This window comes from Microtus pennsylvanicus, chromosome 19 (assembly GCF_037038515.1).
Source record: "Microtus pennsylvanicus isolate mMicPen1 chromosome 19, mMicPen1.hap1, whole genome shotgun sequence".
NCBI lineage: Eukaryota > Metazoa > Chordata > Mammalia > Rodentia > Cricetidae > Microtus > Microtus pennsylvanicus.
Window position 1 is genome coordinate 89,444 of NC_134597.1, and position 144,179 is coordinate 233,622.

The window sequence follows — 144,179 nt, forward strand, 5'->3', positions numbered from 1 at the left end:
GGGAGGTTTAGGAGGTGTGGTCTTGCTGGAGGAAGTGGAGGGGTGCTTCTCTAAGTTGCTTCTGGTCATGGTGTTTTATCACAGTAATTAGTTAAGTAACTAGTTAGTATTAACAAACTAACAAACCTAAGAATAATAGGGACAAAAGGCACAGAAAACATATTCAAGAAAATTATAGAGCAAAATTTTCCCAACTTAAAGAAGGATATCCCTATGAAGGTACAAGAAGCTTAAAGAACACCAAATAGATTGGATAAAAAAAATCCCCTAGCCATATAATAATTAAAACACAAAACATACAGAATAAAGAAAGAATATTGAGAGCTGCAAAGGAAAAAGGTCAAGTAACATATATAGGTAAACGTATCAGAATTACAACCGGATTCTCAATGGAAACCAAGAAAGCCAGAAGGTCCTGGGCAGATGTGCTACAGACACTAAAACACCACAGATGCAAGCAAAGATATCTATACCCAGCAAACCTTTCAATCACCATCGATGGAGGAAGCAAGATATTCCATGACAAAACCAGATTTAAACAACACATAGCCACAAACCCAGCCTTACAGAAAGTACTACAAGGAAAACCCAAAACCAACAAAGCTAACTTCATACACAAAAACTCAAGCAACAGATAACCTCACATAAGCAAAACCCACCTGCAAAGACATTGTATCCAATAAACGGAAAAGTAGTTCACAGATTAAGAGCAACAAGAAAAATAAAACCAAAGTAAATAATGAAGCATATAATTCATTTTTGGGAACTTGATACCGCAAAACAAAGATGTTGTATATAGTAAATTTGCAGCATAAAATGAATACAATTCAATGACAATTTCCAACAATTTATAACAGAAAAGCTGATTACAAAGCTACATTCATAGTGGAAACACTCAGAGTGATCAATAAGATTATAAAAAAATAGTACAAAGATTGACATAATATGACTTCTTGCTGGAAAGTGGTGGTGTACATCTTTAATCCCAGCATTTGGGAGGCAGGCACAGGCAGATCTCTGTGAGTTCAAAGACAGAGAAAGCCAAAACTCAAAAAAAAAAAAACTTACATCAAAGCTATAACAATAGTTAATGTGAACAATAAGATAAATTTAGAAAAATATTTAGAAATAGAATACTTAAATTCTACTTTGTGTTAGGAATACTTCCTAAGTGAACTCTCTGACAATGCATAAATTCCCAAATCAAATCAATCCAAATTAAGAAATATCCAACACAGCTCCGCCAACCACGTGGCCTCTTAGGTCAAAAAGATGGAGATTGAATGACTAGCCTCCCAATAGAAACGGATCTCCACCTCAGCCAACACCAATCCCACAGGATTGACTGCAACCTGACTCAAATTCCCAGCGTGAGCTCACAACTTCAAAAGGAAATCCGAAAACGACAAAAATAAGTACGAATGGGTCCCCCCCAAACCCTACAGCATAGACAAGAAAAGGAACTCACCAAGACGCAGCAGCTGAAGCACAGAAGCCAGTTGTAAGCGGACCTGCCCTAGCTCAGGGAGGGGTCAGGACCTGGCATGCTGGGATTTGAAGTCCAGACCAGGCCTGGTGGCTGGGATAGATGTGAAGGACTGGGGAATGAAAGTAGCTCCACCAGAGGAGGTAGGGAGTGTGGGCTTGAGGAAGGGGGGGCAGTGCCTCAGGCAGCATGGTGGTGAGATGGCCTAAGGTGGGGGTGGAGAGAGAGAACAGACACACACACACACGAAAAAAAAAAAACAAGGACAAAAACCATATATATGTAAGTTTTGCTCATTTGTATCAGTCAGGCTCAATTTAAACGATTTTTTTTTGTAAGAGGCTTACAGGGGCAAAAACAGACCTGGCTGTGAACTGTAAGTGCCCATTTAAGAGTCTATGCCCAACCACATGGCCTAAATCCATTTCAGAGTGTCCTCCTAAGTGGCTGTTAGGTCAAAAAGGGGTCGTGGAGATTGAATGCCCGAAGTCCTGATAGAAACAGATCTCCACCTCAGCCAACCCCAATCCCGCAGGATTTACCGCAACCTGACTCGAATTCCCAGCGTGAGCTCATGACTTCAAATGGAAATCCGAAAATGACAAAAATAAGTACGAATGGGTCCCCCCTCACAACCCCTATAGAATAGACAAGAAAAGGAACTCACCAAGACGCAGCAGCTGAAGCCCAGAAGCCAGTTGTAAGCATGGCGTAGAGCTCCACCTGCAGACTAGGTGCCTTTCAACACTAGGCCTGCCACGTGGAAAGGACCTGCCCTAGCTCGGTGGGAGCCTCCAAATGTTAGGAATATTTCCTAAGCAAGCTCTCTGATGACGCAAAAAGTCCCAATCAAGCCAAATCAAAACACGCCAAATTAAGAAATATCCAGGTTTAATGGGAGATCTGCGCTCCTGTGGGGGAAACAGGAAGACAAAGGAATGTGACCCCCAGCGGAATGACTTAAGTATCCCGGGGAATGGTCCCGACCCCACCCCCAGGGAGGGGTCAGGACCTGGCATGCTGGGATTTGAAGTCCAGACCAGGCCTGGTGGCTGGGATAGATGTGAACGACTGGGGACTAAGCTCACAACCTAACACTTTCTGTGACTTTCTAAGTTTCTCCTAAGAACTGGTAAATCCTTATACCATTAATTCTATTATCAATTCTACTCTTTTACATCACAGTTTAGCAGCGAAGTGCTACTCTACACAGGAGAAACCTTTTACAAGCCCCACAAAATTAACTACAGACGAATCCTAAAACTAAATGTTAAAAGTGCAGAACTTCTGAAGACCCAGGAGAGACCAAAAGTCTCCGACTTTGGCATATTTGGTGATATCTCCACATGCAAATATATAAGCACTATAGGCGCCACCATTTGCGGCTCCCAAAGCTCTGCTCTGTGCAGACACAGCCCAGGCAGTGAAGTTATTCAGAGGCTGCCAGCAGGGAGTTGCAAGGATGACTTAGAACTACTTAGGATGAGGCAGGAACACACTAAACTCTGTTTGTCCACTGGCTCCCACCCAGCCAGGGGAGGACACACCACACCAAACGCGAGCCTCAGCAGGCCACTCCACCTAGTTTGGGAACAGCGGCCCCTCACCCGCCAAGCCCAGGCACTCCTCCACACGTGGGGACATCAGCCCCTTACTCACCTTGGCACACCACTCCTCCTGTCTGTGGAGAGCAACCCCTCACTCATCACGGTGCAGCTGCCAAGCTGAAATGCTCTCTCCCGACAAGGGAGCCCAAGGCGCAGATGAAGAGAGAAACGATGATTTCTTCAGGAAGAGCTAAACTGGAAGCCTGGCTCCTGGAAGAACCCTCCCATTTGACTGGTGGGTCTGCTGGGGACTCTGATTGGCTAGTGAGGTCTGAGTGACAGAACCAGGTGAGCAAAAGGTTCACAGGGCAGCATTCCCAGCACTGGCTGCTAATTATAACTCAACAGCAAGTCTCTTGCTAATGTAAATCGGTTTTAAAAGGAAGTATGCAAATTGAGAAAGAGGCAAATCAGACAATGTTGCACAAGAAATACACTGGGTAACTCAAGTATATTATAAACAAAGTCCTCAGTGGTGTTGGGACAGATAACCAGTTTTCACCCTTCTGTAAAAAAGTCCTGGTTTCTGAGAATCTAAAACAACCCTTTTCCAAAGGCACTGGCCCCACATCTTTACCAGCTCTCCCATGTGTATTCCCAAGAGCTCTGTTATTGCTCTGTACATCAGGGCCTTAGGGAAACCTCCCAAAGCCTAGGCAGATTGGCAAAGTCAGAGATGTGATGACACAGAATTAAAATAAAACTTATAAATGCAGCCAACCCATCACTTCCTACCTGGGAAATCCTACAACCAAACACAGATCAAAGCAGGCCAAAAATTAGAAGGCACTAATGAGTGATAGTAGGGCTTGGGGAGAGAAAAGAAAATGTGGATATGGTATAGTTAGAATCTCAAGAAATTATTTTGAAAGGTTGAAACAGGATTTATGACCATGTGCTGCATAAACTAGGGAATTGTATTAGAGCACATCCACGAATTCTCAAACCTTTTATCTCAGGTTATATATCTAAGACCAGTTAAATAAGAGTCATGTTAGGCAGAGCCACCACATTTCAATCTGATCTATTTTGATTGAACTAGTTTTTATTGTAACTATAGCAATTTGGTTTCATAATAAGGTGAGTAAAGATTCTTGATTGCATGGTCTGTGGACATGAAGAAATGACCATCAAGACATTTATGGAGCATCTAAAATTGATTACCTAGCTCCACATTGCTAATCTCAGCTACTGTTGAAGTAGGAAAATTATCAACCAATGTCCTGTCTCTTCTTTTATGAACTGTGAAACTGGCAGCTTCAAGATTTGTCTATGCACTCAATTATTGCACAGATGCCTCTTTATCTATAATCACACAGGAAAAGTCTGAGAGACAGGAGGTCACTCATTAGCTGGTTTATTTATTTTTCCTTCTCATAGACCAGCCAAAGCCTAGTCCTGGAATGTTTAAAGAAATTATCAATTACATAGCATGAGGAAAGAATATTGAAAGCCCATAGTCTCCCATGCAAGGATGGATTAGCCTCCCCCACACTCAACAAAGTCACATGCAACAAAGGTCAAGGGTGACTGCCCAAGTCACCACAAAGAGACAAGAGAACCTGTCTGGCTCATAGTTCATCACTGTACAACCACCTCTGAAAACTCAGCCAGCCAGATCTTCCTGGTCTGAGGACAGTGGCTCCTACATTCACCATAGCATGGCTTGAGGTCGCCCTTACAGCTCCTTAGAGCAAAACAAGAGAAATCTTTAATAAATAAAAAAAAAATAAAAAAATATTCCAAAAAAAAGAAAAGGCTTCATAAAAATTAAACAAAAATGAAGCCACAAAGCACACAAACTTATGGGACACTAAAGGTCAATAGAAAACCTCTTATTCAAACTAATAAATAGAGATAGAAGATCCAAATTAACACAATCAGAAATAAAAAGGGATACATGACAACAGACACTAAGGAAATACAGAGAATCCTTACATCATACTACAAAAACACTGTACTCCACAAAATTAGAAAACATAAAAGAAATGGACATTTTTATGGTTAGGTACTATATACCAAAATTAAATCAAGACCAGGTGAACAATTTAAATAGACCAATAAAATATAAGGAAATAGAAGCTATCATCATCAAAAGCCTCACAAACAAAAATATCCAAGGGACAAATGGTTTTAATGTTGAATTCTATCAAGAACTTCCTATACTCCTCAAAGTGTTGCCCAGAACACAACCAGAAGGAACATTGCCAAACTCTTTTTTGAGACTACAGTTACCATGATCCCAAAAACACACAAAGACTCAACCAAGAAAGAGAATTACAAACTAATCTCACTTATGAACATAAATATGCAAAAATACTCAATAAAATGATAGCAAAATGAATCCAAGAACACATCAAAAAATCCTTCATTATCAATTCAGCTTCATCCCAGAGATACAATGGTACAACATACAAATATCTATTAATATAATACATCATGTAAATAAACTGAAAGAAAAAACCGTATGACCATTTGAGAAAATCTGATACCCCTTCATGCTAAAGGTCTTGAAGAGTACAAGAAACATATCTAAACAATATAAAAACACCTGTAAGAATGGCTATGTCCAAAAACACCAATGAGGGTGGTGGAGAGATGGCTCAGTGGTTAAGAGCATTGTCTGCTCTTCCAAAGGTCCTGAGTTCAATTATGGGCAACCCCATGGTGGCTCACAACCATCTGTCATGAGGTCTGGTGCCCTCTTCTGGCCTGCAGATGTACACACAGACAGAATATTGTATGCAAAATAAATAAAATATTTTTAAAAAAACAAAAACACCAATGATATCATAAGCTGAAGAAGATGTGAAGTAAGTAACTATTGGGAATGCAAACTTGTGCAACCACTTTCAAAATCAATATGGCTGTTTCACAGAAACCTGACTATAGTAAATTCCTAGGAATTCACAGGGATGACCCCAGATAATACACTACGCAATAGAAGAGAGGGGACCTGAGCTGACCTTGTCGTCTAGTCAGAATGATGAATAGCTTAAATATCAAAGAACATTCATCTAGCAACTGATGGAAGCAGAGGCAGAGACACACATCACAGCTCTGGACTGATCTTTCAAAGTCCAATTGAAGGCCAGGCGGTGGTGGTGCAAGCCTTAAATCCCAGCACTTGGGAGGCAGAGACAGGCGGATCTCCTTGAGTTCCAGACCAGCCTGGTCTACAAGAGCTAGTTCCAGGACAGGCTCCAAAACTAGAGAAACCCCGTCTCGAAAAGCCAAATAATAGATTTCTACTCAGAGGCAAAGTCCAATTGAAGAGTGGAAGGAGTGAGAATATGAACAAAGAGGTCAAGACCATGATGGGTTGACACAGTTTAACTGAGCTAATGGGAGCTCACCAACACCAGTTAGACTGGGAAGGAAACAGCATAGGTACAAACTATTCCCTTGGAATGTGGTTGACAGTGGTAAGGCTGAGGAAGATTGATGGGCCACTGGGAGTGGAACCAGGATTTATCTCTACTGCTTGTACTGGCTTTTTGGGAAACTATTCTCTTTGGATGGATACCATGGTCAGCAAAGATATATTAGAGAGGGTCTTGGACCTTCCATAAAGCAATGTGCCTTACCTTCTCTAAGGAGTTGATGGGAGGCTGCTTGTTTCTTGCCAGCTGCTCAGACCTGAAATAATTACAGAGAAACCATATTATTCGTAATGTTGTTTTGTAACATGAAGGGCCAGCATTAAAAAAATTCAAAGAGAGCATAACAACATACAGTATCAAGATTATCTGTGTATTTTTCATCTTTATGTGGCTTACTTAACCTCTTTCTTTTATTTTTAATTTTACTTTTTGAGACTGGTTCTCTATATCTTTGTCCAGGAGTTACTCTGTAGACCAGGTTGTTCTTGAACTCAAAGTGATCTGCACCCCCTGTGCTGAGATTAAAGGTGTCTGATACCACACCCTGAACTCACAGAGCTGTCTGACCCAGCCTCCCAGGCATTGGGATTAAAGGTGTGTCCTGCCACACCTTGAGGTCAGAGAGGTCAATCTACCTCTGCCCCTTGAAGTTTCACAGGTAAAACTACTTCTGGCTCTCAAGTGTTGGGATTAAAGGTGTGTACCACAACACCCAACTAATGTTTCTTTTTTTCCACTTTAAGACCTTTAGCCTTTGCCTGTGGCAGACCAGGGATCCTGCCAAAAGGTGGCCTAGTGGACATGAAGACTCTAAGGGGCTGTGAAACCCGGGAAGCCATGGATCAAAGATTGCACCTGCTCTGGCCTTAAAAATGAGCTACCTCTCATGGATACACAGACAGGACTTGGTTGTGGAAAGGAAGCCAGGGTACCTGAGACATTACGTTTTACAGGTGAGATTGCTACAAGTGGGAAGGGGCACAAGAAGGGAAGGACACGGCCGGGCGGTGGTGGCACACGCCTTTAATCCCAGCACTCGGGAGGCAGAGGCAGGCGGATCTCTGTGAGTTCGAGACCAGCCTGGTCTACAGAGCTACTTCCAGGACAGGCTCCAAAGCCACAGAGAAACCCTGTCTCAAAAAACCAAAAACAAAAAAAAAAAACAAAGAAGGGAAGGACACTCAGTGGCAGTGGCCCACAATGTCCTTGCTGAAACACTGAGAAAGGAAGGTACCTAGTAGGAGACAGATGGGGAAGCCAGTGAGGCAGGGGTGAAGCCTCTCATGATTCCAAGAGAACAGCTGGAGATGCACTGCTCCAAGGTCAGGAAGCAGAAAGAATAGCTGGCCATACGTGTGCTTTAGGGTGGCAGTGTCCGTAAGAGACTGGGCCTAAGAAGGCCCTCAGACAAAAGCCCCCTGAGATCTGTGGCTTGGGCACCTGTTAGGGACTGCCTTTGGCTCAAGGGTCCAAGTGTGCAGAGGAAATAGGGTCCCTGAGAAGCCCAAATTTACTGGACACCGGGCTGCACTGCCCTTCTCTATGGCCTTCTCCACCTGCTCAGGGACTTCTTCAATGAAACAAATCTTACTGTTGGCTGCTTTTTTTGGGGGACATGAAAAGGTGAGGGGGGATTTTCGTACAAGCTTTTTTCTTTCACAATCAAGTGTTTAAAATCAATAGTCTCAGAAGAGAATGAGGAGCAACAAACACCACACACTTGGAAATCAAACATCCAGACAGAGACAGACAGGCAGACCTGCACCCACACCCAGGCTAAAGAACCTCACACCCTGGTCTCTCTGCTCTGCTCACAACCCTGGAGCACGTGGGGGCTGGAGGCAGGCAGGGGACCTGCAGCCACACCAAATCCACATCCCAGGCTCTTGCATCACTAACTTAGGGAAGGAGGGGTTAAGAAGAGGGACTTCTTGCATCTTTGGCAGTCAGCTGTTCTAGCCTGGTTTAAGATTCCCATGGAGACATCCATATTTCAACCTGCTTGGAGTTCATGGTACAACACCTGCCCAGGGAGCAAATGCCTGTACTCCGGCTGGGCTGCAACTTGTCGGTGGTGCCCAGGCAGCTGAACTTCTGCATGAGCTCGGGGTCCAGGTCCACGTCCATACCCTCCATGGTGGGGGGTCCGGATGCCAAGCTTCCTTCGCCACAGCCTGCTTCCCCACAGGCGGCCGCCGCTGCCGCGCCAGGGCCCGGGCCCTACCATGGCCGGCCCACCGGCGCCATGCACGTGCTGCTCCCAGGCAGGCCCCGGGCCTCTCACTGCCTCATGTGCTGTGAGCACTGAGCCACACCACGCCACTCCACACTGCTCGCTTGCTCCCTCTCTCTCTGGCTTCTGAGCTCGCGCTCCCCCCTCCCACACACCCCCAGCACCCACCTCCTCCTCTGCCACTGCCACCACTGCACTGCTGCTCTTCACAACACAGCTGCCTCCGCCACCGCCAAACACTCCAAATTAAGAAATTTCCAGGTTTAATGGGAAATCTGCGCTCTCAGGTGGCCCAGAGGGGGAAACAGGAAGCCACAGGAACGTGACTCCCAGGAGGAAGAAAGGGAGACCACCACGTGTTTCTCTTTTGGGGAATCATGTAAGTACCCTGGGGAGGGGTCCTGACCCCGGTGGGGTCAGGACCTGGCATGCTGGGATTTGAAGTCCAGAACAGAACCTTGCTAGACTTCCATTCCATGGCAAGGGCCTTCTCTATAATAGTAATAAACTCCTGGAAAATCCATGCTTATCCTAGTAATTGGTTGCCACCTGAAACTACCTTTTCATCTTCATTTATTTCAGCCCCATTTGTTTTCTTTTTACTGTAGACCTGAATGAATCATCAGTAATAACCATCCAACAGATCCAATATTTCTATAGGAAAGAGAATGTGGATATGATATAATCTCAAAAATTTATTTTGAAAAGTTGAAACAGAATTGATGGTCATGTGCTTCAGTAACTAGGGATTTATATTAGAGAATGTCAAAGATTTCTCAGATCTTTTATCTCAGGGTGTATATTTAAAACCAGTAATAACAGTCCTGTTAGGCAGGGCCACATTTTACTCAGATCTATTTTGGTTGAACGACTATAGCAATTTGGCTCTATGACAAGATGAGTTTTTTATCAAGATTCTTGATTATCCTGGCATGTGGACAAAAAATGACCACCTGGGAGCATCTAAAATTGATTACATAATTACTAATTACTAATTAGGTAATTACTACATAGCTAATCACTGCTAATCTCAACTACTGTTGAAGTATGAACATTCTCAACCACTGCCCTGTCTCTCAGGACAGTGGATCTACCAGCTTCAAGCTTGACCTATGTACTGAGTTATTGCACAGATTCTTTTTCATTTATATGCAACACTAAAAGACAGAGATACTGGTATATTTATCATTTTCACAGACCAGTGATAGTCATAGTCTCCCATGCTAGTATGGCAAAGCCTCACCCTTACCCAGGGAATTCACACTCAACAAAAATCAGAGGCCAAGGGCCACTACCCAGGTCAACACAGAAACTAACAGAACCTGTCTGGTTCATGGTTCATTGCTATCTAAGCAGAATCCTTTAAAGAGAATCCTTTAAAAAACCAGTAAGGTACCAGTGCTCTTGATTACCAAGTAGAGTCCTTCATTACCTAGGATCACCCATCTGAGCTTTAAGATATTACCTACTGGTGAACAGAGATCAAATATCTCAAAGAGCAAAAGTATACCAAGTTTGTCCATCGGCACTATGGTGAGACAAAACCCTAATTTGTAGTTTAGTAAAATCTTCTATTCTCCCAGAGCACTTCCTGTTCCTCCCCCAAGGCACAGGGTCCACTTTTGATTACACACTCAATGTCCAGTGTAACCAACCCTTCACTTCATAGCGAGGAGGTACTGCAAAAAAACAAAGCTCACATTCCAACAATAACTGTTAAAAAAAAAAAAGGCCATGAATTAGAACACAAAAAAGGTCCATGGTAATATTTAGAAGCGAAAGAGATTGTGAAAATAATATTTACAATATCAAAAAATTACGGTTAAAAAGTTGAAACAAGCTTCAAGGTCATGTGCTCGAGGGAATAGGGATCTGTATTAGAGCACACCAAGTACAACTTAAATCATTCTCTGAGGGTATACAGTTATGTTAGGCAGGACCACACCCCTTTATCTAGTTGTACTAGTTTGCTTGAACTACTTTAACAACAATAATTTGGTTTAATAATAAGTTCAGTTTATAAAAAGTTTTTTTTGAATGCATGGTTTGTGGTGTGTCACTACTCATTGCTAATGTCAGCTACTGTCACAGCAAGAAAGCTTTCATCCTCTTTTTTGCCCATCCCTTTTTCTGTTGTGACTATGCTTGCTTTACAGTTGGTCAGTGAACTAAATTCTTACACCTAAGAAACCTCTGCAGCTCAGAAACTCACTTTGTCCCCTGGAACTAAACATCAATGAATCACACCATTGCAGCTGGTAGTAGCAGAAAGTTAGAAACATTTTAATCATGCATTGCTAAATCAACATCACTGTAGTCCCATGTGCATTTCCTGTAGATAGATATTCTTCCAGTATTTCAGAGTTGCTTCTTGAAAAAAAAAAGCCTACAACTTTAAATGTGTATTTGTAAAGCATAAATTCTTATAGATATGGTCTGACTGTGTCAGGGTACAACAGAGCTAACATTTGCCTTATTCAGAATATTACCATTTTAGTCACCATATCAACACTACTTTAGACCAATAGTTGAATGTTTTGCAATAGCTAAAACATGGGATGAGGAAATGATAGGCTGCAAATAGCAACCAAGGTTTTAAACTTAAGAGTTTAGCATCCTTTTGATGGGTCAGTGGTGGTACATGTCTTTAATCCCAGCATTAAGGAAGCAAAAACTGTAGATCTCTGAGGCCAGCCTGGTTTACAGAGTGAGTCACAGGACAGTTGGGACTACAGGGAAAAACACTGTTTATAAAACAAAAAAAAAGAAAGAAAACATCTTTTTCCTGGATCCCAATTGAAGAGTTATTAAGACAAAACATCTTTTTTCCTGGATCCCAATTGAAGAGTTAATAAAACAAAATGTCTTGAGATTAAGTGGATCTAGTATAAATCCTGGCCCTCCCTCAGTAGCCAGTGTCTTACAGCACTGGTATTGGATGCTAGGACTGCGGCACCTCCAAATTCCCGGTCTACTGGGAATTGGGACCCTGATAATTCCAATTGGACCAAGCAGCCAGAGGCACTTGCCCCTCCCCCACTCCCTCAAACCCTCACTACCCACCCCACCTGCGAGCAATGTTCTCCACGTTTCTCTCATTCCCACACTCACCTATCGCCTCCCTAGCAAACCGGAAGTTGAAGGTCAACTTCTTCCTCTCCCCCCTCCTTCCCTACCTCCCCCTCCTACCACAACTTCCAATCCTTATATCCCCCTGTTCACACTGAGCTAGCCCCTCCCAATCCTCCCCTGTCTCCTCCTATACCAGATCCCACCATAATTCTGCTCTTCTCTGCCCTCTTCAGGAAGTGGTGGGGGTCAATGGCACAATAAAAGTCCATATTCCCTTTTCTCTTCCGCATATCTCTCAAATAAAAAAGTGGCTGTGTTCCTTTTCTACTAATCCTTCTGCTTATATTAAAGAGTTTTGTTATCTGTCCCAGACCTATGTTCTAGCCTGGCATGACTACTACATCATCCAAGCTTCTACTCTCACTCCTGAGGAGCCACGTAGAATTCAGGAAGCACTGAGACAATATGCAGACCAGACTCGTTTGGTAGACAGTACAGTCTCTATGGGGGAAGTGGCCATGCCGGCCAGAGAACCACATTAGGATTACAAACCTGGCCAAAGCGCTGACAGAGGCGGGACATCATGGTTCTTTGCCTCCTTTGGGGTATGGAACTGGTCTCAGAAAAAGTAGTTAATTTTGACAAACTTCAAGGGATTAAACAGCTAGCTGATGAAAATCCAGTTATTTTTTAAAAAATCGGTTCCAAGAGACCATAGGAGCCATAGTCTTGGCTACCCATTTTATTTCTCAGTCAGACCCAGATATTAGAAAAAAGGAAATGGTGAAAATGGCCCTTAAATATTTTAATGCATGTATCAGTTTGTATTAGGAAGGCCAATTTTCTTTAGGTTTACTTCAAACAACTTTGTTGCAAGTGTCAAAAGAAAACCAAGTAGAAGCAATCCAGTGTCAGACAAGTGCACAGAATGCTTTGGCTGTCTGCCATGTTTCATCACAAAGTGTTTAGATCTTCCAAACCTGGATATTGGTATGGGGATACCTAAGTCTTCTGTATGAAAGCTTAGATTATTCTAGGAAAAGGGATAAAAGCACAAATTCCATTAATGTTTTTGGAGAGAAGGAGAGGGAAGATCCACTACTCTAGTCAGCCAGGCAGGAGCCTCATGACTATAATCATGAGCCTGGGAGGCTAAAGCGGCAGCTTCAGGAGTTCAAGGGTAGTCTGGGCTTCTTGGCACTCTGTCTCCACAAACAAAACCAAACCAGAAAGCTGTCTGGGAAGAAATAAAAAGTAAGGAATATAAAGATGAATTAAAATAATAAGACAGAAAACATAGGACAGTATTAGGAGGGTATTTCAGGAATAAGTCAGACCCTGAAAATCAGCGTTTATTTTACCACAGGACTAAGCAGCATTTGCTGGTACCATGTGCACTGGGCTGGCTAGGAAAATGGGAGGACTCATGTTTTGTCTCCAGAGGCTAGGGCGGCTCACAGGCTGTGTGCTCACATTGCCTTGGTGTAAATCACAGGGAATTTGGACAAAGTGCTCCACTGGGGCAATTTCCTCCTGGAGTTTGGGTTCTTGTTTTGCTTTTGGCCCTCACTTCTCCATTCCTCCTTGTAGATCTGGTTCAGGTTCACCCAGGTTTCATTTATTCCAGAGTGGGAGCTGCACCCCTAGCTCCCAAACTGAAGCAGGACCCTATCCGTGTGACTACTAATTGTTTTCCTACTTTTTCAATGTGAAGTTCTCAAATTTTTCTCAAGGCTTTTTTTTTTAAATTTCTGTCTTCTGCAGCAGGCTTTAATTAGTTATTTCACTCATGGGGGAGTCCTGGAGAAAAGGGGTGGGTGCATGGGGGCTGTGGAATGTTAGGTATTTTCTCTTGGATGGTCTGTTGCTGGGTTGTGCCTGAGTGATCTTTCTTGGAATCAGGTGTTGCATTAGGGTAAAATAAAATTTAGGTCTCTATTGAACTTGTCATGGCTGGGCCATACAGCGACTATTTTGTTGTTGTGGTTGTTGCTGTTGATTTGTATTGGTTGGTGAGAATATAAATTAGTATAGGTATTATGGAAAACAGCACAGAGCTTTCTCAAGAATTAAAAATAGGAGGACAGGAGAGATGACTCAGTGGCTAAGATTGCACAGTGTTCTTACCAACTTCGATGCCCAGCACCCACACTGGGTGACTCACAAACAGCTGTAACTCTAGCTACAGAGTGACTGACACCCTCTTTGGACTGTAGCCTTCACTCATATGCACAGATACACATTTGCACACGTAATTTTAAAATATGTAAGCAAATCTTTAGAATAAATTAGAACTACCAGATGATCTAGCAATCCCACTTTGTATGTATACTCAAAACCTTAATAGAGTCTGTACTCCGTGTTCATCCAAGAGTCAAGCCATGGAAGCAACATAAGTGTCAAGAGAGAAAGAAACTGTCATCTATGAGAATTTCATTTACTCATGAAACAAAAATGAGAAGGCAGGTTTTATAATCCCATACCTTGGAATGCTGAGGCAGGAGACTCACAAATTTGAGACCAGTCTGACTATGCATCCAAATGCTGCTTTGCTTGCTTGCTTGCTTTTATTTTTTTGTTATAGATGAACCCAGAGGACATTGCCTTAAGTGTAATAAGCTAGGAAAATATATTTTATGTGTTCTCACAGGTAAAATCTAAAGAACTCAAATACATAATTTTCGGGGGGGGGGGTTGTTCAAAGGGCATAAAGGTGCAACTAAGTGGAAAGCCTAGAACTCTAAAGCACAGGAATAAGACTGTAGCTAAAAACTGTCAGTGTAAGATCACAGCAACAGCACTCACGAAGGAGGGTCAGTTTATTCAGGAGGCAAATCTGAGTCTTCGTGGTTCAAAAACACAAATTTAGGTTATCCCAAATTCTGTGTTCCAATGTGGAGGCTGTTTGTGAGGTGTCTACAGTTACAGAACAATGAAAGTCACAAAACAAGGCATTTGGAAAAAATACATTGATGGGGCTGGAGAGATAACTTAGTCATTCAAGGCTAGGCTCACCAGAGAGATGGGTACGGGCAGGCAGGGATCTCAGCTACAAGTCTCAGACGCTATCTGATAACATTCATTGGACATTTGGTTGGTTTTGTTAATACACTCCAAAGTCTGTGTTTTGAATCTGTTCATTACGATATTAGCTCCCAAACCACAATGATAAAAACACAAATGATAGCCTTTGCTGGAGAGGTTGTGGAGAAAGAGGTACACTCATCCATTGCTGGTGGGAATGCAAACTTGTGCAACCACTCTGGAAAGCAGTGTTTCGGTTTCTTAGGAAATTCGGGATCAACCTACCCCTGGATCCAGCAATACCACTCTTGGGAATATACCCAAGAGAGGCCCTATCATACAACAAAAGTATATGCTCAACTATGTTCATGGCAGCATTGTTTGTGATAGCCAGAACCTGGAAACAACCTAGATGCCCTTCAACGGAAGAATGAATGAAGAAAGTATAGAATATATACATATTAGAGTATTACTCAGCAGTAAAAAAACAAGGACTTCTTGAATTTTGCATACAAATGGATGGAAATAGAAAACACTATCCTGAGTGAGGTAAGCCAGACCCAAAAAGAGGAACATGGGATGTACTCACTCATATTTGGTTTCTAGCCATAAATAAAGGACATTGAGCTTATAATTTCATGTTCCTAGAGAAGCTAAATAAGAAGGTGAATCCAAAGACAAACACATAGGCATCCTCATGAATATTAACCTTCATCAGGCGATGAAAGGAGACAGACACCCACATTGGAGCACCGGACAGAAATCTCAAGGTCCAAATCAGGAGCAGAAGGAGATGGAGCACGAGCAAGGAACTCAGGACCGCGAGGGGTGCACCCACACACTGAGACAATGGGGATGTTCTATCGGGAACTCACCAAGGCCAGCTGGCCTGGGTCTGAAAAAGCATGAGATAAATCCGGACTAGCTGAACATAGCGGACAATGAGGAATACTGAGAACTCAAGAACTATTGCAGTGGGTTTTTGATCCTACTGCACATATTGGCTTTGGGGGAGCCTAGGCAGTTTGGATGCTCACCTGGATAGAGGTGGGCAGTCCTTGGGCTTCCCACAGGTCAGGGAACCATGATTGCTCTTCGAGCAGATGAGGGAGGGGGACTTGATCGGGGGAGGGGGAGGGAAATGGGAGGCGGTTGCAGAAAGGAGGCAGAAATCCCTAATAAATAAATAAATTAAAAAAAAAGAAATTAGCTCTGAAAGCAAGCATTTCTGGAGCCACACTTTTATACTGAAGATGGTACCTGAAGTCAAAGGTTCTTTGAGGGCTAGAGCAGTGACTCAGTAGGCAAAGCCCTTGCCAGCCAAGAAGGAAGCTTGAGCCTGAATGCCCAGAACCCACAGGAAAAACACCGGTACATAAGGTAGCCTGCCTGTAATCCCTGAAGGCAGAGTCAGGGGAAAAATTCCTGGAGATCTGACAGCCAAACTAGCCAGAAAAGCAAACTCCAGATTCAATGACTCACCTTAACACATACTGTGAAGAGCAACAAAGGAGAACCCCAGATGGCAGCCTCAGGCATCCATACATGTGTGAACATGTATAACCATGTGCACCCCATTCCACATATACACACACACCTAAGAATTTTCTCTGGATGTACTTTGTAGCATTCCTTGGGTAAGTATATGACCTCATACCTATTGCAGGATGATCAAGATCAGAGTTCTATTAACTTTATTATCAAAAAATCTTGGCCAGGCGGTGGTGGTGCATGCCTTTAATCCCAGCACTTGGGAGGCAGAGGCAGGCGGATCTCTGTGAGTCCAAGACCAGCCTTGTCTACAAGAGCTAGTTCCAGGACAGGCTCCAAAACCACAGAGAAACCCTGTCTCGAAAAACCAAAAAAAAAAAAAAAAAGAAAAAAAATCTTATAGATGCCATCCCTCGCCGCTTAAGTACAAACTCTGCCCAATAACAGAACTACATCATAGGAAATGAATATATCAAGTTGTATTTATACTTCCCGGGCTCCACACCACATGATTAGTTTGTTGGGCACGAATTATAATGATCATACTTCCTGTTTCTTGGAAGTTTGAGAAATTACTACATCATCACTGATACTACCTAGGAGAAAATGTTCTGCAAAAAAAAATAATAGTCACTTTCAGCTTCTAAAACTTTTAAGACATTTATCTTTGGTCATATATAAAATACTGACCACTATACTAAGTGAAGAAACAAAAAAAAAACATATGAAACTTTTCAAGTAAGAGTCTGAAATGCCTATGAAAACGGGAGCATTTCTTCTGGGTAGATGCTGGCTGCTTCAATATGAACAGTCTTTAGACTCTGAACATTAAACCTCCATGGAGGCATTACTAACTGCAGAGCTCACTACACTGAGTCTGGCAGTTCTATCATACTACAATTAAAAGTCCTAAAAATAGCCAAGGAGAATAATCATGAAAAACACTACAAAGTTTGAGAGTGAGGCTTTTCTATATTAACATCAACAAATGCATGAGGTCAATTTTTAAATCTGAAAAATTACATGGGGCTACTGAGAGAGCAAGCGTATTTGCCTTCATGAAGGATTTTTATTTAATTTAGACTCAATTCATTCTTCTTCTTCCCTGAGAATGTGGAGTGCATGGCCAAGCTTAATCTTTGATCTCTGCATAACCAATAAGGAGGAAATAAGCACCTCTACCAGGAAAAGGAAGAGTGAAGAGATGCAGCAGAGGAGGGATCTGCAACTAGCTGACCATGTGCTAATGACCCAGGTAAAAACTAAGCTTTATGAAAGTGAGGATGGAAAGAGTCCTAGGCTCTAAGATGGCTCATATGGCAGGCACACCAGTGGCTGTCATGCTCCCTGAAGAGGACACTGCACATGGGCATCACAACGCTGGCAGTGGTCCCAAAGTCTAGAAGTGTTTTACCCTAAAAGCATCAACTGCAAGCAATTTCTAAGTCTGTTTTGCTTCTGTCCATGACAAGAACCAACTTGTTCCAAAATTCTATAAAATGTTTTTTCATGTTAAACTCTGCTGTTTCTGGGAATGCTAAAAGCTAGAACTCTTCACATATGTGGGAAAAGTTATATTTGGACCTTTCAGTTCTGTACCAGAAAAAAGAGACATTTTTTTAAGAACTTTGCCACTGTGGCTTATTTAAAAAAAAAAGGCTTTCTAACTTTAAACATGTTTAAAAGACCTTCTTTCCTTATACATGTGTTTAAAAGTTCCAGGCTTTTTTAATAAAAAAAACAAAAACAAAATCGAAGTTCACTGTGTGTGTAAACAAAATTATGAAACGGCCTGTATTCCTCTTTATAGATTATTTTTCTTAGTCATCTCATTTTAAAATATATGAGTTTTACATTAGGAATTTTCATTTATCGTTTTTCTTTTTCCTTTTTGCTGGGTTGGAACTTGGGGCCACTCCCATGCAAGTCAGGTGTTTATTACTGAGCTATTCCCAAATTCAAGATTGAACCTTTTTGTTTTGTTAGGGTTTTTTTGTCATTGTTGTTTTGTCTGTTTGGATTTTTTGTTATTATTGTTTTTGAGGTGGAGTATCCCTGTGTAACCCTGGCTGTACTAGAACTCACTCTGTAGACCAGGCTAGCCTCAAACTCACAGAGATCTCCCTGCCTCTGCCTTATGAGTGAAGGTTGTAATTTTTTAAAGATAATGAAAAATATGGCTATTTGTTTTTTATCCCTGTAACAAAATACCTTCAGGAACCTAAAATGACTAAAGGTTTTAGAGATCCATGATCAGATGGCTTTACAGTATGGGCCTCAGACAAGACAAAAAAGTAGTGGGTGAAGCACACAGCAGAGAAGGCTGCTTACTCAGCCAACAGACAGTAGTAACTGAGAGCTAAGAAGATAGAGCAAGGCATCACTTCACAGAAATACCCCTACGAAGCTCCATCTCCCAAAAGCCAACCAAACTGTTGTCCCATCAACCAGCTACTCCAGTGATGTGGTTAGAGGCTCTGGCATGTTCCTGCCTCTCCAAACCCCATCTTTTAACAAGCAAGCAGATAGCCTTCGGGTGTGACAATGCTTAATTTAAACCCTTACACCTTGCTTCTAAGTACTAAAAACTTACGATTAAATCATGATGTTTGGTACCTAACTTTAAATTCCTACAAAAGCATTTATGATGTCTTTCTTTAAACATCTGTGAAGCTGCACTACCTAAACATGCACAATAGAGACAGGCTGAAACCCAAGCCAGCAGATTATAAACCACAACTTCCCAAAGTTTGTGTCCATTAGACAACATAGATGTCCTTGTAGCCTGTCTGTCAAAAATAAAGGTCCAAAATAAAGTCCAGTATGATATCTAATAACAATGATAATACTTAAAGAGTAATTAATTTTGAATAACGTTGTTACACTAAATCAGGACTTTAAATTATCAGCACTATTAATATATAGAGCCCAAAGAACCATGTTATAGTTGCCTGTGAATCTTAGGATTTTGACTTCCAATGATAAATCACCAAGATCCCCATTTCTAGATGTGACAACTAAAAGCTGAGTCCAGATATAGCTCTATGTCTCCTAGGACTTAAATAAAATCACTGCTGGTTTAGAACCCATGAGTTAACTTAAATGAAATTCTAAAAGTTGATCTAAGCGATTTTATGAAGACTTTAGATATATTAGTTAATATTACTAATACATTCAAATCTTATAAATGGAGTCAATACCAATAGGGAATGTAAACATTCTAAAGAAGGAAAAAATTCAAAGCATAATAACAAGGACATGAATGCTGCTATCACATGATACTCATAATGTTTTCAATCTCAAAGCCTTCGGGTCCATGAAAGAAACCAACACCTCTAAAAGTCCACTATTTCAGGATGAGATCAGTGACGGCTTACGGCGAGTTGTCTAAAGGACAATTTCTATCTTTGTGACACACACCCAGTTAATGTTAAACTAAAACTCAGGTAGTAAGTGAACAAGGACAAAATATGCTTAAGACAGTCTAAAGTTGTATAAAAACAGTTCATTAATATGTCTAAGTTTCTTTCTCATTTCTATTCAAAGGAAATCTGTCATGAAAATACACACATCAAACACACTACACACTACACCAACACATACACACACAATACAAACATACTACACACACCATACTACACCAAACACATATACATACACATATCACACACACACTACACCACACACAAATACACACAACACACACATCACACACACTACACCACACACATACACACACCACACACATCACACACACACCACACACACATCACTCATACCACACACATATATATATACACACCATCCACATCACACACACCTACACACTACACCACACACACATACCTACACACATCACAATACACCACACACACATACATACACATGACACACACCATACTACACCACACATACCACACTAAACTACACACACCATACACACACAGGCACACACTATAAAGAATCTTAAGAAAGCAGTAAGACCTGGGCATGGACATAGTGGCACACACCTTTAATCTCAGCACTTGAGAGGCAGAGGCAGGCAGATCTCTTTGAGTTCAAGGCCAGCCTTGTCAACATAGAGAATTTCAGAACAGTCAGGGATACATAGAAATCGTGTCTCAAAAGTACAAAAGAAAAAAAAAAAAAACATCAGCAGCAAGTAGTTAGTTTAACCAATCCAGAGAATAAAGAAATTTTATGGAAAAATAAAGTAAAAATGAACACTGCCTAACTAAGGTTTTCATTAATCTTAAACATAGCCCAATTTCTTGCTATTTTTAGAAGAATTATTTATGTGTGTGAGTGCTTCTATTTGCATGTGTGCCTGCACGAAAAAGAGGGCATCAGTTCCCATTACAGATGGTTGTGAGCCACCATGTGGGTGCTGGGAATTGAACTCAGGACCTCTGGAAGTGCAGCCAGTGCTCTTAACTGCTGACCACTCCTCTAGCCCCAACTCCTTGTCATTTTAAGGCAAGAGATACTGTTCTATTTCTCCTTAACCCATACAACAAACAGAAAATGGCAAGGTAAAGCAAAATTTTAAATCACAAAGATAACCACAGCTCCTCAAGAATGGCCTGGGTGCCAAGAATGTAGGATCCAAAAATTGTGCATACAAAAGTCAAATCTATACTTTTTTTTTCAAAAACAATGGATCATGTCAAAGCTTGAAAACATCACTTTTTCTTTGCACATGAAAAATATGTACGTTAATAAGACCTAACAGGAGATGTAAATACCTGGGTAGGGCAGGTCTACAGTCACAGAACTTAGGAGGCAGAGGCAAGTGAATGCATCAACTCCGAGCCAACGTGGGCCACACATTAAGACCCTATCTCTGAAGAAAGACCAACTAACCAACAAGTGACCAGAGTAATCCCTGTAGCATTCTATAGCCATCTTCCAAGGTTTCAAAGATCACTTTCAGACTGTTTAACTTCAGGATGATGCAGAAGGATCACAACAGCAAACATCTGGTTTCTGATGGTAATGACAACCTCTGAATTACTTTTATTTATTTATTTATTTTAAAGCCTGACCGCAGTTTCCCCTCCTTCCTCTCCTTCCATTCCCTCCCCCCTCACCTCAGTGCCCCCAGTCTACTGTTTCTGCTGCATTACTTTTTAAGTTGTCTTTCCTATCCTTGTGAGCAAAATAAAAAATACAACACACAGAGCTCACTCATTGTTTCTTTCCTTTAGCCTTTTCCTCAACTGTTAGATTTCCCCAAACACACATGGAAATGTACAGTATGAAGGAGGAAATGGAATGTTTTCACATTCGGTATTTAACCGTTAGTGATCCATTTTCCTGATTCCATGCTGGGCTTAAAGTTGCTATGTACAGTTTTTTTTGTTGCTGTTGTTAAGATTTATTTATTATGTATACAGTGTTTTCCCTACATATATGCTGCAAACCAGAATAGGGCACCAGATCTCATTACAGATGGTTGTGAGCCACCACGTGGTTGCTGGGAATTGAACTCAGGACCTCTGGAAGAGCAATCAGTGCTCTTAACCACTGAGCCATCCCTCCAGCCCCTATGCACAGTTTCTTATGTTTGTTTTTCAGGCTATGTAAGACAAATTTCTAAAATGAATTTATGAGTTCAAGCAGTAAGACCTTTGAGAGAGTTACAAAAATTTGCATACTGCTTTTCAAAGCTAATAAATTGTACATTTTTATCTCTTTTGACAAGGTCAAATCACTGCATCCTCAAAAACATTGGACATTTTTAGTGTTATAGTATTTGCGTTCTAATAAATAAAGTTTTACTGGAGATCAGAAGGCAAAGCAGCCACCCTAGTCAGCCCTACAGGCCAGGGAGTGGTGGCACATACCTTTAATCCCAGGACTCAGAAGACAGAGTTAGATGGATCTCTTTGAGTTCAAGGCTACCCTGGGCTACACAAAATCAATCCACAAACAGATCCAGGTGGTGATGGTTCACACCTTTAATCCCAGCTTTTGGGAATCACACACCTTTAATGGAGAGAGGTGAAGACAGGAGCAATATGACTGGGTAGAGAGTAGAATATTTTTTGTTCGTCTGAGAGTTGGTAGAGATAAGATCTCTCTAGTTGCTTGACTGCTTTGCTTTTCTGATCTTCGACATGAACCCCAATATCTATCTCTAGGTTTTTATTATTCGTGCAACAGAAATTTCTCTTCCTAAAAGAAAATCAATTTAAGCACCAAAAGGAAGACTGAAGGACTGTTGGGGGATATCAGGAACAAAGCCCGTGTCTCACTCATACTAAACAAATACTCTACACTGAGTCAGTGTCAGTACTCAAATGTTTCATCACCAGTTCACACATTTTTAAGGTGACTGCATTTGTCTGTGCTTCAAACTGTACAAACTTTTAGTCACTTTTCCAGGATCCCCTAATATTAAGTTGCTATACCTCAACATAAAACTGCTGCTTGACATCCAGAAATTTAGTGTTTATACAGTCCAAAAAACCTTACTTACTGTAACTTTCCCACTATTTTTATTATTGGAAAATTCTTTTCCATTTTGACATAGCTATTGATATAGTTTCAGTGCCTTTGTTAAAGATACTACACATTTCAGACATAGACCTCGGGGAAATAGAGTTGGAACTGACCTGCAAGCCTCCTTCCCAAAGACTACCTCTAGTAGTACCTGAAGATGCTATGCAAGCTGCCAAAGGAAAAGAGAAATCAACATTCCTACCCAGCTATAAAACTTATGAACCTCAGTGATACCTTTCTGACAAGATACCCCCATGGTACAATAACAGCACAAGCGCAATTTATCACGGGAATGACTAACATCTGTCTAATAGAACTTAAGGTCTACTCAATAGGAGGGAATGCACACCCAGTACTATAAACTTAAGAGGTTCGAGACCCTAGGGGAGAACCCACAATTGCCAAAATCAATATAATTTCTAACAATACTCTAAATGCTTACTCTTATACCCGAAGATAAGGGTAACTCTCACCACTCCACAAGAAAACCCTTCTTTTGTAGTAGAGAACATTATAGAGATATACAAGAGGTCCACATGTAGAGAATATGTGACCACAGGTGCTCAGCCCCAACTGGTTTTCCTACAATGTAACTCCTACTCCTAAGGCCCAGAAAAAAACATGGAAGAGGAGGAAGAAAGATGGGAAGAACCAGATGACACAGGACACTTGCTGCTAGTATCTTCTAGACATGACAGAAAAACTGTACCTATGAAATCTCAACAATACAGTTACCTAAACAAGACTTGCATAGTGATGCCACCAGTCGACATGCCAATGCACATGAGGGAAATTTTACAAAGCCCCACGCCTCGATGAAGAGAAGAGCTAAGCACAACTCACTGTGGCTGACAGAAGGCTAATCAGTTTTTCCCAAGAACGAGCATCCAGATAGGTTATCCAATCCCAAGTGGTCAGCCCTTAACATGTGTACAGCAATATGGCTAGGATTAAAGCCATGGCTTTGATGGCTGGTTCCAGCCCACTCCTTAGCTTTATTCTGAGAGTCTTGCCTCATGGCAGAAGTACTGGCTGGAGTCATGTTTATTGCCACAACTCTATGGCATTTCAAGGTCTCTACCACCACCAAAAAGCATGCAGTCAGCTTTTCATCAATACCATTTAAGGTTTGCAGCTAAAGTTGAGTCAGGAAGCCTCTCTTTTTTTTTTTTGTCAAATATTTATTTATTTATTATGTATACAATATTCTGTCTGTGTATATGCCTGAAGGCCACAAGAGGGCACCAGACCCCATTAAAGATGGTTGTGAGCCACCTTGTGTTTGCTAGGAATTGAACTTAGGACCATTGGAAGAGCAGGCAATGCTCTTAACCTCTGAGCCATCTCTCCAGCCCCAGTAAGCCTCTCTTAAACAAGAGTGCTTGCCTCTAGCTAGCAGAGCCTACCTGAGAAAGTGCTGCTATCAGCTGTGCTTAACTCTATTCTTTTCTATCTAGAATAACTTCCCAAGCTCTTTAAGGCTTTAAAGTGGATTTGGTCAGCCCCACATTGGCACATCATTCTATTGACTGAGGTTTGTGTCCTACCAGGTCACACATCTACTTAGTTCCAAGTAAACACATAGAGACCTACATTAATTATAAACTGATTGGTCTAGTAGTTCAGGATTCTTATTAACTCTTATAACTTATATTAGCCCATAAGACTTGTCTGTGTTAGCCATGTGACTTGGTACCTTTCTTGACAAGGCAATCACATCTTGCTTGCTGTGTCTGGCTTCCTCTGTGTCTGGAGGAAGACTGCAGACTGAAACTTCCCTCTTCTCAGAATTCTTGTTGTTTCACCTCTACTTCCTGCCTGGTTGCCCCGCCTATACTTCCTGTCTGGTTACTGATCAAACAGCATTTATTTAAAATACAAGTGACAGGGTACAGACCATTGTCCCATGGCACAAACCACTAAACACTAATTGATAATTATTTCTGGATAACTTCCTGTTTAACACACGACACCACTAAACTTATCCTTTTTCTTGGAAATTGACATCTTTCCTTCTAAAAAATGAGGAGTACGAGGATTCTAAGATAGCTGGAAAAATGGGAGGCCCTTACATCTTTCTTGCTAACGGCTAATTCACACATATAGTCCTTGTGTAAATCTTCAAGGACCAATTCCAGGAGAACAAAACATTCTGTTGTTGATATAACTGCAGCAGCAGGAGGAGCTGGACATGCTCTACACCTCTAATCCTGCACACAAGGAGCCGGACATGCTGCATGCCTCTAATCCTGAGCACAAGTAGCTGGACATGCTGCAAGCCTCTAATCCTGCACATAAATAGCTGGACATGCTTCATGCCTCTAATCCTAGCATTTGGGAAGGCAGTGGAACCCAAGCTCAAGCTTGGCCTGTTCTATACAGCAAGTTCCAGACCGTATAGGACATCAGCAAACACCAGCAAAGATAATTAACATGTAAACTCAAAGAAGGCAAGATGGCGAGCTGTGGGAAGCCAACTTCCTGCTTTCCATTCAGGGTACACAGCCTCTTGACCACACCTGAATCTAGTTTAATGGCTTCGGTGATATCTGTTAGGACCTGCTAAAAAATAGGCAGTCCTTTTATTGAGAAGGATCCGCATGGCCTTCCTAGGCTTCACTCCACTTTGAATCACAGTCACTAACTTGGGGATTTGATGAAGCCCTTGCTTTCTTTCACTTCGCTTTCGCAGAGGCTATGACCAAGTCTCAGGTTGTACCTCCCTGGATGTTCACAGACCAGTTTGGATTAACATTTTTGGTGTAATCAACATTACAAAATGGTTCATTGGAGGTGCAGAAGTAACTCTCTCCTAAAAAGCAAATAACAATTTTATTAGCACAATATCAGATCTCTGAGCATTGGCCATAGTAAGCCTAGATGCATTATGTCTAAACAATGGCTTCTGGAAACCTGTAACTCCTAAACTTGTGGTCACAGAAAGGGGGTGCAGTATAATATCCCTTTCCTTTAACATCCCCCCACCTCCCTTTCTTCCAAAGTACCTAGGTTGGTTTTCAGAAAATTACACATATAATGTGAAAAGCACTAGGCCCAGAAATGAAGAGTGAGACCTGGGTTTTATTTTACCCAAATGTCTCACCTTTGATAAGTCATTACTCCACACTTTGATTCTCAGGATCATTAGCTGCAGAATCAAATAAATCAAGTAACTAAATTACAAAGTACTTCATGATTCCAAATGCAAACTAATTTATTCTTCATAAAAGCTCATCCTAGCCAGCCATGGTGATATGGTAGAATCCTGTAATCGTAGCTACTTTGAAGGCTAAAGTGGAAAGATCTGAGTTAAAGGCCATCTTCAACTCAGCCTGAACTGTTACTACAAAGAGAGAGGGATTGTACTGGGTATTAGGTAGCTCAAGCTTGCAGTCCTAGGAGCAGAGGTTAAGGAAGAAAGATTGGCACCAAGTTTAAGGATACTTTAGGCTATGCAAGGAGTTTAAGGCTCATCTAGGCTCCACAGTGAGACCCTGTCTCAGAAATAAACATAGATAGTTCATTCTGGTTGAAATAATTGAAACAAATATATTCATAAAAGTTAAAATCCTTCTAATTTCATTCAAACAGCAATCACTACATCCTTACACGGTGGACTTATCATATTCAGTTGTAGTATCATCCATTCAACTACTGAAGCACTGTGAAGTGAAAGGCTTGGCTCCTCAAAGCAGCATACTGCTGGCACTGTTTTCTCTAGAGGTATATAAATTTAAAATAAAACTAAAACTTCAAGTGGACAACTTTTTCTATATCTTCTTAAATGGGAGCAGATATTAAGCTAAAATGATACAGTCATTTCTCACAAAGCTTAATCAGGCTTTTGTTTAATTAAGAAGGGCAGAGAGGCTATACTGCTTGCCTATCGTTTATCAATATATAAATTTTTTACATTCCAAAATTTCTAAAATTCCTACTGAAAAGATGGTACTTTTCCAAGAAATATATAACTTACTCAATTATTTTGGTACTGACTTTATGACACAGAAGGTTACATGCTAAGATTTTCTCTGAGATATAATCACAAAGAACACATTATTTCATATACTTAGCACAAATAGGTTCATTCTTGATATAGTAATTATATCAGATGAGTCATAAATGTTTCAACCAAAATAATGAAAAAGAAAGCCTTAGGATAAGCTAATAATGTCAATATTGACTATTATCAAAATGTTCTCCAGGACCTGATTAGTAGAGAACCTCAGAGATGCCCAAAGGCTCCTGCACAAGTGACAGATCAGGGATGTGGAAAGGAATTCTGAGGACATGCCATGTCTTCTGTGTAGACAAATTGTTAGGGTTCTGCCTGGGAGATGCAGGGAACCAATCCTAAACTATAATACCACTATTACAGCAGCACCCTGAAGTCTTCCCCAACCATCACCACCCAAGTTGTCATCCCCATAGAACCATTTGATAGTATGTATGGTCATAAGAAAATTGTACAGAATTTCAAAAAGTTATAAAATTAATAAAGCCATGCAATGCACATGTACTAGTGAGAAAAATATGATGGTGCTATCATTGAATTTTACATAAAAAGTACAAGTCATATCAAAAAAATTCTTGCCATTTTTATTTTTGATGAAAACTTGATGAATGTTCTGACTCAAAATGTGTAATAGAAGACTATATAAAAATAACCTTAGCAAGAGAAGATAGTTCTTTCTTAAGACAGGGATATATTAAGTCAGTGGTAAAGTCTTCTTAAAGATAAAAAAACAAGGTAAAAAGAAAATGCGCAGATTTTCTATGTCCATCTCCTTTGATCAACCAGACCTTGCACAGCTGACAAACCACCCAGGACACACGCTTTTCAACTCATGTTTTAATTTCCTTCTCTGCATAGGCTTGGAAGAACAAAAACAAGCAGAAGAGCAAGCCCTTCGTGTGATTGTGCAGTTAGAGGTGATTAACTCCTTCCCTGTCTCCCCTTTCCCTTCATAATGTTCCTACTAGAAACATGTAGACCACTTCTATAATTTGGAAAGTTCTGAGTCAAGGTGTACACAGAATAGAGCTTCACACTTCCATGGTGTGCATGTGCACATACAGTTTTCTGCACAGTGAGCTTACAAGCTATTGGTTTCTCATCATTCTCTAGTTAGTTAAGAAGTTTTTTTTAATATATAAATTAGGTGATCTTGTTCCTTCAGCAGATCCAAGCCTCACCCTGGTCCAGCTGAAACAGTCACTGGTAGACAGGTTATGAAAGCATATGTAAGGTTTTTACTTTCCCTAGTTGCTTTGAAAACAAACCCTAGTTATAATCTAGGACATAGATGAGTGGTTCCCAAATTTCCTAATGCTGTGGCCCTTTAATATAGTTCTTCATGCTCTGTTGACTCCCAACCATAAAATTATTTTCATTGCTACTTCATAACTGATTTTTCTAGTGTTATGAGTCATAAGTAAATTATTTGTGTTTTCCAGTGGTTGTAGACACTTAGACAACCCCTGCAAAAGAGTTGTCCAACTTCCAAAAGAATCACAACCCACTAGTTGAGAACTTCTGACCTAGACACTTCTTCCAACACCTTTGCCTTTCTAAAAATCTGTTCTTCCTGGGGCCCTCAGTTGATTATGGCGTGAGTGTGAGTTTCTCCTCCTCCTTTTAAATTAAAAGCTTTGAAGTTTTCCACTATTGAGAGTGATGCTGGCTGTGGGAGAGCTACATATGATTTACAAAGTAGGAAATTCATACACCAGCAGTATTAGACTACTTGTGTGTAAGTCAATATCGTTCTCACATTTGCTAAAATTTAATAATTTAGGTCACTGACTAATTTATAAATAATCCTGACATTCAAATCAAATTCTGTGACATGAAATCTGGAGCCCACGGTTTTACTTCATTCTTGTAGAAGGAGCAAGCAGACAACATTATGAGAACAACAAAACCTGATTAAGCCTGAAACACAGGCTCTTCACTTCTGGAGAAAATGAAGGACATATTGATAGACATGCATTCATCACACTTAAACAAGGGAATGCAGAAGAAAACATGGAAAGGCATTTAATGCTTAATACTGGTAAATCTTGGGAATTTCAATGCTTTCCTAATTTCAAAATCTAAGGAAAATTTTCCCAAAAAGAATGCAACCGAGGAAAACCACATTCAGTTATATGTGCACTTAGTGAAGCCTAACGTGGGTGAGATTCTGAGTGCATTGTAGTCAAATGTGCTCATTTCCATCAGAAGATGAGTACCCCACATAGCTGCTAAGAAAAATACAGAGTGGGAAAAAGTAAGACTGTTTTATTAGTTTACTGTGTAAAACGATTTAATTGGGTTTTCTAACCAAACTGTGCACTGGCTAAAGTAAAAATTATGGGAATCATCAAGGTAACACAAAATCTCCTGCTCCAGCTGGGGTACTATGTGCACTGTACCCCTGTGTCAGGCCCAAGGAGCTTCCCTGTCACTTCCATCTGCGGTGGACACAAAATAAGGTGGGTGACCTCTATGACCACATTTTCAACACATCTGAAAGCTAAGCACGTTCTCTCCTGAAGATACATCCAACTGTTGTGTTTATGATGCTTTCCACCAGGAAAAGTGCAGAGAAGCTACTGTGGACGCAGATATGAAGAAAGATATGTTTATATACTGAGGTTTCCACATATAGATATAGGAGTGGGAGCATGATTAATAAAAACTCAAAGACAGGTATTAGGGTTCAAACTGAAGACCAGAAAAGGAAAGCAGTCAGTCACTGGCTCTGACCTTAACCTCAGTCCGAAAATGGTGATCCTACCTCCAGGAAGTCTCAGAATGAGACTGTGACTGAGAGCTGTCTCCTCCCATTTTATAATCATCTCTAATTCTGGGATTAAGGGCATGCACCACTACTGTTTGGTTTCTATGGTAAACTAGTATGGCTACTGGGATTAAAGGTGTATGCCATTGTAACTATTGGGATTTAAGGTGTATGTCATTGTAACTACTGGGATTAAAGTATGTGTCATTTGCTGCATAGTCAGTAAGACTGGCCAGTGTGGCTGTTTTACTTTTCCAAGCTTCAGGCAAGCTTTATTTTTAAAAATACAAATAAAATGGCACTACAGAAGTTTGTCTTAAGACCTAAGAAATTAGCTAAATGTGAAAACAGAAATTCTACTAATGAGATCAAAAATAGTTCTCATGCACTAGTGTAAACTAACAGATCCATGGCCTGCCCTCAGTTCCCCACACCTGGTCAAGGGTAAGATATCCTTAGAGTTCACAATGGGAATTTTAATTTTGTGTTGGTTTTTATGATAAAATGTATGCATCACCCCATTGTGAAATACATCTAAATAACTACCTCTAAATGAAGCACAGCCACACAAACTCCCGCCCGAAGCTCTAACTCTTTAGGTGCAAGGTATGTAACTTGGACAGGAATAAGTTGGGAAAATAAGATAATACCTAATTTAAAGATACGCTCACAGCAAGTTACGGGCAGAGAATATTCACTTACTAGGAATAGAAGTCAGTTAGCTATATAGCTGGCTCAGTGCATGGCATTCTGAAGGGCATTGCATCAATTCTGCACACCAACATAGCATTAAGCACTGAAGGGATCCGTGAATAGCAGTTAAGTTAGTACAAACATTGCCTGCAGCTTTATCCTGATAACTTACATTTTCACAGGTCGTGAAGGTTGGCCAGTTCTTTCACAGCCACTGTGCTTGGATGGCATTGCAGTATGGAACCTTTGCATATCATCTTTATATTTATAAATATCTTTAAATTGCAATGCAGTTAGCTTCTCTATCATTTGTATGCTAGATTTTTATGTAGATTGTTTTACCACTATTGGTGGTGGTGCTCTAGAGCAGTGGATCTCCACCTTCTTAAAGCTGTGACCCTTTAATGTAGTTCCTTACGCTGTGGTGACCCCAAACCATATTTCACTGTGTACGGTTATTTTGTTTGTGTTTTAACAAACAAAGCTTGTCTGAAGATTGTAGTGCAAAGCTAAACCACTTGAACCCAGGGAGTGGGGGCTCACACCTTTAATCCCAGCACTAGGGAGGTAGATAGGACTAGACAGGACTATAAAGAGGGAGGAGTCAAGAGCACTGCAGTCTGAAGGTTTAGTGGAGACAGATACAGTCTGTAGATGCAGTCTGAAGACAGGATTGCCCCTTGGTTTATGCACTGGTAGAAGTAAAAACTCTCTAGTGGCTGGCACTCTGCTTCTCTGATCTTCAGCATTAACACCCAGTATCTGACTCTCAGTTTTTATTATTAATAAGAATTAGAATTCATGCTTACATCATTGCTACTTCATAACTACAATTTTGCTACTGTTAAGAATTGTAAAGAAAATATCTGATATGTGGGATATCTGAGATGTGTCCCCTGTGAAAGGGTCATTCATCCCCAGGAGGTCATGACCCATGGGCTTTGAACTACGAGCTGGAATCTTGTAAAGCAGCCCTCTACCACTGAGCTACACTCACCTTCCGCACTTATTCTTATTTTTTTTTCTTTCTTTCTTTTTTTTTTTTTTTTTTTTTTGGTTTTTCGAGACACGGTTTCTCTGTGGCTTTGGAGCCTATCCTGGAACTAGCTTTGTAGACCAGGCTGGTCTTGAACTCACAGAGACTGCCTCTGCCTCCCGAGTGCTGGAATTAAAGGCGTGCAACACCATTGCCCGGCTTTCTTTCTTTCTTTTTTTTTTGACTGTCCTGGAACTTGCTCTGTAGACCAGGTTGGCCTCAAACTCACAGAGATCCACCTGCCTCTGCCTCCCAAGTGCTTGGATTAAAGGCATGCACTACCACTATCAGGCTCCTATTCTTATTTCCAGAGGCACAAACATTCAGGTTTTGTAATCTCAGGGGATTATGAGGAACAACTTCTACTGTTCCACACAGTAGTACAATCACTACAGTTAACAAAAGTTTAGCGAAATATTTCCAAGTCAATAGCAAAGAGGATTTTGAAAGTTCCTAACACAAACAAAAAAATATTTGAAGTGATAGATACACCAGTTACCGTGACATGATCATTAACACTGTGTACATGCATTGAGATAGCTCACAGTACCCCATAGCTATAACTCCTATGTAGCAAATAAAATCAAATATAGCCAAGAATGGTCATATACATCTCAAACCCAATATTTGGGAGGCAGAAGAAGGTGTATCTTATTTCAAGGTCAGCCAGAACTACAACAATGAGACTCTTGTCCAAATAAAAAACTGCAACTATAAGGCTAGTGGAAGGGTTTCAAACTGAAAGACGGTTGACATCTGCAAACAAACTGGGGCACAATGAGTGTAGCATCCCACTAACAGGCTCATCCAAGCAGTGGTTCTCCAGCCTCTGGGGTCCTTCAATTCTCCTCTCCTGCATCCTTAATCTTCCATGGATCTAACAGCACAGTTTAGCCCTAAGTTTAGGCAAGCAATACCGACTGTGACTTAGATTCAGCACTCACACAAGTAACAAAAGTTCAGAAGACAAGTGTTCATCCAAAAATGAAAGACAGACAGACAGGCCTTCCAATAATGAGAAGACTTGAGAGAAATGGGTCATATCTGAAGGACAGATAAACAATAAGCAGGGCAGGCCTGAGATGTAACACTGATGTCAAAGTGCCTCGGCACCTGGAAGAGGAGAAGGGAGTTAGGGGCTGGAGGAAGGAAGAGGAGGAAAAGGGGAAGAAGGGGAAAGAGGAGGAGGAGGAAGACATAGCCTTATGAATCTCCACATGGTCTATTCAGAGTCAAAAAAAATAAAGTAGGCAAGGCATGGTGGTGTATGCCTTTAATTGCAGCACTTGGAGGTGGCAGTGGGTGTCAGGCATAATTTTGCTGGAAGATTCTGAAGACCACGACACAAGTATCTCTAGGAGCCAGGCTACTAAGTATTTAAATGCACTATAAGATTCATGTGTAACTTCCCAGCTACTGACTTTGATCACTAAACTAAGGAGACACATATCCACTGAGCCACTTTTCAGGTTCTTTCACTCACACGGGCTTAATGAACATGCATAGAGCCAGCAATACATTTTGATCACTTTCTTCAGGTGAGGCAAAATACTGTTAAGAGATGAAGATGATGAGCAAGGAAATGGAGGAGGAGACTCTTGATGACTGAGAAACAATTTTATCATTATTTCACAATTAATCTTAAATTTGTAAAAGATAGTCTAAGGAAGAGCTCAATGAACTAAATTGCTCTAAATGTATATTCTGATATGCATATTCCAACAGCAGACCATGGAGACAGCTCCGTCTGTCAAGTGGCTACAGCACAAGCATTAGGATGTGCTGGCTGGTTTTACATCAAAGTTGACACAAAAACTAGAGTTACCTGGAAAGATGGAACCTCCACAATATTCAGCTGTAGGTTATTTTCTCAACTAACTGTTGATGGGGGAGGATCCAGTCCATTGTGAGTGGTGCCATCCCTGAGCTGCTGGTCCTGGGTTCTATAAGAAAGCAGACTGAGCAAGCCATGATGAGCAAGCTATTAAGCAGCACCCTTCATGGCCTCTGCATCGGCTTTTGACTCCAGGTTCCTTAGTGTGTTTGCTTAAAATGTTAATAAGTTTTACCCTGTAAGCAAAAGCACGTAAATTGATCTTAACAAACCAGTATCTTCCCATTTCTTCTTTCGAAATGGTATGCACATTTACAGACATACATGGAAACAAATGTAATAAAACAAACTTTAAACAAAAAATAAATTTCTTCATGATTTACTTTCAGTAAATGCTATGTCATTTTATATACCTATAACCAGGTGATATAACTTATGTTAGGCAAAAGGAGATGACAAGTGGGAAAAAGTGCTAAAAGCTCTCATCTGGACATTCCAAATGGACCTTCAGAGATACTCCAAGCTCAGCGGACTCAACCCGATTTCCCCACACTTACTGTTGGGAGATGGAGTCCTACAAGAGTCTCTAAGAATAAACAGATTTACAGATAGCCACACAGCCCACTTGGCAATACTAATCCAGAAAGCTGAATAAACCAGTTAGCTGGTTTAGGAACAATGCTGAAGGAAAACTGTCCTACACCAGACCAGCTTGAGTCTCCAGAGACTTTCAAGGTCAAGGGTAGGAGAAAAAAAACTGGGCCATGCAAATTTCTTTTGTCATATAAGCTCAAGGGGACAGTGGCTAGGAAGAAGCCTTGTAATCTTGAATCAAGTTCTCTAGTCTTTTTTTTTTTAATATTTATTTATTTATTATGGATACAATATTCTGTCAGTGTGTGTGCCTGCAGGCCAGAAGAGGGCACCAGATTTCATTACAGATGTTTGTGAGCCACTATGTGGTTGCTGGGAATTGAACTCAGGACCTTTGGAAGAGCAGGCAGTGCTCTTAACCTCTGAGCCATCTCTCCAGCCCAAGTTCTCTAGTCTTAATTGAAGACAATTTTAGTTTTATTTTAATCACCACCTAAAGTATGTTTGCTAGCATGGAAGAGGCAAAGAAAATGAAACATTGTTTAACAGCTGACTCACATGAAGTAGAGTGGTTTGACAGCATGGCCAACACTGCACTCACTGAGGTAAGTTACATCAGAAAGCACCCTGGTTCAGTGGGATAAATCTGAACATTTGAGCACATGATTTTAATTGAAACCTGAAACTTCATATGTGTCTTTGCATGTTTGCATATGTGCAGGCACACGTGGGGATATGCATGTACATGACTGTGTGCATGCATGTGGTAGGCTGGGGTTGATGTTGGGATTTGTCCTCAATCACTCTTTCACCTTAAGTAAGGTAGGGATGTCTCTCCATAAACCCCAGAGCTTACTGATACAGCTAGTCTGAGTAGTCAGCTGCTATGGGGATCCCTGACTCTGTCTCACAAAGCTAAAATTACAGGCAAGCCTCCATATCCACCAGCATTTATGTAGGTTCTGGGGGTCCAAATTCTGCTCCCCACATTGCATAACAAACATTCTTTTTAAAAAGGGGGTAGTGAGAAGGCTCAATGTTAAAGACAAGTTCTATATATTCCTGGCAGCTGGGAACTTAACTATTTAGATCAGCTAGCCTTAAATTTTTGATGATCCGCCAGCAGCCTGTACCTCCAGAGCTCTGGGATCACAGGCATATGTCACCCTGTTCAACTAAGAAATTAATAGAGAAAGACACTATTAGACAGATTTCTACTGTAACCAAAAAAGTTGAATTTTCTATTACAGTCATTTTATAGTACAAAAACTCTTGAACCAAGTCAGCAAAGACACAGAAACCATTTGTTGTACCATTATTTACAATGTGGTATGATTGTTTGGACTGTATGTGTAGTCAGTGTTTGCCCAAACTACCATTCTCCAAATATCAGCAAGTGAAAGACTTCAAGGAAATTTCCCAACCACCTATTTGGACAAGAAGTGACTCAGAAGGCCACCCATCTCCGAGGACTAGATGTATAGCATGTGTCTTTATATTAACCCAGAAAATGCTCTTATCTCTCCTTTGAAGCAGTTTAATTTAACTTAACAATACCTTGTCAAAATAACTTCAGAGAAGGACCCTAGCATTATTAACCATCTGGAGGTGGAGTGGGTACATCACCTGAGGACCAGTGAATGACACGTGCTTGCACAACAGAGCACTGTGCTGGTGCTCTGACATGGGGATCAGACAAAAATTATCAGGATCAGTTTGCAGAAAACTGGAGACAGGTGGATCTCTGTGAGTTCAAGACCAGCCTGGTTTACATAGTGAGTACCAAGACAGCCAAAGCTACGTAGTGAGACCTTGTCTCTACAAAGTAATGTGGTCCTCTCAACGATGTTTTCTTCATTTTACTGGCACACCTTCAGGTTTCTTACTCTCTTCTTTTAGTCTTTAAAACCAAATCTCACTTCTAAGACAAAGTGTGAGGTAGTCCCTTCTACTGCTAAATTATATAGAAGACAATTTTAATTATGTTGTCCTATAGACAGAGCAAGGGTACCATTTGCTAAAAGTAATGGAGAAACTCAGACACTTTGAGGACTCCTCAGAATAGCTACCTTATTTCCTTTGGAGGTGAATGGTAAAAGAGAAAGCATCAACTAAGGCCTGTTAGAAATCAGTAACACTGGCATGCATGTTTCTTAGGTTTCATCAACTGTGACATGGAGAAAATGACTTTAGAATATAAGTTTATGCTGAAATAAGAAAACCACCTAGTTCAGAGATCAGTTTCCTCCCTCGTATTGCTATGGCTACATGGAATGCCCTATTTCCATTACGAAAGATGTCTGAGAGGTAGCTACATGTATACATTCAGTCCATACACACTAGGGGATGTATCTGGTCTTTCTGGGTGCTGTTTAGAACTAAAAATCAGGTTCATAACTACCAACCACCCATCCCTTCCCAAAAACTAATAAATATTGCAGAAACTCAAGAATGACCCAACATAGTACCAAGTGGTCCTTCTGAGTGATGCATAGTTGTTGTGCCAGGACTACTAATTTCTAATAGGCCTCTGCTGTCGCTTCCCTTGACCCTAGTTATCCTCTTCAGGGAGAAGGCAGGAGAGATTCATCTTGATTCACCCTGCTGTCGACCAAATGTGGAAAATTCTTTAAGCACAGCTACTTTTCCATTTTGTCTACACGCTGAAATCATCTGAGGAACATTCAAAACTTTAAACGCCCAAGTCACACCCCAACCATGCACATCATAATAACTAAGGGGTGGGTGGGGCAAGTCACTTATACTTTTCGAAGTGTCCAGTATGGTCCAAGATGAAGCCAAGATTGATACCTGCTATGCTGGATCGCCCCTTTTTGATTTCGAGTGATTTTTGCCGTAAGTGAAATCAGAAAAGCCAACCTGGAGCAAGTCAGAACCACAGCCATGCACAGAAGGTACAGTGGGATCCCAAACAGGGGGACGGTACAGGTGCTGCGCTGAGCTCCACCAAGGGTTACCCCGCGACTCACTGGAGGACCATGCTTTCAAACAGCTTGCCCTTCCAGCAAAAATAAGTTGGCTAATTTTAAAGGTACCATTGTCTGTATTTGTCTCTACTCATTAGAATTTTCTCCAAAAAAAAAAAAAGGTAAATCTCTTGAGAAGGACAGAGAATGTGTGCACCCGGACCCAACACAAACTACTGAGTAGCTCTAATCCCCCTGGCTGCCTAGAAAGCACCTGCCACGCTCTAGGCGGGGAAGTACCCAGTCCACAGTCACTGCACCTTCCAAGCATTGCCTGCACCTGCCAAGCCTTGCCCACCCCTCCTACCTTCCAGCAGCTCATCCAAGCTGGTGACCTTCCGACTGCAGTCTACGGTGTAGATTGTGCGGACGCACTGAGGCAGGTTCACATTGTCAGAAAACGAGAGGGTCAGCTCTGTGAGAAGCGAATCAAAGGAACTGAAGCTATCATTGGAGATGGCAAAGACCAGGCCATTGAAGTAGCAGTCCCCATTCCAGTAGAAGCATGCCTTCTTGGCCTTCTTCTCAAAGCTTAAGGCCTGCAAAGTCCGTGTGCGGTAGAAGCTGCAGTGTGCACTGTGCTCCAGGCTGGGGGATGAGCCCATTGCCCTTGGGGCCAGAGATGCTGCTGCCCCCTGAGGAGCTGGGAGCCCCTCTCTGTGACCCTGGCAGCGGCCTTTTGTCCCGTTCTTCAAAATGATCCAGCTCAATGCTCCTGGTACTGGCCATCGCAGTTGCTCAGAGAAAGCTCTCCGCAAATAAATAAATTAATGAAGGAACGTCCCCACAGCCCCAGCCGCAGTGCGCCATGATCTGGGCGCTTTGGCCTTAAAGCATTGGGAAACCTGGCCCGAGCACGCGGGCCGTGCTTGCAGGTGGGCCCGCTCAGCCAGCTAAAAGCGGTGGCGGCTTGTAGATGCCCACCTCATTGTCTCGCTCACCCTCTCCGTCACCGCCACCAGCTGGGGAGCCCCACGCCCCCTAAGTGCCTCCTTCGCCGGGCCATGCCTCACAAATAGCGCGCGGGCAGCGGGCCAGAAACCACTAAGTTGAACGGCCCAAGGCTTGCCCTGGTTCGCGTCCAGCCCGCACTCGCTATTCGGCGGGCTAAATGGAGGAAGCGGAGGGGATGGGGTGGAGCGCGAGCGTGGGCGAAGCGCCTCGGGGCTGTGTCGCGCGGCCTGGTGTCCCGGGTTCCCGTCGCCACCTCGCCCACTGCCGGGACCTGTCCATGGCCAGTGAGCGGCCAGGCTGACCGGGGATCCTCACGCAGCGCTGGGCCCCTGAGGGAAGAGCGCAGCCTCCTCTCACGGGCGCACGCTTGCGGGCATTCTCGCTCGCGGCCGCCTGGCAGAGCCTGGATCCGGTAGGACACCTTCTACCACTCTTGGGATACCACAAACCACAAGGAGAGGGAGGTGGTGAGGAAGAGCGCGACGAGGCTTGACCAGCGGCTGGACCGTTCATGGAGGCCCCGCCCTCCAGGCAGCAGGAGTGCGTGCTCCTGGGCGTGGACGCTTGCTCAGCAGCTGTGTGTGTGTGTGGGGGGGGGGGGGGCTAGCGTAACCAGGGTAGCCAAAAAACTACAAGGGAGACTCAAGGGCAGCAAGCACATCCTTAACCCGCCTCTCCAGGGGGAACCGAGGCCAACCTAGGGCAAAAATACAAAAACATATCACTAGGTTTAGACGTGATGTTTATTTTTTTATAAACGTCCCATGCATTGTTTTATTTAGAGATCCTTTGGGAGGAAAATCCTTCACAATTGCTATGAAGATTTGCTAACGCGCTATTTCCAGTAACTTTGAATGAATAAATGACTAGAAGTTATTGGTTTGGGGAAGGTAGATTTAATCAACTATTTATTGAAAGCTTGCCATTTGACAGGCATTAATCAGTCCCATCATTGGGGATGTTCATGCAGAGAATGGAACCCCTGGGCTCTTCCCCAAGTGTTCAATCTGAACTCACAGAAATGGACTGACAAACATCTACCATGCAGAAATCTTTTCCTTAGCGGTGTGTGGTTCACAATAAAAGCTTATTTAGTTATTTCACTTTGACATTGAAGCTCAAAGACATTTGGCACCAATCTGACATGAAATTAATGATTCAGCACCTGGTTCTTCAGTGGTGATGGGGAAACTGTCCTTTAAGGTAGGATGTCAAAAGAGCTGGAGTCCTGGAACCACGTGAAACAGGAATGGGTGGGAACACAAATTTCAATACCATCGAAGCAAATCTCTTTTCATAAGGGATTTAATGAATATGATACAGATCAAAACCTCGCTGGCCTCTACTCATGGAGGTAGAGGGAAAAATTGTTCCATGGGCATCCAAGATGACTCAGTAGGTAAGGGTACTTGCTGCCAAGTCTGATGGCCTAGGTACGATGGCCAGAACCCAAATGGTGGAAGGGAAGCATATATTCCTGCAAATTATCCTCTGCCCTCTGCATGCATGCCATGGCATACAGTGCAGTAAATAAATGTAAAATCTTTTTTAAAAATTTATTTATTTATTTATTAAAGATTTCTGCCTCCTCCCCGCCACTGCCTCCCATTTCCCTCCCCCTCCCCCAATCAAGTCACCCTCCCTCATCAACCCTAAGAGCAGTCAGGGTTCCCTGCCCTGTAGGGAGTCCAAGGACCACCCACCTCCAACCAGGTCTAGTAAGGTGAGCATCCAAACTGCCTAGGCTCCCACAAAGCCAGTATGTGCAGTAGGATCAAAACCCATTGCCATTGTTCTTGTGTTCTCAGTAGTCCTCACTGCCCACTATGTTCCTGCATTCCAGTTCTGATGCAAACAAATTGGGAGCAGGTAGGCTTTAAAAGAGGCAACGACTAATTAATCTGGATTGTTTTATGACTTAAAATTTATAGAACCATAACAGATTTTCCTCTTTCACGAAATTGTAGAATTTCTACAGTAAGATGTTTAAAACTAGGATTTCCCTTGTTGGGATTTTCCCCTTCTCAGAAACACAGTCTGATGTGCTAATTGTTCACCTGCTGTAGACGGTCTGGCAATTAGGTCACTTTCTGAAAGCTGGCACGTTGACCTTATCTCTCTCTTGGTTGTGAATTTTCTCTATCCTGCTTTGTAACTACCCTTAGTCTAGCATTTACTTGAATAAAAAATTGAGGGAAATATTTCAAATACATTTCCATTTCTCAGTTACAGGCACTTCAAGAAATTAAATCTCAAAATATTCCCTCTCTCACATTAGATATGACTCCTTTTTGTTCTTAGTATGTAATTTATAATCACAGATTATCTAGTGAGTGCAAAAATTTCACTGACAATCTGCAACAAGAATTTTCTAGAAACTTGTAGAAATATCTTGGCACAAAGCAAAGAACTATCATTTGTTCTCCACACTTCTTTTTTGGGCCACCCAGGCTAGCGATGTAATTTAGAACAATCTTTGGCACCCTACTCATTCTTATTCTCCTCAAGGCCACATTGCCCAGGAGAGATTAATGCAAATGTTCATGTGGTATAATCTGTTTAAATAAAACTTCATTAAATACTCCACTAAGTGGCTTTATATTAAAAAAAAAACCAACAACCTAGCCTTGACATTTCCCAATTTCACCTCATGTTACTCTATTTCTCAAAGGCCTTGTCATGTCTTTATTTTTTTGGCCTCAAGCGTACACTTTGAAAGACAGTTTTCCAGCTATTCCATTACTTATTACATAAAAGATGCCTACAGACCTTTTAGGCTGCAAGCACTTTGGAGATCTGCTATCTCATGTTTTCATTTCTGTTCACTGTGTGCCAAGCACTTCTCCCAGAAAGAAGTAAAAGTGATGAAGTAACTGTTTCTTAGTGGAAGGGCCTGGAAACCGTAGACTTGAGTTTTTGAAACAAAGCACAATTTTTAATTTCATAACCTTTAATGATTATAAATCCAAGTGTTTTCCATTAAATGTTAATGGGAAATGACATACAGAGTTTAGGAAGACTTTCCTGTCCCTGCCCCATAGCAAATATCCAGATTGGAACAGAGTGAGGAAAAGCAATTTTCTCATTTGTTGCTTCCTCAAGAAGAACTTTCTGTCCTTCCATACTCAATCTTTACCGCACTCAACATATATAGTTACATAAATAAAGATGTTATTTTCCAAAACTGTGGTTAATAATGCCAAAAGTGCAAGTCCATGGAAAAGTGCTATGGTACTCACTTTTGTTTCTAGAGACTCATATTTCCCAGAGGTATAAGGAACAGAGATATGAAAGAAATACAGAGACATGGGATAATACCAAGAGAGCAACTTAGTGGGTACTGAATGCTGAATCTCTACAACTGAGTAAAAGATGGTTGTGAACTACCATGTAGACACCAAGAATCAAACCAAGGTCTTCTGCAATAACAAGTGCCCTTAACTGGTGAGCCAGCTCTCTAGCCCAGTGAGAAATTCTTAAAATAACTTAGAATGATACAGTAAAGCACACAGAAAAAAGCCTTGATATATTTCTATATAAAACCACTTTATTTTAGAATTAATCCAAGCAGTTTCTTTGACATTAGACTATTGCTTGAATAGGTAGATAACATTAGATACCTTTTCTATTTTTCTAGTATGTCCACAGAATCCCTGAAGCACAAACTTTACATGTTGTAAAATATTATTTTGACTATGTAAAGGTATGTAATATTTGTTTATGCTGTAGAATATTACTTTAACTATATAAAGGTGGCTACATTTGTTTGTGCTGCGTTTATTTAATGATGTAAGGAAGTGTGTTTAACTATGTAAATATGTGTCTCATTTGTTTCACCTTGCCTGTCTGAGTCACCTGATTGGTCTAATAACTGGCCTACAGCTAGTCAGAGAAAGGAGAGGTGGGGCTGGCATCCAGAGGGAATGAATAGAAGGAAGAATCTAGGTAGGGGTAGAAAGGGGAGAGAGAAAACAAGAGGAACAAGAGGAACAAGAAGGAGGGGGAGAATGAGGGAGGTACCCAGGGCCAGCAGTCAGGCAGGTACCAGCCAGTCAGACGTGGGAAGCAGTGAAAGTAAGATATACAGAAGGAAGGAAAAGTAAATGGCCCTGAAGCAAAAGATAAAGAGAAACAGATTAATTAAGTTAACAGAGCTAGTCAGAAATGAACTTAAGCAGCCGGGCGGTGGTGGCGCACACCTTTAATCCCAGCACTCGGGAGGCAGAGGCAGGCGGATCTCTGTGAGTTCGAGACCAGCCTGGTCTACAGAGCTAGCTCCAGGACAGGCTCCAAAGCCACAGAGAAACCCTGTCTCGAAAAACCAAAAAAAAAAAAAAAAAAAAAAAAAAAAAAAAAAAAAAAAAGAAATGAACTTAAGCTAGGCCAAGCATTCAGAACTAATAAGAAGCCTCTATGTCATGATTCAGGAGCTGGTTAGTGGCCCAAAAAAGAAAAAGCCTGATACATACCCCAACTTTGGTTTTGTTAGTAGAATAAAACCACTTGACAAACAGATCTCTCAGTCTGTGACCCAAAATATCAAGATTTTAAAATATATGATCCATAAAGTTGGGAGGGAGCTAAAGATGTAGCTCAAGGTAGAAGCCTAACCTAGCATAGACAGGCTTTGGGTTTAGTTCCCAGTACCACAGATAGGAAGGAAGGACAGAGTCGGGCAGGAGAAAAGGGAGGAAGGGAGAAATTCGTCTATGTCTAATATGAAATAAAAGTACATTTTGACATCTGGAAGACGGAATTAGTGAAAAGGTTGCTGGTGATTTGTTTTTAAGCATGGTTTTATCCAGAACAAATGACTAAGTAAAAAAAAAAGCCCTTTGTATTAGTTACTTAGTTAATTAGTCTCTCCCTGTGATAAAATGACCAAAGCAATTCATACAAAAGCTTATTTTGGCTTCCAGTTCCAGAGGGTTAGGGTTCATAATGGCAAGGCAGAAGCAACAGGCAGCAGGCATGGTGGCAGAAGGACACGGAGAACTTTCCTCTTCAACTGCAATCTGGAAACAGAAAGTGAACTGGAAGTGGCAAAGCTTTCAAGGCCCACTCTAGAAACATACTTCCTCTGCCAGGGTCCAGAAAGGTGAGTCCAGTTCCACCTTGAGTCATAGGGTTTGAGCTTATTCTTGTTCTCTCAAAGGTGTTGACAACAGGTATGGCTCCAAATAAGAGGTCCTGACTAAGGGTGTGGTTAATTAGTAGTTTGAATACAAAGGTGGGCCTGCTCCACCTTCACCAAAGGTTGGAGAATTCAAATCTATTCCTGTTCCTTAAGGGGGTGGGGGGGTTGGCAGGAGGTTACAGGGAGTGGCTGCCTGAAGGATACTTGGTCTATTCCTTATATCATGTTAATGAAGTCTCTTCCCTCCCCCTCCCCTTTTGGAGTGGAGTATATAATAAGCATGTGGAAAATGAATGTGGAGGATTTAATATTCACTGAATTTCCCTCACAGTGCTATTCTGTGTCTCTGTCTCTTATTTCTCTCATATCTCTGTTCCTTTTGCTTAACAGTTTTAATCGTCATGCCCCTACCCTGGAATGTGTGAACATTGTCAAGGCTGAAACATGACAGGTGTCACCCCAATGTGTGGCTTATAACATTCCTTCAGCAAAACCATATCTCGTAAAACCTCCCGGTGCCAACAACTGCAGACCAAGTATTCACATGCCTTAGCCTATGGGAGATGTTTCCATTGAGACCAACACACTCTTGAAATTCATATTAAATCACAAACAAATGTTATCAGTCAGTTGTGAATATGTTTTTTCTATCTTAGTTTGGTTTTAATCCTAACCAGCATACTCAAAGCTATTTTTATCCCCAGTTTTATTCCTTTAAATTTTTTTTTTTGGTTTTTTTCGAGACAGGGTTTCTCTGTGGTTTTGGAGCCTGTCCTGGAACTAGCTCTTCTAGACCAGGCTGGTCTCGAACTCACAAAGATCCGCCTACCTCTGCTTCCCTAGTGCTGGGATTAAAGGCATGTGCCACCACCGCCCGGCTTTCTTTAAATTTTTTTCTAGCTGGGGTTGTAGCTTAGTTGATAAGTGCTTACTTACTCTACACAAAGCCCTGAGTTCAACCCCCAACACCCTATAACCTGCTTGTAATATGTATTGAGAAATACTATTTTAAGGCATGTTGCTTTGGTTTATGCTGCAATTGTATAACTCAGTGAAGTTGTGATTCTTTGGCTGTATAAAACACTTGATGGTCTAATAACATATAGAATAAAGAAAGAATATTAAGAGTTGCAAAGGAAAAAGTTCAAGTAACTTATAAAGGTAAACCTATCAGACTTGCACCTGACTTCTCTATGGAAACCCTGAAAGCCAGAAGGTCCTGGATAGATGTACTGCAGAAACTGAGAGACCATGGATGCAAGCCCAGACTACTATATCCAGCCAAGCTTTCATTCACTATAAATGGAAAAAACAAAATTTTTCAGGATAAAAACAAATTTAAATAATACATAGCCATAAATCCAGCCTTACAGAAAGTAATAGAAGGAAAATCACAAACCAAGGAGTCCAACAATGCCCACAGTAACTCAAACATCTAATGACCCTTCACCAGCATAACATGAAGAAGCGAAACACACAAACTCTACTACCAAAAAAAAAAATGACTGGAGTTAACAACCACTGGTCATTAATATCACTTAATATCAATGGACTCAACTCGCCTATAAAAAGGAACAGGGTAAGAGATTGGATACAAAAACAGGATCCAACATTCTGCTGTTTACAAGAAACACACCTCAACCATGAAGATAGACATCTACTCAGAGTAAACAGTTGGGAAAAGGTTTATCAAGCAAATGGACCTAAGAAACAAGCAAGTGTGGCCATAGTAATTTCTAACAAAGTTGACTTCCAACTAAAATCAATCAGAAGAGATGGGGAGGAACATTTTATACTCATAACAGAAACAATTCATCAGGATGAAATCTCAATCCTGAATATCTATGCCCCTAATAAAAAAGCACCCAATTATGTAAAAGAACCATTACTAGAACTCAAGGCAGTCAATAAACCACACTCAATAATAGTAGGAGACTTCAACACTCCTCTCTCACCAATGGACAGGTAAACAAGACAGAAACCTAACAGAGAAATAAGAGAATTAATGCAGGTAATGAATCAAATGGACTTAACAGACATTTATAGAACATTCCACCCAAACAGGAAAGAATATGTGGAAAATTGACCACATAGTCGGTAACAAAGCAAACTTCCACAGTTACAAAAAAATATTAGTAACCATCTGTGTCTTATCAGATCACCATGGATTAAAGTTAGAATTCAAAAACTGCTATCCCCAGAAAACCTACAACTCACAGAAACTGGACAGTCAAATACTGAACCACACCTGGATCAAGGAAGAAATAAAGAAAGAAATTAAAGTATTTCTTGAATTCAATGTAAATAAAGACTCAACATACTCAAACCTATGGGACACTACGAATGCAGTATTAAGAGGAAAGTTCATAGCACTAAGTACCCACTTAAAGAAAATGGAGAAAACACACATTGGAGACTTAACAGCCCACCTGAAAGCTATAGAAAAAAGAAGCAGATTCACCTAGGAGGAGTAGAAGACTGGAAATAATCAAACTGAGGGCTGAAATCAACAAAATAGAAACAAAGAAAACAATCCAAAGAATCATTGAAACAAAAAGCTGGTTCTTGGAGAAAAATCAACAAGATTGATAAACCCCTATCCAGCATCTTATTTCTAAAATGGAAATATTGAAAAACTCAACATAAATATAAACCATTTTTTGTCAAAAGTATAAATGTTGTTTATGAAATATGTATGCAACATCGATAGTGTGCTATGTGATATGTCAGATACACGTGAGAATACACATATGCTTCATTGAGCACTATGCATAAAACAGGTAATCTTTCAGATTCCAGATTCACAAAGGATGTGCTTCAAGTTCTTGGCTTTGTGTCTATCCTGTGCCTTTTTCTGTCACTATTTTCTCTTCTATGCACTCAAGAGAAGTATGCTCCTTTCTCCGAACTATCCTGAGAGTTAAATGATCTCGTATTAGAAAGTGGTTGTCAGAGTGGCCAGCAAGGAGTGAGGGTTGAATTTATAGTAACTTGTTCTCAAATAGTACTGCATAGACTTAATGACATGAGGTCTGGATTGATTAATGAGCTAAAATTCCAGGTTTGCCAACTATGCACAGAGAGACAAGCTATATAATACAGAAATGATACTGGCTTCATCTTAGCTATCAGGATCAAGTGTTATGCTATTAGTTCAGCACCCAGAGTATTGCACACTGTAAAATTTATATAAACAGTTTCCAAGTCAGGCTAGTAAAATTGTACTTCCATTTATATGAAGTCCTAACCAGCAGTGTCCAGATTTGAGCAACCGAACATCATACCACCATCTACAAATGTATTGGATCTTATTCACATTCGTCCCAAGGCCCTTAGGTTAAGATATGCCTATGCCTCTATCAAGAAAAATATGTCTCAAACATGGAAACAGCCTAAATGCCCTTCAACCAAAGAATGGATGAGGAAAATGTGGCACATTTACACGATGGAGTACTACACAGCAGAAAAAATAATAACATCTTGAAATAAATGGGCAAATAGATTAACTAGAAAATATCATGTTGAGTGAGGTAACCCAGAGCTAGAAAGACAAATATCATATGTACTCACTCATAAGTACCTTTCAGAGATAAAGCAAAGAAAACCAGCCTGCAAATCACAATCCCAGAGAACCTACACAACAATGAGGACTCTAAGAGAGACATACATGGATCAAATCTACATGGGAAGTAGAAAAAGACATGATCTCCTGAGTAAATTAGGAGCATGGGGACTTTGGGAGAGGGTTGAAAGGAAGGGGAGAGAAAGGGAGGGGAGCAAAGAAAGATGTGTAGCTCAATAAAATCAATAAAAAAGAAAAGAGAAGAAAAATCTGTCTCTGTTATTATAGACAAAATGGAGAACTTCTTCAAAGAGGCAGGAGGAGAATTTGAGACTGAAGATATTTTTTGTATCATGATAAAAATGGCATTTACTACAACTCACACACATAGAAATACGTACAATATATAGGTCAGCTATTCTTTAGCAAAAGTGACCAAAAGTAACCAGTGAAAACATTTGTTTATGCAGAATTACACTAAAATTAAAGTTTCAGGGACAAACAACAGAATCTTGCACAAAATCTATCAGGAGGACATACTTCGGATATAGTTCTCCATCATGTTGTTAAGAGCCATGACTTTAAAATCTCATATTGTTAAGTGTTTTCTGAGGAAGACCTTAGGTATGTGAAAAAAGAATAAACACTTTCCATCAAACCATGAAGAAAATATGAAATGTGCCCAGCTTATCAACTCATTCTCCATAATGTTACATGCCTCTTTGGCGAATTGGGGAAACTCCAGTAACCATGAACCTCTGAAATTCTCTGGGTCTGTGACTTAGAAATACCAGAGTAATTACCTGGGGACAGAACTCACAGGCTTTCTTCCCCTTTCTTTTTCTTACCAATAAGAATAAAACTGACTGAATTTGTGAATGAACACCAAGAAAAGTACAGTGTTAAAAGCTTGATTTGTATATTAGTACTTTTGAAATTATTTCTTATTTATTTATTTATTTATTAAAAATTTCCACCTCATCTCATCCTCTCATTTCCCTCCCACTCCCGCCACTCCTCCTCCCCTCCCTCTCCAGTCCTAAGAGAAGTCAGGGTGCCCTGCCCTGTGGGAAGTCCAAAGCCCTCGCCCCTCCATCCAGGTCTATGAAGGTGTGCAGCCAAATGGACTAGGCTCCCAAAAATCCAGTACATGGAGTAGAATCAAAACCTGGTGTCATTATCATTGTCTTCTCAGTCTGCACTCATTTTCAGCCACATTCAGAGAGTTTGGTTTGATCACATGCTCATTCAGTCCCAGTCCAGCTGGCCTTGGTGAGCTCCCATTAGATCATCAGTGGGTGGATGCATCCATTGCAGTCTCGTCTTCCTTGCTCATGCTCCCCATCCTTCTGCTGTTTCATCTGGGCTTTTGGAGCTCAGTCTTGTGCTCCAATATGTGTCACTGTCTCTATCTCCATCCATTGCCAGATGAAAGTTCTATGGTGATATGCAAGACATTCATCAGTGTGATTATGGGAGAAGGCCAGTTCAGGCACCCTCTCCCCTGCTGCCCACTGCTATTGTCTGCAAATAGGATGTATGATTCACTGAGGTTTAATTTGCTTTAGGGGTCTTAAAAAATAAACCACACAACAGTATCATTAGATTCCTCAAATTTCTTTTGATGAAACCCTCATTATCCATAGGTTAATGCCAGGAATAAAGCAAGCCTCACATGCCATTACCGCATGGGAGGTGAGCAGGCATGCTGGCAGGGAACAACTCTGGGTGAAAAACTCTTGGAAAGAGCACACAGACCCACATTACATAGGCTACTTATGAGCCTTCTTTGTTATTATTCTACCTCTTTATCACATAGTATGTATTTCTACATTTTCAAAACAACAGGAACATTTCCTGAAATCTGTTCATGTTATGTAGAGACATACACCACACACATATATATACATACACACATATATATGTATGTATATATACATATCAATTCCTGCACTTGAACTTAAAAGCTTTAGTTCACCTCTGCTTACAAATGAGCCTCTTTAAATTCATGTAGCATGTATTTTTGCACATGTATTTGAGACAATTATGAGAACTAAGTCCTTTGATATGTCATTGCAATGCATTTTACTATCATGTAAGATAAACAGAAATGTTAAAAAGGTCCAGAGTTTTGTCTGAGATGATGAGTACACAGTGAGCCCTCTTTCCCTTCCCTAATCTTTCCCATTACCTCATTAGTATTTGTTTAGATACAGTAGGCAGAGCATCCTTGTGCAACATCTGTTTGTAGAACACTGTTTTCGCTGAATCACAATCAGTCACTGAGAGCTGCAATAAAGAAAATTATGAGAAGATAGCTTCTAAAGCTCTCATTTTTCATTTGTTTTCTAACAGTGAATACTCATTTACAACATAGAAATGAGAGAAATGAAAGAGACATTAAAAGCGAGTCACACTATCAACTCCCAGGTGTGCAAGTCACTGGCTCCGAGAAGGAGAACATCATTTTCATATTGGATAGTGAAATAACTGCTTACATGCTCAATAAGACAACATTACCTTAAATCATAGCATGAATTCCCAATATCATACACAAAAGCAGTAAGAAACAATTGAAATTATGGTATTTGTTCACAGAAACAACAGATTTCTTTTTGATGTCCTAAGTACCATGTGTACATCCTCACTTTTTACTTTTCCTGAAGTAATTGTCCTTATGGAACTTGGTGTGCTGCAAAAATTAAACACGTCCTATTTCTCCTTCCTTGATATCTGGTCTGCTCTCTAAGGAAGTAAAAGGAAGAGCTCATTGGAAGGCTTCTGTCCTGCATTCACTGCAGAGCTTTGAGTTGACTCAGAGGTGTGTAGCTTGAAATTTAACTCTTAAGAGTCTGAATAATTGTTTTATGTCACAATATAACTAGTTCATTTTCATACTTGCTATTGAATCCATTTTATCATCATCAAATTTAGTTTTTCATTTGAATTGGGACATGCGGCAAGGAGCATTTGCAAGGGACTGGGTAGAAGTGCTTTGGGTAAATTTAATAAAATCCTATTCAAGGGCTGGAGAGATGGCTCAGAGGTTAGGAGAACGGCCTGTTCTTCCGAAGGTCCTGAGTTCAATTCCCATCAACCACATGGTGGCTCACAACCATCTGTAATGAGATCTGGTGCACAATACAGTATATATAATAAATAAATAAATCTTTAAAAAAATCCTATTCAAGAGGCCAATTTGTAATTATATCAGCAATATTTTATTCAGATTATCAACTCACCAGTGTAAGCACCTTAAAAGCAGGAACACGCTGTATTCATCTCTGTCAGCTTCATTCCAGCCTGGACTCCTAGATTGTGTTCAACACGAAGAAAGATGTTTCTGAACTACAAGAGAGTGGGCTCCCCTCCACTCTCCACCCACTTCCAGTTCTAATTAATGACAACCTCTAAGCATCCCTAGACTCGTGTAGCTCTGTTCCCCCAAATTTCCTTGTTTCCTTTCCACACCACTCCTGGAGTTACTGGTTCGGGGTTATGACCCAACCATTTCATGCCCATTTCTTTGATGGCATAAGAAGAGAAAGGGCTTACTGTCCCTTCGCTCTTAGTATGTTTCTTAGTATGTTCACTATCATAGAAACCTGGAGGAAGTCTGTTGCATGTTGTTTCCTCCTGGATGCTCAGTCCTAAAATAATCACACAAAACTATATTATTTGCAATACTGCATGGCCAATAGCTTATGCATATTTCTGGATAACTCATATCTTAAATTAACACATCTCCATTAATCTTTGTATTGCCATGATTCTGTGGCTTACCAGGTGAAGTTCCCGCATCAGTCTCCAGCTGGGCTACTTGGCTTTTCCCTGACTCCGCCTTCTTTGTGCCAGCATTCAGATGAGATTTCCTCATCTAGCTCTGTTCTGACTTGCTCTGCTATAGGCTCAAAGAAGTTTTTCTATTAACCAATGGTATTTAAAGCATACAGAAGGGAATCAAACATCACCTCCCCCTTTCTGTTTAAATAGAAAGGAAAGTTTATAACATTAACATAGTATAATTATATATAACAAGACAAGTATCAAGTAAGAATTACAGTGACGTTATTTCCATCTACTTTTTCTTCTATCATAACTAAGGAAAACTACAACTATAAATACGTATTTTTCAACTCCAGCAAAAACTTCAGAAAAAGCCACTTCCAAAATTCTAGAATTGACAGAGACATTTCACTACCTGTACAATCACCCAAAGTTCTTCTGTACCATTGGGGCATCCAATCTTCAGCCCAAATGCCCACACTTTCTAGCAGGTTTTTCAATGAAGAAGGAAATTTTAAGATCTTTTCTGACTTGTAATGGCAAAGTCCATCAGTTGCTTTCTTCTGTGTTCCTCAGAATGTCTTGCAGTCTCTTTCATGAAGCAGGAACCCCAAAAGACTGTCTCTCTTTTTCTGGCAACTTCAGCAATCATTTTTGTGGATCTTGTATTTCTAGTATATAATAGATAGTTATAATTATATTTTTATTAGTTATGATGAAAGATAAAGTAGATATAAATGTTGTAACTGTAATTATTACTTGACACCTGTTTTGTTATAAGTAATTTTACTATGTTAAAGTTAAAACCTTCCTTTTCATTTAAAAAGAAAAGAGGAAATGGCATGAAAGGTCCTTAAGTACATGTGTTGCTTTTATAAATTAATGAATAAAAGAAACTGCTTAGGACTGTTGATAGGGCAGAGTAGAACAAGATGGGGGAAAGTAAACTGAATGCTGGAAGAAAGAAGATGGAGTCAGGAGAAGCCATTTAGCTCAGCAAAAAAGACAGAAGCCAGAACTTTACCCAGTAAACCACAGACTCATGGCCATACACAGATTACTAGAAATGGGCTAAATTAAAATGTAAGAGATAGTCAATAAGAAGATAGAGCTAATGGGCCAAGCAGTGATTTAATTAATAAAATTTTTGTGTGGTTATTTCAAGAATCTGTGAGGCAGGGAAACAAAAAAGTGGCAAAGCAGACTTCTTACTACAGAAGGCTTTTTTGGCCTTAATCGAAATGAACTTTAATCATAAATCTTCTACCATATTGGAAATACATTTGTTTTTAAGTAACTTTATGTATTTTTGAGTTTGGTTTTTTCTCATTTCTATTTAAAAGCAGCAATGCAACTAGGACTGGAGAGTTGAGCTGGTGGTTAAGGACACTTGTTGCTCTTCCAGAGCACCTTGGTCCAGTTCTGAGCTAACAGGTGGTGTTTCACAATTGCAACTACATTCTAGAGAATTCAGTGCCTTCCTCCTGCTTTCATAGGCACTGTATACATGTGATGCACAAGTATATGTGCAGGTAAAACAGACATACATGTAAAATAAAGACAAGCAAAGACCATCTTTAAATTAAGACAGTTGTTAATTTGTCCTATTTTTCTTCCCTATTGACCACACTCTTCCTTCCTTCTCATCCTCCCGTTACGCTTCCCTCTCTCCATCCTCTCTTCCTTTCTCTTTTCCTCTCCCTCTCCTGACCTTCCTTTGTTCCCAGTCTGTTTTTCCCTCTGTACTTTACTTATTGAGTCTCAGCTATTCATGATATTTACATATACAAAATGTTAATTCAGAAATATATCTACAATGTTTAAATATTTACTTTAGTTTTATTTTTATTGCTTAACTCATTTGCTTTGAAAAGTTCAAAGTATTCATTAATACATGGTTCAATCTGCATATCTTCCCATTTATATTTCCAGTATCATAAAGATGTAAAAAAAAAATTAACAAACATTATATTCTATTTCCTTGTAGTGAGAATTTTTATATTTAACTTTCATTTTACTTTGGAGCTGATGTTCATGAATGTCTTGAAAACAAAATCTGAATGGGCTTTCATCTAACTAACCCAACAATAGCTACAATTTTTTTCTCTTCATTAAGTCATCTCTTTCATTACTCCCAGGTGTGTTACACCTCCTTTGCCACCCACAATTTGTTACTTAAGACACCTAGGATCCAGCTATTGGATGGTATAGAGATTATGACACAGAATACATAGGCACGTACACTCTATGCTTAGGCTTCTGTGGAGTTCGCTATAGGGTATTAACCTGCCATAAATACTTTTTACGTGGTTTTACTAATATAAAGTCAGTTTTATGTACAATAAAATGAGAATGGGCTATCCAATGGAATAAAGTATCATTAAGAATGGAAGTGAGTGAACCAGTGGAATATGCGATGTAAAAAAAAAATCTCCAAAGACATGTTTTCAGGCTGTATGCTTGTCTTCAGCTGAATACTTACTTACAATTGTGAGATATCCCACAAAGGAGGGACAACACTTTATGAAAGAAGACCTATGTCTGAATGATAGTGAGATAAAGGTAGAAGATTCCAGAGAAAGAGGAAGAAAGATAGAAAACCTGCTTTGAGAAAGACATACAAATGAAAGAGGTGTGATGTGCTACTAGTCACTGGGGAAATCCATATTGAATGCTGTTAAACACCAAAAGAATGTTAAAAATAAGACAAATGACAAGTGTGTTTGGAGATTGAGGGGGGTTTTAAGAATCTGCGAATCTCATCCCCTGCTGCAGAATAGAGATTAGTGCAGTCAGTTGGTAGCTGGATGAAGATATCTATTGCATTGTCCAGTAAAAAACTTCTCCTAGGACTCAGAAATTAGACTCCTTGGCAAATGCTCAAAGGTCCTGCATTTTCTTCATCACCAAATGTCACATGCTAGAACAATCAAAGATTTTTATACTATCCTCACTTGAAAAGCAGCCCAGATGTCTATCAGCTTCCTAGTAACTCAACACAAGGTAATCAAGTGATAAACTAGCACATAGTGACATTTCCAGATGCTAGTGTCTATTAAAACCACATGGCTATAGGACAGCAGGATCTTCTATGGCTTGCACTGCAGCAATAAAGAAAGAAGCATAGAAAATTTATCTACATGGCATGAAAGCAGTCAAATGTTAAGTCTAGTAGGCATAATGTAGGTTTCATATTTTTATGTTTAGTGTGACTGACACAGGACACCTACATAGAAATACATTGGTACCAAGGGTCTGACAGAGGGAGGAAAGAAACCCAGCAAAGCCTAAGGAGACTCTCTCAAATTCTCTAAAGAATCCTTCCTCTAGGCATGAAGCAAGACCTCTATGGAAAAAGGATACCATGGCCTTCTATCAGACAAATGTGTCAAGAAATTCTGTCATGGCAAACTCATACATAAACGCATAGAGAAAATGGACATATATTCCTACTTATATAATACACCTTGGAAAGTGAAAATTCTGGTCGCTCATGAACTCCTAGTAAGAAGATAAATGGTCAAAGATAGATCTCCAGGTCCCTCAAACGGCCTTCAGCTTAAAACATATGTGTTTCAAAGTCACATCCTATGCTGATGCTAAGGTTAAACAAGCTAAATGCTGTGCACAGGATTTGCTTCTGCATGAAAAATGCCAGGAGTTTTTATTTCTAGCAATTTTTTTTAACACTGATGCTGATGGTCTGGAGATGCTATAAGAATCTTAGGACACCTACAATGAGAACAGCATTCAAAGGATGCCACATCCACATGGGTGACTATCTTACTTTCCTTTCTCTTGCTAAGTTATGATGAAGATCAACTTGGAGAGTGAAAGAAATTATTTGTCTTACATATTAAAATCAATCCATCACTAAGGAAATCAGGGCAGGAAGCTACAGATATAAACTAAGGTAGTGAATGTAAAGAGATGCTGCATACCTGTTTTATTACTCTTGTCAACTTGCTCAATTTTCTTCCATATATGCTTCCAGATCACCTGCCCAAGAAAAGCACCAACAACAGTGAGTTATGCCCTTCCCAAAGAATCACCAAGCAAGACACTGCCCAACAGACAAGTCCACAGGTCAATCGGATGGAGGCACTATCTGAATTAAGGTATCTTTTTATCAGGAGACCATTACATATTCCAAATTGACAGGAAATTGAGCAACACATTGACTCTTAGAAAGTCAGGGCTAAACAGGAGCCAGACACTGACATAAAAGGAAAAGGCAAACAAAAGGCAATTCGTGGTACTACAATTCACAGTGCTGGCTTTGCACAGAAGAGTAACAGTGTAGAAGGCCAAATGAGTCCACCACAAGTAATGATCCTCATGTCTTTCCTTCACCTAAATAATATATAATACATGTTTATGTACATATTATATATACACATGGATAACATTTACATAACAACTAAACAATTCAAGCTAGAAAAAATTTCACATGGAGAAGAGAGGTGGGCATCTAATCTCACTGCTAGTTAAGAACCTAGTGACAATTGATAGCTGCAGGGGGAAAAAAATCAATGTTCTTTAAGAGTGTAGCCCCTTGTATATTTATCAATAAATACAAGAGTTTACGGGCAACACAAATTGGACTTGACAGGGAAGAAGAAAGAAGAAGGAGAAGGAGGAGGAGGAGGAGGAGCAGAAGCAGAAGCAGAAGCAGAAGCAGAAGCAGAAGAAGAAGAAGAAGAAGAAGAAGAAGAAGAAGAAGAAGAAGAAGAAGAAGGAGAAGAAGAAGAAGAAGAAGAAGAAATGGTTGGATGGGAAGGAAAGAAGTATATTGAAGGTATGGTATAGGGTTAAGTATGGTCAACATATTTATTTTAAAAATTAAAAAAGAAGGAATAAAAATTAAATGAAAGGGCAGTGGTGATTCAAGCCAGGTAATCTCAGCACTTGGGAGGAATAGACAGGTGGATGAATGACTTTGACTAGAAAGATCTGAACTATGGAGGAAGTTCTAGGATAAAGGGTAGAAACTCCATCTCAAAACACCTCAAATCCAAAAAGTAAACATAAAATAGGATATTTAAATTGAAACAGAAGCAGTCTAACTGTTAAACACAGGACTAGTAAGGTGGTTCAACAAATAAAGTACCTAAACCCTAGCTGCCTGTCATTAGTTAAGAGATGGCCACAAGTTATCCCCTGACCACCACACACGGATTGTAACATGTAAAACCATTGCTGTGTAACACATGGAGAGAGAGAGTGACAGAGAGAGAGAGAGACAGAGAGAGAGAGAGAGAGAGAGAGAGAGAGAGAGAGAGAGAGAGAGAGATTAAATAAATAAAAACATGCATCCAATATCTCCCAGGTTAAATCAAATGACTATAACATTGAAGAACTCTACAACAGTGTATATATTTATGCAATTAATAGTCAGAATTTAACCTTCAACTTAGGATTCTAACTATTGGAAGTGAACAGAGAACAGCACTGACTCTGCTGCTCTGATGACATAAAGTCCTCTCCATCTGCATGCACATATCCAAGGACAAGGTGGGCTAGGGTCTGCATCCTCAATACATGTAACCTCCCGACTTTCCAAGCTGATGCACTGTCAAGATGTGCCAGGTGGACTGCAGAATGAGGAGAAAAGAAAAATTGAAGAAAGTCAGGAAGGAAGCAGGGGAGGAGGTGAATTATTTCAAGAGTCAAGAAAGAGAAAATAGCTTCTTACTTTGACAGGAAACACCAAGGTCCTTCTCCATCAATGTTAGTGCCCACAAGACTTACCTCAATGACTTTTTCCAGGAGTGGAAACCCTTTGGTAATGTTCCAAACTAGGTTCTGAATATGGTGTTTAAAAGCAGTTTCTGGTCCTTTATGCTCAGCAGCTGCTATTGTTTACCTGGCAAGGTCATTCTTTTTCAAAGACAGGCTAATGAGATCAAAATACAGTCTTAACAAGGTTAATGTGGCTTTTATAAGGGGAGAGGAAGCCCTTCCCTGAAGACCCTAGATTCTCTATCCCACTCCTTCTGCTTTCAGGAATTTCACCTGGCCTGAAGGTCAACAGCCTCTGGCTCCTGGGAATCAGCCTCAGCATCCTCTCTGTTTCTTTCATGTATTTCTTCAAAGATGGCCTCATAAGGCCCAGTAATTAGCACCTGTGAAAGAAAAGACTTACCTGCATGTGTGAAAGTTTTAAAACGGAGGGTTTGATCCAGAGAGTGGTGGCTCATGCCCTTGGGGAGTAGAGGAGGGGGATTTGTAGTCCAAGGCCAACTTCTACTAAAGAGCAAACCTCAAGGCCAGCCAGACCTACATAAGACCCTGTCTCAAAACAAAGCAGGTGAACATTACACAAGAAAAACAAACACGAGAAAAAAGAGAAAGATGAAATTAGAAAAAAAATGGGGCAAAAACCTTAAAGTATCAAATAAACGGGGGGAAATTCCTGAATGTGGCTACCTCCCACATTGCTCATTTCCCTTCATATGTTGGGATTTGAGATGATGGTTATTATATTTACGTGTGATATTCTTTCTTTTTATTTATTTATTTATTTTTTATTGAAAGAATTTCCGCCTCCTTCCCACCTCCCATATCCCTCTCCCTCCCCCCACTCCTCCCCGCATCCACTCCATTCCCCCTCCCTCTCCAGTCTGAAGAGCTGTCCAGATGGTGATATTCTTTCTTTAGGTGACCAAAATACTGCCAGTTGCTGAAAGGAAAATGAATAAAAGGGAAGCATAAAATAAATAACAATTGCAACTGTCACTTATTTTATGCTGAGGCTCAGAAATCCACTATCAAGACTCACCAAAACAAGATATGAATATGAGTAAATTTTCTTTGAATGCACAGCTGGAAGATTGCTGGCTTCTCCCTATGCACTTTTACAGAGGCCCAAGATAAGCAATATGCAATAGGAAGGGTTGAATTCAGCTTTCAAACGGTAGGAACCAATTCCTAGGAACCTTGGGTGAAGGAAAACACTCTGGTGCAGAGGAACATGGTGAAGGAAGCTGCTCACCTCATGATGGACAGGAAGCAAACACAACAGGAGTCTAGAAAAAAAGTCCTGATTTCATAACATCTCATTCATCCATGAGCACATTATACGTTGCTCCACTGTTACCATGACCACCTCAAGATTCAATTACCTACTTTTATTTAATTTTTAAGAAAAGAAAACTTAGATTATCAACTTTCATTTAATCAAATGTGGACTTCACATCATGAATTCTCATTCCCCTCTTCTCCCAGTCCCCTTAAATCCACCCTCTGCCCTTGCAACCACCCCGACCAGAACAAAACGAAATTTAAAGACAAACCAAAGAAAATAAAGAAACAAAAACAAAGCAAAAGAAACAGGAGAGAGGCAGAAACAAAGAGAGCCAGAGAAAGAGAGAGAGAGAGATAGAAGAATCTGACTGAGGAAGTTTAGGGTGGCCCACTAATGCACACAATTCAGACTTTAGTCCTTTCTTCTTTGCTTTCAAGTGTTCATTTCAAGTCACAAATCTTTGGCCTGGTTGGAGGCCTCTGCTTTCTGTTACACCACCAATAATGGGCTCTAACTGAGGTGCCTCTTTGATATGCTGTTGTTGTCCTGTTTCCCTGAGTTTCTACAGGTTTTGATCTGTAAGATCATCCCCTTCACATACTTGAACAGTTCACAGTTAATGTGACTGTTGGGATGAGCCAACTCATACTCCTGGTTCTGGGCCTGAGTAGTAGCTAGATTGGCCAGTTTGCCAGACATTCCCCATTTTCACTACCATGATGAGCTCTCCACCACTGTCTCTGCTAGCTCACCTAGCATAGATGTCAGCAAAGCAGTCAGATCCCAGTAACCCATGCTCATACAACCAGCTCTACAGTTTTTCCCTGGAGAGATGAGGGTCCTCTTTCCTGATAGTTGTGGTGGGGAGGGGACGAATGTTGCCAGCTCTCCTGCTCTCAAAACCACAAGGCTGGCTAATGGAAGCCCGTGATAAAAAGTCTAGCACTGGTATGCTACCCAGGCAGGGTGCAGGGCCTGCTTCCCTGTGTGTGGTGAAGGGCAAGGCTAATTAATTGATTCTACCCAGCCCTCTCACCTGCTGAAGGGGGTAATGGGTGAGGGAAAAGATCTTTCTCTCACCCATGCCACCACAGGACAGGCAATAGGAGACAGGGTAAACCAATTATCTATTACTACCACTTGCCAGGCACAAACTACAACATATGAACATATGGATTTATTTTATGTTGAAACCGTGACAGAAATAGAGAATTAAGAAATATGCAGTAATGTTTCACTGGACACTGTATTTGCAGATATTTAGAGGAAAATTAATGCTTGAAAGGCATTAATAAAGTCTCTTATTTTATTAAGTGTTCCATAAAACACATGTACAGAAACGAAATAAACATATTAGAGTGTGAGGTGTGTAAACTTCTCTTTCCACAACTATACTATACTTAAAAAGAGCATGTGATAAAACCTGAACATTCTTCAATGCCAGTTTTCAGTGCTTAATTTTTTCATTTCATTGAAAACAGATTTTTAACCCTAACATAATGTATCCTGTTTAATCTGCATTCCTTTACTTTTGCCAATTATTCCCTAAATTTCCTGCAATCTAAATGTAGTTCTATTTTGCTTCTCATTAGGAAAGAAAAGGCTTCTAAGAAATAATAATGAAAATAAATAATAGTATAATTAATACACTACAGTAAGATGAAAAAAACCAATTACATCAAAGTTGAATGGCATAAACCGAGAACAGAAAAATACATCAAAACTTGATGTAATACTTGATCTCAAGGATCACTCAGATTGGAAAAGGTGGGCAGATCGATAAATGAAACTCGGCTTGACTGGCAAGGATGAGAGACACAAGGCAATGTCTGTGTTCATCCTACAGCGTCACTGGCAGCAGTGATCTGTGTGTTCCACTGACTATCTTAGGATAGAGACAGGGAACTAGATCTTGAAGATCAGAGTTAGAGGTTTATATGTTTATGTTTCCATTCATTCTACCTGCTTCAGTGTTGACGTGGGCTATGTGTTCCCAGGCAGTTAGTACCTGGTGATTTATGAGCTGGGACGGATCAGTTAGTTGGAGGAGGTACTTGAGGGGTAAAGATATCTGGCATCTCTTGGAGATGGCAGCACAAAGTCAGTCATAAAACGACTCAGCAGCTCATGCTATAATGCAGATTATGAATGGAACGAGAGGACTTGATCTCAAGGATCAGACCCATGTGAAAATGAGGGCTGGACATCTCCATCACTGGCAAGTATTCTACAGCAGGACAGTGGAGGAGAATGGGGGAATGGACCACAAGAGTCAGAGGTAGAAGCACAAACCCTTAAGGTGCCTATCTGCTTCACTGGCAGGAGTGGCCTGTGCACTCCAGTGAGTTCCTCTTGCATTTGGAATCTGTGAGCAATCGGTGACTCAGAGTTGGTAAGTGACAGATGCAGATCGGTTGCATCTACTAGAGAGGAGTAGTCTGGTTGAGAGGGGGAATTAGCGGCAGATACCCTCGACAGATCAGTGGATGAACCACAGGAAAGGATCACGAGGATCAGAGTTACAGCTGAAGATCAGCAGTCATCTTATTTGAATCACCGGTATGGGTGGCCTTATGTGTGCTAGGCAGTTTCTGGCTTTGGGGACTGGTGTCAATCAATGAGTGGTTGGGTGTGGGTTTCCTGGAGTTGGCATATGGCTGTAGGGACTCATAGGCAGATGTCCTGCTACACATCTGTGAATGAAACTCAGGAACTCAGTGACTTGCTCTCAAGGCTCAGAGGTGGAGTTGTATATCTCTATTCCTCCTACCTGCTTCACTGCCATGAGCGCTATATGGTTAGATAGGGATTTGCTGGCTAATTGGGGGGCTCGAGATGGGGCTTGGGCTGGGGCTGGAGCTGGGGCTGGGGCTGGGGCTGGGGCTGGGGCGGGGCGGAGCGGGGGCGAGGGCATGGACAAATCAATGTGTGTTACGTGGGAGGTGATGGGAGATAGTCGATGAGGTCTACTGGAGATGGGTGCACCCATGGTCTGATAGAGCGAGGCGTTAGGCATGAAGCCTGCCGCAGATCGATAAATGAAACGGCTTGACTGGCAAGGATGAGAGACACAAGGCAATATCTGTGTTCATCCTACAGCGTCACTGGCAGCAGTGACCTGTGTGTTCCACTGACTATCTTAGGATAGAGACAGGGAACTAGATCTTGAAGATCAGAGTTAGAGGTTTATATGTTTATGTTTCCATTCATTCTACCTGCTTCAGTGTTGACGTGGGCTATGTGTTCCCAGGCAGTTAGTACCTGGTGATTTATGAGCTGGGACGGATCAGTTAGTTGGAGGAGGTACTTGAGGGGTAAAGATATCTGGCATCTCTTGGAGATGGCAGCACAAAGTCAGTCATAAAACGACTCAGCAGCTCATGCTTTAATGCAGATTATGAATGGAACGAGAGGACTTGATCTCAAGGATCAGACCCATGTGAAAATGACGGCTGGACATCTCCATCACTGGCAAGTATTCTACTGCAGGACAGTGGAGGAGAATGGGGGAATGGACCACAAGGGTCAGAGGTAGAAGCAGAAACCCTTAAGGTGCCTATCTGCTTCACTGGCAGGAGTGGCCTGTGCACTCCAGTGAGTTCCTCTTGCATATGGAATCTGTGAGCAATCGGTGACTCAGAGTTGGTAAGTGACAGAAGCAGATCGGTTGCATCTACTAGAGTGGAGTAGTCTTCTTCAGAGGGGGAATTAGCGGCAGATACCCTCGACAGATCAGTGGATGAACCACAGGAACGGATCATGAGGATCAGAGTTACAGCTGAAGATCAGCAGTCATCTTATTTGAATCACCGGTATGGGTGGCCTTATGTGTGCTAGGCAGTTTCTGGCTTTGGGGACTGGTGTCAATCAATGAGTGGTTGGGTGTGGGTTTCCTGGAGTTGGCATATGGCTGTAGGGACTCATAGGCAGATGTCCTGCTACACATCTGTGAATGAAACTCAGGAACTCAGTGACTTGCTCTAAAGACTCAGAGGTGGATTTGTATATCTCTATTCCTCCTACCTGCTTCACTGCCATGAGCGCTATATGGTTTGACAGGGAGTTGCTGTCCAATTGGGGGGCTCGACCTGGGGCTTGGGCTGGGGCTGGGGCTGGGGCTGGGGCTGGGGCTGGGGCGGGGCGGGGCGGGGGCGAGGGCATGGACAAATCAATGTGTGTTAAGTGGGAGGTGATGGGAGATAGTCGATGAGGTCTAATGGAGGTGGGTGCACCCATGGTCCGATAGAGCGAGGCGTTAGGCATGAAGCCTGCCGCAGATCGATAAATGAAACTCGGCTTGACTGGCAAGGATGAGAGACACAAGGCAATGTCTGTGTTCATCCTACAGCGTCACTGGCAGCAATGACCTGTGTGTTCCACTGACTCTCTTAGGATAGAGACAGGGAACTAGACCTTGAAGATCAGAGTTAGAGGTTTATATGTTTATATTTCCATTCATTCTACCTGCTTCAGTGTTGACGTGGGCTATGTGTTCCCAGGCAGTTAGTACCTGGTGATTTATGAGCTGGGACGGATCAGTTAGTTGGAGGAGGTACTTGAGGGGTAAAGATATCTGGCATCTCTTGGAGATGGCAGCACAAAGTCAGTCATAAAACGACTCAGCAGCTCATGCTTTAATGCAGATTATGAATGGAACGAGAGGACTTGATCTCAAGGATCAGACCCATTTGAAAATGAGGGCTGGACATCTCCATCACTGGCAAGTATTCTACTGCAGGACAGTGGAGGAGAATGGGGGAATGGACCACAAGGGTCAGAGGTAGAAGCAGAAACCCTTAAGGTGCCTATCTGCTTCACTGGCAGGAGTGGCCTGTGCACTCCAGTGAGTTCCTCTTGCATTTGGAATCTGTGAGCAATCGGTGACTCAGAGTTAGTAAGTGACAGATGCAGATCGGTTGCATCTACTGGAGAGGAGTAGTCTGCTTGAGAGGGGGAATTAGCGGCAGATACCCTCGACAGATCAGTGGATGAACCACAGGAACGGATCACGAGGATCAGAGTTACAGCTGAAGATCAGCAGTCATCTTATTTGAATCACCGGTATGAGTGGCCTTATGTGTGCTAGGCAGTTTCTGGCTTTGGGGACTGGTGTCAATCAATGAGTGGTTGGGTTGGGTTTCCTGGAGTTGGCATATGGCTGTAGGGACTCATAGGCAGATGTCCTGCTACACATCTGTGAATGAAACTCAGGAACTCAGTGACTTGCTCTCAAGGCTCAGAGGTGGAGTTGTATATCTCTATTCCTCCTACCTGCTTCACTGCCATGAGCGCTATATGGTTAGATAGGGAGTTGCTGGCCAATTGGGGGGCTCGAGATGGGGCTTGGGCTGGGGCTGGGGCTGGGGCTGGGGCTGGGGCTGGGGCGGGGCGGGGCGGGGGCGAGGGCATGGACAAATCAATGTGTGTTACGTGGGAGGTGATGGGAGATAGTCAATGAGGTCTACTGGAGATGGGTGCACCCATGGTCCGATAGAGCGAGGCGTTAGGCATGAAGCCTGCCGCAGATCGATAAATGAAACTCGGCTTGAATGGCAAGGATGAGAGACACAAGGCAATATCTGTGTTCATCCTACAGCGTCACTGGCAGCAGTGACCTGTGTGTTCCACTGACTATCTTAGGATAGAGACAGGGAACTAGATCTTGAAGATCAGAGTTAGAGGTTTATATGTTTATGTTTCCATTCATTCTACCTGCTTCAGTGTTGACGTGGGCTATGTGTTCCCAGGCAGTTAGTACCTGGTGATTTATGAGCTGGGACGGATCAGTTAGTTGGAGGAGGTACTTGAGGGGTAAAGATATCTGGCATCTCTTGGAGATGGCAGCACAAAGTCAGCCATAAAACGACTCAGCACCTCATGCTTTAATGCAGATTATGAATGGAACGAGAAGAGTTGATCTCAAGGATCAGACCCATTTGAAAATGAGGGCTGGACATCTCCATCACTGGCAAGTATTCTACTGCAGGACAGTGGAGGAGAATGGGGGAATGGACCACAAAGGTCAGAGGTAGAAGCAGAAACCCTTAAGGTACCTATCTGCTTCACTGGCAGGAGTGGCCTCTGCACTCCAGTGAGTTCCTCTTGCATTTGGAATCTGTGAGCAATCGGTGACTCAGAGTTGGTAAGTGACAGATGCAGATCGGTTGCATCTACTGGAGAGGAGTAGTCTGCTTGAGAGGGGGAATTAGCGGCAGATACCCTCGACAGATCAGTGGATGAACCACAGGAACGGATCACGAGGATCAGAGTTACAGCTGAAGATCAGCAGTCATCTTATTTGAATCACCGGTATGAGTGGCCTTATGTGTGCTAGGCAGTTTCTGGCTTTGGGGACTGGTGTCAATCAATGAGTGGTTGGGTTGGGTTTCCTGGAGTTGGCATATGGCTGTAGGGACTCATAGGCAGATGTCCTGCTACACATCTGTGAATGAAACTCAGGAACTCAGTGACTTGCTCTCAAGGCTCAGAGGTGGAGTTGTATATCTCTATTCCTCCTACCTGCTTCACTGCCATGAGCGCTATATGGTTAGATACGGAGTTGCTGGCCAATTGGGGGGCTCGAGATGGGGCTTGGGCTGGGGCTGGGGCTGGGGCTGGGGCGGGGCGGGGGCGAGGGCATGGACAAATCAATGTGTGTTACGTGGGAGGTGATGGGAGATAGTCAATGAGGTCTACTGGAGATGGGTGCACCCATGGTCCGATAGAGCGAGGCGTTAGGCATGAAGCCTGCCGCAGATCGATAAATGAAACTCGGCTTGACTGGCAAGGATGAGAGACACAAGGCAATGTCTGTGTTCATCCTACAGCGTCACTGGCAGCAGGGACCTGTGTGTTCCACTGACTATCTTAGGATAGAGACAGGGAACTAGATCTTGAAGATCAGAGTTAGAAGTTTATATGTTTATGTTTCCATTCATTCTACCTGCTTCAGTGTTGACGTGGGCTATGTGTTCCCAGGCAGTTAGTACCTGGTGATTTATGAGCTGGGACGGATCAGTTAGTTGGAGGAGGTACTTGAGGGGTAAAGATATCTGGCATCTCTTGGAGATGGCAGCACAAAGTCAGTCATAAAACGACTCAGCAGCTCATGCTTTAATGCAGATTATGAATGGAACGAGAGGACTTGATCTCAAGGATCAGACCCATGTGAAAATGAGGGCTGGACATCTCCATCACTGGCAAGTATTCTACTGCAGGACAGTGGAGGAGAATGGGGGAATGGACCACAAGGGTCAGAGGTAGAAGCAGAAACCCTTAAGGTGCCTATCTGCATCACTGGCAGGAGTGGCCTGTGCACTCCAGTGAGTTCCTCTTGCATTTGGAATCTGTGAGCAAACGGTGACTCAGAGTTGGTAAGTGACAGATGCAGATCGGTTGCATCTACTGGAGAGGAGTAGTCTGCTTGAGAGGGGGAATTAGCGGCAGATACCCTCGACAGATCAGTGGATGAACCACAGGAACGGATCACGAGGATCAGAGTTACAGCTGAAGATCAGCAGTCATCTTATTTGAATCACCGGTATGAGTGGCCTTATGTGTGCTAGGCAGTTTCTGGCTTTGGGGACTGGTGTCAATCAATGAGTGGTTGGGTTGGGTTTCCTGGAGTTGGCATATGGCTGTAGGGACTCATAGGCAGATGTCCTGCTACACATCTGTGAATGAAACTCAGGAACTCAGTGACTTGCTCTCAAGGCTCAGAGGTGGAGTTGTATATCTCTATTCCTCCTACCTGCTTCACTGCCATGAGCGCTATATGGTTAGATAGGGAGTTGCTGGCCAATTGGGGGGCTCGAGATGGGGCTTGGGCTGGGGCTGGGGCTGGGGCTGGGGCTGGGGCTGGGGCGGGGCGGGGCGGGGGCGAGGGCATGGACAAATCAATGTGTGTTACGTGGGAGGTGATGGGAGATAGTCGATGAGGTCTACTGGAGATGGGTGCACCCATGGTCTGATAGAGCGAGGCGTTAGGCATGAAGCCTGCCGCAGATCGATAAATGAAACTCGGCTTGACTGACAAGGATGAGAGACACAAGGCAATATCTGTGTTCATCCTACAGCGTCACTGGCAGCAGTGACCTGTGTGTTCCACTGACTATCTTAGGATAGAGACAGGGAACTAGATCTTGAAGATCAGAGTTAGAGGTTTATATGTTTATGTTTCCATTCATTCTACCTGCTTCAGTGTTGACGTGGGCTATGTGTTCCCAGGCAGTTAGTACCTGGTGATTTATGAGCTGGGACGGATCAGTTAGTTGGAGGAGGTACTTGAGGGGTAAAGATATCTGGCATCTCTTGGAGATGGCAGCACAAAGTCAGTCATAAAACGACTCAACAGCTCATGCTTTAATGCAGATTATGAATGGAACGAGAGGACTTGATCTCAAGGATCAGACCCATGTGAAAATGACGGCTGGACATCTCCATCACTGGCAAGTATTCTACTGCAGGACAGTGGAGGAGAATGGGGGAATGGACCACAAGGGTCAGAGGTAGAAGCAGAAACCCTTAAGGTGCCTATCTGCTTCACTGGCAGGAGTGGCCTGTGCACTCCAGTGAGTTCCTCTTGCATTTGGAATCTGTGAGCAATCGGTGACTCAGCGTTGGTAAGTGACAGAAGCAGATCGGTTGCATCTACTAGAGTGGAGTAGTCTTCTTCAGAGGGGGAATTAGCGGCAGATACCCTCGACAGATCAGTGGATGAACCACAGGAACGGATCATGAGGATCAGAGTTACAGCTGAAGATCAGCAGTCATCTTATTTGAATCACCGGTATGGGTGGCCTTATGTGTGCTAGGCAGTTTCTGGCTTTGGGGACTGGTGTCAATCAATGAGTGGTTGGGTGTGGGTTTCCTGGAGTTTGCATATGGCTGTAGGGACTCATAGGCAGATGTCCTGCTACACATCTGTGAATGAAACTCAGGAACTCAGTGACATGCTCTCAAGGCTCAGAGGTCGAGTTGTATATCTCTATTCCTCCTACCTGCTTCACTGCCATGAGCGCTATATGGTTAGATAGGGAGTTGCTGGCCAATTGGGGGGCTCGAGCTGGGGCTTGGGCTGGGGCTGGGGCTGGGGCTGGGGCGGGGCGGGGCGGGGGCGAGGGCATGGACAAATCAATGTGTGTTACGTGGGAGGTGATGGGAGATAGTCGATGAGGTCTACTGGAGATGGGTGCACCCATGGTCCGATAGAGCGATGCGTTAGGCATGAAGCCTGCCGCAGATCGATAAATGAAACTCGGCTTGACTGGCAAGGATGAGAGACACAAGGCAATATCTGTGTTCATCCTACAGCGTCACTGGCAGCAGTGACCTGTGTGTTCCACTGACTATCTTAGGATAGAGACAGGGAACTAGATCTTGAAGATCAGAGTTAGAGGTTTATATGTTTATGTTTTATTCATTCAACCTGCTTCAGTGTTGACGTGGGCTATGTGTTCCTAGGCAGTTAGTACCTGGTGATTTATGAGCTGGGACGGATCAGTTAGTTGGAGGAGGTACTTGAGGGGTAAAGATATCTGGCATCTCTTGGAGATGGCAGCACAAAGTCAGGCATAAAACGACTCAGCAGCTCATGCTTTAATGCAGATTATGAATGGAACGAGAGGACTTGATCTCAAGGATCAGACCCATGTGAAAATGAGGGATGGACATCTCCATCACTGGCAAGTATTCTACTGCAGGGCAGTGGAGGAGATTGGGGAATGGACCACAAGGGTCAGAGGTAGAAGCAGAAACCCTTAAGGTGCCTATCTGCTTCACTGGCAGGAGTGGCCTGTGCACTCCAGTGAGTTCCTCTTGCATTTGGAATCTGTGAGCAAACGGTGACTCAGAGTTGGTAAGTGACAGATGCAGATCGGTTGCATCTACTGGAGAGGAGTAGTCTGCTTGAGAGGGGGAATTAGCGGCAGATACCCTCGACAGATCAGTGGATGAACCACAGGAACGGATCACGAGGATCAGAGTTACAGCTGAAGATCAGCAGTCATCTTATTTGAATCACCGGTATGAGTGGCCTTATGTGTGCTAGGCAGTTTCTGGCTTTGGGGACTGGTGTCAATCAATGAGTGGTTGGGTTGGGTTTCCTGGAGTTGGCATATGGCTGTAGGGACTCATAGGCAGATGTCCTGCTACACATCTGTGAATGAAACTCAGGAACTCAGTGACTTGCTCTCAAGGCTCAGAGGTGGAGTTGTATATCTCTATTCCTCCTACCTGCTTCACTGCCATGAGCGCTATATGGTTAGATAGGGAGTTGCTGGCCAATTGGGGGGCTCGAGATGGGGCTTGGGCTGGGGCTGGGGCTGGGGCTGGGGCGGGGCGGGGGCGAGGGCATGGACAAATCAATGTGTGTTACGTGGGAGGTGATGGGAGATAGTCAATGAGGTCTACTGGAGATGGGTGCACCCATGGTCCGATAGAGCGAGGCGTTAGGCATGAAGCCTGCCGCAGATCGATAAATGAAACTCGGCTTGACTGGCAAGGATGAGAGACACAAGGCAATGTCTGTGTTCATCCTACAGCGTCACTGGCAGCAGGGACCTGTGTGTTCCACTGACTATCTTAGGATAGAGACAGGGAACTAGATCTTGAAGATCAGAGTTAGAAGTTTATATGTTTATGTTTCCATTCATTCTACCTGCTTCAGTGTTGACGTGGGCTATGTGTTCCCAGGCAGTTAGTACCTGGTGATTTATGAGCTGGGACGGATCAGTTAGTTGGAGGAGGTACTTGAGGGGTAAAGATATCTGGCATCTCTTGGAGATGGCAGCACAAAGTCAGTCATAAAACGACTCAGCAGCTCATGCTTTAATGCAGATTATGAATGGAACGAGAGGACTTGATCTCAAGGATCAGACCCATGTGAAAATGAGGGCTGGACATCTCCATCACTGGCAAGTATTCTACTGCAGGACAGTGGAGGAGAATGGGGGAATGGACCACAAGGGTCAGAGGTAGAAGCAGAAACCCTTAAGGTGCCTATCTGCATCACTGGCAGGAGTGGCCTGTGCACTCCAGTGAGTTCCTCTTGCATTTGGAATCTGTGAGCAAACGGTGACTCAGAGTTGGTAAGTGACAGATGCAGATCGGTTGCATCTACTGGAGAGGAGTAGTCTGCTTGAGAGGGGGAATTAGCGGCAGATACCCTCGACAGATCAGTGGATGAACCACAGGAACGGATCACGAGGATCAGAGTTACAGCTGAAGATCAGCAGTCATCTTATTTGAATCACCGGTATGAGTGGCCTTATGTGTGCTAGGCAGTTTCTGGCTTTGGGGACTGGTGTCAATCAATGAGTGGTTGGGTTGGGTTTCCTGGAGTTGGCATATGGCTGTAGGGACTCATAGGCAGATGTCCTGCTACACATCTGTGAATGAAACTCAGGAACTCAGTGACTTGCTCTCAAGGCTCAGAGGTGGAGTTGTATATCTCTATTCCTCCTACCTGCTTCACTGCCATGAGCGCTATATGGTTAGATAGGGAGTTGCTGGCCAATTGGGGGGCTCGAGATGGGGCTTGGGCTGGGGCTGGGGCTGGGGCTGGGGCTGGGGCTGGGGCGGGGCGGGGCGGGGGCGAGGGCATGGACAAATCAATGTGTGTTACGTGGGAGGTGATGGGAGATAGTCGATGAGGTCTACTGGAGATGGGTGCACCCATGGTCTGATAGAGCGAGGCGTTAGGCATGAAGCCTGCCGCAGATCGATAAATGAAACTCGGCTTGACTGACAAGGATGAGAGACACAAGGCAATATCTGTGTTCATCCTACAGCGTCACTGGCAGCAGTGACCTGTGTGTTCCACTGACTATCTTAGGATAGAGACAGGGAACTAGATCTTGAAGATCAGAGTTAGAGGTTTATATGTTTATGTTTCCATTCATTCTACCTGCTTCAGTGTTGACGTGGGCTATGTGTTCCCAGGCAGTTAGTACCTGGTGATTTATGAGCTGGGACGGATCAGTTAGTTGGAGGAGGTACTTGAGGGGTAAAGATATCTGGCATCTCTTGGAGATGGCAGCACAAAGTCAGTCATAAAACGACTCAACAGCTCATGCTTTAATGCAGATTATGAATGGAACGAGAGGACTTGATCTCAAGGATCAGACCCATGTGAAAATGACGGCTGGACATCTCCATCACTGGCAAGTATTCTACTGCAGGACAGTGGAGGAGAATGGGGGAATGGACCACAAGGGTCAGAGGTAGAAGCAGAAACCCTTAAGGTGCCTATCTGCTTCACTGGCAGGAGTGGCCTGTGCACTCCAGTGAGTTCCTCTTGCATTTGGAATCTGTGAGCAATCGGTGACTCAGCGTTGGTAAGTGACAGAAGCAGATCGGTTGCATCTACTAGAGTGGAGTAGTCTTCTTCAGAGGGGGAATTAGCGGCAGATACCCTCGACAGATCAGTGGATGAACCACAGGAACGGATCATGAGGATCAGAGTTACAGCTGAAGATCAGCAGTCATCTTATTTGAATCACCGGTATGGGTGGCCTTATGTGTGCTAGGCAGTTTCTGGCTTTGGGGACTGGTGTCAATCAATGAGTGGTTGGGTGTGGGTTTCCTGGAGTTTGCATATGGCTGTAGGGACTCATAGGCAGATGTCCTGCTACACATCTGTGAATGAAACTCAGGAACTCAGTGACATGCTCTCAAGGCTCAGAGGTCGAGTTGTATATCTCTATTCCTCCTACCTGCTTCACTGCCATGAGCGCTATATGGTTAGATAGGGAGTTGCTGGCCAATTGGGGGGCTCGAGCTGGGGCTTGGGCTGGGGCTGGGGCTGGGGCTGGGGCGGGGCGGGGCGGGGGCGAGGGCATGGACAAATCAATGTGTGTTACGTGGGAGGTGATGGGAGATAGTCGATGAGGTCTACTGGAGATGGGTGCACCCATGGTCCGATAGAGCGATGCGTTAGGCATGAAGCCTGCCGCAGATCGATAAATGAAACTCGGCTTGACTGGCAAGGATGAGAGACACAAGGCAATATCTGTGTTCATCCTACAGCGTCACTGGCAGCAGTGACCTGTGTGTTCCACTGACTATCTTAGGATAGAGACAGGGAACTAGATCTTGAAGATCAGAGTTAGAGGTTTATATGTTTATGTTTTATTCATTCAACCTGCTTCAGTGTTGACGTGGGCTATGTGTTCCTAGGCAGTTAGTACCTGGTGATTTATGAGCTGGGACGGATCAGTTAGTTGGAGGAGGTACTTGAGGGGTAAAGATATCTGGCATCTCTTGGAGATGGCAGCACAAAGTCAGGCATAAAACGACTCAGCAGCTCATGCTTTAATGCAGATTATGAATGGAACGAGAGGACTTGATCTCAAGGATCAGACCCATGTGAAAATGAGGGATGGACATCTCCATCACTGGCAAGTATTCTACTGCAGGGCAGTGGAGGAGATTGGGGAATGGACCACAAGGGTCAGAGGTAGAAGCAGAAACCCTTAAGGTGCCTATCTGCTTCACTGGCAGGAGTGGCCTGTGCACTCCAGTGAGTTCCTCTTGCATTTGGAATCTGTGAGCAAACGGTGACTCAGAGTTGGTAAGTGACAGATGCAGATCGGTTGCATCTACTGGAGAGGAGTAGTCTGCTTGAGAGGGGGAATTAGCGGCAGATACCCTCGACAGATCAGTGGATGAACCACAGGAACGGATCACGAGGATCAGAGTTACAGCTGAAGATCAGCAGTCATCTTATTTGAATCACCGGTATGAGTGGCCTTATGTGTGCTAGGCAGTTTCTGGCTTTGGGGACTGGTGTCAATCAATGAGTGGTTGGGTTGGGTTTCCTGGAGTTGGCATATGGCTGTAGGGACTCATAGGCAGATGTCCTGCTACACATCTGTGAATGAAACTCAGGAACTCAGTGACTTGCTCTCAAGGCTCAGAGGTGGAGTTGTATATCTCTATTCCTCCTACCTGCTTCACTGCCATGAGCGCTATATGGTTAGATAGGGAGTTGCTGGCCAATTGGGGGGCTCGAGATGGGGCTTGGGCTGGGGCTGGGGCTGGGGCTGGGGCTGGGGCTGGGGCTGGGGCGGGGCGGGGCGGGGGCGAGGGCATGGACAAATCAATGTGTGTTACGTGGGAGGTGATGGGAGATAGTCAATGAGGTCTACTGGAGATGGGTGCACCCATGGTCCGATAGAGCGAGGCGTTAGGCATGAAGCCTGCCGCAGATCGATAAATGAAACTCGGCCTGAATGGCAAGGATGAGAGACACAAGGCAATGTCTGTGTTCATCCTACAGCGTCACTGGCAGCAGGGACCTGTGTGTTCCACTGACTATCTTAGGATAGAGACAGGGAACTAGATCTTGAAGATCAGAGTTAGAAGTTTATATGTTTATGTTTCCATTCATTCTACCTGCTTCAGTGTTGACGTGGGCTATGTGTTCCCAGGCAGTTAGTACCTGGTGATTTATGAGCTGGGACGGATCAGTTAGTTGGAGGAGGTACTTGAGGGGTAAAGATATCTGGCATCTCTTGGAGATGGCAGCACAAAGTCAGTCATAAAACGACTCAGCAGCTCATGCTTTAATGCAGATTATGAATGGAACGAGAGGACTTGATCTCAAGGATCAGACCCATGTGAAAATGAGGGCTGGACATCTCCATCACTGGCAAGTATTCTACTGCAGGACAGTGGAGGAGAATGGGGGAATGGACCACAAGGGTCAGAGGTAGAAGCAGAAACCCTTAAGGTGCCTATCTGCTTCACTGGCAGGAGTGGCCTGTGCACTCCAGTGAGTTCCTCTTGCATTTGGAATCTGTGAGCAATCGGTGACTCAGTGTTGGTAAGTGACAGATGCAGATCGGTTGCATCTACTGGAGAGGAGTAGTCTGCTTGAGAGGGGGAATTAGCGGCAGATACCCTTGACAGATCAGTGGATGAACCACAGGAACGGATCACGAGGATCAGAGTTACAGCTGAAGATCAGCAGTCATCTTATTTGAATCACCGGTATGAGTGGCCTTATGTGTGCTAGGCAGTTTCTGGCTTTGGGGACTGGTGTCAATCAATGAGTGGTTGGGTGTGGGTTTCCTGGAGTTGGCATATGGCTGTAGGGACTCTAAGGCAGATGTCCTGCTACACATCTGTGAATGAAACTCAGGAACTCAGTGACGTGCTCTAAAGACTCAGAGGTGGAGTTGTATATCTCTATTCCTCCTACCTGCTTCACTGCCATGAGCGCTATATGGTTTGACAGGGAGTTGCTGTCCAATTGGGGGTGTCGACCTGGGGCTTGGGCTGGGGCTGGGGCTGGGGCTGGGGCTGGGGCTGGGGCGGGGCGGGGCGGGGGCGAGGGCATGGACAAATCAATGTGTGTTAAGTGGGAGGTGATGGGAGATAGTCGATGAGGTCTAATGGAGGTGGGTGCACCCATGGTCCGATAGAGCGAGGCGTTAGGCATGAAGCCTGCCGCAGATCGATAAATGAAACTCGGCTTGACTGGCAAGGATGAGAGACACAAGGCAATGTCTGTGTTCATCCTACAGCGTCACTGGCAGCAGTGACCTGTGTGTTCCACTGACTATCTTAGGATAGAGACAGGGAACTAGATCTTGAAGATCAGAGTTAGAGGTTTATATGTTTATATTTCCATTCATTCTACCTGCTTCAGTGTTGACGTGGGCTATGTGTTCCCAGGCAGTTAGTACCTGGTGATTTATGAGCTGGGACGGATCAGTTAGTTGGAGGAGGTACTTGAGGGGTAAAGATATCTGGCATCTCTTGGAGATGGCAGCACAAAGTCAGTCATAAAACGACTCAGCAGCTCATGCTTTAATGCAGATTATGAATGGAACGAGAGGACTTGATCTCAAGGATCAGACCCATGTGAAAATGACGGCTGGACATCTCCATCACTGGCAAGTATTCTACTGCAGGACAGTGGAGGAGAATGGGGGAATGGACCACAAGGGTCAGAGGTAGAAGCAGAAACCCTTAAGGTGCCTATCTGCTTCACTGGCAGGAGTGGCCTGTGCACTCCAGTGAGTTCCTCTTGCATTTGGAATCTGTGAGCAATCGGTGACTCAGAGTTGGTAAGTGACAGATGCAGATCGGTTGCATCTACTGGAGAGGAGTAGTCTGCTTGAGAGGGGGAATTAGCGGCAGATACCCTCGACAGATCAGTGGATGAACCACAGGAACGGATCACGAGGATCAGAGTTACAGCTGAAGATCAGCAGTCATCTTATTTGAATCACCGGTATGAGTGGCCTTATGTGTGCTAGGCAGTTTCTGGCTTTGGGGACTGGTGTCAATCAATGAGTGGTTGGGTTGGGTTTCCTGGAGTTGGCATATGGCTGTAGGGACTCATAGGCAGATGTCCTGCTACACATCTGTGAATGAAACTCAGGAACTCAGTGACTTGCTCTCAAGGCTCAGAGGTGGAGTTGTATATCTCTATTCCTCCTACCTGCTTCACTGCCATGAGCGCTATATGGTTAGATAGGGAGTTGCTGGCCAATTGGGGGGCTCGAGATGGGGCTTGGGCTGGGGCTGGGGCTGGGGCTGGGGCTGGGGCGGGGCGGGGGCGAGGGCATGGACAAATCAATGTGTGTTACGTGGGAGGTGATGGGAGATAGTCAATGAGGTCTACTGGAGATGGGTGCTCCCATGGTCCGATAGAGCGAGGCGTTAGGCATGAAGCCTGCCGCAGATCGATAAATGAAACTCGGCTTGACTGGCAAGGATGAGAGACACAAGGCAATGTCTGTGTTCATCCTACAGCGTCACTGGCAGCAGAAACCTGTGTGTTCCACTGACTATCTTAGGATAGAGACAGGGAACTAGATCTTGAAGATCAGAGTTAGAAGTTTATATGTTTATGTTTCCATTCATTCTACCTGCTTCAGTGTTGACGTGGGCTATGTGTTCCCAGGCAGTTAGTACCTGGTGATTTATGAGCTGGGACGGATCAGTTAGTTGGAGGAGGTACTTGAGGGGTAAAGATATCTGGCATCTCTTGGAGATGGCAGCACAAAGTCAGTCATAAAACGACTCAGCAGCTCATGCTTTAATGCAGATTATGAATGGAACGAGAGGACTTGATCTCAAGGATCAGACCCATGTGAAAATGAGGGCTGGACATCTCCATCACTGGCAAGTATTCTACTGCAGGACAGTGGAGGAGAATGGGGGAATGGACCACAAGGGTCAGAGGTAGAAGCAGAAACCCTTAAGGTGCCTATCTGCTTCACTGGCAGGAGTGGCCTGTGCACTCCAGTGAGTTCCTCTTGCATTTGGAATCTGTGAGCAAACGGTGACTCAGAGTTGGTAAGTGACAGATGCAGATCGGTTGCATCTACTGGAGAGGAGTAGTCTGCTTGAGAGGGGGAATTAGCGGCAGATACCCTCGACAGATCAGTGGATGAACCACAGGAACGGATCACGAGGATCAGAGTTACAGCTGAAGATCAGCAGTCATCTTATTTGAATCACCGGTATGAGTGGCCTTATGTGTGCTAGGCAGTTTCTGGCTTTGGGGACTGGTGTCAATCAATGAGTGGTTGGGTTGGGTTTCCTGGAGTTGGCATATGGCTGTAGGGACTCATAGGCAGATGTCCTCCTACACATCTGTGAATGAAACTCAGGAACTCAGTGACTTGCTCTCAAGGCTCAGAGGTGGAGTTGTATATCTCTATTCCTCCTACCTGCTTCACTGCCATGAGCGCTATATGGTTAGATAGGGAGTTGCTGGCCAATTGGGGGGCTCGAGATGGGGCTTGGGCTGGGGCTGGGGCTGGGGCTGGGGCTGGGGCTGGGGCGGGGCGGGGCGGGGGCGAGGGCATGGACAAATCAATGTGTGTTACGTGGGAGGTGATGGGAGATAGTCGATGAGGTCTACTGGAGATGGGTGCACCCATGGTCTGATAGAGCGAGGCGTTAGGCATGAAGCCTGCCGCAGATCGATAAATGAAACTCGGCTTGACTGACAAGGATGAGAGACACAAGGCAATATCTGTGTTCATCCTACAGCGTCACTGGCAGCAGTGACCTGTGTGTTCCACTGACTATCTTAGGATAGAGACAGGGAACTAGATCTTGAAGATCAGAGTTAGAGGTTTATATGTTTATGTTTCCATTCATTCTACCTGCTTCAGTGTTGACGTGGGCTATGTGTTCCCAGGCAGTTAGTACCTGGTGATTTATGAGCTGGGACGGATCAGTTAGTTGGAGGAGGTACTTGAGGGGTAAAGATATCTGGCATCTCTTGGAGATGGCAGCACAAAGTCAGTCATAAAACGACTCAACAGCTCATGCTTTAATGCAGATTATGAATGGAACGAGAGGACTTGATCTCAAGGATCAGACCCATGTGAAAATGACGGCTGGACATCTCCATCACTGGCAAGTATTCTACTGCAGGACAGTGGAGGAGAATGGGGGAATGGACCACAAGGGTCAGAGGTAGAAGCAGAAACCCTTAAGGTGCCTATCTGCTTCACTGGCAGGAGTGGCCTGTGCACTCCAGTGAGTTCCTCTTGCATTTGGAATCTGTGAGCAATCGGTGACTCAGCGTTGGTAAGTGACAGAAGCAGATCGGTTGCATCTACTAGAGTGGAGTAGTCTTCTTCAGAGGGGGAATTAGCGGCAGATACCCTCGACAGATCAGTGGATGAACCACAGGAACGGATCATGAGGATCAGAGTTACAGCTGAAGATCAGCAGTCATCTTATTTGAATCACCGGTATGGGTGGCCTTATGTGTGCTAGGCAGTTTCTGGCTTTGGGGACTGGTGTCAATCAATGAGTGGTTGGGTGTGGGTTTCCTGGAGTTTGCATATGGCTGTAGGGACTCATAGGCAGATGTCCTGCTACACATCTGTGAATGAAACTCAGGAACTCAGTGACATGCTCTCAAGGCTCAGAGGTCGAGTTGTATATCTCTATTCCTCCTACCTGCTTCACTGCCATGAGCGCTATATGGTTAGATAGGGAGTTGCTGGCCAATTGGGGGGCTCGAGCTGGGGCTTGGGCTGGGGCTGGGGCTGGGGCTTGGGCGGGGCGGGGCGGGGGCGAGGGCATGGACAAATCAATGTGTGTTACGTGGGAGGTGATGGGAGATAGTCGATGTGGTCTACTGGAGATGGGTGCACCCATGGTCCGATAGAGCGATGCGTTAGGCATGAAGCCTGCCGCAGATCGATAAATGAAACTCGGCTTGAATGGCAAGGATGAGAGACACAAGGCAATATCTGTGTTCATCCTACAGCGTCACTGGCAGCAGTGACCTGTGTGTTCCACTGACTATCTTAGGATAGAGACAGGGAACTAGATCTTGAAGATCAGAGTTAGAGGTTTATATGTTTATGTTTTATTCATTCAACCTGCTTCAGTGTTGACGTGGGCTATGTGTTCCTAGGCAGTTAGTACCTGGTGATTTATGAGCTGGGACGGATCAGTTAGTTGGAGGAGGTACTTGAGGGGTAAAGATATCTGGCATCTCTTGGAGATGGCAGCACAAAGTCAGTCATAAAACGACTCAGCAGCTCATGCTTTAATGCAGATTATGAATGGAACGAGAGGACTTGATCTCAAGGATCAGACCCATGTGAAAATGAGGGATGGACATCTCCATCACTGGCAAGTATTCTACTGCAGGGCAGTGGAGGAGATTGGGGAATGGACCACAAGGGTCAGAGGTAGAAGCAGAAACCCTTAAGGTGCCTATCTGCTTCACTGGCAGGAGTGGCCTGTGCACTCCAGTGAGTTCCTCTTGCATTTGGAATCTGTGAGCAAACGGTGACTCAGAGTTGGTAAGTGACAGATGCAGATCGGTTGCATCTACTGGAGAGGAGTAGTCTGCTTGAGAGGGGGAATTAGCGGCAGATACCCTCGACAGATCAGTGGATGAACCACAGGAACGGATCACGAGGATCAGAGTTACAGCTGAAGATCAGCAGTCATCTTATTTGAATCACCGGTATGAGTGGCCTTATGTGTGCTAGGCAGTTTCTGGCTTTGGGGACTGGTGTCAATCAATGAGTGGTTGGGTTGGGTTTCCTGGAGTTGGCATATGGCTGTAGGGACTCATAGGCAGATGTCCTGCTACACATCTGTGAATGAAACTCAGGAACTCAGTGACTTGCTCTCAAGGCTCAGAGGTGGAGTTGTATATCTCTATTCCTCCTACCTGCTTCACTGCCATGAGCGCTATATGGTTAGATAGGGAGTTGCTGGCCAATTGGGGGGCTCGAGATGGGGCTTGGGCTGGGGCTGGGGCTGGGGCTGGGGCTGGGGCTGGGGCTGGGGCGGGGCGGGGCGGGGGCGAGGGCATGGACAAATCAATGTGTGTTACGTGGGAGGTGATGGGAGATAGTCAATGAGGTCTACTGGAGATGGGTGCACCCATGGTCCGATAGAGCGAGGCGTTAGGCATGAAGCCTGCCGCAGATCGATAAATGAAACTCGGCTTGAATGGCAAGGATGAGAGACACAAGGCAATGTCTGTGTTCATCCTACAGCGTCACTGGCAGCAGGGACCTGTGTGTTCCACTGACTATCTTAGGATAGAGACAGGGAACTAGATCTTGAAGATCAGAGTTAGAAGTTTATATGTTTATGTTTCCATTCATTCTACCTGCTTCAGTGTTGACGTGGGCTATGTGTTCCCAGGCAGTTAGTACCTGGTGATTTATGAGCTGGGACGGATCAGTTAGTTGGAGGAGGTACTTGAGGGGTAAAGATATCTGGCATCTCTTGGAGATGGCAGCACAAAGTCAGTCATAAAACGACTCAGCAGCTCATGCTTTAATGCAGATTATGAATGGAACGAGAGGACTTGATCTCAAGGATCAGACCCATGTGAAAATGAGGGCTGGACATCTCCATCACTGGCAAGTATTCTACTGCAGGACAGTGGAGGAGAATGGGGGAATGGACCACAAGGGTCAGAGGTAGAAGCAGAAACCCTTAAGGTGCCTATCTGCTTCACTGGCAGGAGTGGCCTGTGCACTCCAGTGAGTTCCTCTTGCATTTGGAATCTGTGAGCAATCGGTGACTCAGTGTTGGTAAGTGACAGATGCAGATCGGTTGCATCTACTGGAGAGGAGTAGTCTGCTTGAGAGGGGGAATTAGCGGCAGATACCCTTGACAGATCAGTGGATGAACCACAGGAACGGATCACGAGGATCAGAGTTACAGCTGAAGATCAGCAGTCATCTTATTTGAATCACCGGTATGAGTGGCCTTATGTGTGCTAGGCAGTTTCTGGCTTTGGGGACTGGTGTCAATCAATGAGTGGTTGGGTGTGGGTTTCCTGGAGTTGGCATATGGCTGTAGGGACTCTAAGGCAGATGTCCTGCTACACATCTGTGAATGAAACTCAGGAACTCAGTGACGTGCTCTAAAGACTCAGAGGTGGAGTTGTATATCTCTATTCCTCCTACCTGCTTCACTGCCATGAGCGCTATATGGTTTGACAGGGAGTTGCTGTCCAATTGGGGGTGTCGACCTGGGGCTTGGGCTGGGGCTGGGGCTGGGGCTGGGGCTGGGGCTGGGGCGGGGCGGGGCGGGGGCGAGGGCATGGACAAATCAATGTGTGTTAAGTGGGAGGTGATGGGAGATAGTCGATGAGGTCTAATGGAGGTGGGTGCACCCATGGTCCGATAGAGCGAGGCGTTAGGCATGAAGCCTGCCGCAGATCGATAAATGAAACTCGGCTTGACTGGCAAGGATGAGAGACACAAGGCAATGTCTGTGTTCATCCTACAGCGTCACTGGCAGCAGTGACCTGTGTGTTCCACTGACTATCTTAGGATAGAGACAGGGAACTAGATCTTGAAGATCAGAGTTAGAGGTTTATATGTTTATATTTCCATTCATTCTACCTGCTTCAGTGTTGACGTGGGCTATGTGTTCCCAGGCAGTTAGTACCTGGTGATTTATGAGCTGGGACGGATCAGTTAGTTGGAGGAGGTACTTGAGGGGTAAAGATATCTGGCATCTCTTGGAGATGGCAGCACAAAGTCAGTCATAAAACGACTCAGCAGCTCATGCTTTAATGCAGATTATGAATGGAACGAGAGGACTTGATCTCAAGGATCAGACCCATGTGAAAATGACGGCTGGACATCTCCATCACTGGCAAGTATTCTACTGCAGGACAGTGGAGGAGAATGGGGGAATGGACCACAAGGGTCAGAGGTAGAAGCAGAAACCCTTAAGGTGCCTATCTGCTTCACTGGCAGGAGTGGCCTGTGCACTCCAGTGAGTTCCTCTTGCATTTGGAATCTGTGAGCAATCGGTGACTCAGAGTTGGTAAGTGACAGATGCAGATCGGTTGCATCTACTGGAGAGGAGTAGTCTGCTTGAGAGGGGGAATTAGCGGCAGATACCCTCGACAGATCAGTGGATGAACCACAGGAACGGATCACGAGGATCAGAGTTACAGCTGAAGATCAGCAGTCATCTTATTTGAATCACCGGTATGAGTGGCCTTATGTGTGCTAGGCAGTTTCTGGCTTTGGGGACTGGTGTCAATCAATGAGTGGTTGGGTTGGGTTTCCTGGAGTTGGCATATGGCTGTAGGGACTCATAGGCAGATGTCCTGCTACACATCTGTGAATGAAACTCAGGAACTCAGTGACTTGCTCTCAAGGCTCAGAGGTGGAGTTGTATATCTCTATTCCTCCTACCTGCTTCACTGCCATGAGCGCTATATGGTTAGATAGGGAGTTGCTGGCCAATTGGGGGGCTCGAGATGGGGCTTGGGCTGGGGCTGGGGCTGGGGCTGGGGCTGGGGCGGGGCGGGGGCGAGGGCATGGACAAATCAATGTGTGTTACGTGGGAGGTGATGGGAGATAGTCAATGAGGTCTACTGGAGATGGGTGCTCCCATGGTCCGATAGAGCGAGGCGTTAGGCATGAAGCCTGCCGCAGATCGATAAATGAAACTCGGCTTGACTGGCAAGGATGAGAGACACAAGGCAATGTCTGTGTTCATCCTACAGCGTCACTGGCAGCAGAAACCTGTGTGTTCCACTGACTATCTTAGGATAGAGACAGGGAACTAGATCTTGAAGATCAGAGTTAGAAGTTTATATGTTTATGTTTCCATTCATTCTACCTGCTTCAGTGTTGACGTGGGCTATGTGTTCCCAGGCAGTTAGTACCTGGTGATTTATGAGCTGGGACGGATCAGTTAGTTGGAGGAGGTACTTGAGGGGTAAAGATATCTGGCATCTCTTGGAGATGGCAGCACAAAGTCAGTCATAAAACGACTCAGCAGCTCATGCTTTAATGCAGATTATGAATGGAACGAGAGGACTTGATCTCAAGGATCAGACCCATGTGAAAATGAGGGCTGGACATCTCCATCACTGGCAAGTATTCTACTGCAGGACAGTGGAGGAGAATGGGGAAATGGACCACAAGGGTCAGAGGTAGAAGCAGAAACCCTTAAGGTGCCTATCTGCTTCACTGGCAGGAGTGGCCTGTGCACTCCAGTGAGTTCCTCTTGCATTTGGAATCTGTGAGCAAACGGTGACTCAGAGTTGGTAAGTGACAGATGCAGATCGGTTGCATCTACTGGAGAGGAGTAGTCTGCTTGAGAGGGGGAATTAGCGGCAGATACCCTCGACAGATCAGTGGATGAACCACAGGAACGGATCACGAGGATCAGAGTTACAGCTGAAGATCAGCAGTCATCTTATTTGAATCACCGGTATGAGTGGCCTTATGTGTGCTAGGCAGTTTCTGGCTTTGGGGACTGGTGTCAATCAATGAGTGGTTGGGTTGGGTTTCCTGGAGTTGGCATATGGCTGTAGGGACTCATAGGCAGATGTCCTGCTACACATCTGTGAATGAAACTCAGGAACTCAGTGACTTGCTCTCAAGGCTCAGAGGTGGAGTTGTATATCTCTATTCCTCCTACCTGCTTCACTGCCATGAGCGCTATATGGTTAGATAGGGAGTTGCTGGCCAATTGGGGGGCTCGAGATGGGGCTTGGGCTGGGGCTGGGGCTGGGGCTGGGGCGGGGCGGGGGCGAAGGCATGGACAAATCAATGTGTGTTACGTGGGAGGTGATGGGAGATAGTCAATGAGGTCTACTGGAGATGGGTGCACCCATGGTCCGATAGAGCGAGGCGTTAGGCATGAAGCCTGCCGCAGATCGATAAATGAAACTCGGCTTGACTGGCAAGGATGAGAGACACAAGGCAATGTCTGTGTTCATCCTACAGCGTCACTGGCAGCAGGGACCTGTGTGTTCCACTGACTATCTTAGGATAGAGACAGGGAACTAGATCTTGAAGATCAGAGTAAGAAGTTTATATGTTTATGTTTCCATTCATTCTACCTGCTTCAGTGTTGACGTGGGCTATGTGTTCCCAGGCAGTTAGTACCTGGTGATTTATGAGCTGGGACGGATCAGTTAGTTGGAGGAGGTACTTGAGGGGTAAAGATATCTGGCATCTCTTGGAGATGGCAGCACAAAGTCAGTCATAAAACGACTCAGCAGCTCATGCTTTAATGCAGATTATGAATGGAACGAGAGGACTTGATCTCAAGGATCAGACCCATGTGAAAATGAGGGCTGGACATCTCCATCACTGGCAAGTATTCTACTGCAGGACAGTGGAGGAGAATGGGGGAATGGACCACAAGGGTCAGAGGTAGAAGCAGAAACCCTTAAGGTGCCTATCTGCTTCACTGGCAGGAGTGGCCTGTGCACTCCAGTGAGTTCCTCTTGCATTTGGAATCTGTGAGCAAACGGTGACTCAGAGTTGGTAAGTGACAGATGCAGATCGGTTGCATCTACTGGAGAGGAGTAGTCTGCTTGAGAGGGGGAATTAGCGGCAGATACCCTCGACAGATCAGTGGATGAACCACAGGAACGGATCACGAGGATCAGAATTACAGCTGAAGATCAGCAGTCATCTTATTTGAATCACCGGTATGAGTGGCCTTATGTGTGCTAGGCAGTTTCTGGCTTTGGGGACTGGTGTCAATCAATGAGTGGTTGGGTTGGGTTTCCTGGAGTTGGCATATGGCTGTAGGGACTCATAGGCAGATGTCCTGCTACACATCTGTGAATGAAACTCAGGAACTCAGTGACTTGCTCTCAAGGCTCAGAGGTGGAGTTGTATATCTCTATTCCTCCTACCTGCTTCACTGCCATGAGCGCTATATGGTTAGATAGGGAGTTGCTGGCCAATTGGGGGGCTCGAGATGGGGCTTGGGCTGGGGCTGGGGCTGGGGCTGGGGCTGGGGCTGGGGCGGGGCGGGGCGGGGGCGAGGGCATGGACAAATCAATGTGTGTTACGTGGGAGGTGATGGGAGATAGTCGATGAGGTCTACTGGAGATGGGTGCACCCATGGTCTGATAGTGCGAGGCGTTAGGCATGAAGCCTGCCGCAGATCGATAAATGAAACTCGGCTTGACTGACAAGGATGAGAGACACAAGGCAATATCTGTGTTCATCCTACAGCGTCACTGGCAGCAGTGACCTGTGTGTTCCACTGACTATCTTAGGATAGAGACAGGGAACTAGATCTTGAAGATCAGAGTTAGAGGTTTATATGTTTATGTTTCCATTCATTCTACCTGCTTCAGTGTTGACGTGGGCTATGTGTTCCCAGGCAGTTAGTACCTGGTGATTTATGAGCTGGGACGGATCAGTTAGTTGGAGGAGGTACTTGAGGGGTAAAGATATCTGGCATCTCTTGGAGATGGCAGCACAAAGTCAGTCATAAAACGACTCAACAGCTCATGCTTTAATGCAGATTATGAATGGAACGAGAGGACTTGATCTCAAGGATCAGACCCATGTGAAAATGACGGCTGGACATCTCCATCACTGGCAAGTATTCTACTGCAGGACAGTGGAGGAGAATGGGGGAATGGACCACAAGGGTCAGAGGTAGAAGCAGAAACCCTTAAGGTGCCTATCTGCTTCACTGGCAGGAGTGGCCTGTGCACTCCAGTGAGTTCCTCTTGCATTTGGAATCTGTGAGCAATCGGTGACTCAGCGTTGGTAAGTGACAGAAGCAGATCGGTTGCATCTACTAGAGTGGAGTAGTCTTCTTCAGAGGGGGAATTAGCGGCAGATACCCTCGACAGATCAGTGGATGAACCACAGGAACGGATCATGAGGATCAGAGTTACAGCTGAAGATCAGCAGTCATCTTATTTGAATCACCGGTATGGGTGGCCTTATGTGTGCTAGGCAGTTTCTGGCTTTGGGGACTGGTGTCAATCAATGAGTGGTTGGGTGTGGGTTTCCTGGAGTTGGCATATGGCTGTAGGGACTCATAGGCAGATGTCCTGCTACACATCTGTGAATGAAACTCAGGAACTCAGTGACATGCTCTCAAGGCTCAGAGGTGGAGTTGTATATCTCTATTCCTCCTACCTGCTTCACTGCCATGAGCGCTATATGGTTAGATAGGGAGTTGCTGGCCAATTGGGGGGCTCGAGCTGGGGCTTGGGCTGGGGCTGGGGCTGGGGCTGGGGCGGGGCGGGGCGGGGTCGAGGGCATGGACAAATCAATGTGTGTTACGTGGGAGGTGATGGGAGATAGTCGATGTGGTCTACTGGAGATGGGTGCACCCATGGTCCGATAGAGCGAGGCGTTAGGCATGAAGCCTGCCGCAGATCGATAAATGAAACTCGGCTTGACTGGCAAGGATGAGAGACACAAGGCAATATCTGTGTTCATCCTACAGCGTCACTGGCAGCAGTGACCTGTGTGTTCCACTGACTATCTTAGGATAGAGACAGGGAACTAGATCTTGAAGATCAGAGTTAGAGGTTTATATGTTTATGTTTGATTCATTCAACCTGCTTCAGTGTTGACGTGGGCTATGTGTTCCTAGGCAGTTAGTACCTGGTGATTTATGAGCTGGGACGGATCAGTTAGTTGGAGGAGGTACTTGAGGGGTAAAGATATCTGGCATCTCTTGGAGATGGCAGCACAAAGTCAGTCATAAAACGACTCAGCAGCTCATGCTTTAATGCAGATTATGAATGGAACGAGAGGACTTGATCTCAAGGATCAGACCCATGTGAAAATGAGGGATGGACATCTCCATCACTGGCAAGTATTCTACTGCAGGGCAGTGGAGGAGATTGGTTAATGGACCACAAGGGTCAGAGGTAGAAGCAGAAACCCTTAAGGTGCCTATCTGCTTCACTGGCAGGAGTGGCCTGTGCACTCCAGTGAGTTCCTCTTGCATTTGGAATCTGTGAGCAAACGGTGACTCAGAGTTGGTAAGTGACAGATGCAGATCGGTTGCATCTACTGGAGAGGAGTAGTCTGCTTGAGAGGGGGAATTAGCGGCAGATACCCTCGACAGATCAGTGGATGAACCACAGGAACGGATCACGAGGATCAGAGTTACAGCTGAAGATCAGCAGTCATCTTATTTGAATCACCGGTATGAGTGGCCTTATGTGTGCTAGGCAGTTTCTGGCTTTGGGGACTGGTGTCAATCAATGAGTGGTTGGGTTGGGTTTCCTGGAGTTGGCATATGGCTGTAGGGACTCATAGGCAGATGTCCTGCTACACATCTGTGAATGAAACTCAGGAACTCAGTGACTTGCTCTCAAGGCTCAGAGGTGGAGTTGTATATCTCTATTCCTCCTACCTGCTTCACTGCCATGAGCGCTATATGGTTAGATAGGGAGTTGCTGGCCAATTGGGGGGCTCGAGATGGGGCTTGGGCTGGGGCTGGGGCTGGGGCTGGGGCTGGGGCTGGGGCGGGGCGGGGCGGGGGCGAGGGCATGGACAAATCAATGTGTGTTACGTGGGAGGTGATGGGAGATAGTCAATGAGGTCTACTGGAGATGGGTGCACCCATGGTCCGATAGAGCGAGGCGTTAGGCATGAAGCCTGCTGCAGATCGATAAATGAAACTCGGCTTGACTGGCAAGGATGAGAGACACAAGGCAATGTCTGTGTTCATACTACAGCGTCACTGGCAGCAGGGACCTGTGTGTTCCACTGACTATCTTAGGATAGAGACAGGGAACTAGATCTTGAAGATCAGAGTTAGAAGTTTATATGTTTATGTTTCCATTCATTCTACCTGCTTCAGTGTTGACGTGGGCTATGTGTTCCCAGGCAGTTAGTACCTGGTGATTTATGAGCTGGGACGGATCAGTTAGTTGGAGGAGGTACTTGAGGGGTAAAGATATCTGGCATCTCTTGGAGTGGCAGCAAAAAGTCAGTCATAAAACGACTCAGCAGCTCATGCTTTAATGCAGATTATGAATGGAACGAGAGGACTTGATCTCAAGGATCAGACCCATGTGAAAATGAGGGCTGGACATCTCCATCACTGGCAAGTATTCTACTGCAGGACAGTGGAGGAGAATGGGGGAATGGACCACAAGGGTCAGAGGTAGAAGCAGAAACCCTTAAGGTGCCTATCTGCTTCACTGGCAGGAGTGGCCAGTGCACTCCAGTGAGTTCCTCTTGCATTTGGAATCTGTGAGCAATCGGTGACTCAGTGTTGGTAAGTGACAGATGCAGATCGGTTGCATCTACTGGAGAGGAGTAGTCTGCTTGAGAGGGGGAATTAGCGGCAGATACCCTTGACAGATCAGTGGATGAACCACAGGAACGGATCACGACGATCAGAGTTACAGCTGAAGATCAGCAGTCATCTTATTTGAATCACCGGTATGAGTGGCCTTATGTGTGCTAGGCAGTTTCTGGCTTTGGGGACTGGTGTCAATCAATGAGTGGTTGGGTGTGGGTTTCCTGGAGTTGGCATATGGCTGTAGGGACTCTAAGGCAGATGTCCTGCTACACATCTGTGAATGAAACTCAGGAACTCAGTGACTTGCTCTAAAGACTCAGAGGTGGAGTTGTATATCTCTATTCCTCCTACCTGCTTCACTGCCATGAGCGCTATATGGTTTGACAGGGAGTTGCTGTCCAATTGGGGGTCTCGACCTGGGGCTTGGGCTGGGGCTGGGGCTGGGGCTGGGGCTGGGGCTGGGGCGGGGCGGGGCGGGGGCGAGGGCATGGACAAATCAATGTGTGTTAAGTGGGAGGTGATGGGAGATAGTCGATGAGGTCTAATGGAGGTGGGTGCACCCATGGTCCGATAGAGCGAGGCGTTAGGCATGAAGCCTGCCGCAGATCGATAAATGAAACTCGGCTTGACTGGCAAAGATGAGAGACACAAGGCAATGTCTGTGTTCATCCTACAGCGTCACTGGCAGCAGGGACCTGTGTGTTCCACTGACTATCTTAGGATAGAGACAGGGAACTAGATCTTGAAGATCAGAGTTAGAAGTTTATATGTTTATGTTTCCATTCATTCTACCTGCTTCAGTGTTGACGTGGGCTATGTGTTCCCAGGCAGTTAGTACCTGGTGATTTATGAGCTGGGACGGATCAGTTAGTTGGAGGAGGTACTTGAGGGGTAAAGATATCTGGCATCTCTTGGAGATGGCAGCACAAAGTCAGTCATAAAACGACTCAGCAGCTCATGCTTTAATGCAGATTATGAATGGAACGAGAGGACTTGATCTCAAGGATCAGACCCATGTGAAAATGACGGCTGGACATCTCCATCACTGGCAAGTATTCTACTGCAGGACAGTGGAGGAGAATGGGGGAATGGACCACAAGGGTCAGAGGTAGAAGCAGAAACCCTTAAGGTGCCTATCTGCTTCACTGGCAGGAGTGGCCTGTGCACTCCAGTGAGTTCCTCTTGCATTTGGAATCTGTGAGCAATCGGTGACTCAGAGTTGGTAAGTGACAGATGCAGATCGGTTGCATCTACTGGAGAGGAGTAGTCTGCTTGAGAGGGGGAATTAGCGGCAGATACCCTCGACAGATCAGTGGATGAACCACAGGAACGGATCACGAGGATCAGAGTTACAGCTGAAGATCAGCAGTCATCTTATTTGAATCACCGGTATGAGTGGCCTTATGTGTGCTAGGCAGTTTCTGGCTTTGGGGACTGGTGTCAATCAATGAGTGGTTGGGTTGGGTTTCATGGAGTTGGCATATGGCTGTAGGGACTCATAGGCAGATGTCCTGCTACACATCTGTGAATGAAACTCAGGAACTCAGTGACTTGCTCTCAAGGCTCAGAGGTGGAGTTGTATATCTCTATTCCTCCTACCTGCTTCACTGCCATGAGCTCTATATGGTTTGACAGGGAGTTGCTGGCCAATTGGGGGGCTCGAGATGGGGCTTGGGCTGGGGCTGGGTCTGGGGCTGGGGCTGGGGCGGGGCGGGGGCGAGGGCATGGACAAATCAATGTGTGTTACGTGGGAGGTGATGGGAGATAGTCAATGAGGTCTACTGGAGATGGGTGCACCCATGGTCCGATAGAGCGAGGCGTTAGGCATGAAGCCTGCCGCAGATCGATAAATGAAACTCGGCTTGACTGGCAAGGATGAGAGACACAAGGCAATGTCTGTGTTCATCCTACAGCGTCACTGGCAGCTGGGACCTGTGTGTTCCACTGACTATCTTAGGATAGAGACAGGGAACTAGATCTTGAAGATCAGAGTTAGAAGTTTATATGTTTATGTTTCCATTCATTCTACCTGCTTCAGTGTTGACGTGGGCTATGTGTTCCCAGGCAGTTAGTACCTGGTGATTTATGAGCTGGGACGGATCAGTTAGTTGGAGGAGGTACTTGAGGGGTAAAGATATCTGGCATCTCTTGGAGATGGCAGCACAAAGTCAGTCATAAAACGACTCAGCAGCTCATGCTTTAATGCAGATTATGAATGGAACGAGAGGACTTGATCTCAAGGATCAGACCCATGTGAAAATGAGGGCTGGACATCTCCATCACTGGCAAGTATTCTACTGCAGGACAGTGGAGGAGAATGGGGGAATGGACCACAAGGGTCAGAGGTAGAAGCAGAAACCCTTAAGGTGCCTATCTGCTTCACTGGCAGGAGTGGCCTGTGCACTCCAGTGAGTTCCTCTTGCATTTGGAATCTGTGAGCAAACGGTGACTCAGAGTTGGTAAGTGACAGATGCAGATCGGTTGCATCTACTGGAGAGGAGTAGTCTGCTTGAGAGGGGGAATTAGCGGCAGATACCCTCGACAGATCAGTGGATGAATCACAGGAACGGATCACGAGGATCAGAGTTACATCTGAAGATCAGCAGTCATCTTATTTGAATCACCGGTATGAGTGGCCTTATGTGTGCTAGGCAGTTTCTGGCTTTGGGGACTGGTGTCAATCAATGAGTGGTTGGGTTGGGTTTCCTGGAGTTGGCATATGGCTGTAGGGACTCATAGGCAGATGTCCTGCTACACATCTGTGAATGAAACTCAGGAACTCAGTGACTTGCTCTCAAGGCTCAGAGGTGGAGTTGTATATCTCTATTCCTCCTACCTGCTTCACTGCCATGAGCGCTATATGGTTAGATAGGGAGTTGCTGGCCAATTGGGGGGCTCGAGATGGGGCTTGGGCTGGGGCTGGGGCTGGGGCTGGGGCTGGGGCGGGGCGGGGGCGAGGGCATGGACAAATCAATGTGTGTTACGTGGGAGGTGATGGGAGATAGTCAATGAGGTCTACTGGAGATGGGTGCACCCATGGTCCGATAGAGCGAGGCGTTAGGCATGAAGCCTGCCGCAGATCGATAAATGAAACTCGGCTTGACTGGCAAGGATGAGAGACACAAGGCAATGTCTGTGTTCATCCTACAGCGTCACTGGCAGCAGGGACCTGTGTGTTCCACTGACTATCTTAGGATAGAGACAGGGAACTAGATCTTGAAGATCAGAGTTAGAAGTTTATATGTTTATGTTTCCATTCATTCTACCTGCTTCAGTGTTGACGTGGGCTATGTGTTCCCAGGCAGTTAGTACCTGGTGATTTATGAGCTGGGACGGATCAGTTAGTTGGAGGAGGTACTTGAGGGGTAAAGATATCTGGCATCTCTTGGAGATGGCAGCACAAAGTCAGTCATAAAACGACTCAGCAGCTCATGCTTTAATGCAGATTATGAATGGAACGAGAGGACTTGATCTCAAGGATCAGACCCATGTGAAAATGAGGGCTGGACATCTCCATCACTGGCAAGTATTCTACTGCAGGACAGTGGAGGAGAATGGGGGAATGGACCACAAGGGTCAGAGGTAGAAGCAGAAACCCTTAAGGTGCCTATCTGCTTCACTGGCAGGAGTGGCCTGTGCACTCCAGTGAGTTCCTCTTGCATTTGGAATCTGTGAGCAAACGGTGACTCAGAGTTGGTAAGTGACAGATGCAGATCGGTTGCATCTACTGGAGAGGAGTAGTCTGCTTGAGAGGGGGAATTAGCGGCAGATACCCTCGACAGATCAGTGGATGAACCACAGGAACGGATCACGAGGATCAGAGTTACAGCTGAAGATCAGCAGTCATCTTATTTGAATCACCGGTATGAGTGGCCTTATGTGTGCTAGGCAGTTTCTGGCTTTGGGGACTGGTGTCAATCAATGAGTGGTTGGGTTGGGTTTCCTGGAGTTGGCATATGGCTGTAGGGACTCATAGGCAGATGTCCTGCTACACATCTGTGAATGAAACTCAGGAACTCAGTGACATGCTCTCAAGGCTCAGAGGTGGAGTTGTATATCTCTATTCCTCCTACCTGCTTCACTGCCATGAGCGCTATATGGTTAGATAGGGAGTTGCTGGCCAATTGGGGGGCTCGAGCTGGGGCTTGGGCTGGGGCTGGGGCTGGGGCTGGGGCGGGGCGGGGCGGGGTCGAGGGCATGGACAAATCAATGTGTGTTACGTGGGAGGTGATGGGAGATAGTCGATGTGGTCTACTGGAGATGGGTGCACCCATGGTCCGATAGAGCGATGCGTTAGGCATGAAGCCTGCCGCAGATCGATAAATGAAACTCGGCTTGACTGGCAAGGATGAGAGACACAAGGCAATATCTGTGTTCATCCTACAGCGTCACTGGCAGCAGTGACCTGTGTGTTCCACTGACTATCTTAGGATAGAGACAGGGAACTAGATCTTGAAGATCAGAGTTAGAGGTTTATATGTTTATGTTTGATTCATTCAACCTGCTTCAGTGTTGACGTGGGCTATGTGTTCCTAGGCAGTTAGTACCTGGTGATTTATGAGCTGGGACGGATCAGTTAGTTGGAGGAGGTACTTGAGGGGTAAAGATATCTGGCATCTCTTGGAGATGGCAGCACAAAGTCAGTCATAAAACGACTCAGCAGCTCATGCTTTAATGCAGATTATGAATGGAACGAGAGGACTTGATCTCAAGGATCAGACCCATGTGAAAATGAGGGATGGACATCTCCATCACTGGCAAGTATTCTACTGCAGGGCAGTGGAGGAGATTGGGGAATGGACCACAAGGGTCAGAGGTAGAAGCAGAAACCCTTAAGGTGCCTATCTGCTTCACTGGCAGGAGTGGCCTGTGCACTCCAGTGAGTTCCTCTTGCATTTGGAATCTGTGAGCAAACGGTGACTCAGAGTTGGTAAGTGACAGATGCAGATCGGTTGCATCTACTGGAGAGGAGTAGTCTGCTTGAGAGGGGGAATTAGCGGCAGATACCCTCGACAGATCAGTGGATGAACCACAGGAACGGATCACGAGGATCAGAGTTACAGCTGAAGATCAGCAGTCATCTTATTTGAATCACCGGTATGAGTGGCCTTATGTGTGCTAGGCAGTTTCTGGCTTTGGGGACTGGTGTCAATCAATGAGTGGTTGGGTTGGGTTTCCTGGAGTTGGCATATGGCTGTAGGGACTCATAGGCAGATGTCCTGCTACACATCTGTGAATGAAACTCAGGAACTCAGTGACTTGCTCTCAAGGCTCAGAGGTGGAGTTGTATATCTCTATTCCTCCTACCTGCTTCACTGCCATGAGCGCTATATGGTTAGATAGGGAGTTGCTGGCCAATTGGGGGGCTCGAGATGGGGCTTGGGCTGGGGCTGGGGCTGGGGCTGGGGCTGGGGCTGGGGCTGGGGCGGGGCGGGGCGGGGGCGAGGGCATGGACAAATCAATGTGTGTTACGTGGGAGGTGATGGGAGATAGTCAATGAGGTCTACTGGAGATGGGTGCACCCATGGTCCGATAGAGCGAGGCGTTAGGCATGAAGCCTGCCGCAGATCGATAAATGAAACTCGGCTTGACTGGCAAGGATGAGAGACACAAGGCAATGTCTGTGTTCATACTACAGCGTCACTGGCAGCAGGGACCTGTGTGTTCCACTGACTATCTTAGGATAGAGACAGGGAACTAGATCTTGAAGATCAGAGTTAGAAGTTTATATGTTTATGTTTCCATTCATTCTACCTGCTTCAGTGTTGACGTGGGCTATGTGTTCCCAGGCAGTTAGTACCTGGTGATTTATGAGCTGGGACGGATCAGTTAGTTGGAGGAGGTACTTGAGGGGTAAAGATATCTGGCATCTCTTGGAGTGGCAGCAAAAAGTCAGTCATAAAACGACTCAGCAGCTCATGCTTTAATGCAGATTATGAATGGAACGAGAGGACTTGATCTCAAGGATCAGACCCATGTGAAAATGAGGGCTGGACATCTCCATCACTGGCAAGTATTCTACTGCAGGACAGTGGAGGAGAATGGGGGAATGGACCACAAGGGTCAGAGGTAGAAGCAGAAACCCTTAAGGTGCCTATCTGCTTCACTGGCAGGAGTGGCCAGTGCACTCCAGTGAGTTCCTCTTGCATTTGGAATCTGTGAGCAATCGGTGACTCAGTGTTGGTAAGTGACAGATGCAGATCGGTTGCATCTACTGGAGAGGAGTAGTCTGCTTGAGAGGGGGAATTAGCGGCAGATACCCTTGACAGATCAGTGGATGAACCACAGGAACGGATCACGACGATCAGAGTTACAGCTGAAGATCAGCAGTCATCTTATTTGAATCACCGGTATGAGTGGCCTTATGTGTGCTAGGCAGTTTCTGGCTTTGGGGACTGGTGTCAATCAATGAGTGGTTGGGTGTGGGTTTCCTGGAGTTGGCATATGGCTGTAGGGACTCTAAGGCAGATGTCCTGCTACACATCTGTGAATGAAACTCAGGAACTCAGTGACTTGCTCTAAAGACTCAGAGGTGGAGTTGTATATCTCTATTCCTCCTACCTGCTTCACTGCCATGAGCGCTATATGGTTTGACAGGGAGTTGCTGTCCAATTGGGGGTCTCGACCTGGGGCTTGGGCTGGGGCTGGGGCTGGGGCTGGGGCTGGGGCTGGGGCGGGGCGGGGCGGGGGCGAGGGCATGGACAAATCAATGTGTGTTAAGTGGGAGGTGATGGGAGATAGTCGATGAGGTCTAATGGAGGTGGGTGCACCCATGGTCCGATAGAGCGAGGCGTTAGGCATGAAGCCTGCCGCAGATCGATAAATGAAACTCGGCTTGACTGGCAAAGATGAGAGACACAAGGCAATGTCTGTGTTCATCCTACAGCGTCACTGGCAGCAGGGACCTGTGTGTTCCACTGACTATCTTAGGATAGAGACAGGGAACTAGATCTTGAAGATCAGAGTTAGAAGTTTATATGTTTATGTTTCCATTCATTCTACCTGCTTCAGTGTTGACGTGGGCTATGTGTTCCCAGGCAGTTAGTACCTGGTGATTTATGAGCTGGGACGGATCAGTTAGTTGGAGGAGGTACTTGAGGGGTAAAGATATCTGGCATCTCTTGGAGATGGCAGCACAAAGTCAGTCATAAAACGACTCAGCAGCTCATGCTTTAATGCAGATTATGAATGGAACGAGAGGACTTGATCTCAAGGATCAGACCCATGTGAAAATGACGGCTGGACATCTCCATCACTGGCAAGTATTCTACTGCAGGACAGTGGAGGAGAATGGGGGAATGGACCACAAGGGTCAGAGGTAGAAGCAGAAACCCTTAAGGTGCCTATCTGCTTCACTGGCAGGAGTGGCCTGTGCACTCCAGTGAGTTCCTCTTGCATTTGGAATCTGTGAGCAATCGGTGACTCAGAGTTGGTAAGTGACAGATGCAGATCGGTTGCATCTACTGGAGAGGAGTAGTCTGCTTGAGAGGGGGAATTAGCGGCAGATACCCTCGACAGATCAGTGGATGAACCACAGGAACGGATCATGAGGATCAGAATTACAGCTGAAGATCAGCAGTCATCTTATTTGAATCACCGGTATGGGTGGCCTTATGTGAGCTAGGCAGTTTCTGGCTTTGGGGACTGGTGTCAATCAATGAGTGGTTGGGTTGGGTTTCCTGGAGTTGGCATATGGCTGTAGGGACTCATAGGCAGATGTCCTGCTACACATCTGTGAATGAAACTCAGGAACTCAGTGACTTGCTCTCAAGGCTCAGAGGTGGAGTTGTATATCTCTATTCCTCCTACCTGCTTCACTGCCATGAGCGCTATATGGTTAGATAGGGAGTTGCTGGCCAATTGGGGGGCTCGAGCTGGGGCTTGGGCTGGGGCTGGGGCTGGGGCTGGGGCGGGGCGGGGCGGGGGCGAGGGCATGGACAAATCAATGTGTGTTACGTGGGAGGTGATGGGAGATAGTCGATGTGGTCTACTGGAGATGGGTGCACCCATGGTCCGATAGAGCGAGGCGTTAGGCATGAAGCCTGCCGCAGATCGATAAATGAAACTCGGCTTGACTGGCAAGGATGAGAGACACAAGGCAATGTCTGTGTTCATCCTACAGCGTCACTGGCAGCAGTGACCTGTGTGTTCCACTGACTATCTTAGGATAGAGACAGGGAACTAGATCTTGAAGATCAGAGTTAGAGGTTTATATGTTTATATTTTATTCATTCAACCTGCTTCAGTGTTGACGTGGGCTATGTGTTCCCAGGCAGTTAGTACCTGGTGATTTATGAGCTGGGACGGATCAGTTAGTTGGAGGAGGTACTTGAGGGGTAAAGATATCTGGCATCTCTTGGAGATGGCAGCACAAAGTCAGTCATAAAACGACTCAGCAGCTCATGCTTTAATGCAGATTATGAATGGAACGAGAGGACTTGATCTCAAGGATCAGACCCATGTGAAAATGAGGGATGGACATCTCCATCACTGGCAAGTATTCTACTGCAGGACAGTGGAGGAGAATGGGGGAATGGACCACAAGGGTCAGAGGTAGAAGCAGAAACCCTTAAGGTGCCTATCTGCTTCACTGGCAGGAGTGGCCTGTGCACTCCAGTGAGTTCCTCTTGCATTTGGAATCTGTGAGCAAACGGTGACTCAGAGTTGGTAAGTGACAGATGCAGATCGGTTGCATCTACTGGAGAGGAGTAGTCTGCTTGAGAGGGGGAATTAGCGGCAGATACCCTCGACAGATCAGTGGATGAACCACAGGAACGGATCACGAGGATCAGAGTTACAGCTGAAGATCAGCAGTCATCTTATTTGAATCACCGGTATGAGTGGCCTTATGTGTGCTAGGCAGTTTCTGGCTTTGGGGACTGGTGACAATCAATGAGTGGTTGGGTTGGGTTTCCTGGAGTTGGCATATGGCTGTAGGGACTCATAGGCAGATGTCCTGCTACACATCTGTGAATGAAACTCAGGAACTCAGTGACTTGCTCTCAAGGCTCAGAGGTGGAGTTGTATATCTCTATTCCTCCTACCTGCTTCACTGCCATGAGCGCTATATGGTTAGATAGGGAGTTGCTGGCCAATTGGGGGGCTCGAGATGGGGCTTGGGCTGGGGCTGGGGCTGGGGCTGGGGCTGGGGCTGGGGCGGGGCGGGGCGGGGGCGAGGGCATGGACAAATCAATGTGTGTTACGTGGGAGGTGATGGGAGATAGTCGATGAGGTCTACTGGAGATGGGTGCACCCATGGTCTGATAGAGCGAGGCGTTAGGCATGAAGCCTGCCGCAGATCGATAAATGAAACTCGGCTTGACTGACAAGGATGAGAGACACAAGGCAATATCTGTGTTCATCCTACAGCGTCACTGGCAGCAGTGACCTGTGTGTTCCACTGACTATCTTAGGATAGAGACAGGGAACTAGATCTTGAAGATCAGAGTTAGAGGTTTATATGTTTATGTTTCCATTCATTCTACCTGCTTCAGTGTTGACGTGGGCTATGTGTTCCCAGGCAGTTAGTACCTGGTGATTTATGAGCTGGGACGGATCAGTTAGTTGGAGGAGGTACTTGAGGGGTAAAGATATCTGGCATCTCTTGGAGATGGCAGCACAAAGTCAGTCATAAAACGACTCAGCAGCTCATGCTTTAATGCAGATTATGAATGGAACGAGAGGACTTGATCTCAAGGATCAGACCCATGTGAAAATGACGGCTGGACATCTCCATCACTGGCAAGTATTCTACTGCAGGACAGTGGAGGAGAATGGGGGAATGGAACACAAGGGTCAGAGGTAGAAGCAGAAACCCTTAAGGTGCCTATCTGCTTCACTGGCAGGAGTGGCCTGTGCACTCCAGTGAGTTCCTCTTGCATTTGGAATCTGTGAGCAATCGGTGACTCAGAGTTGGTAAGTGACAGAAGCAGATCGGTTGCATCTACTAGAGTGGAGTAGTCTTCTTCAGAGGGGGAATTAGCGGCAGATACCCTCGACAGATCAGTGGATGAACCACAGGAACGGATCATGAGGATCAGAGTTACAGCTGAAGATCAGCAGTCATCTTATTTGAATCACCGGTATGGGTGGCCTTATGTGTGCTAGGCAGTTTCTGGCTTTGGGGACTGGTGTCAATCAATGAGTGGTTGGGTGTGGGTTTCCTGGAGTTGGCATATGGCTGTAGGGACTCATAGGCAGATGTCCTGCTACACATCTGTGAATGAAACTCAGGAACTCAGTGACTTGCTCTCAAGGCTCAGAGGTGGAGTTGTATATCTCTATTCCTCCTACCTGCTTCACTGCCATGAGCGCTATATGGTTAGATAGGGAGTTGCTGGCCAATTGGGGGGCTCGAGCTGGGGCTTGGGCTGGGGCTGGGGCTGGGGCTGGGGCGGTGCGGGGCGGGGGCGAGGGCATGGACAAATCAATGTGTGTTATGTGGGAGGTGATGGGAGATAGTCGATGTGGTCTACTGGAGATGGGTGCACCCATGGTCCGATAGAGCGAGGCGTTAGGCATGAAGCCTGCCGCAGATCGATAAATGAAACTTGGCTTGAATGGCAAGGATGAGAGACACAAGGCAATATCTGTGTTCATCCTACAGCGTCACTGGCAGCAGTGACCTGTGTGTTCCACTGACTATCTTAGGATAGAGACAGGGAACTAGATCTTGAAGATCAGAGTTAGAGGTTTATATGTTTATGTTTCCATTCATTCTACCTGCTTCAGTGTTGACGTGGGCTATGTGTTCCCAGGCAGTTAGTACCTGATGATTTATGAGCTGGGATGGATCAGTTAGTTGGAGGAGGTACTTGAGGGGTAAAGATATCTGGCATCTCTTGGAGATGGCAGCACAAAGTCAGCCATAAAACAACTCAGCACCTCATGCTTTAATGCAGATTATGAATGGAACGAGAAGACTTGATCTCAAGGATCAGACCCATTTGAAAATGAGGGCTGGACATCTCCATCACTGGCAAGTATTCTACTGCAGGACAGTGGAGGAGAATGGGGGAATGGAACACAAGGGTCAGAGGTAGAAGCAGAAACCCTTAAGGTGCCTATCTGCTTCACTGGCAGGAGTGGCCTGTGCACTCCAGTGAGTTCCTCTTGCATTTGGAATCTGTGAGCAAACGGTGACTCAGAGTTGGTAAGTGACAGATGCAGATCGGTTGCATCTACTGGAGAGGAGTAGTCTGCTTGAGAGGGGGAATTAGCGGCAGATACCCTCGACAGATCAGTGGATGAACCACAGGAACGGATCACGAGGATCAGAGTTACAGCTGAAGATCAGCAGTCATCTTATTTGAATCACCGGTATGAGTGGCCTTATGTGTGCTAGGCAGTTTCTGGCTTTGGGGACTGGTGTCAATCAATGAGTGGTTGGGTTGGGTTTCCTGGAGTTGGCATATGGCTGTAGGGACTCATAGGCAGATGTCCTGCTACACATCTGTGAATGAAACTCAGGAACTCAGTGACTTGCTCTCAAGGCTCAGAGGTGGAGTTGTATATCTCTATTCCTCCTACCTGCTTCACTGCCATGAGCGCTATATGGTTAGATAGGGAGTTGCTGGCCAATTGGGGGGCTCGAGATGGGGCTTGGGCTGGGGCTGGGGCTGGGGCTGGGGCTGGGGCTGGGGCGGGGCGGGGCGGGGGCGAGGGCATGGACAAATGAATGTGTGTTACGTGGGAGGTGATGGGAGATAGTCGATGTGGTCTACTGGAGATGGGTGCACCCATGGTCCGATAGAGCGAGGCGTTAGGCATGAAGCCTGCCGCAGATCGATAAATGAAACTCGGCTTGACTGGCAAGGATGAGAGACACAAGGCAATGTCTGTGTTCATCCTACAGCGTCACTGGCAGCAGTGACCTGTGTGTTCCACTGACTATCTTAGGATAGAGACAGGGAACTAGATCTTGAAGATCAGAGTTAGAGGTTTATATGTTTATGTTTTATTCATTCAACCTGCTTCAGTGTTGACGTGGGCTATGTGTTCCCAGGCAGTTAGTACCTGGTGATTTATGAGCTGGGACGGATCAGTTAGTTGGAGGAGGTACTTGAGGGGTAAAGATATCTGGCATCTCTTGGAGATGGCAGCACAAAGTCAGTCATAAAACGACTCAGCAGCTCATGCTTTAATGCAGATTATGAATGGAACGAGAGGACTTGATCTCAAGGATCAGACCCATGTGAAAATGAGGGCTGGACATCTCCATCACTGGCAAGTATTCTACTGCAGGACAGTGTAGGAGAATGGGGGAATGGACCACAAGAGTCAGAGGTAGAAGCAGAAACCCTTAAGGTGCCTATCTGCTTCACTGGCAGGAGTGGCCTGTGCACTCCAGTGAGTTCCTCTTGCATTTGGAATCTGTGAGCAATCGGTGACTCAGAGTTGGTAAGTGACAGATGCAGATCGGTTGCATCTACTGGAGAGGAGTAGTCTGGTTGCGAGGGGGAATTAGCGGCAGATACCCTCGACAGATCAGTGGATGAACCACAGGAAAGGATCACGAGGATCAGAGTTACAGCTGAAGATCAGCAGTCATCTTATTTGAATCACCGGTATGGGTGGCCTTATGTGTGCTAGGCAGTTTCTGGCTTTGGGGACTGGTGTCAATCAATGAGTGGTTGGGTGTGGGTTTCCTGGAGTTGGCATATGGCTGTAGGGACTCATAGGCAGATGTCCTGCTACACATCTGTGAATGAAACTCAGGAACTCAGTGACTTGCTCTTAAGGCTCAGAGGTGGAGTTGTATATCTCTATTCCTCCTACCTGCTTCACTGCCATGAGCGCTATATGGTTTGACAGGGAGTTGCTGGCCAATTGGGGCGCTCGAGGTGGGGCTTGGGCTGGGGCTGGGGCTGGGGCTGGGGGTGGGGGGGGCGGGGGCGAGGGCATGGACAAATCAATGTGTGTTACGTGGGAGGTGATGGGAGATAGTCGATGAGGTCTACTGGAGATGGGTGCACCCATGGTCCGATAGAGCGAGGCCTTAGGCATGAAGCCTGCCGCAGATCGATAAATGAAACTCGGCTTGACTGGCAAGGATGAGAGACACAAGGCAATGTCTGTGTTCATCCTACAGCGTCACTGGCAGCAGGGACCTGTGTGTTCCACTGACTATCTTAGGATAGAGACAGGGAACTAGATCTTGAAGATCAGAGTTAGAAGTTTATATGTTTATGTTTCCATTCATTCTACCTGCTTCAGTGTTGACGTGGGCTATGTGTTCCCAGGCAGTTAGTACCTGGTGATTTATGAGCTGGGATGGATCAGCTAGTTGGAGGAGGTACTTGAGGGGTAAAGATATCTGGCATCTCTTGGAGATGGCAGCACAAAGTCAGTCATAAAACGACTCAGCAGCTCATGCTTTAATGCAGATTATGAATGGAACGAGATACTTGATCTCAAGGATCAGACCCATGTGAAAATGAGGGATGGACATCTCCATCACTGGCAAGTATTCTACTGCAGGACAGTGGAGGAGAATGTGGGAATGGACCACAAGGGTCAGAGGTAGAAGCAGAAACCCTTAAGGTGCCTATCTGCTTCACTGGCAGGAGTGGCCTGTGCACTCCAGTGAGTTCCTCTTGCATTTGGAATCTGTGAGCAATCGGTGACTCAGCGTTGGTAAGTGACAGATGCAGATCGGTTGCATCTCCTGGAGAGGAGTAGTCTGCTTGAGAGGGGGAATTAGCGGCAGATACCCTCGACAGATCAGTGGATGAACCACAGGAACGGATCACGAGGATCAGAGTTACAGCTGAAGATCAGCAGTCATCTTATTTGAATCACCGGTATGAGTGGCCTTATGTGTGCTAGGCAGTTTCTGGCTTTGGGGACTGGTGTCAATCAATGAGTGGTTGGGTGTGGGTTTCCTGGAGTTGGCATATGGCTGTAGGGACTCTAAGGCAGATGTCCTGCTACACATCTGTGAATGAAACTCAGGAACTCAGTGACTTGCTCTAAAGACTCAGAGGTGGAGTTGTATATCTCTATTCCTCCTACCTGCTTCACTGCCATGAGCGTTATATGGTTTGACAGGGAGTTGCTGTCCAATTGGGGGGCTCGACCTGGGGCTTGGGCTGGGGCTGGGGCTGGGGCTGGGGCTGGGGCTGGGGCTGGGGCTGGGGCTGGGGCGGGGCGGGGCGGGCGCGAGGGCATGGACAAATCAATGTGTGTTAAGTGGGAGGTGATGGGAGATAGTCGATGAGGTCTACTGGAGGTGGGTGCACCCATGGTCCGATAGAGCGAGGCGTTAGGCATGAAGCCTGCCGCAGATCGATAAATGAAACTCGGCTTGACTGGCAAGGATGAGAGACACAAGGCAATGTCTGTGTTCATCCTACAGCGTCACTGGCAGCAGTGACCTGTGTGTTCCACTGACTATCTTAGGATAGAGACAGGGAACTAGATCTTGAAGATCAGAGTTAGAGGTTTATATGTTTATATTTCCATTCATTCTACCTGCTTCAGTGTTGACGTGGGCTATGTGTTCCCAGGCAGTTAGTACCTGGTGATTTATGAGCTGGGACGGATCAGTTAGTTGGAGGAGGTACTTGAGGGGTAAAGATATCTGGCATCTCTTGGAGATGGCAGCACAAAGTCAGTCATAAAACGACTCAGCAGCTCATGCTTTAATGCAGATTATGAATGGAACGAGAGGACTTGATCTCAAGGATCAGACCCATTTGAAAATGAGGGCTGGACATCTCCATCACTGGCAAGTATTCTACTGCAGGACAGTGGAGGAGAATGGGGGAATGGACCACAAGGGTCAGAGGTAGAAGCAGAAACCCTTAAGGTACCTATCTGCTTCACTGGCAGGAGTGGCCTCTGCACTCCAGTGAGTTCCTCTTGCATTTGGAATCTGTGAGCAATCGGTGACTCAGAGTTGGTAAGTGACAGATGCAGATCGGTTGCATCTACTGGAGAGGAGTAGTCTGCTTGAGAGGGGGAATTAGCGGCAAATACCCTCGACAGATCAGTGGATGAACCACAGGAACGGATCACGAGGATCAGAGTTACAACTGAAGATCAGCAGTTATCTTATTTGAATCACCGGTATGAGTGGCCTTATGTGTGCTAGGCAGTTTCTGGCTTTGGGGACTGGTGTCAATCAATGAGTGGTTGGGTGTGGGTTTCCTGGAGTTGGCATATGGCTGTAGGGACTCATAGGCAGATGTCCTCCTACACATCTGTGAATGAAACTCAGGAACTCAGTGACTTGCTTTCAAGGCTCAGAGGTGGAGTTGTATATCTCTATTCCTCCTACCTGCTTCACTGCCATGAGCGCTATATGGTTAGATAGGGATTTGCTGGCTAATTGGGGGGCTCGAGATGGGGCTTGGGCTGGGGCTGGAGCTGGGGCTGGGGCTGGGGCTGGGGCGGGGCGGGGCGGGAGCGAGGGCATGGACAAATCAATGTGTGTTACGTGGGAGGTGATGGGAGATAGTCGATGAGGTCTACTGGAGATGGGTGCACCCATGGTCTGATAGAGCGAGGCGTTAGGCATGAAGCCTGCCGCAGATCGATAAATGAAACTCGGCTTGACTGACAAGGATGAGAGACACAAGGCAATATCTGTGTTCATCCTACAGCGTCACTGGCAGCAGTGACCTGTGTGTTCCACTGACTATCTTAGGATAGAGACAGGGAACTAGATCTTGAAGATCAGAGTTAGAGGTTTATATGTTTATGTTTCCATTCATTCTACCTGCTTCAGTGTTGACGTGGGCTATGTGTTCCCAGGCAGTTAGTACCTGGTGATTTATGAGCTGGGACGGATCAGTTAGTTGGAGGAGGTACTTGAGGGGTAAAGATATCTGGCATCTCTTGGAGATGGCAGCACAAAGTCAGTCATAAAACGACTCAGCAGCTCATGCTTTAATGCAGATTATGAATGGAACGAGAGGACTTGATCTCAAGGATCAGACCCATGTGAAAATGACGGCTGGACATCTCCATCACTGGCAAGTATTCTACTGCAGGACAGTGGAGGAGAGTGGGGGAATGGACCACAAGGGTCAGAGGTAGAAGCAGAAACCCTTAAGGTGCCTATCTGCTTCACTGGCAGGAGTGGCCTGTGCACTCCAGTGAGTTCCTCTTGCATTTGGAATCTGTGAGCAATCGGTGACTCAGAGTTGGTAAGTGACAGAAGCAGATCGGTTGCATCTACTAGAGTGGAGTAGTCTTCTTCAGAGGGGGAATTAGCGGCAGATACCCTCGACAGATCAGTGGATGAACCACAGGAACGGATCATGAGGATCAGAGTTACAACTGAAGATCAGCAGTCATCTTATTTGAATCACCGGTATGAGTGGCCTTATGTGTGCTAGGCAGTTTCTGGCTTTGGGGACTGGTGTCAATCAATGAGTGGTTGGGTGTGGGTTTCCTGGAGTTGGCATATGGCTGTAGGGACTCATAGGCAGATGTCCTGCTACACATCTGTGAATGAAACTCAGGAACTCAGTGACTTGCTCTCAAGGCTCAGAGGTGGAGTTGTATATCTCTATTCCTCCTACCTGCTTCACTGCCATGAGCGCTATATGGTTAGATAGGGAGTTGCTGGCCAATTGGGGGGCTCGAGCTGGGGCTTGGGCTGGGGCTGGGGCTGGGGCTGGGGCGGGGCGGGGCGGGGGCGAGGGCATGGACAAATCAATGTGTGTTACGTGGGAGGTGATGGGAGATAGTCGATGTGGTCTACTGGAGATGGGTGCACCCATGGTCCGATAGAGCGAGGCGTTAGGCATGAAGCCTGCCGCAGATCGATAAATGAAACTCGGCTTGACTGGCAAGGATGAGAGACACAAGGCAATGTCTGTGTTCATCCTACAGCGTCACTGGCAGCAGTGACCTGTGTGTTCCACTGACTATCTTAGGATAGAGACAGGGAACTAGATCTTGAAGATCAGAGTTAGAGGTTTATATGTTTATGTTTTATTCATTCAACCTGCTTCAGTGTTGACGTGGGCTATGTGTTCCCAGGCAGTTAGTACCTGGTGATTTATGAGCTGGGACGGAGCAGTTAGTTGGAGGAGGTACTTGAGGGGTAAAGATATCTGGCATCTCTTGGAGATGGCAGCACAAAGTCAGTCATAAAACGACTCAGCAGCTCATGCTTTAATGCAGATTATGAATGGAACGAGAGGACTTGATCTCAAGGATCAGACCCATTTGAAAATGAGGGCTGGACATCTCCATCACTGGCAAGTATTCTACTGCAGGACAGTGTAGGAGAATGGGGGAATGGACCACAAGAGTCAGAGGTAGAAGCAGAAACCCTTAAGGTGCCTATCTGCTTCACTGGCAGGAGTGGCCTGTGCACTCCAGTGAGTTCCTCTTGCATTTGGAATCTGTGAGCAATCGGTGACTCAGAGTTGGTAAGTGACAGATGCAGATCGGTTGCATCTACTGGAGAGGAGTAGTCTGGTTGCGAGGGGGAATTAGCGGCAGATACCCTCGACAGATCAGTGGATGAACCACAGGAAAGGATCACGAGGATCAGAGTTACAGCTGAAGATCAGCAGTCATCTTATTTGAATCACCGGTATGGGTGGCCTTATGTGTGCTAGGCAGTTTCTGGCTTTGGGGACTGGTGTCAATCAATGAGTGGTTGGGTGTGGGTTTCCTGGAGTTGGCATATGGCTGTAGGGACTCATAGGCAGATGTCCTGCTACACATCTGTGAATGAAACTCAGGAACTCAGTGACTTGCTCTTAAGGCTCAGAGGTGGAGTTGTATATCTCTATTCCTCCTACCTGCTTCACTGCCATGAGCGCTATATGGTTTGACAGGGAGTTGCTGGCCAATTGGGGCGCTCGAGCTGGGGCTTGGGCTGGGGCTGGGGCTGGGGCTGGGGGTGGGGGGGGGCGGGGGCGAGGGCATGGACAAATCAATGTGTGTTACGTGGGAGGTGATGGGAGATAGTCGATGAGGTCTACTGGAGATGGGTGCACCCATGGTCCGATAGAGCGAGGCCTTAGGCATGAAGCCTGCCGCAGATCGATAAATGAAACTCGGCTTGACTGGCAAGGATGAGAGACACAAGGCAATGTCTGTGTTCATCCTACAGCGTCACTGGCAGCAGGGACCTGTGTGTTCCACTGACTATCTTAGGATAGAGACAGGGAACTAGATCTTGAAGATCAGAGTTAGAAGTTTATATGTTTATGTTTCCATTCATTCTACCTGCTTCAGTGTTGACGTGGGCTATGTGTTCCCAGGCAGTTAGTACCTGGTGATTTATGAGCTGGGACGGATCAGTTAGTTGGAGGAGGTACTTGAGGGGTAAAGATATCTGGCATCTCTTGGAGATGGCAGCACAAAGTCAGTCATAAAACGACTCAGCAGCTCATGCTTTAATGCAGATTATGAATGGAACGAGAGGACTTGATCTCAAGGATCAGACCCATGTGAAAATGAGGGATGGACATCTCCATCACTGGCAAGTATTCTACTGCAGGACAGTGGAGGAGAATGTGGGAATGGACCACAAGGGTCAGAGGTAGAAGCAGAAACCCTTAAGGTGCCTATCTGCTTCACTGGCAGGAGTGGCCTGTGCACTCCAGTGAGTTCCTCTTGCATTTGGAATCTGTGAGCAATCGGTGACTCAGCGTTGGTAAGTGACAGATGCAGATCGGTTGCATCTCCTGGAGAGGAGTAGTCTGCTTGAGAGGGGGAATTAGCGGCAGATACCCTCGACGGATCAGTGGATGAACCACAGGAACGGATCACGAGGATCAGAGTTACAGCTGAAGATCAGCAGTCATCTTATTTGAATCACCGGTATGAGTGGCCTTATGTGTGCTAGGCAGTTTCTGGCTTTGGGGACTGGTGTCAATCAATGAGTGGTTGGGTGTGGGTTTCCTGGAGTTGGCATATGGCTGTAGGGACTCTAAGGCAGATGTCCTGCTACACATCTGTGAATGAAACTCAGGAACTCAGTGACTTGCTCTAAAGTCTCAGAGGTGGAGTTGTATATCTCTATTCCTCCTACCTGCTTCACTGCCATGAGCGTTATATGGTTTGACAGGGAGTTGCTGTCCAATTGGGGGGCTCGACCTGAAGCTTGGGCTGGGGCTGGGGCTGGGGCTGGGGCTGGGGCTGGGGCTGGGGCGGGGCGGGGCGGGCGCGAGGGCATGGACAAATCAATGTGTGTTAAGTGGGAGGTGATGGGAGATAGTCGATGAGGTCTACTGGAGGTGGGTGCACCCATGGTCCGATAGAGCGAGGCGTTAGGCATGAAGCCTGCCGCAGATCGATAAATGAAACTCGGCTTGACTGGCAAGGATGAGAGACACAAGGCAATGTCTGTGTTCATCCTACAGCGTCACTGGCAGCAGTGACCTGTGTGTTCCACTGACTATCTTAGGATAGAGACAGGGAACTAGATCTTGGAGATCAGAGTTAGAGGTTTATATGTTTATGTTTCCATTCATTCTACCTGCTTCAGTGTTGACGTGGGCTATGTGTTCCCAGGCAGTTAGTACCTGGTGATTTATGAGCTGGGACGGATCAGTTAGTTGGAGGAGGTACTTGAGGGGTAAAGATATATGGCATCTCTTGGAGATGGCAGCACAAAATCAGTCATAAAACGACTCAGCAGCTCATGCTTTAATGCAGATTATGAATGGAACGAGAGGACTTGATCTCAAGGATCAGACCCATTTGAAAATGAGGGCTGGACATCTCCATCACTGGCAAGTATTCTACTGCAGGACAGTGGAGGAGAATGGGGGAATGGACCACAAGGGTCAGAGGTAGAAGCAGAAACCCTTAAGGTGCCTATCTGCTTCACTGGCAGGAGTGGCCTGTGCACTCCAGTGAGTTCCTCTTGCATTTGGAATCTGTGAGCAATCGGTGACTCAGAGTTGGTAAGTGACAGATGCAGATCGGTTGCATCTACTGGAGAGGAGTAGTCTGCTTGAGAGGGGGAATTAGCGGCAGATACCCTCGACAGATCAGTGGATGAACCAGAGGAACGGATCACGAGGATCAGAGTTACAGCTGAAGATCAGCAGTCATCTTATTTGAATCACCGGTATGAGTGGCCTTATGTGTGCTAGGCAGTTTCTGGCTTTGGGGACTGGTGTCAATCAATGAGTGGTTGGGTTGGGTTTCCTGGAGTTGGCATATGGCTGTAGGAACTCATAGGCAGATGTCCTGCTACACATCTGTGAATGAAACTCAGGAACTCAGTGACTTGCTCTCAAGGCTCAGAGGTGGAGTTGTATATCTCTATTCCTCCTACCTGCTTCACTGCCATGAGCGCTATGTGGTTAGATAGGGAGTTGCTGGCCAATTGGGGGGCTCGAGATGGGGCTTGGGCTGGGGCTGGGGCTGGGGCTGGAGCGGGGCGGGGGCGAGGGCATGGACAAATCAATGTGTGTTACCTGGGAGGTGATGGGAGATAGTCAATGAGGTATACTGGAGATGGGTGCACCCATGGTCCGATAGAGCGAGGCGTTAGGCATGAAGCCTGCCGCAGATCGATAAATGAAACTCGGCTTGAATGGCAAGGATGAGAGACACAAGGCAATATCTGTGTTCATCCTACAGCGTCACTGGCAGCAGTGACCTGTGTGTTCCACTGACTATCTTAGGATAGAGACAGGGAACTAGATCTTGAAGATCAGAGTTAGAGGTTTATATGTTTATGTTTCCATTCATTCTACCTGCTTCAGTGTTGACGTGGGCTATGTGTTCCCAGGCAGTTAGTACCTGGTGATTTATGAGCTGGGACGGATCAGTTAGTTGGAGGAGGTACTTGAGGGGTAATGATATCTGGCATCTCTTGGAGATGGCAGCACAAAGTCAGTCATAAAACGACTCAGCAGCTCATGCTTTAATCCAGATTATGAATGGAATGAGAAGACTTGAGCTCAAGGATCAGACCCATGTGAAAATGAGGGATGGACATCTCCATCACTGGCAAGTATTCTACTGTAGGACAGTGGAGGAGAATGGGGGAATGGACCACAAGGGTCAGAGGTAGAAGCAGAAACCCTTAAGGTGCCTATCTGCTTCACTGGCAGGAGTGGCCTGTGCACTCCAGTGAGTTCCTCTTGCATTTGGAATCTGTGAGCAATCGGTGACTCAGAGTTGGTAAGTGACAGATGCAGATCGGTTGCACCTACTGGAGAGGAGTAGTCTGGTTGCGAGGGGGAATTAGCGGCAGATACCCTCGACAGATCAGTGGATGAACCACAGGAAAGGATCACGAGGATCAGAGTTACAGCTGAAGATCAGCAGTCATCTTATTTGAATCACCGGTATGGGTGGCCTTATGTGTGCTAGGCAGTTTCTGGCTTTGGGGACTGGTGTCAATCAATGAGTGGTTGGGTGTGGGTTTCCTGGAGTTGGCATATGGCTGTAGGGACTCATAGGCAGATGTCCTCCTACACATCTGTGAATGAAACTCAGGAACTCAGTGACTTGCTTTCAAGGCTCAGAGGTGGAGTTGTATATCTCTATTCCTCCTACCTGCTTCACTGCCATGAGCGCTATATGGTTAGATAGGGAGTTGCTGGCCAATTGGGGGGCTCGAGCTGGGGCTTGGGCTGGGGCTGGGGCTGGGGCTGGGGCGGGGCGGGGCGGGGGCGAGGGCATGGACAAATCAATGTGTGTTACGTGGGAGGTGATGGGAGATAGTCGATGTGGTCTACTGGAGATGGGTGCACCCATGGTCCGATAGAGCGAGGCGTTAGGCATGAAGCCTGCCGCAGATCGATAAATGAAACTCGGCTTGACTGGCAAGGATGAGAGACACAAGGCAATGTCTGTGTTCATCCTACAGCGTCACTGGCAGCAGTGACCTGTGTGTTCCACTGACTATCTTAGGATAGAGACAGGGAACTAGATCTTGAAGATCAGAGTTAGAGGTTTATATGTTTATGTTTTATTCATTCAACCTGCTTCAGTGTTGACGTGGGCTATGTGTTCCCAGGCAGTTAGTACCTGGTGATTTATGAGCTGGGACGGAGCAGTTAGTTGGAGGAGGTACTTGAGGGGTAAAGATATCTGGCATCTCTTGGAGATGGCAGCACAAAGTCAGTCATAAAACGACTCAGCAGCTCATGCTTTAATGCAGATTATGAATGGAACGAGAGGACTTGATCTCAAGGATCAGACCCATTTGAAAATGAGGGCTGGACATCTCCATCACTGGCAAGTATTCTACTGCAGGACAGTGTAGGAGAATGGGGGAATGGACCACAAGAGTCAGAGGTAGAAGCAGAAACCCTTAAGGTGCCTATCTGCTTCACTGGCAGGAGTGGCCTGTGCACTCCAGTGAGTTCCTCTTGCATTTGGAATCTGTGAGCAATCGGTGACTCAGAGTTGGTAAGTGACAGATGCAGATCGGTTGCATCTACTGGAGAGGAGTAGTCTGCTTGAGAGGGGGAATTAGCGGCAGATACCCTCAACAGATCAGTGGATGAACCACAGGAACGAATCACGAGGATCAGAGTTACATCTGAAGATCAGCAGTCATCTTATTTGAATCACCAGTATGAGTGGCCTTATGTGTGCTAGGCAGTTTCTGGCTTTGGGGACTGGTGTCAATCAATGAGTGGTTGGGTGTGGGATTCCTGGAGTTGGCATATGGCTGTAGGGACTCATAGGTAGATGTCCTGCTACACTTCTGTGAATGAAACTCAGGAACTCAGTGACTTGCTCTCAAGGCTCAGAGGTGGAGTTGTATATCTCTATTCCTCCTACCTGCTTCACTGCCATGAGCGCTGTATGGTTAGATAGGGAGTTGCTGGCCAATTGGGGGGCTCGAGCTGGGGCTTGGGCTGGGGCTGGGGCGGGGCGGGGCGGGGGCGAGGGCATGGACAAATCAATGTGTGTTAAGTGGGAGGTGATGGGAGATAGTCGATGAGGTCTACTGGAGATGGGTGCACCCATGGTCCGATAGAGCGAGGCGTTAGGCATGAAGCCTGCCGCAGATCGATAAATGAAACTCGGCTTGACTGGCAAGGATGAGAGACACAAGGCAATATCTGTGTTCATCCTACAGCGTCACTGGCAGCAGTGACCTGTGTGTTCCACTGACTATCTTAGGATAGAGACAGGGAACTAGATCTTGAAGATCAGAGTTAGAGGTTTATATGTTTATGTTTCCATTCATTCTACCTGCTTCAGTGTTGACATGGGCTATGTGTTCCCAGGCAGTTAGTACCTGGTGATTTATGAGCTGGGACGGATCAGTTAGTTGGAGGAGGTACTTGAGGGGTAAAGATATCTGGCATCTCTTGGAGATGGCAGCACAAAGTCAGTCATAAAACGACTCAGCAGCTCATGCTTTAATGCAGATTATGAATGGAACGAGAGGACTTGATCTCAAGGATCAGACCCATGTGAAAATGAGGGATGGACATCTCCATCACTGGCAAGTATTCTACTGCAGGACAGTGGAGGAGAATGGGGGAATGGACCACAAGGGTCAGAGGTAGAAGCAGAAACCCTTAAGGTGCCTATCTGCTTCACTGGCAGGAGTGGCCTGTGCACTCCAGTGAGTTCCTCTTGCATTTGGAATCTGTGAGCAAACGGTGACTCAGAGTTGGTAAGTGACAGATGCAGATCGGTTGCATCTACTGGAGAGGAGTAGTCTGCTTGAGAGGGGGAATTAGCGGCAGATACCCTCGACAGATCAGTGGATGAACCACAGGAATGGATCACGAGGATCAGAGTTACAGCTGAAGATCAGCAGTCATCTTATTTGAATCACCGGTATGAGTGGCCTTATGTGTGCTAGGCAGTTTCTGGCTTTGGGGACTGGTGTCAATCAATGAGTGGTTGGGTTGGGTTTCCTGGAGTTGGCATATGGCTGTAGGGACTCATAGGCAGATGTCCTGCTACACATCTGTGAATGAAACTCAGGAACTCAGTGACTTGCTCTCAAGGCTCAGAGGTGGAGTTGTATATCTCTATTCCTCCTACCTGCTTCACTGCCATGAGCGCTATATGGTTAGATAGGGAGTTGCTGGCCAATTGGGGGGCTCGAGATGGGGCTTGGGCTGGGGCTGGGGCTGGGGCTGGGGCTGGGGCTGGGGCGGGGCGGGGCGGGGGCGAGGGCATGGACAAATCAATGTGTGTTACGTGGGAGGTGATGGGAGATAGTCAATGAGGTCTACTGGAGATGGGTGCACCCATGGTCCGATAGAGCGAGGCGTTAGGCATGAAGCCTGCCGCAGATCGATAAATGAAACTCGGCTTGAATGGCAAGGATGAGAGACACAAGGCAATATCTGTGTTCATCCTACAGCGTCACTGGCAGCAGTGACCTGTGTGTTCCACTGACTATCTTAGGATAGAGACAGGGAACTAGATCTTGAAGATCAGAGTTAGAGGTTTATATGTTTATGTTTCCATTCATTCTACCTGCTTCAGTGTTGACGTGGGCTATGTGTTCCCAGGCAGTTAGTACCTGGTGATTTATGAGCTGGGACGGATCAGTTAGTTGGAGGAGGTACTTGAGGGGTAAAGATATCTGGCATCTCTTGGAGATGGCAGCACAAAGTCAGCCATAAAACAACTCAGCACCTCATGCTTTAATGCAGATTATGAATGGAACGAGAAGACTTGATCTCAAGGATCAGACCCATTTGAAAATGAGGGCTGGACATCTCCATCACTGGCAAGTATTCTACTGCAGGACAGTGGAGGAGAATGGGGGAATGGACCACAAGGGTCAGAGGTAGAAGCAGAAACCCTTAAGGTACCTATCTGCTTCACTGGCAGGAGTGGCCTCTGCACTCCAGTGAGTTCCTCTTGCATTTGGAATCTGTGAGCAATCGGTGACTCAGAGTTGGTAAGTGACAGATGCAGATCGGTTGCATCTACTGGAGAGGAGTAGTCTGCTTGAGAGGGGGAATTAGCGGCAAATACCCTCGACAGATCAGTGGATGAACCACAGGAACGGATCACGAGGATCAGAGTTACAACTGAAGATCAGCAGTTATCTTATTTGAATCACCGGTATGAGTGGCCTTATGTGTGCTAGGCAGTTTCTGGCTTTGGGGACTGGTGTCAATCAATGAGTGGTTGGGTGTGGGTTTCCTGGAGTTGGCATATGGCTGTAGGGACTCATAGGCAGATGTCCTCCTACACATCTGTGAATGAAACTCAGGAACTCAGTGACTTGCTTTCAAGGCTCAGAGGTGGAGTTGTATATCTCTATTCCTCCTACCTGCTTCACTGCCATGAGCGCTATATGGTTAGATAGGGATTTGCTGGCTAATTGGGGGGCTCGAGATGGGGCTTGGGCTGGGGCTGGAGCTGGGGCTGGGGCTGGGGCTGGGGCGGGGCGGGGCGGGGGCGAGGGCATGGACAAATCAATGTGTGTTACGTGGGAGGTGATGGGAGATAGTCGATGAGGTCTACTGGAGATGGGTGCACCCATGGTCTGATAGAGCGAGGCGTTAGGCATGAAGCCTGCCGCAGATCGATAAATGAAACTCGGCTTGACTGGCAAGGATGAGAGACACAAGGCAATGTCTGTGTTCATCCTACAGCGTCACTGGCAGCAGTGACCTGTGTGTTCCACTGACTATCTTAGGATAGAGACAGGGAACTAGATCTTGAAGATCAGAGTTAGAGGTTTATATGTTTATGTTTTATTCATTCAACCTGCTTCAGTGTTGACGTGGGCTATGTGTTCCCAGGCAGTTAGTACCTGGTGATTTATGAGCTGGGACGGAGCAGTTAGTTGGAGGAGGTACTTGAGGGGTAAAGATATCTGGCATCTCTTGGAGATGGCAGCACAAAGTCAGTCATAAAACGACTCAGCAGCTCATGCTTTAATGCAGATTATGAATGGAACGAGAGGACTTGATCTCAAGGATCAGACCCATTTGAAAATGAGGGCTGGACATCTCCATCACTGGCAAGTATTCTACTGCAGGACAGTGTAGGAGAATGGGGGAATGGACCACAAGAGTCAGAGGTAGAAGCAGAAACCCTTAAGGTGCCTATCTGCTTCACTGGCAGGAGTGGCCTGTGCACTCCAGTGAGTTCCTCTTGCATTTGGAATCTGTGAGCAATCGGTGACTCAGAGTTGGTAAGTGACAGATGCAGATCGGTTGCATCTACTGGAGAGGAGTAGTCTGCTTGAGAGGGGGAATTAGCGGCAGATACCCTCAACAGATCAGTGGATGAACCACAGGAACGAATCACGAGGATCAGAGTTACATCTGAAGATCAGCAGTCATCTTATTTGAATCACCAGTATGAGTGGCCTTATGTGTGCTAGGCAGTTTCTGGCTTTGGGGACTGGTGTCAATCAATGAGTGGTTGGGTGTGGGATTCCTGGAGTTGGCATATGGCTGTAGGGACTCATAGGTAGATGTCCTGCTACACTTCTGTGAATGAAACTCAGGAACTCAGTGACTTGCTCTCAAGGCTCAGAGGTGGAGTTGTATATCTCTATTCCTCCTACCTGCTTCACTGCCATGAGCGCTGTATGGTTAGATAGGGAGTTGCTGGCCAATTGGGGGGCTCGAGCTGGGGCTTGGGCTGGGGCTGGGGCGGGGCGGGGCGGGGGCGAGGGCATGGACAAATCAATGTGTGTTAAGTGGGAGGTGATGGGAGATAGTCGATGAGGTCTACTGGAGATGGGTGCACCCATGGTCCGATAGAGCGAGGCGTTAGGCATGAAGCCTGCCGCAGATCGATAAATGAAACTCGGCTTGACTGGCAAGGATGAGAGACACAAGGCAATATCTGTGTTCATCCTACAGCGTCACTGGCAGCAGTGACCTGTGTGTTCCACTGACTATCTTAGGATAGAGACAGGGAACTAGATCTTGAAGATCAGAGTTAGAGGTTTATATGTTTATGTTTCCATTCATTCTACCTGCTTCAGTGTTGACATGGGCTATGTGTTCCCAGGCAGTTAGTACCTGGTGATTTATGAGCTGGGACGGATCAGTTAGTTGGAGGAGGTACTTGAGGGGTAAAGATATCTGGCATCTCTTGGAGATGGCAGCACAAAGTCAGTCATAAAACGACTCAGCAGCTCATGCTTTAATGCAGATTATGAATGGAACGAGAGGACTTGATCTCAAGGATCAGACCCATGTGAAAATGAGGGATGGACATCTCCATCACTGGCAAGTATTCTACTGCAGGACAGTGGAGGAGAATGGGGGAATGGACCACAAGGGTCAGAGGTAGAAGCAGAAACCCTTAAGGTGCCTATCTGCTTCACTGGCAGGAGTGGCCTGTGCACTCCAGTGAGTTCCTCTTGCATTTGGAATCTGTGAGCAAACGGTGACTCAGAGTTGGTAAGTGACAGATGCAGATCGGTTGCATCTACTGGAGAGGAGTAGTCTGCTTGAGAGGGGGAATTAGCGGCAGATACCCTCGACAGATCAGTGGATGAACCACAGGAATGGATCACGAGGATCAGAGTTACAGCTGAAGATCAGCAGTCATCTTATTTGAATCACCGGTATGAGTGGCCTTATGTGTGCTAGGCAGTTTCTGGCTTTGGGGACTGGTGTCAATCAATGAGTGGTTGGGTTGGGTTTCCTGGAGTTGGCATATGGCTGTAGGGACTCATAGGCAGATGTCCTGCTACACATCTGTGAATGAAACTCAGGAACTCAGTGACTTGCTCTCAAGGCTCAGAGGTGGAGTTGTATATCTCTATTCCTCCTACCTGCTTCACTGCCATGAGCGCTATATGGTTAGATAGGGAGTTGCTGGCCAATTGGGGGGCTCGAGATGGGGCTTGGGCTGGGGCTGGGGCTGGGGCTGGGGCTGGGGCTGGGGCGGGGCGGGGCGGGGGCGAGGGCATGGACAAATCAATGTGTGTTACGTGGGAGGTGATGGGAGATAGTCAATGAGGTCTACTGGAGATGGGTGCACCCATGGTCCGATAGAGCGAGGCGTTAGGCATGAAGCCTGCCGCAGATCGATAAATGAAACTCGGCTTGAATGGCAAGGATGAGAGACACAAGGCAATATCTGTGTTCATCCTACAGCGTCACTGGCAGCAGTGACCTGTGTGTTCCACTGACTATCTTAGGATAGAGACAGGGAACTAGATCTTGAAGATCAGAGTTAGAGGTTTATATGTTTATGTTTCCATTCATTCTACCTGCTTCAGTGTTGACGTGGGCTATGTGTTCCCAGGCAGTTAGTACCTGGTGATTTATGAGCTGGGACGGATCAGTTAGTTGGAGGAGGTACTTGAGGGGTAAAGATATCTGGCATCTCTTGGAGATGGCAGCACAAAGTCAGCCATAAAACAACTCAGCACCTCATGCTTTAATGCAGATTATGAATGGAACGAGAAGACTTGATCTCAAGGATCAGACCCATTTGAAAATGAGGGCTGGACATCTCCATCACTGGCAAGTATTCTACTGCAGGACAGTGGAGGAGAATGGGGGAATGGACCACAAGGGTCAGAGGTAGAAGCAGAAACCCTTAAGGTACCTATCTGCTTCACTGGCAGGAGTGGCCTCTGCACTCCAGTGAGTTCCTCTTGCATTTGGAATCTGTGAGCAATCGGTGACTCAGAGTTGGTAAGTGACAGATGCAGATCGGTTGCATCTACTGGAGAGGAGTAGTCTGCTTGAGAGGGGGAATTAGCGGCAAATACCCTCGACAGATCAGTGGATGAACCACAGGAACGGATCACGAGGATCAGAGTTACAACTGAAGATCAGCAGTTATCTTATTTGAATCACCGGTATGAGTGGCCTTATGTGTGCTAGGCAGTTTCTGGCTTTGGGGACTGGTGTCAATCAATGAGTGGTTGGGTGTGGGTTTCCTGGAGTTGGCATATGGCTGTAGGGACTCATAGGCAGATGTCCTCCTACACATCTGTGAATGAAACTCAGGAACTCAGTGACTTGCTTTCAAGGCTCAGAGGTGGAGTTGTATATCTCTATTCCTCCTACCTGCTTCACTGCCATGAGCGCTATATGGTTAGATAGGGATTTGCTGGCTAATTGGGGGGCTCGAGATGGGGCTTGGGCTGGGGCTGGAGCTGGGGCTGGGGCTGGGGCTGGGGCGGGGCGGGGCGGGGGCGAGGGCATGGACAAATCAATGTGTGTTACGTGGGAGGTGATGGGAGATAGTCGATGAGGTCTACTGGAGATGGGTGCACCCATGGTCTGATAGAGCGAGGCGTTAGGCATGAAGCCTGCCGCAGATCGATAAATGAAACTCGGCTTGACTGGCAAGGATGAGAGACACAAGGCAATGTCTGTGTTCATCCTACAGCGTCACTGGCAGCAGTGACCTGTGTGTTCCACTGACTATCTTAGGATAGAGACAGGGAACTAGATCTTGAAGATCAGAGTTAGAGGTTTATATGTTTATGTTTTATTCATTCAACCTGCTTCAGTGTTGACGTGGGCTATGTGTTCCCAGGCAGTTAGTACCTGGTGATTTATGAGCTGGGACGGAGCAGTTAGTTGGAGGAGGTACTTGAGGGGTAAAGATATCTGGCATCTCTTGGAGATGGCAGCACAAAGTCAGTCATAAAACGACTCAGCAGCTCATGCTTTAATGCAGATTATGAATGGAACGAGAGGACTTGATCTCAAGGATCAGACCCATTTGAAAATGAGGGCTGGACATCTCCATCACTGGCAAGTATTCTACTGCAGGACAGTGTAGGAGAATGGGGGAATGGACCACAAGAGTCAGAGGTAGAAGCAGAAACCCTTAAGGTGCCTATCTGCTTCACTGGCAGGAGTGGCCTGTGCACTCCAGTGAGTTCCTCTTGCATTTGGAATCTGTGAGCAATCGGTGACTCAGAGTTGGTAAGTGACAGATGCAGATCGGTTGCATCTACTGGAGAGGAGTAGTCTGCTTGAGAGGGGGAATTAGCGGCAGATACCCTCAACAGATCAGTGGATGAACCACAGGAACGAATCACGAGGATCAGAGTTACATCTGAAGATCAGCAGTCATCTTATTTGAATCACCAGTATGAGTGGCCTTATGTGTGCTAGGCAGTTTCTGGCTTTGGGGACTGGTGTCAATCAATGAGTGGTTGGGTGTGGGATTCCTGGAGTTGGCATATGGCTGTAGGGACTCATAGGTAGATGTCCTGCTACACTTCTGTGAATGAAACTCAGGAACTCAGTGACTTGCTCTCAAGGCTCAGAGGTGGAGTTGTATATCTCTATTCCTCCTACCTGCTTCACTGCCATGAGCGCTGTATGGTTAGATAGGGAGTTGCTGGCCAATTGGGGGGCTCGAGCTGGGGCTTGGGCTGGGGCTGGGGCGGGGCGGGGCGGGGGCGAGGGCATGGACAAATCAATGTGTGTTAAGTGGGAGGTGATGGGAGATAGTCGATGAGGTCTACTGGAGATGGGTGCACCCATGGTCCGATAGAGCGAGGCGTTAGGCATGAAGCCTGCCGCAGATCGATAAATGAAACTCGGCTTGACTGGCAAGGATGAGAGACACAAGGCAATATCTGTGTTCATCCTACAGCGTCACTGGCAGCAGTGACCTGTGTGTTCCACTGACTATCTTAGGATAGAGACAGGGAACTAGATCTTGAAGATCAGAGTTAGAGGTTTATATGTTTATGTTTCCATTCATTCTACCTGCTTCAGTGTTGACATGGGCTATGTGTTCCCAGGCAGTTAGTACCTGGTGATTTATGAGCTGGGACGGATCAGTTAGTTGGAGGAGGTACTTGAGGGGTAAAGATATCTGGCATCTCTTGGAGATGGCAGCACAAAGTCAGTCATAAAACGACTCAGCAGCTCATGCTTTAATGCAGATTATGAATGGAACGAGAGGACTTGATCTCAAGGATCAGACCCATGTGAAAATGAGGGATGGACATCTCCATCACTGGCAAGTATTCTACTGCAGGACAGTGGAGGAGAATGGGGGAATGGACCACAAGGGTCAGAGGTAGAAGCAGAAACCCTTAAGGTGCCTATCTGCTTCACTGGCAGGAGTGGCCTGTGCACTCCAGTGAGTTCCTCTTGCATTTGGAATCTGTGAGCAAACGGTGACTCAGAGTTGGTAAGTGACAGATGCAGATCGGTTGCATCTACTGGAGAGGAGTAGTCTGCTTGAGAGGGGGAATTAGCGGCAGATACCCTCGACAGATCAGTGGATGAACCACAGGAATGGATCACGAGGATCAGAGTTACAGCTGAAGATCAGCAGTCATCTTATTTGAATCACCGGTATGAGTGGCCTTATGTGTGCTAGGCAGTTTCTGGCTTTGGGGACTGGTGTCAATCAATGAGTGGTTGGGTTGGGTTTCCTGGAGTTGGCATATGGCTGTAGGGACTCATAGGCAGATGTCCTGCTACACATCTGTGAATGAAACTCAGGAACTCAGTGACTTGCTCTCAAGGCTCAGAGGTGGAGTTGTATATCTCTATTCCTCCTACCTGCTTCACTGCCATGAGCGCTATATGGTTAGATAGGGAGTTGCTGGCCAATTGGGGGGCTCGAGATGGGGCTTGGGCTGGGGCTGGGGCTGGGGCTGGGGCTGGGGCTGGGGCGGGGCGGGGCGGGGGCGAGGGCATGGACAAATCAATGTGTGTTACGTGGGAGGTGATGGGAGATAGTCAATGAGGTCTACTGGAGATGGGTGCACCCATGGTCCGATAGAGCGAGGCGTTAGGCATGAAGCCTGCCGCAGATCGATAAATGAAACTCGGCTTGAATGGCAAGGATGAGAGACACAAGGCAATATCTGTGTTCATCCTACAGCGTCACTGGCAGCAGTGACCTGTGTGTTCCACTGACTATCTTAGGATAGAGACAGGGAACTAGATCTTGAAGATCAGAGTTAGAGGTTTATATGTTTATGTTTCCATTCATTCTACCTGCTTCAGTGTTGACGTGGGCTATGTGTTCCCAGGCAGTTAGTACCTGGTGATTTATGAGCTGGGACGGATCAGTTAGTTGGAGGAGGTACTTGAGGGGTAAAGATATCTGGCATCTCTTGGAGATGGCAGCACAAAATCAGCCATAAAACAACTCAGCACCTCATGCTTTAATGCAGATTATGAATGGAACGAGAAGACTTGATCTCAAGGATCAGACCCATTTGAAAATGAGGGCTGGACATCTCCATCACTGGCAAGTATTCTACTGCAGGACAGTGGAGGAGAATGGGGGAATGGACCACAAGGGTCAGAGGTAGAAGCAGAAACCCTTAAGGTACCTATCTGCTTCACTGGCAGGAGTGGCCTCTGCACTCCAGTGAGTTCCTCTTGCATTTGGAATCTGTGAGCAATCGGTGACTCAGAGTTGGTAAGTGACAGATGCAGATCGGTTGCATCTACTGGAGAGGAGTAGTCTGCTTGAGAGGGGGAATTAGCGGCAAATACCCTCGACAGATCAGTGGATGAACCACAGGAACGGATCACGAGGATCAGAGTTACAACTGAAGATCAGCAGTTATCTTATTTGAATCACCGGTATGAGTGGCCTTATGTGTGCTAGGCAGTTTCTGGCTTTGGGGACTGGTGTCAATCAATGAGTGGTTGGGTGTGGGTTTCCTGGAGTTGGCATATGGCTGTAGGGACTCATAGGCAGATGTCCTCCTACACATCTGTGAATGAAACTCAGGAACTCAGTGACTTGCTTTCAAGGCTCAGAGGTGGAGTTGTATATCTCTATTCCTCCTACCTGCTTCACTGCCATGAGCGCTATATGGTTAGATAGGGATTTGCTGGCTAATTGGGGGGCTCGAGATGGGGCTTGGGCTGGGGCTGGAGCTGGGGCTGGGGCTGGGGCTGGGGCGGGGCGGGGCGGGGGCGAGGGCATGGACAAATCAATGTGTGTTACGTGGGAGGTGATGGGAGATAGTCGATGAGGTCTACTGGAGATGGGTGCACCCATGGTCTGATAGAGCGAGGCGTTAGGCATGAAGCCTGCCGCAGATCGATAAATGAAACTCGGCTTGACTGACAAGGATGAGAGACACAAGGCAATATCTGTGTTCATCCTACAGCGTCACTGGCAGCAGTGACCTGTGTGTTCCACTGACTATCTTAGGATAGAGACAGGGAACTAGATCTTGAAGATCAGAGTTAGAGGTTTATATGTTTATGTTTCCATTCATTCTACCTGCTTCAGTGTTGACGTGGGCTATGTGTTCCCAGGCAGTTAGTACCTGGTGATTTATGAGCTGGGACGGATCAGTTAGTTGGAGGAGGTACTTGAGGGGTAAAGATATCTGGCATCTCTTGGAGATGGCAGCACAAAGTCAGTCATAAAACGACTCAGCAGCTCATGCTTTAATGCAGATTATGAATGGAACGAGAGGACTTGATCTCAAGGATCAGACCCATGTGAAAATGACGGCTGGACATCTCCATCACTGGCAAGTATTCTACTGCAGGACAGTGGAGGAGAGTGGGGGAATGGACCACAAGGGTCAGAGGTAGAAGCAGAAACCCTTAAGGTGCCAATCTGCTTCACTGGCAGGAGTGGCCTGTGCACTCCAGTGAGTTCCTCTTGCATTTGGAATCTGTGAGCAATCGGTGACTCAGAGTTGGTAAGTGACAGAAGCAGATCGGTTGCATCTACTAGAGTGGAGTAGTCTTCTTCAGAGGGGGAATTAGCGGCAGATACCCTCGACAGATCAGTGGATGAACCACAGGAACGGATCATGAGGATCAGAGTTACAACTGAAGATCAGCAGTCATCTTATTTGAATCACCGGTATGAGTGGCCTTATGTGTGCTAGGCAGTTTCTGGCTTTGGGGACTGGTGTCAATCAATGAGTGGTTGGGTGTGGGTTTCCTGGAGTTGGCATATGGCTGTAGGGACTCATAGGCAGATGTCCTGCTACACATCTGTGAATGAAACTCAGGAACTCAGTGACTTGCTCTCAAGGCTCAGAGGTGGAGTTGTATATCTCTATTCCTCCTACCTGCTTCACTGCCATGAGCGCTATATGGTTAGATAGGGAGTTGCTGGCCAATTGGGGGGCTCGAGCTGGGGCTTGGGCTGGGGCTGGGGCTGGGGCTGGGGCGGGGCGGGGCGGGGGCGAGGGCATGGACAAATCAATGTGTGTTACGTGGGAGGTGATGGGAGATAGTCGATGTGGTCTACTGGAGATGGGTGCACCCATGGTCCGATAGAGCGAGGCGTTAGGCATGAAGCCTGCCGCAGATCGATAAATGAAACTCGGCTTGACTGGCAAGGATGAGAGACACAAGGCAATGTCTGTGTTCATCCTACAGCGTCACTGGCAGCAGTGACCTGTGTGTTCCACTGACTATCTTAGGATAGAGACAGGGAACTAGATCTTGAAGATCAGAGTTAGAGGTTTATATGTTTATGTTTTATTCATTCAACCTGCTTCAGTGTTGACGTGGGCTATGTGTTCCCAGGCAGTTAGTACCTGGTGATTTATGAGCTGGGACGGAGCAGTTAGTTGGAGGAGGTACTTGAGGGGTAAAGATATCTGGCATCTCTTGGAGATGGCAGCACAAAGTCAGTCATAAAACGACTCAGCAGCTCATGCTTTAATGCAGATTATGAATGGAACGAGAGGACTTGATCTCAAGGATCAGACCCATTTGAAAATGAGGGCTGGACATCTCCATCACTGGCAAGTATTCTACTGCAGGACAGTGTAGGAGAATGGGGGAATGGACCACAAGAGTCAGAGGTAGAAGCAGAAACCCTTAAGGTGCCTATCTGCTTCACTGGCAGGAGTGGCCTGTGCACTCCAGTGAGTTCCTCTTGCATTTGGAATCTGTGAGCAATCGGTGACTCAGAGTTGGTAAGTGACAGATGCAGATCGGTTGCATCTACTGGAGAGGAGTAGTCTGGTTGCGAGGGGGAATTAGCGGCAGATACCCTCGACAGATCAGTGGATGAACCACAGGAAAGGATCACGAGGATCAGAGTTACAGCTGAAGATCAGCAGTCATCTTATTTGAATCACCGGTATGGGTGGCCTTATGTGTGCTAGGCAGTTTCTGGCTTTGGGGACTGGTGTCAATCAATGAGTGGTTGGGTGTGGGTTTCCTGGAGTTGGCATATGGCTGTAGGGACTCATAGGCAGATGTCCTGCTACACATCTGTGAATGAAACTCAGGAACTCAGTGACTTGCTCTTAAGGCTCAGAGGTGGAGTTGTATATCTCTATTCCTCCTACCTGCTTCACTGCCATGAGCGCTATATGGTTTGACAGGGAGTTGCTGGCCAATTGGGGCGCTCGAGCTGGGGCTTGGGCTGGGGCTGGGGCTGGGGCTGGGGGTGGGGGGGGCGGGGGCGAGGGCATGGACAAATCAATGTGTGTTACGTGGGAGGTGATGGGAGATAGTCGATGAGGTCTACTGGAGATGGGTGCACCCATGGTCCGATAGAGCGAGGCCTTAGGCATGAAGCCTGCCGCAGATCGATAAATGAAACTCGGCTTGACTGGCAAGGATGAGAGACACAAGGCAATGTCTGTGTTCATCCTACAGCGTCACTGGCAGCAGGGACCTGTGTGTTCCACTGACTATCTTAGGATAGAGACAGGGAACTAGATCTTGAAGATCAGAGTTAGAAGTTTATATGTTTATGTTTCCATTCATTCTACCTGCTTCAGTGTTGACGTGGGCTATGTGTTCCCAGGCAGTTAGTACCTGGTGATTTATGAGCTGGGACGGATCAGTTAGTTGGAGGAGGTACTTGAGGGGTAAAGATATCTGGCATCTCTTGGAGATGGCAGCACAAAGTCAGTTATAAAACGACTCAGCAGCTCATGCTTTAATGCAGATTATGAATGGAACGAGATACTTGATCTCAAGGATCAGACCCATGTGAAAATGAGGGATGGACATCTCCATCACTGGCAAGTATTCTACTGCAGGACAGTGGAGGAGAATGTGGGAATGGACCACAAGGGTCAGAGGTAGAAGCAGAAACCCTTAAGGTGCCTATCTGCTTCACTGGCAGGAGTGGCCTGTGCACTCCAGTGAGTTCCTCTTGCATTTGGAATCTGTGAGCAATCGGTGACTCAGCGTTGGTAAGTGACAGATGCAGATCGGTTGCATCTCCTGGAGAGGAGTAGTCTGCTTGAGAGGGGGAATTAGCGGCAGATACCCTCGACAGATCAGTGGATGAACCACAGGAACGGATCACGAGGATCAGAGTTACAGCTGAAGATCAGCAGTCATCTTATTTGAATCACCGGTATGAGTGGCCTTATGTGTGCTAGGCAGTTTCTGGCTTTGGGGACTGGTGTCAATCAATGAGTGGTTGGGTGTGGGTTTCCTGGAGTTGGCATATGGCTGTAGGGACTCTAAGGCAGATGTCCTGCTACACATCTGTGAATGAAACTCAGGAACTCAGTGACTTGCTCTAAAGACTCAGAGGTGGAGTTGTATATCTCTATTCCTCCTACCTGCTTCACTGCCATGAGCGTTATATGGTTTGACAGGGAGTTGCTGTCCAATTGGGGGGCTCGACCTGGGGCTTGGGCTGGGGCTGGGGCTGGGGCTGGGGCTGGGGCTGGGGCTGGGGCTGGGGCGGGGCGGGGCGGGCGCGAGGGCATGGACAAATCAATGTGTGTTAAGTGGGAGGTGATGGGAGATAGTCGATGAGGTCTACTGGAGGTGGGTGCACCCATGGTCCGATAGAGCGAGGCGTTAGGCATGAAGCCTGCCGCAGATCGATAAATGAAACTCGGCTTGACTGGCAAGGATGAGAGACACAAGGCAATGTCTGTGTTCATCCTACAGCGTCACTGGCAGCAGTGACCTGTGTGTTCCACTGACTATCTTAGGATAGAGACAGGGAACTAGATCTTGAAGATCAGAGTTAGAGGTTTATATGTTTATATTTCCATTCATTCTACCTGCTTCAGTGTTGACGTGGGCTATGTGTTCCCAGGCAGTTAGTACCTGGTGATTTATGAGCTGGGACGGATCAGTTAGTTGGAGGAGGTACTTGAGGGGTAAAGATATCTGGCATCTCTTGGAGATGGCAGCACAAAGTCAGTCATAAAACGACTCAGCAGCTCATGCTTTAATGCAGATTATGAATGGAACGAGAGGACTTGATCTCAAGGATCAGACCCATTTGAAAATGAGGGCTGGACATCTCCATCACTGGCAAGTATTCTACTGCAGGACAGTGGAGGAGAATGGGGGAATGGACCACAAGGGTCAGAGGTAGAAGCAGAAACCCTTAAGGTACCTATCTGCTTCACTGGCAGGAGTGGCCTCTGCACTCCAGTGAGTTCCTCTTGCATTTGGAATCTGTGAGCAATCGGTGACTCAGAGTTGGTAAGTGACAGATGCAGATCGGTTGCATCTACTGGAGAGGAGTAGTCTGCTTGAGAGGGGGAATTAGCGGCAAATACCCTCGACAGATCAGTGGATGAACCACAGGAACGGATCACGAGGATCAGAGTTACAACTGAAGATCAGCAGTTATCTTATTTGAATCACCGGTATGAGTGGCCTTATGTGTGCTAGGCAGTTTCTGGCTTTGGGGACTGGTGTCAATCAATGAGTGGTTGGGTGTGGGTTTCCTGGAGTTGGCATATGGCTGTAGGGACTCATAGGCAGATGTCCTCCTACACATCTGTGAATGAAACTCAGGAACTCAGTGACTTGCTTTCAAGGCTCAGAGGTGGAGTTGTATATCTCTATTCCTCCTACCTGCTTCACTGCCATGAGCGCTATATGGTTAGATAGGGATTTGCTGGCTAATTGGGGGGCTCGAGATGGGGCTTGGGCTGGGGCTGGAGCTGGGGCTGGGGCTGGGGCTGGGGCGGGGCGGGGCGGGGGCGAGGGCATGGACAAATCAATGTGTGTTACGTGGGAGGTGATGGGAGATAGTCGATGAGGTCTACTGGAGATGGGTGCACCCATGGTCTGATAGAGCGAGGCGTTAGGCATGAAGCCTGCCGCAGATCGATAAATGAAACTCGGCTTGACTGGCAAGGATGAGAGACACAAGGCAATATCTGTGTTCATCCTACAGCGTCACTGGCAGCAGTGACCTGTGTGTTCCACTGACTATCTTAGGATAGAGACAGGGAACTAGATCTTGAAGATCAGAGTTAGAGGTTTATATGTTTATGTTTCCATTCATTCTACCTGCTTCAGTGTTGACGTGGGCTATGTGTTCCCAGGCAGTTAGTACCTGGTGATTTATGAGCTGGGACGGATCAGTTAGTTGGAGGAGGTACTTGAGGGGTAAAGATATCTGGCATCTCTTGGAGATGGCAGCACAAAGTCAGTCATAAAACGACTCAGCAGCTCATGCTTTAATGCAGATTATGAATGGAACGAGAGGACTTGATCTCAAGGATCAGACCCATGTGAAAATGAGGGATGGACATCTCCATCACTGGCAAGTATTCTACTGCAGGACAGTGGAGGAGAATGGGGGAATGGACCACAAGGGTCAGAGGTAGAAGCAGAAACCCTTAAGGTGCCTATCTGCTTCACTGGCAGGAGTGGCCTGTGCACTCCAGTGAGTTCCTCTTGCATTTGGAATCTGTGAGCAATCGGTGACTCAGAGTTGGTAAGTGACAGATGCAGATCGGTTGAATCTACTGGAGAGGAGTAGTCTGCTTGAGAGGGGGAATTAGCGGCAGATACCCTCGACAGATCAGTGGATGAAACACAGGAACGGATCACGAGGATCAGAGTTACAGCTGAAGATCAGCAGTCATCTTATTTGAATCACCGGTATGAGTGGCCTTATGTGTGCTAGGCAGTTTCTGGCTTTGGGGACTGGTGTCAATCAATGAGTGGTTGGGTGTGGGTTTCCTGGAGTTGGCATATGGCTGTAGGGACTCATAGGCAGATGTCCTCCTACACATCTGTGAATGAAACTCAGGAACTCAGTGACTTGCTCTCAAGGCTCAGAGGTGGAGTTGTATATCGCTATTCCTCCTACCTGCTTCACTGCCATGAGCGCTATATGGTTAGATAGGGATTTGCTGGCTAATTGGGGGGCTCGAGATGGGGCTTGGGCTGGGGCTGGGGCTGGGGCTGGGGCTGGGGCTGGGGCTGGGGCGGGGCGTGGCGGGGGCGAGGGCATGGACAAATCAATGTGTGTTACGTGGGAGGTGATGGGAGATAGTCGATGAGGTCTACTGGAGATGGGTGCACCCATGGTCCGATAGAGCGAGGCGTTAGGCATGAAGCCTGCCGCAGATCGATAAATGAAACTCGGCTTGACTGGCAAGGATGAGAGACACAAGGCAATATCTGTGTTCATCCTACAGCGTCACTGGCAGCAGTGACCTGTGTGTTCCACTGACTATCTTAGGATAGAGACAGGGAACTAGATCTTGAAGATCTGAGTTAGAGGTTTATATGTTTATGTTTCCATTCATTCTACCTGCTTCAGTGTTGACGTGGACTATGTGTTCCCAGGCAGTTAGTACCTGGTGATTTATGAGCTGGGACGGATCAGTTAGTTGGAGGAGGTACTTGAGGGGTAAAGATATCTGGCATCTCTTGGAGATGGCAGCACAAAGTCAGTCATAAAACGACTCAGCAGCTCATGCTTTAAGGCAGATTATGAATGGAACGAGAGGACTTGATCTCAAGGATCAGACCCATGTGAAAATGAGGGCTGGACATCTCCATCACTGGCAAGTATTCTACTGCAGGACAGTGGAGGAGAATGGGGGAATGGACCACAAGGGTCAGAGGTAGAAGCAGAAACCCTTAAGGTGCCTATCTGCTTCAGTGGCAGGAGTGCCCTGTGCACTCAAGTGAGTTCCTCTTGCATTTGGAATCTGTGAGCAATCGGTGACTCAGAGTTGGTAAGTGACAGATGCAGATCGGTTGCATCTACTGGAGAGGAGTAGTCTGCTTGAGAGGGGGAATTAGAGGCAGATACCCTCGACAGATCAGTGGATGAACCACAGGAACGGATCACAAGGATCAGAGTTGCAGCTGAAGATCAGCATCATCTTATTTGAATCACCGGTATGAGTGGCCTTATGTGTGCTAGGCAGTTTCTGGCTTTGGGGACTGGTGTCAATCAATGAGTGGTTGGGTGTGGGTTTCCTGGAGTTGGCATATGGCTGTAGGGACTCATAGGCAGATGTCCTGCTACACATCTGTGAATGAAACTCAGGAACTCAGTGACTTGCTCTCAAGGCTCAGAGGTGGAGTTGTATATCTCTATTCCTCCTACCTGCTTCACTGCCATGAGGGCTATATGGTTAGATAGGGAGTTGCTGGCCAATTGGGGGGCTCGAGCTGGGGCTTGGGCTGGGGCTGGGGCTGGGGCTGGGGCTGGGGCTGGGGCTGGGGCTGGGGCTGGGGCTGGGGCGGGGCGGGGGTGAGGGCATGGACAAATCAATGTGTGTTACGTGGGAGGTGATGGGAGATAGTCGATGAGGTCTACTGGAGATGGGTGCACCCATGGTCCGATAGAGCGAGGCGTTAGGCATGAAGCCTGCCGCAGATCGATAAATGAAACTCGGCTTGACTGGCAAGGATGAGAGACACAAGGCAATATCTGTGTTCATCCTACAGCGTCACTGGCAGCAGTGACCTGTGTGTTCCACTGAGTATCTTAGGATAGAGACAGGGAACTAGATCTTGAAGATCAGAGTTAGAGGTTTATATGTTTATGTTTCCATTCATTCTACCTGCTTCAGTGTTGACGTGGGCTATGTGTTCCCAGGCAGTTAGTACCTGGTGATTTATGAGCTGGGACGGATCAGTTAGTTGGAGGAGGTACTTGAGGGGTAAAGATATCTGGCATCTCTTGGAGATGGAAGCACAAAGTCAGTCATAAAACCACTCAGCAGCTCATGCTTTAATGCAGATTATGAATGGAACGAGAGGACTTGATCTCAAAGATCAGACCCATTTGAAAATGAGGGCTGGACATCTCCATCACTGGCAAGTATTCTACTGCAGGACAGTGGAGGAGAATGGGGGAATGGACCACAAGGGTCAGAGGTAGAAGCAGAAACCCTTAAGGTACGTATCTGCTTCACTGGCAGGAGTGGCCTCTGCACTCCAGTGAGTTCCTCTTGCATTTGGAATCTGTGAGCAAACGGTGACTCAGAGTTGGTAAGTGACAGATGCAGATCGGTTGCATCTACTGGAGAGGAGTAGTCTGCTTGAGAGGGGGAATTAGAGGCAGATACCCTCGACAGATCAGTGGATGAACCACAGGAACGGATCACGAGGATCAGAGTTACAGCTGAAGATCAGCAGTCATCTTATTTGAATCACCGGTATGAGTGGCCTTATGTGTGCTAGGCAGTTTCTGGCTTTGGGGACTGGTGTCAATCAATGAGTGGTTGGGTGTGGGTTTCCTGGAGTTGGCATATGGCTGTAGGGACTCATAGGCAGATGTCCTGCTACACATCTGTGAATGAAACTCAAGAACTCAGTGACTTGCTCTCAAGGCTCAGAGGTGGAGTTGTATATCTCTATTCCTCCTACCTCCTTCACTGCCATGAGCACTATATGGTTAGATAGGGAGTTGCTGGCTAATTGGGGGGTTCGAGCTGGGGCTTGGGCTGGGGCTGGGGCTGGGGCTGGGGCTGGGGCTGGGGCTGGGGCTGGGGCTGGGGCTGGGGCTGGGGCTGGGGCTGGGGCTGGGGCTGGGGCTGGGGCTGGGGCTGGGGCAGGGTGGGGCGGGGGCGAGGGCATGGACAAATCAATGTGTGTTACGTGGGAGGTGATGGGAGATAGTCGATGAGGTCTACTGGAGATGGGTGCACCCATGGTCCGATAGAGCGAGGCGTTAGGCATGAAGCCTGCCGCAGATCGATAAATGAAACTCGGCTTGACTGGCAAGGATGAGAGACACAAGGCAATATCTGTGTTCATCCTACAGCGTCACTGGCAGCAGTGACCTGTGTGTTCCACTGACTATCTTAGGATAGAGACAGGGAACTAGATCTTGAAGATCATAGTTAGAGGTTTATATGTTTATGTTTCCATTCATTCTACCTGCTTCAGTGTTGACGTGGGCTATGTGTTCCCAGGCAGTTAGTACCTGGTGATTTATGAGCTGGGACGGATCAGCTAGTTGGAGGAGGTACTTGAGGGGTAAAGATATCTGGCATCTCTTGGAGATGGCAGCACAAAGTCAGGCATAAAACGACTCAGCAGCTCATGCTTTAATGCAGATTATGAATGGAATGAGAGGACTTGATCTCAAGGATCAGACCCATTTGAAAATGAGGGCTGCACATCTCCATCACTGGCAAGTATTCTACTGCAGGACAGTAGAGGAGAATGGGGGAATGGACCACAAGGGTCAGAGGTAGAAGCAGAAACCCTTAAGGTGCCTATCTGCTTCACTGGCAGGAGTGGCCTGTGCACTCCAGTGAGTTCCTCTTGCATTTGGAATCTGTGAGCAATCGGTGACTCAGAGTTGGTAAGTGACAGATGCAGATCGGTTGCATCTACTGGAGAGGAGTAGTATGCTTGAGAGGGGGAATTAGCGGCAGATACCCTCGACAGATCAGTGGATGAACCACAGGAACGGATCATGAAGATCAGAGTTACAGCTGAAGATCAGCAGTCATCTTATTTGAATCACCTGTATGGGTGGCCTTATGTGTGCTAGGCAGTTTCTGGCTTTGGGGACTGGTATCAATCAATGAGTGGTTGGGTGTGGGTTTCCTGGAGTTGGCATATGGCTGTAGGGACTCATAGGCAGATGTCCTCCTACACATCTGTGAATGAAACTCAGGAACTCAGTGACTTGCTCTCAAGGCTCAGAGGTGGAGTTGTATATCTCTATTCCTCCTACCTGCTTCACTGCCATGAGCGCTATATGGTTAGATAGGGAGTTGCTGGCCAATTGGGGGTCTCGAGCTGGGGCTGGGGCTGGGGCTGGGGCTGGGGCTGGGGCTGGGGCTGGGGCTGGGGCTGGGGCTGGGGTGGGGCGGGGCGGGGGCGAGGGCATGGACAAATCAATGTGTGTTACGTGGGAGGTGATGGGAGATAGTCGATGAGGTCTACTGGAGATGGGTGCACCCATGGTCCGATAGAGCGAGGCGTTAGGCATGAAGCCTGCCGCAGATCGATAAATGAAACTCGGCTTGACTGGCAAGGATGAGAGACACAAGGCAATATCTGTGTTCATCCTACAGCGTCACTGGCAGCAGTGACCTGTGTGTTCCACTGACTATCTTAGGATAGAGACAGGGAACTAGATCTTGAAGATCATAGTTAGAGGTTTATATGTTTATGTTTCCATTCATTCTACCTGCTTCAGTGTTGACGTGGGCTATGTGTTCCCAGGCAGTTAGTACCTGGTGATTTATGAGCTGGGACGGATCAGTTAGTTGGAGGAGGTACTTGAGGGGTAAAGATATCTGGCATCTCTTGGAGATGGCAGCACAAAGTCAGTCATAAAATGACTCAGCAGCTCATGCTTTAATGCAGATTATGAATGGAACGAGAGGACTTGATCTCAAGGATCAGACCCATGTGAAAATGAGGGCTGGACATCTCCATCACTGGCAAGTATTCTACTGCAGGACAGTGGAGGAGAATGGGGGAATGGACCACAATGGTCAGAGGTAGAAGCAGAAACCCTTAAGGTGCCTATCTGCTTCACTGGCAGGAGTGGCCTGTGCACTCCAGTGAGTTCCTCTTGCATTTGGAATCTGTGAGCAATCGGTGACTCAGAGTTGGTAAGTGACAGATGCAGATCGGTTGCATCTACTGGAGAGGAGTAGTCTGCTTGAGAGGGTGAATTAGCGGCAGATACCCTCGACAGATCAGTGGATGAACCACAGGAACGGATCACGAGGATCAGAGTTACAGCTGAAGATCAGCAGTCATCTTATTTGAATCACCGGTATGGGTGGCCTTATGTGTGCTGGGCAGTTTCTGGCTTTGGGGACTGGTGTCAATCAATGAGTGGTTGGGTGTGGGTTTCCTGGAGTTGGCATATGGCTGTAGGGACTCATAGGCAGATGTCCTGCTACACATCTGTGAATGAAACTCAGGAACTCAGTGACTTGCTCTCAAGACTCAGAGGTGGAGTTGTATATCTCTATTCCTCCTACCTGCTTCACTGCCATGAGCGCTATATGGTTAGATAGGGAGTTGCTGGCCAATTGGGGGGCTCGAGCTGGGGCTTGGGCTGGGGCTGGGGCTGGGGCGGGGCGGGCAGGGGCGAGGGCATGGACAAATCAATGTGTGTTACGTGGGAGGTGATGGGAGATAGTCGATGAGGTCTACTGGAGATGGGTGCACCCATGGTCCGATAGAGCGAGGCGTTAGGCATGAAGCCTGCCGCAGATCGATAAATGAAACTCGGCTTGACTGGCAAGGATGAGAGACACAAGGCAATATCTGTGTTCATCCTGGCGTCACTGGCAGCAGTGACCTGTGTGTTCCACTGACTATCTTAGGATAGAGACAGGGAACTAGATCTTGAAGATCAGAGTTAGAGGTTTATATGTTTATGTTTCCATTCATTCTACCTGCTTCAGTGTTGACGTGGACTATGTGTTCCCAGGCAGTTAGTACCTGGTGATTTATGAGCTGGGACGGATCAGTTAGTTGGAGGAGGTACTTGAGGGGTAAAGATATCTGGCATCTCTTGGAGATGGCAGCACAAAGTCAGTCATAAAACGACTCAGCAGCTCATGCTTTAAGGCAGATTATGAATGGAACGAGAGGACTTGATCTCAAGGATCAGACCCATGTGAAAATGAGGGCTGGACATCTCCATCACTGGCAAGTATTCTACTGCAGGACAGTGGAGGAGAATGGGGGAATGGACCACAAGGGTCAGAGGTAGAAGCAGAAACCCTTAAGGTGCCTATCTGCTTCAGTGGCAGGAGTGCCCTGTGCACTCAAGTGAGTTCCTCTTGCATTTGGAATCTGTGAGCAATCGGTGACTCAGAGTTGGTAAGTGACAGATGCAGATCGGTTGCATCTACTGGAGAGGAGTAGTCTGCTTGAGAGGGGGAATTAGAGGCAGATACCCTCGACAGATCAGTGGATGAACCACAGGAACGGATCACAAGGATCAGAGTTGCAGCTGAAGATCAGCAGTCATCTTATTTGAATCACCGGTATGAGTGGCCTTATGTGTGCTAGGCAGTTTCTGGCTTTGGGGACTGGTGTCAATCAATGAGTGGTTGGGTGTGGGTTTCCTGGAGTTGGCATATGGCTGTAGGGACTCATAGGCAGATGTCCTGCTACACATCTGTGAATGAAACTCAGGAACTCAGTGACTTGCTCTCAAGGCTCAGAGGTGGAGTTGTATATCTCTATTCCTCCTACCTGCTTCACTGCCATGAGGGCTATATGGTTAGATAGGGAGTTGCTCGCCAATTGGGGGGCTCGAGCTGGCGCTGGGGCTGGGGCTGGGGCTGGGGCTGGGGCTGGGGCTGGGGCTGGGGCTGGGGCGGGGCGGGGGCGAGGGCATGGACAAATCAATGTGTGTTACGTGGGAGGTGATGGGAGATAGTCGATGAGGTCTACTGGAGATGGGTGCACCCATGGTCCGATAGAGCGAGGCGTTAGGCATGAAGCCTGCCGCAGATCGATAAATGAAACTCGGCTTGACTGGCAAGGATGAGAGACACAAGGCAATATCTGTGTTCATCCTACAGCGTCACTGGCAGCAGTGACCTGTGTGTTCCACTGAGTATCTTAGGATAGAGACAGGGAACTAGATCTTGAAGATCAGAGTTAGAGGTTTATATGTTTATGTTTCCATTCATTCTACCTGCTTCAGTGTTGACATGGGCTATGTGTTCCCAGGCAGTTAGTACCTGGTGATTTATGAGCTGGGACGGATCAGTTAGTTGGAGGAGGTACTTGAGGGGTAAAGATATCTGGCATCTCTTGGAGATGGAAGCACAAAGTCAGTCATAAAACCACTCAGCAGCTCATGCTTTAATGCAGATTATGAATGGAACGAGAGGACTTGATCTCAAAGATCAGACCCATTTGAAAATGAGGGCTGGACATCTCCATCACTGGCAAGTATTCTACTGCAGGACAGTGGAGGAGAATGGGGGAATGGACCACAAGGGTCAGAGGTAGAAGCAGAAACCCTTAAGGTACCTATCTGCTTCACTGGCAGGAGTGGCCTCTGCACTCCAGTGAGTTCCTCTTGCATTTGGAATCTGTGAGCAAACGGTGACTCAGAGTTGGTAAGTGACAGATGCAGATCGGTTGCATCTACTGGAGAGGAGTAGTCTGCTTGAGAGGGGGAATTAGCGGCAGATACCCTCGACAGATCAGTGGATGAACCACAGGAACGGATCACGAGGATCAGAGTTACAGCTGAAGATCAGCAGTCATCTTATTTGAATCACCGGTACGAGTGGCCTTATGTGTGCTAGGCAGTTTCTGGATTTGGGGACTGGTGTCAATCAATGAGTGGTTGGGTGTGGGTTTCCTGGAGTTGGCATATGGCTGTAGGGACTCATAGGCAGATGTCCTGCTACACATCTGTGAATGAAACTCAAGAACTCAGTGACTTGCTCTCAAGGCTCAGAGGTGGAGTTGTATATCTCTATTCCTCCTACCTCCTTCACTGCCATGAGCACTATATGGTTAGATAGGGAGTTGCTGGCTAATTGGGGGGTTCTAGCTGGGGCTTGGGCTGGGGCTGGGGCTGGGGCTGGGGCTGGGGCTGGGGCTGGGGCTGGGGCTGGGGCTGGGGCGGGGCGGGGCGGGGGCGAGGGCATGGACAAATCAATGTGTGTTACGTGGGAGGTGATGGGAGATAGTCGATGAGGTCTACTGGAGATGGGTGCACCCATGGTCCGATAGAGCGAGGCGTTAGGCATGAAGCCTGCCGCAGATCGATAAATGAAACTCGGCTTGACTGGCAAGGATGAGAGACACAAGGCAATATCTGTGTTCATCCTACAGCGTCACTGGCAGCAGTGACCTGTGTGTTCCACTGACTATCTTAGGATAGAGACAGGGAACTAGATCTTGAAGATCAGAGTTAGAGGTTTATATGTTTATGTTTCCATTCATTCTACCTGCTTCAGTGTTGACGTGGGCTATGTGTTCCCAGGCAGTTAGTACCTGGTGATTTATGAGCTGGGACGGATCAGCTAGTTGGAGGAGGTACTTGAGGGGTAAAGATATCTGGCATCTCTTGGAGATGGCAGCACAAAGTCAGGCATAAAACGACTCAGCAGCTCATGCTTTAATGCAGATTATGAATGGAATGAGAGGACTTGATCTCAAGGATCAGACCCATTTGAAAATGAGGGCTGCACATCTCCATCACTGGCAAGTATTCTACTGCAGGACAGTAGAGGAGAATGGGGGAATGGACCACAAGGGTCAGAGGTAGAAGCAGAAACCCTTAAGGTGCCTATCTGCTTCACTGGCAGGAGTGGCCTGTGCACTCCAGTGAGTTCCTCTTGCATTTGGAATCTGTGAGCAATCGGTGACTCAGAGTTGGTAAGTGACAGATGCAGATCGGTTGCATCTACTGGAGAGGAGTAGTATGCTTGAGAGGGGGAATTAGCGGCAGATACCCTCGACAGATCAGTGGATGAACCACAGGAACGGATCATGAAGATCAGAGTTACAGCTGAAGATCAGCAGTCATCTTATTTGAATCACCTGTATGGGTGGCCTTATGTGTGCTAGGCAGTTTCTGGCTTTGGGGACTGGTATCAATCAATGAGTGGTTGGGTGTGGGTTTCCTGGAGTTGGCATATGGCTGTAGGGACTCATAGGCAGATGTCCTCCTACACATCTGTGAATGAAACTCAGGAACTCAGTGACTTGCTCTCAAGGCTCAGAGGTGGAGTTGTATATCTCTATTCCTCCTACCTGCTTCACTGCCATGAGCGCTATATGGTTAGATAGGGAGTTGCTGGCCAATTGGGGGTCTCGAGCTGGGGCTGGGGCTGGGGCTGGGGCTGGGGCTGGGGCTGGGGCTGGGGCTGGGGCTGGGGTGGGGCGGGGCGGGGGCGAGGGCATGGACAAATCAATGTGTGTTACGTGGGAGGTGATGGGAGATAGTCGATGAGGTCTACTGGAGATGGGTGCACCCATGGTCCGATAGAGCGAGGCGTTAGGCATGAAGCCTGCCGCAGATCGATAAATGAAACTCGGCTTGACTGGCAAGGATGAGAGACACAAGGCAATATCTGTGTTCATCCTACAGCGTCACTGGCAGCAGTGACCTGTGTGTTCCACTGACTATCTTAGGATAGAGACAGGGAACTAGATCTTGAAGATCATAGTTAGAGGTTTATATGTTTATGTTTCCATTCATTCTACCTGCTTCAGTGTTGACGTGGGCTATGTGTTCCCAGGCAGTTAGTACCTGGTGATTTATGAGCTGGGACGGATCAGTTAGTTGGAGGAGGTACTTGAGGGGTAAAGATATCTGGCATCTCTTGGAGATGGCAGCACAAAGTCAGTCATAAAATGACTCAGCAGCTCATGCTTTAATGCAGATTATGAATGGAACGAGAGGACTTGATCTCAAGGATCAGACCCATGTGAAAATGAGGGCTGGACATCTCCATCACTGGCAAGTATTCTACTGCAGGACAGTGGAGGAGAATGGGGGAATGGACCACAATGGTCAGAGGTAGAAGCAGAAACCCTTAAGGTGCCTATCTGCTTCACTGGCAGGAGTGGCCTGTGCACTCCAGTGAGTTCCTCTTGCATTTGGAATCTGTGAGCAATCGGTGACTCAGAGTTGGTAAGTGACAGATGCAGATCGGTTGCATCTACTGGAGAGGAGTAGTCTGCTTGAGAGGGTGAATTAGCGGCAGATACCCTCGACAGATCAGTGGATGAACCACAGGAACGGATCACGAGGATCAGAGTTACAGCTGAAGATCAGCAGTCATCTTATTTGAATCACCGGTATGGGTGGCCTTATGTGTGCTGGGCAGTTTCTGGCTTTGGGGACTGGTGTCAATCAATGAGTGGTTGGGTGTGGGGTTCCTGGAGTTGGCATATGGCTGTAGGGACTCATAGGCAGATGTCCTGCTACACATCTGTGAATGAAACTCAGGAACTCAGTGACTTGCTCTCAAGACTCAGAGGTGGAGTTGTATATCTCTATTCCTCCTACCTGCTTCACTGCCATGAGCGCTATATGGTTAGATAGGGAGTTGCTGGCCAATTGGGGGGCTCGAGCTGGGGCTTGGGCTGGGGCTGGGGCTGGGGCTAGGGCTGGGGCTGGGGCTGGGGCGGGGCGGGCAGGGGCGAGGGCATGGACAAATCAATGTGTGTTACGTGGGAGGTGATGGGAGATAGTCGATGAGGTCTACTGGAGATGGGTGCACCCATGGTCCGATAGAGCGAGGTGTTAGGCATGAAGCCTGCCGCAGATCGATAAATGAAACTCGGCTTGACTGGCAAGGATGAGAGACACAAGGCAATATCTGTGTTCATCCTACAGCGTCACTGGCAGCAGTGACCTGTGTGTTCCACTGACTATCTTAGGATAGAGACAGGGAACTAGATCTTGAAGATCAGACTTAGAGGTTTATATGTTTATGTTTCCATTCATTCTACCTGCTTCAGTGTTGACGTGGGCTATGTGTTCCCAGGCAGTTAGTACCTGGTGATTTATGAGCTGGGACGGATCAGTTAGTTGGAGGAGGTACTTGAGGGGTAAAGATATCTGGCATCTCTTGGAGATGGCAGCACAAAGTCAGCCATAAAACGACTCAGCAGCTCATGCTTTAATGCAGATTATGAATGGAACGAGAAGACTTGATCTCAAGGATCAGACCCATTTGAAAATGAGGGCTGCACATCTCCATCACTGGCAAGTATTCTACTGCAGGACAGTGGAGGAGAATGGGGGAATGGACCACAAGGGTCAGAGGTAGAAGCAGAAACCCTTAAGGTACCTATCTGCTTCACTGGCAGGAGTGGCCTCTGCACTCCAGTGAGTTCCTCTTGCATTTGGAATCTGTGAGCAAACGGTGACTCAGAGTTGGTAAGTGACAGATGCAGATCGGTTGCATCTACTGGAGAGGAGTAGTATGCTTGAGAGGGGGAATTAGCGGCAGATACCCTCGACAGATCAGTGGATGAACCACAGGAACGGATCATGAAGATCAGAGTTACAGCTGAAGATCAGCAGTCATCTTATTTGAATCACCGGTATGGGTGGCCTTATGTGTGCTAGGCAGTTTCTGGCTTTGGGGACTGGTATCAATCAATGAGTGGTTGGGTGTGGGTTTCCTGGAGTTGGCATATGGCTGTAGGGACTCATAGGCAGATGTCCTCCTACACATCTGTGAATGAAACTCAGGAACTCAGTGACTTGCTCTCAAGGCTCAGAGGTGGAGTTGTATATCTCTATTCCTCCTACCTGCTTCACTGCCATGAGCGCTATATGGTTAGATAGGGAGTTGCTGGCCAATTGGGGGTCTCGAGCTGGGGCTGGGGCTGGGGCTGGGGCTGGGGCTGGGGCTGGGGCTGGGGCTGGGGCTGGGGTGGGGCGGGGCGGGGGCGAGGGCATGGACAAATCAATGTGTGTTACGTGGGAGGTGATGGGAGATAGTCGATGAGGTCTACTGGAGATGGGTGCACCCATGGTCCGATAGAGCGAGGCGTTAGGCATGAAGCCTGCCGCAGATCGATAAATGAAACTCGGCTTGACTGGCAAGGATGAGAGACACAAGGCAATATCTGTGTTCATCCTACAGCGTCACTGGCAGCAGTGACCTGTGTGTTCCACTGACTATCTTAGGATAGAGACAGGGAACTAGATCTTGAAGATCATAGTTAGAGGTTTATATGTTTATGTTTCCATTCATTCTACCTGCTTCAGTGTTGACGTGGGCTATGTGTTCCCAGGCAGTTAGTACCTGGTGATTTATGAGCTGGGACGGATCAGTTAGTTGGAGGAGGTACTTGAGGGGTAAAGATATCTGGCATCTCTTGGAGATGGCAGCACAAAGTCAGTCATAAAATGACTCAGCAGCTCATGCTTTAATGCAGATTATGAATGGAACGAGAGGACTTGATCTCAAGGATCAGACCCATGTGAAAATGAGGGCTGGACATCTCCATCACTGGCAAGTATTCTACTGCAGGACAGTGGAGGAGAATGGGGGAATGGACCACAATGGTCAGAGGTAGAAGCAGAAACCCTTAAGGTGCCTATCTGCTTCACTGGCAGGAGTGGCCTGTGCACTCCAGTGAGTTCCTCTTGCATTTGGAATCTGTGAGCAATCGGTGACTCAGAGTTGGTAAGTGACAGATGCAGATCGGTTGCATCTACTGGAGAGGAGTAGTCTGCTTGAGAGGGTGAATTAGCGGCAGATACCCTCGACAGATCAGTGGATGAACCACAGGAACGGATCACGAGGATCAGAGTTACAGCTGAAGATCAGCAGTCATCTTATTTGAATCACCGGTATGGGTGGCCTTATGTGTGCTGGGCAGTTTCTGGCTTTGGGGACTGGTGTCAATCAATGAGTGGTTGGGTGTGGGTTTCCTGGAGTTGGCATATGGCTGTAGGGACTCATAGGCAGATGTCCTGCTACACATCTGTGAATGAAACTCAGGAACTCAGTGACTTGCTCTCAAGACTCAGAGGTGGAGTTGTATATCTCTATTCCTCCTACCTGCTTCACTGCCATGAGCGCTATATGGTTAGATAGGGAGTTGCTGGCCAATTGGGGGGCTCGAGCTGGGGCTTGGGCTGGGGCTGGGGCTGGGGCGGGGCGGGCAGGGGCGAGGGCATGGACAAATCAATGTGTGTTACGTGGGAGGTGATGGGAGATAGTCGATGAGGTCTACTGGAGATGGGTGCACCCATGGTCCGATAGAGCGAGGCGTTAGGCATGAAGCCTGCCGCAGATCGATAAATGAAACTCGGCTTGACTGGCAAGGATGAGAGACACAAGGCAATATCTGTGTTCATCCTACAGCGTCACTGGCAGCAGTGACCTGTGTGTTCCACTGACTATCTTAGGATAGAGACAGGGAACTAGATCTTGAAGATCAGACTTAGAGGTTTATATGTTTATGTTTCCATTCATTCTACCTGCTTCAGTGTTGACGTGGGCTATGTGTTCCCAGGCAGTTAGTACCTGGTGATTTATGAGCTGGGACGGATCAGTTAGTTGGAGGAGGTACTTGAGGGGTAAAGATATCTGGCATCTCTTGGAGATGGCAGCACAAAGTCAGCCATAAAACGACTCAGCAGCTCATGCTTTAATGCAGATTATGAATGGAACGAGAAGCCTTGATCTCAAGGATCAGACCCATTTGAAAATGAGGGCTGGACATCTCCATCACTGGCAAGTATTCTACTGCAGGACAGTGGAGGAGAATGGGGGAATGGACCACAAGGGTCAGAGGTAGAAGCAGAAACCCTTAAGGTACCTATCTGCTTCACTGGCAGGAGTGGCCTCTGCACTCCAGTGAGTTCCTCTTGCATTTGGAATCTGTGAGCAAACGGTGACTCAGAGTTGGTAAGTGACAGATGCAGATCGGTTGCATCTACTGGAGAGGAGTAGTCTGCTTGAGAGGGGGAATTAGAGGCAGATACCCTCGACAGATCAGTGGATGAACCACAGGAACAGATCACGAGGATCAGAGTTACAGCTGAAGATCAGCAGTCATCTTATTTGAATCACCGGTATGAGTGGCCTTATGTGTGCTAGGGAGTTTCTGGCTTTGGGGACTGGTGTCAATCAATGAGTGGTTGGGTGTGGGTTTCCTGGAGTTGGCATATGGCTGTAGGGACTCATAGGCAGATGTCCTCCTACACATCAGTGAATGAAACTCAGGAACTCAGTGACTTGCTCTCAATTCTCAGAGGTGGAGTTGTATATCTCTATTCCTCCTACCTGCTTCACTGCCATGAGCGCTACATGGTTAGATAGGGATTTGCTGGCTAATTGGGGGGCTCGAGATGGGGCTTGGGCTAGGGCTGCGGCTGGGGCTGGGGCTGGGTCTGGGGCAGGGGATGGGGTTGGGGCTGGGGCGGGGCGGGGCGGGGGCGAGGGCATGGACAAATCAATGTGTGTTACGTGGGAGGTGATGGGAGATAGTCGATGAGGTCTACTGGAGATGGGTGCACCCATGGTCCGATAGAGCGAGGCGTTAGGCATGAAGCCTGCCGCAGATCGATAAATGAAACTCGGCTTGACTGGCAAGGATGAGAGACACAAGGCAATATCTGTGTTCATCCTACAGCGTCACTGGCAGCAGTGACCTGTGTGTTCCACTGAGTATCTTAGGATAGAGACAGGGAACTAGATCTTGAAGATCAGAGTTAGAGGTTTATATGTTTATGTTTCCATTCATTCTACCTGCTTCAGTGTTGACGTGGACTATGTGTTCCCAGGCAGTTAGTACCTGGTGATTTATGAGCTGGGACGGATCAGTTAGTTGGAGGAGGTACTTGAGGGGTAAAGATATCTGGCATCTCTTGGAGATGGCAGCACAAAGTCAGTCATAAAACGACTCAGCAGCTCATGCTTTAAGGCAGATTATGAATGGAACGAGAGGACTTGATCTCAAGGATCAGCCCCATGTGAAAATGAGGGCTGGACATCTCCATCACTGGCAAGTATTCTACTGCAGGACAGTGGAGGAGAATGGGGGAATGGACCACAAGGGTCAGAGGTAGAAGCAGAAACCCTTAAGGTGCCTATCTGCTTCAGTGGCAGGAGTGCCGTGTGCACTCAAGTGAGTTCCTCTTGCATTTGGAATCTGTGAGCAATCGGTGACTCAGAGTTGGTAAGTGACAGATGCAGATCGGTTGCATCTACTGGAGAGGAGTAGTCTGCTTGAGAGGGGGAATTAGCGGCAGATACCCTCGACAGATCAGTGGATGAACCACAGGAACGGATCACAAGGATCAGAGTTGCAGCTGAAGATCAGCAGTCATCTTATTTGAATCACCGGTATGAGTGGCCTTATGTGTGCTAGGCAGTTTCTGGCTTTGGGGACTGGTGTCAATCAATGAGTGGTTGGGTGTGGGTTTCCTGGAGTTGGCATATGGCTGTAGGGACTCATAGGCAGATGTCCTGCTACACATCTGTGAATGAAACTCAGGAACTCAGTGACTTGCTCTCAAGGCTCAGAGGTGGAGTTGTATATCTCTATTCCTCCTACCTGCTTCACTGCCATGAGGGCTATATGGTTAGATAGGGAGTTGCTGGCCAATTGGGGGGCTCGAGCTGGGGCTTGGGCTGGGGCTGGGGCTGGGGCTGGGGCTGGGGCTGGGGCTGGGGCTGGGGCTGGGGCTGGGGCGGGGCGGGGGCGAGGGCATGGACAAATCAATGTGTGTTACGTGGGAGGTGATGGGAGATAGTCGATGAGGTCTACTGGAGATGGGTGCACCCATGGTCCGATAGAGCGAGGCGTTAGGCATGAAGCCTGCCGCAGATCGATAAATGAAACTCGGCTTGACTGGCAAGGATGAGAGACACAAGGCAATATCTGTGTTCATCCTACAGCGTCACTGGCAGCAGTGACCTGTGTGTTCCACTGAGTATCTTAGGATAGAGACAGGGAACTAGATCTTGAAGATCAGAGTTAGAGGTTTATATGTTTATGTTTCCATTCATTCTACCTGCTTCAGTGTTGACGTGGGCTATGTGTTCCCAGGCAGTTAGTACCTGGTGATTTATGAGCTGGGACGGATCAGTTAGTTGGAGGAGGTACTTGAGGGGTAAAGATATCTGGCATCTCTTGGAGATGGAAGCACAAAGTCAGTCATAAAACCACTCAGCAGCTCATGCTTTAATGCAGATTATGAATGGAACGAGAGGACTTGATCTCAAAGATCAGACCCATTTGAAAATGAGGGCTGGACATCTCCATCACTGGCAAGTATTCTACTGCAGGACAGTGGAGGAGAATGGGGGAATGGACCACAAGGGTCAGAGGTAGAAGCAGAAACCCTTAAGGTACCTATCTGCTTCACTGGCAGGAGTGGCCTCTGCACTCCAGTGAGTTCCTCTTGCATTTGGAATCTGTGAGCAAACGGTGACTCAGAGTTGGTAAGTGACAGATGCAGATCGGTTGCATCTACTGGAGAGGAGTAGTCTGCTTGAGAGGGGGAATTAGCGGCAGATACCCTCGACAGATCAGTGGATGAACCACAGGAACAGATCACGAGGATCAGAGTTACAGCTGAAGATCAGCAGTCATCTTATTTGAATTACCGGTATGAGTGGCCTTATGTGTGCTAGGCAGTTTCTGGCTTTGGGGACTGGTGTCAATCAATGAGTGGTTGGGTGTGGGTTTCCTGGAGTTGGCATATGGCTGTAGGGACTCATAGGCAGATGTCCTGCTACACATCTGTGAATGAAACTCAAGAACTCAGTGACTTGCTCTCAAGGCTCAGAGGTGGAGTTGTATATCTCTATTCCTCCTACCTCCTTCACTGCCATGAGCACTATATGGTTAGATAGGGAGTTGCTGGCTAATTGGGGGGTTCGAGCTGGGGCTTGGGCTGGGGCTGGGGCTGGGGCTGGGGCTGGGGCTGGGGCTGGGGCTGGGGCTGGGGCTGGGGCGGGGCGGGGCGGGGGCGAGGGCATGGACAAATCAATGTGTGTTACGTGGGAGGTGATGGGAGATAGTCGATAGGTCTACTGGAGATGGGTGCACCAATGGTCCGATAGAGCGAGGCGTTAGGCATGAAGCCTGCCGCAGATCGATAAATGAAACTCGGCTTGACTGGCAAGGATGAGAGACACAAGGCAATATCTGTGTTCATCCTACAGCGTCACTGGCAGCAGTGACCTGTGTGTTCCACTGACTATCTTAGGATAGAGACAGGGAACTAGATCTTGAAGATCATAGTTAGAGGTTTATATGTTTATGTTTCCATTCATTCTACCTGCTTCAGTGTTGACGTGGGCTATGTGTTCCCAGGCAGTTAGTACCTGGTGATTTATGAGCTGGGACGGATCAGTTAGTTGGAGGAGGTACTTGAGGGGTAAAGATATCTGGCATCTCTTGGAGATGGCAGCACAAAGTCAGTCATAAAATGACTCAGCAGCTCATGCTTTAATGCAGATTATGAATGGAACGAGAGGACTTGATCTCAAGGATCAGACCCATGTGAAAATGAGGGCTGGACATCTCCATCACTGGCAAGTATTCTACTGCAGGACAGTGGAGGAGAATGGGGGAATGGACCACAATGGTCAGAGGTAGAAGCAGAAACCCTTAAGGTGCCTATCTGCTTCACTGGCAGGAGTGGCCTGTGCACTCCAGTGAGTTCCTCTTGCATTTGGAATCTGTGAGCAATCGGTGACTCAGAGTTGGTAAGTGACAGATGCAGATCGGTTGCATCTACTGGAGAGGAGTAGTCTGCTTGAGAGGGGGAATTAGCGGCAGATACCCTCGACAGATCAGTGGATGAACCACAGGAACGGATCACGAGGATCAGAGTTACAGCTGAAGATCAGCAGTCATCTTATTTGAATCACCGGTATGGGTGGCCTTATGTGTGCTAGGCAGTTTCTGGCTTTGGGGACTGGTGTCAATCAATGAGTGGTTGGGTGTGGGTTTCCTGGAGTTGGCATATGGCTGTAGGGACTCATAGGCAGATGTCCTGATACACATCTGTGAATGAAACTCAGGAACTCAGTGACTTGCTCTCAAGGCTCAGAGGTGGAGTTGTATATCTCTATTCCTCCTACCTGCTTCACTGCCATGAGCGCTATATGGTTAGATAGGGAGTTGCTGGCCAATTGGGGGGCTCGAGCTGGGGCTTGGGCTGGGGCTGGGGCTGGGGCTGGGGATGGGGCTGGGGCTGGGGCTGGGGCTGGGGCGGGGCGGGGCGGGGGCGAGGGCATGGACAAATCAATGTGTGTTAAGTGGGAGGTGATGGGAGATAGTCGATGAGGTCTACTGGAGATGGGTGCACCCATGGTCCGATAGAGCGAGGCGTTAGGCATGAAGCCTGCCGCAGATCGATAAATGAAACTCGGCTTGACTGGCAAGGATGAGAGACACAAGGCAATATCTGTGTTCATCCTACAGCGTCACTGGCAGCAGTGACCTGTGTGTTCCACTGACTATCTTAGGATAGAGACAGGGAACTAGATCTTGAAGATCAGAGTTAGAGGTTTATATGTTTATGTTTCCATTCATTCTACCTGCTTCAGTGTTGACGTGGGCTATGTGTTCCCAGGCAGTTAGTACCTGGTGATTTATGAGCTGGGACGGATCAGTTAGTTGGAGGAGGTACTTGAGGGGTCAAGATATCTGGCATCTCTTGGAGATGGCAGCACAAAGTCAGTCATAAAACGACTCAGCAGCTCATGCTTTAATGCAGATTATGAATGGAACGAGAGGACTTGATCTCAAGGATCAGACCCATTTCAAAATGAGGGCTGGACATCTCCATCACTGGCAAGTATTCTACTGCAGGACAGTGGAGGAGAATGGGGGAATGGACCACAAGGGTCAGAGGTAGAAGCAGAAACCCTTAAGGTGCCTATCTGCTTCACTGGCAGGAGTGGCCTGTGCACTCCAGTGAGTTCCTCTTGCATTTGGAATCTGTGAGCAAACGGTGACTCAGAGTTGGTAAGTGACAGATGCAGATCGGTTGCATCTGCTGGAGAGGAGTAGTCTGCTTGAGAGGGGGAATTAGCGGCAGATACCCTCGACAGATCAGTGGATGAACCACAGGAACGGATCACGAGGATCAGAGTTACAGCTGAAGATCAGCAGTCATCTTATTTGAATCACCGGTATGAGTGGCCTTATGTATACTAGGCAGTTTCTGGCTTTGGGGACTGGTGTCAATCAATGAGAGGTTGGGTGTGGGTTTCCTGGAGTTGGCATATGGCTGTAGGGACTCATAGGAAGGTGTCCTCCTACACATCTGTGAATGAAACTCAGGAACTCAGTGACTTGCTCTCAAGGCTGAGAGGTGGAGTTGTATATCTCTATTCCTCCTACCTGCTTCACTGCCATGAGCGCTATATGGTTTGACAGGGAGTTGCTGGCCAATTGGGGGTCTGGAGCTGGGGCTGGGGCTGGGGCTGGGGCTGGGGCTGGGGCTGGGGCTGGGGTTGGGGCGGGGTGGGGAGGGGGGCGAGGGCATGGACAAATCAATGTGTGTTACATGGGAGGTGATGGGAGATAGTCGATGAGGTCTACTGGAGATGGGTGCACCCATGATCCGATAGAGCGAGGCGTTAGGCATGAAGCCTGCCGCAGATCGATAAATGAAACTCGGCTTGACTGGCAAGGATGAGAGACACAAGGCAATGTTTGTGTTCATCCTACAGGGTCACTGGCAGCAGTGACCTGTGTGTTCCACTGATTATCTTAGGATAGAGACAGGGAACTAGATCTTGAAGATCAGAGTTAGAGGTTTAAATGTTTATGTTTCCATTCATTTTACCTGCTTCAGTGTTGACGTGGGCTATGTGTTCCCAGGCAGTTAGTACCTGGTGATTTATGAGCTGGGACGGATCAGTGGGTTGGAGGAGGTACTTGAGGGGTAAAGATATCTGGCATCTCTTGGAGATGGCAGCACAAAGTCAGTCATAAAACGACTCAGCAGCTCATGCTTTAATGCAGATTATGAATGGA